At 38.9% G+C, this 121,896-nt stretch overlaps 5 protein-coding genes across 12 annotated transcripts; 2 read left to right on the forward strand and 3 right to left on the reverse strand.

Moving 5' to 3' along the window:
* Nucleotides 1–24,959: 24,959 nt before the first annotated feature.
* On the reverse strand, nt 24,960–27,193 carry LOC307146674 (E3 SUMO-protein ligase ZBED1-like; the record flags this gene model as incomplete). The annotated part of the gene is made up of 2 exons (XM_079850882.1): nt 24,960–25,978; nt 26,728–27,193. The coding sequence occupies 2 exons, from the start codon at nt 27,191–27,193 to the stop codon at nt 24,960–24,962; spliced, it is 1,485 nt and encodes a 494-aa protein (XP_079707008.1).
* A 35,785-nt stretch (nt 27,194–62,978) lies between these two features.
* On the reverse strand, nt 62,979–82,155 carry pcgf5b (polycomb group ring finger 5b). Of its 2 annotated transcripts, XM_079852073.1 has the most exons (9): nt 81,997–82,154; nt 79,810–80,074; nt 76,765–76,861; nt 76,303–76,358; nt 76,136–76,195; nt 73,003–73,148; nt 67,352–67,450; nt 66,345–66,434; nt 62,979–64,878 (listed from the first exon to the last, which is right to left on the reverse strand). In XM_079852073.1, the coding sequence occupies exons 2-9, from the start codon at nt 79,919–79,921 to the stop codon at nt 64,831–64,833; spliced, it is 708 nt and encodes a 235-aa protein (XP_079708199.1). In that variant the 5' UTR covers nt 79,922–80,074; nt 81,997–82,154; the 3' UTR covers nt 62,979–64,830. The 2 variants fall into 2 exon arrangements, with proteins under 2 accessions (XP_079708199.1, XP_079708200.1); XM_079852074.1 differs by lacking the exon at nt 67,352–67,450 and having other exon boundaries at nt 81,997–82,155.
* Nucleotides 80,158–92,182, forward strand: ankrd1b (ankyrin repeat domain 1b (cardiac muscle)). Of its 2 annotated transcripts, XM_079852071.1 has the most exons (9): nt 80,158–81,595; nt 86,720–87,049; nt 88,034–88,135; nt 88,222–88,329; nt 88,417–88,515; nt 89,377–89,475; nt 89,570–89,668; nt 89,747–89,845; nt 91,729–92,182. In XM_079852071.1, exons 2-9 carry the CDS (start codon nt 87,023–87,025, stop codon nt 91,813–91,815), a joined length of 720 nt encoding a protein of 239 aa, XP_079708197.1. In that variant the 5' UTR covers nt 80,158–81,595; nt 86,720–87,022; the 3' UTR covers nt 91,816–92,182. The 2 variants fall into 2 exon arrangements, with proteins under 2 accessions (XP_079708197.1, XP_079708198.1); XM_079852072.1 differs by lacking the exon at nt 88,034–88,135 and having other exon boundaries at nt 91,729–92,180.
* A 109-nt stretch (nt 92,183–92,291) lies between these two features.
* rpp30 (ribonuclease P/MRP 30 subunit) lies at nt 92,292–95,371 on the reverse strand. 3 transcript variants are annotated; one of them, XM_079852068.1, is made up of 12 exons: nt 95,321–95,371; nt 94,446–94,536; nt 94,218–94,273; nt 94,081–94,137; nt 93,925–93,990; nt 93,767–93,835; nt 93,541–93,630; nt 93,067–93,183; nt 92,962–92,991; nt 92,831–92,868; nt 92,661–92,740; nt 92,292–92,426 (listed from the first exon to the last, which is right to left on the reverse strand). In XM_079852068.1, exons 2-12 carry the CDS (start codon nt 94,528–94,530, stop codon nt 92,314–92,316), a joined length of 801 nt encoding a protein of 266 aa, XP_079708194.1. In that variant the 5' UTR covers nt 94,531–94,536; nt 95,321–95,371; the 3' UTR covers nt 92,292–92,313. The 3 variants fall into 3 exon arrangements, with proteins under 3 accessions (XP_079708194.1, XP_079708193.1, XP_079708195.1); XM_079852067.1 differs by lacking the exon at nt 95,321–95,371 and adding an exon at nt 94,647–94,729; XM_079852069.1 differs by lacking the exon at nt 95,321–95,371 and having other exon boundaries at nt 92,313–92,452; nt 94,446–94,718.
* kif20bb (kinesin family member 20Bb) lies at nt 94,849–120,443 on the forward strand. Of its 4 annotated transcripts, none has more exons than XM_079852043.1 (31): nt 94,849–94,936; nt 95,180–95,292; nt 95,391–95,480; nt 95,760–95,879; nt 95,983–96,121; nt 96,207–96,391; nt 96,500–96,557; nt 96,665–96,862; nt 97,051–97,162; nt 97,264–97,335; nt 97,420–97,569; nt 97,667–97,829; nt 97,957–98,223; nt 98,313–98,449; nt 98,703–98,832; nt 102,819–103,023; nt 103,098–103,159; nt 103,262–103,381; nt 108,596–109,650; nt 110,278–110,416; nt 110,524–110,646; nt 110,736–110,796; nt 110,901–111,023; nt 113,565–113,668; nt 113,754–113,888; nt 115,007–115,165; nt 115,299–115,490; nt 118,567–118,644; nt 118,739–118,877; nt 118,990–119,126; nt 119,717–120,443. In XM_079852043.1, the coding sequence occupies exons 2-31, from the start codon at nt 95,191–95,193 to the stop codon at nt 119,798–119,800; spliced, it is 4,839 nt and encodes a 1,612-aa protein (XP_079708169.1). In that variant the 5' UTR covers nt 94,849–94,936; nt 95,180–95,190; the 3' UTR covers nt 119,801–120,443. The 4 variants fall into 4 exon arrangements, with proteins under 4 accessions (XP_079708169.1, XP_079708170.1, XP_079708171.1 ...); XM_079852044.1 differs by having other exon boundaries at nt 113,757–113,888; XM_079852045.1 differs by having other exon boundaries at nt 97,957–98,214.
* The last annotated feature ends 1,453 nt before the right edge of the window (nt 120,444–121,896 follow it).

Raw genomic sequence — 121,896 nt, forward strand, 5'->3', positions numbered from 1 at the left:
AGCTCTTCCATTCTGATTACAACATCAAGCAGGTTCACCCCACTCAGTGAAACACCCACTGTGAATCCTGTTGAATGTGCCCTAGTTATTGGCGATCTATTACACGGACCGTGAAAATAGAGACACCAGCCACCATAGTCACATGTTTGCCGGGAGCCAGAGCGCTTGACATCAAAGCAAATTTAAAAGTGCTGGATAATGCTAATCGTAAATTCTCTAAGATTATTATTCACGTCGGCACTAATGATGTTCGACTCAACCAGTCAGAGATCACTAAAATTAACATTAAAGAGGTGTGTGAACTCTCAATTATGATGTAAGGCACTGTAATTTGCTCTGGCCCCCTTCCTGTTCGCCGGAGTGATGAGATACTTAGTAGACTGTCCTCACTCAATGGCTGGCTGTCTGTGTCCGTAAAATAATATAGAATTCATAGACAATTGGAAAAGTTTTTGGGGCAGACCTAACCTGTTGAAAAGAGATGGTATTCATCCCTCCTGGGATGGTGCTGCTCTTCTCTCTAGTAATATGGCACATAGTCTTAGAGCTCAAAAAGGAATTGGCGCTCAGGTCAGGAAGCAGACAGACTGGCTAAACCGACCATCTGCTTGCTGTCTCATGTCACTGCGGTCAGATAAACCCCATCACATAGAGACTCTTTCACCTAGATATCATCATATAGAGACTGTGTCTGATCTCCGAATTAGGAAATACAAAAAACTTCCAAACCCACCTTAAGGTAAAAATTTTATTGATGTTCAACAAATAAAAAACAATTTATTACTCTAATAATCATACTCTAGATCTAATATTATCACTTGGAATCAATGTTGATGCCATTGAAATTCTGCAGCAGAGTGATGACATCTCAGATCATTATCTAGTCTCGTGTAAACTTCATTTAGCCAAGGCTGCAAAGTCGACTCCGTGTTACAAATATGTTAGACCTATCACTTCTGCCATTAAAGATTGCTCTATTAATAATCTTTTAACTTTAACTTTTAACTCTCTCTTTTCCAGCACTTTAGAGTTGCTCCTTTCCGCATAAAGAAGATTAAAAAAAAATAGTCCAACACCGTGGTACAACGAGCACACTCAGGCCCTTAAGATAACAGCCAAAAAAAAAAAATGGAAAGAAAACAAAACTAGAGGTATTTCGCATTTCATGGAAAGAGAGCACGATTGCATACAGAGAGGCCTTAAAAGCTGCTATATCTGCTTATTTTTCAACCCTATTAGAAGAAAATAAACAAAACCCTAGGTATTTATTTGAAACAGTGGCTAAACTAACAGGGAAAAAAAGCTTCAAGCCCAAATGTTCCAAGCAGCACAGCAGTAATGACTTTATGAACTTCTTCACTTATAAGATTGAAAATATCAGGGAGAAAATTATAAATATGCAACCATCTACTACAGTATCGCATCAGGCAGTGCATTGTAGTCTCCCTTTTCAAAATTCGTTAAATCATCTAAATCGACAACATGTATGTTAGACCATATACCGACTTAGCTGCTGAAAGAGATGCTTCCAGAGGTCATAGATCCTCTTCTTAATATCATTAATTCATCTTGTCATTAGGATACGTATCAAAAGGGCCTTAACCCTCTGGGGACTAAGCCCTTTTTGGTCCGTTTTCTCTATTTTTACATTTGGGCTTATAAACCATATTTAATGGAGATGGAACACCATGTGTTTGGTATCTATGGATTCAGAGGACCCTAAGCTAACATAAGAATGCATGTAATGTGTTTATAAAGGAAGTATGAGTAAAAAATGTACAATAAACTAGAGAATTTCAAAAACGAAAATTTTATTTTAGTCATTTATTACTGAAAATCACACCTCACAAAACAATAGTGAACAGTTTTTGAACAAAAAATATATATTTCAAACCCTTTGCTAGACAGATATTTGTAATTGTTCAATCAAAAGTGTAAAGAACAATGAAATAATGAACTTAATATACAGCGTTTTTTCAAAAAGCTGTCAGCTTCGGATTTCTCCACGTCACTTTAATTGTTCCAGAGCTTGTTCTGAGGTAAATCTTTTACTGCTTGCCATCATACAAGTGCTAAAACTATAAAATAATAATGCTATAATTGCTAATATGCTATAAATATTAAATAATGCTAATATATATAAATATTATAATCGTTCTGTCTCTCTCTCTCATATAAATCTCTGTGTGTAATACGCTGCTCCGTTCGCTCTCTATCTCTCCTTCTCCACTCGACGCGGCTGTTTGCATCATATCACTTACTATAGTCCCACCCCTTGCAAGGCTACAGAGTCCTCTGATTAGCTAGAATAAGTCATGGTAACCTTCTTCTGATTGGGTAAGAAAAATATTCCTCCCAGCGGCAATTTTTTCATTGGTCTTTGCGTGTGGAATATTCCTAACAACATCGATTTCATTGGCCTTATACGCAGTGGTATTACGCAACAAGGAAGTGTGTATACCATATACTATTGTTTTCAGCGGAATCTGAGGAAGACGGCAAAAAAGACCGCATCTCTCTATCATTAATAGTTTTTAAGATAATTACACATTTGTAAAAGGATGCCATTTTGGGCGGTACCGCCCAATCCGTCCCCAGAGGGCTAAGTAAAGAAGATGAAAAAGTCATTACTGCTGTGCTGCTTGGAAACATCTGGGGTTGAAGGTTTATTTTTTGTTAATTTAGCCACTGTTTCAAATAAATACCTAGATCGAGTCCCGAGATGGGCGTGGCAGAGCGGCTCGTGCCGGGTCCAAGTTACCCCACACTGTCGCCAAACTGGTGGTTGGACCCTTCGTTCTTGCGCGCAGGTGTTCCCCTAGAACAAGTGTCCAGTCAGTACGCTTCAAAACACCGCTACTAGGCAAGCATGTACTGGTCCGTACAGACAGCACTACGACCATTGCGTACATCAACTGTCAGGGTGGTCTACGCTCCCACCGCATGTCACAACTCGCCCGCCATCTCCTCCTTTGGAGTCTGAAGCATCTGAGGTCGCTTTGTATTCTGGGCCTGCTCAACTGTGCAACAAAACATTTTTGTCACTGAAATAAGGCCATATAACCCATATTGATTAATTGTTCACAAGACTTTTGAAAATTGTATCACGTAGCCTAGAATTTTTGCTTCAAAACTATGGGAAAATCATCCTTCCCTAACCCTGCCCACAAACAATATATTGATTTAAAATTTATAAGACATGTTTTGTGTAAGAAAGCTTTATGCGAGGAGGGCGTGCATCATCATGAATATTGATAATGGCCCTATCAGGTGGGACTGTGAGAGAACCAGAACAAAGAATGAGGAGAGTTTAGAATGGCTTTTTGATTGTTTGGATTTATTTACTACTCAACATAATCCAAAGATACACAACAAAGGTCAAAAAGGCACATTATTGAGCACAATGATCTAACAGAGAGACTCGAACAGTCACACCTTTGTGCCATTCCTAAAACAGTTACCATTTAACATACCTTTCATTTCCAAGGAGTTAGCTTTTTTCATTTCACCATGTTCATATATGGAGTCTCGTGTGAATGTAAGTCAGCAGGACTCATCTGTGGCATCTGGTCCCTGTAAAAAAAAAAACAACAACTGTGAACATGCTGTTCCCTTTCTCTCATATTGCATAGCTATACGCTATGGGAAAACTCCTTTTCTCGAGAATATTGAAGCCTTTATTTTAAAACGCAGTGCAACTGCACAGCGAGCACAGAGCAGAGCTGACTAGCGCGCTCATTGGCTTTGCTGCGGGAACTGCACAAACCTATGGCGAAGCGGCTGGCGCGCGCGAACCAATCACGGTGCTTTGCGAATGGCTGTGGCTTCTGGCTATATAAGCAGGCCATTTTGACATAGGAATCAGATTTAATCTCCTTCAGCGAACTCTTCACTTCGCTGTTTCTCCTGCTAAGAAGCCTTCGCCGTCGATGAGCCCCAGCAGCGGAACGAGCGACCTGCAACAAGCAGCTCAGAGAGCTGGATTAAACAGGATTCATTTTTCTAAGAGTGTACTGTCTCCCAGCCAAAGTGTAACCTTCCTGGGAACAGTGTAACAATATTAGCTCAAAGGGGAAATATTAATAATAATCCATAATTACTAATTATGATTAATTATTAATATTTGGGTCAGTTAATTAGATTAACTTTGAGGTAAGCCAATTAATATTACAATCAATTAATCAGTTCCAACGAACGCTTTGATTATTCATTTATTCTAAGAAAAGGGTATATTTCATGGTCACTGAAAAATAATTATTCCTTAGCATGTACAGCAATTAGAGCATACTGTAACAAGATCAAGATCGTAAAAGGGACTTTGTATGCAAACAGAGGATCAGAAATCAAATTCATAATTGTGCACAAGTTTTATTAACTAAATCACAAACATAACTAACACTAAACAAACATACATACATTCATACATACATACGTACATGCATAGGTAAAGGGGTGAGTGATGTGGAACCGGAAACAGGAAATAGAACTATGGAGCAAGATCTATTTCAGTATGAAAAGAACCATCAGCTGATCATTTTCTCAAAATGATCAGCTGATGGAGCTCGCAGCTCAAAGGGGAAATATTAATAATAATCCATAATTACTAATTATGATTAATTATTAATATTTGGGTCAGTTAATTAGATTAACTTTGAGGTAAGCCAATTAATATTACAATCAATTAATCAGTTCCAACGAACGCTTTGATTATTCATTTATTCTAAGAAAAGGGTATATTCATGGTCACTGAAAAATAATTATTCCTTAGCATGTACAGCAATTAGAGCATACTGTAACAAGATCAAGATCGTAAAAGGGACTTTGTATGCAAACAGAGGATCAGAAATCAAATTCATAATTGTGCACAAGTTTTATTAACTAAATCACAAACATAACACTAAACAAACATACATACATTCATACATACATACATACATGCATAGGTAAAGGGGTGAGTGATGTGGAACCGGAAACAGGAAATAGAACTATGGAGCAAGATCTATTTCAGTATGAAAAGAACCATCAGCTGATCATTTTCAGAACACCTCATTAAATTGATATACTGTACTTGCATGGGCAATTCTTGAAGTGGTTCAAGATTGAATTCGTCGTTGGGTCCTTGAGTGTCAAAAGTCATGGTGCAAGTTGCAATCGTTTTTTTTCTCCGTTGGATGAAGAAGATAGGATGAACTGGTATTGTCGCTGTTCTCATGGCTGGAGTGCAGATCGTGGCCTACACGTTCTGGGCCGGCAGGACACAAAGAGCACATGGTGAAAGTTGCGAGGGACTTCGTCCGTGTTGAATGACGTCACTGAACTCCTGAAGTTGTCCTTGATGCTGGAGTGAGCACATGTCCTTGATGCTTCGAAGCCTCCTGCCCTGGGCCTGTTGAGGCCATGCTGGAACACACGGCATCCTTAAGGTAAGAGTTGTCCGTTTCCTTCTTGGTTGGATTTAAGAAAGGCAGGCTGACTCGGCCTGCAGAGGCTTGCAGGGCCCAGTGGGGGGGGGGAAAGGGGGTCAGCGTGAAGATGGCACACCCATTTGGAGGAATAAGAGCCAATAAGAAGTGTACTTCCTTTGGAGGGAAAATGTATTTTTTATGACCTTTGTTCAAGCATGCTCATTTGCCATGTGTACTTTCATTGGGTGCTTAAGAAAAGAATCTTCAAGATTCTTATAATTCTAATTCTTATAATTCAAAATGTAATGTAAATTAACAAATTGGGGACGCAGATTGGAGTTTATAGAGACCAAACATGCCACACATATAATTTGGTTAACCATAATATGCAAAGTCTGAAACATTAATCCAATAGAGTTTAAAAGAATATAAAAGCCACACCACATAAAAGAAAATCATCAGATGGGAAAATTAGATACATGTTTACACATTTCTCAAGTGGTTATATATATAGAATATATAGGATTACAGGGTTTATTTCTCCTCCTCTGCCAGTATTTAAGTGAGATTCACAGCTTTCTGGAGACATTCCGTTCGATCGTAAAACTCAGTCTCAGTGTGTGTCCTGTAACAAGACCGCGTCCTGCCAGTGTGTTCATTTTTGGAGGACGTTTCACAAGCCTTATTTGGGAGAGTGAGTTTGCTGGATTATTCATTAAATAAATTAATAATTTGTGTGTGTCTGGTCCAGACGCTACATATCCCCCCCCCCCCCCCCCCCCCCCCCCCGTCGATCGTTGTTGTCCCTCTCAAGGACAACCATGGACGACGTTGGAAGTGCAGAAAGATCAGACACACCTCTGTCTTACAAGGCTGGAAGGCCATGGTGGTCTCTGGTTGTTTGTGTTTCCTGTAGCGGTGGTCGTTCCATCAGGTGATGTAAACATTAGCCAAGTCCAGGTCTTTGAGTTTGCAGCAGGTGTCGAGGCAGCAGGTGCCTTGACAGAGTGTCACCTGTCATTCTGAAGCCCATTAGTTTTTTGGGCAGGAGTTTGCTTGTGGTAGCAGGAAGTGGTTAGGGCTCTATGTAGCATAAAGAGGTTTTCAGGCCGAGCTAGTGCTGGTGGCAGGAGGTCAGAAGGTAGTTGTTAACCTCTCAGTCACGAGAAGTCTGAAGGATTGAAGTGTTGCTACGTCCTTATGGCGGTGCTGAGGTGAGCTTGCCTAAGCTGGGGTAGGCAAGGAGTCGGATGCTTGTACTTTACAGGACTCCTCGGGTGAGTCCTGTTCAGGGAGCTGGTTTGCGAATGTCAGCAGCTCCTGTTGCTGTGAATCAGGTGTGTTCAGCTGTCCTTGTGGAGCCTCCGATTGACACCTGTGTGAATGGTGTGGAGTAGGATGTTGTCGTTGACAGCCGTTGGTCATCCTGTGGTGTTTGCAGGTTGAGGGTGTTGCCCTCCATGGCTTCTCCAAGGGGCTTGGCTGGTACCTGGGTTGTTGCCATGGTGACAGTTCTGTGCTGGTCCTGGGCATGCTCAGTCCAGCTGCGTTGAATCTGGTTTGAAACTCAGTCTCTAGCTGGTATGTGAGGCTTTGAACACAGGTCCGCTCCTTGTGGGACGCTGTGATCTTTATGTGAGGTTGTTTACCTTCTGTTTAATACCCATAAGGTGGGGTAAGGAGATGATACTCTTGATCAGCTCGGTGTGGCTGTAACTCTGGCTTGGGTCAAGGGTCGTTAGTCCTCTTCTCTCATGGTGCAGTTACGTTTGGCTCTGGTGCTGTAGGATGTCTGCAGTCATGGGTGGAATAGTGTTCCTTGCGATGGCTTGCCAGTCCTTTTGGTCTCCTGTCTGGTTAAGGTCAGGTTAAACAGAGGATCTGCGACATTTTTGGCACATGAGTGGAAAGAGACTAATGCATGGCCCTAAAGAGTTCAGAGCTAAGGTTTGATAGGTTAGCTAGGTATGTAGCATAAAGATAGGTGTTTCATGTGTAGCTAGCTTGTCAAGTGTGTCTTGTATTCTTATCATCTTAGCTGTGGGTGTTAGTAGGCTAAGACTTGTGTGGTTCCGAGAATATTTTCTGGAAAGGGCATAAGCCGAGAGAAAATAAATGACTTAGGATGGTTCTTATGGCTAAATTATTTCTCTGGACTTAACTGGTGGTTCACAACGGGCTTGACGAAGTGAAGGATAGGAGGAAAAGGACAGTTTTCCTGTTCAGATTATGCTTATTATCAATCCTCAGGACTATAGTTATGCCCTAGTAATCGTTGAGATTAATTGTTTTGCAGGGTCATAAAAATGAGTGCACTTGTTGAAAATAAACAAAACCACAAATAAAGCTGTCTATGGTTCCTTTCTGGGCCCTATGGGGACTGGAACCACATTAGAACAAAAGGGGAAATGTAAATAAATAAAATAAATGAAAGAATAGACAAGTGAATAGTGGACAGCTATTATTATCAATGTAAAATAAAAAAAAATAAAAAATAAAAATAAGTGATCAAAACAGCAGGAACGATCTGAAATTGGGCATAATCAATAGCACAAGTGGCTAAACTTTTGATGTGCTTGGATCAGACTCCATAGTGGGTCACAGCTGCTGTGTGTTCAAAGCACACGATCCCTGTGTGTGTGTCCTTACAAAAGTTTACTCAACATGCTGATTAAAATTCTCATTACTATAAGAATTCTTCTCTAGCTACACAGTTTACATGTAATTAAATTTTGGTTCAATTTACAAGGTAACTGCAAATTTAGCCGACAGCACTCAGCAAGGACTACTCCTAGACTAGTGGCGGTAAAATTCAGCTGGGAAGAATTGAAAGTAAGGAAAGAGAATGTGAGAGATCAGAACCCTAACTGGGGTTAGAGGAAAAGTATGATAGATCACTTTGCACTGTGCACAGTACAAGCTGTAAAGGCTTCAAGTAAATGATGCTAACCGCTAACTGTAGCAGTTATTATTTAGCTTAGCCTAAGCTGAATTGACGCTAGGTTAGGTTAGGTTAGGTTAGCTTTGCTATCTAGGCTGGTTTGTTTACAATATGACGTCACGAGTTTGCACTTCCTGTGACAGGTCATTGTCATGGGAACCATGTCAGAGCGATTCAACAGTCTATGAAGAATGTCTGCACATTTGAAATGAGTCATACATGTTTAAACAAGTTAAAATGTGGCGCCTATACTTTGAGTCTTTCCAAAACTTGATGTTACATTCAGTAAAATGCAAATGTGGTTTGGCATTTGAAACTTTTACTCGTGTAACGCTTCTCTTTACTTTAAACAACTTCTTCTACTTGTTTAAAAAGTAAGGAAATGGATTTGCTGTAAGTTAAAGCTTGTCTAAGCGTACAAGGTTACGTCCATCTCATGCATAAATATTGACTTTCAGCGATTGAAACAATTTTGATCACTAGGTAGCTCTGCTTGTAGATGCAGCCCAAAATTTAGATGAATTACATCAATCTAACAATAATTTGTAAGGCCTTTACATTGTAGAAAGGAGGGGCATCACCCAAGTCTACGTGTATATAACACTGTGCTGAGATTTCTTCGTCCAAACAGATTAAACAATGCTGCTCTTTGGATTTCTCCAATCAAGCAGAATAATAAATACCGGTACAGCATGCCGCTGAGTTGAGCTTCCTTTGTCAAACAGACTTACGCTTTAATGCTGAAATTACCGATACTAGTTAAAAATCTAAGACTTTTTATTCTTAGTAGAGATGTCAATTACAGCTATCGTTTTATCTGCACATAAACAAGCCAGTAACTAGTGATCAAAATGCGTATCGCATGTTGTATCCTATTTGGATCGGAATGATCAAATGCGCACTTTTAGGATAACAGTAGTTTAAATGAAGGGACGCTAGGTCGTGTTAGTTTACGCAGCTCAGGTGGTTTGCTTACTATCTCGCGTCAGGGTGACGCATGCCCTATTTACAGTTAGTATGTCATGTGACAAGTCATTGTCATGGAAACGAACATGCGGCAGTGCCAATTTCAAACAGCAGGTGGCAAATGTCTGTATGGTTCAAAAGCAGTGCATAGTCTGTTGGCACGTGAGGCTTACACATGCATTCAAAATTTTCTTTAAATCAGTAAAATTCTAATTTTACTACTGCAGCTTCCTACTTCTTTCGACACACATTTTCATCTACTTTAAAAGTTCTATGTCCTATGCTGACTATGAACTTTGTAGCAGAGGCTTGCATTGTGGGCAAGCGGTGTGCCTTCTGGTTTGTTTGCAGTTCAGAGTCACTGGGGTCTTAGGAACCCTTTCTGATGAGGCCTTGTGTTAAAGGGCTTCTGCATCAAGTCACACATCGTTGAGTTTCAAGATGAACTCAAGATGAACGATTTCGCCGACTAGATGTGCTCTGATCAACGCTAGGTCTATCATTAACAAGATATTTATTCTCAAGGATTTCTTCACCACACACGCTCTGGATATACTCCTTTTGACTGAAACCTGGATTTGTGCTGGTGAGTCCGATGCTCTCATTGAGCTTTCACCCCCAAACTGTAAATTTTTCAACTCTCCCAGATCTACTGGACGTGGCGGAGGAATAGCGATAGTTTTTAAGAGGAGTTTGATTTGTAGGTCCTTGTCACCTCCTTCTTTTTCCTCCTTTGAACTTAGCATGTTTGTATTAGGTCGATTAAATCCGATACTTTGTGCTGTAATTTACCGCCCGCCTAAATACAACAAATATTTTATACAAGACTTTTCTGAGTTCCTGGCTGGTATCATGACAGATTATGACAAGATTTTAATTGGAATATGGCCATACGTTAGACCTTGTTTTATGTTATGGGTTCCCTATTTTTAATATTCAAGTACATAATGCTGTTTTTTCTGATCACATGCCTGTCCTATTTGATCTTTCTCTGCCCTCTGATAGTTTCAAACCGTCTGCTCCTATGCGCCTATGTCATGTGCTTAAGCCCTTCACTGCTGCTCAATTTAATTCTGCTTTTATAAATAAAATTGAGTCTGGTAGTAGTTTTCTAGCTAACCCTGACACAGAGCAACTTCTTTTGTCTTTCCTTTCCAACTGTGCCGATATTCTAAACTCTGTTGCTCCTCAAAAAGTCAGGTGTCTCCGATCTAAATCTGAGCCTTGGCTCAATGATGTCACCCGTGAGGCCAGACAAGTATACAGGAGAGCTGAGCGCAGGTGGAAAAAGGACAAGCTTCATGTATCATATGAAGTCCTTAAGGAAAGCTTGAAAAAATATCAGAAAACTGTTAAAGCTGAAAAAATAAAATATTTTTCTGATATTATTTCCGAAAACTGTAATAAACCCCGGGTCTTGTTTAAAACTATTGATTCTCTATTGAACCCTCCACAGTCCTCCAGCTTGGAAGCTTCATTTGAAGTCTGTGAAAATTTTCTTAACTTTTTTTTAGACAAGGTTGCCACTATTAGAGCCCATATTGCATCCCCTGCCTTAGACCCTTTAGTTAGCACTTACTCGGCTGTTCTAAACCAGTTTGAGCCTGTGTCGCTTGCAAACCTTGCTGAAATTGTCATGAAATTAAAACCTTCATATTGCCCCACAGACGTTGTGCCCCCGCGCCTCTTTAAGGAAGCCTGGGAGACCATTGGCCCGACTGTTCAAAAAATTATAAACAGTAGTTTGGTATCAGGTGATGTTCCAACATACCTCAAAGAAGCTGTTGTGGAACCCCTGATTAAAAAAAGAAATTTGGATTCCTCGGTTTTATCTAATTATAGACCTATCTCAAAGCTTCCCTTTTTCTCAAAAATTTTAGAGAAGACTGTACTTCTACAATTGCAGTCTTTTTTAAATGTGCATGGAATTTTTGAAATTTTTCAATCTGGTTTTAAAGCTTTTCACAGCACTGAAACAGCACTCCTACGAGTTTTTAATGACCTCTTGTTAATAAATGATTCAGGAAATTCTGCCATATTAGTGCTTTTAGACCTCACTGCGGCATTTGATACAGTTGACCACGCAGTCTTAATCTCTCGTCTAGAGCACTGTGTTGGTATTAGAGACACTGCTTTGCAGTGGTTTAAGTCCTATTTAGCTGGGAGATGCTTTTCAGTAAAGTTTGGAGATTTTGGTTCATCGACTGCCCCCCTTCCTTGTGGTGTTCCACAGGGTTCTATTCTTGGACCACTTCTCTTTTCTTTATATCTCCTTCCCCTAGGAAATAAAATATTTAATATATAGAAACATAATTAGAAAACATGGCATCTCCTATAATTTTTATGCGGACGACTCTCAAATATATCTTCCCCTTAAAAGAGGCGAAAGTAACTCCCTCACATCTCTATTGGAGTGCTTAAAAGATATTAAGGCCTGGATGGCTTCTAACTTTCCTAATCTAAATGAAGACAAAACCGAGGTCATTGTGTTTGGATCCAGTCGGGTCAATGATATCTTACCTGTTGACCTGGGCTACCTGAAACAATATGTAAAACCCTCAGTCACAAATCTGGGTGTCAAAATAGACAATGGTTTTAAACTAGATAAACAAATAAATAATGTTGTTAAAACCAGCTTTTATCATTTGAGGCTTTTATCTAAAATTAAACCTATCTTATCCCCTAAGCATTTTGAACATGTGATTCATGCTTTTATTTCAACGCGATTAGATTACTGTAATGCTCTTTATATTGGCGTAAATCAAACCTCTCTCTCATGCTTACAGTTAGTACAAAACTCAGCCGCACGTCTTTTAACCGGAACTCGCAAGCATGAACACATAACACCAGTCCTGGCCTCGTTACATTGGCTTCCAGTCCATTTTAGAATATATTTTAAGATCTTATTGTTTGTTTTTAAATCACTAAATGGTTTGGCTCCGTGTTATATTTCAGACCTATTACAGATTTACACCCCCTCACGGTCACTTAGGTCTAGTGAGCAACTTCAGCTGGTTGCTCCAAAAATCAGGTTAAAAACCAGGGGTGACCGCGCCTTTTCAGCTGTCGCCCCTAAACTGTGGAATGAGCTTCCTCCACAGGTCAAATTGGCCCCAACCCTTGAATCTTTTAAATCTCGTCTTAAGACTCATTTATTTTCTCTGGCTTTTAACCCATCATGTTAACTGTGTGATCAATATGTTGTTTTAGGTGTGTATATGTTTGTTTTATGTGTTTATATGCACATATGTTTATATGCGCTTTTATGTATTATCCCTTGTTCAGCACTTTGTAAACCTTTGTTTTTTAAATGTGCTATACAAATAAAATGGATTGGATTGGATTGGTTGAGTGGGCATTGCGTGGGGCGGCCAAAAATGGTGATTAACTGGTTTTGGAAGAAATGGTTCTTGGAGCTGGTGTTTTCCTCTGTCACAGGTTCGTTGCAAGATCCAGGGTAAGCTCGTTCGGAGTCTGTGGTAGTAGCACAGGCACTTTTAGGTCTGTTTGGTGTCTGGGCAGTGCCCAGTCTGCATTCAGACTCTTAAGTCTGAGAATCCTGTTATGATGGCTTGTTCCAGCTGCTGGTAGTTAGACTGGATGTTTTCTGGCTGCCGAGCCAGAAAGCGTTGCACCTCTGGGCTGGATGTGATCCAGATCAGATAGAGTCTATCTTGGTGGTGCACACTCATCAAAGATTGCAGGTGAAAGTCAATGTATCGCAGGTAGGCGTGGACGTCGGGGTCTCCTGCAAGCTCTGGTGTAAAGGCAGGGATGTTACTGACCATTCGCTGGAGATCTTTTAGTATCACTTCATGTGCCGTTTCAGGGTTTGTCTGAATTAAACCTTTTCCTTTTTCTCTCAGGACACTGGCGGGTGAATGTCAGGCCGAGGGTTTGGCTCCCCCCCCCCCCCCCCCCCCCCCCCCCCCCCCCCCCCTGTGCAGGGCTGGGGGAGCTTACGCGGCTGATGTGAAGTTCAGCAGGATACATCTTTCTTGTGGGGTCCATTTGCAGGTGGTTGGACTGTTTCGGTTCTGTTCAGGACCACATTGCGTTTGTTTATAATGTTGCAGCCTTGCTGAGTCAGTGTTTGGACTTCAGCTCTGGCTTTACACTGATGGCTTTAGTGTCTCTTTTTGAGTTCAACCAGTTCTTTAAGTTCTTTGATTGAAACAGTTCTTTACCCGTCTGTTGGCAGGTGCTCAGCAGCTGTCAGCCGCCTGAGGACTGGTGACCTCTTTCAGTTGCTTCACTTCTGTTAAGGTCTTTGCATCTGTCCTGTGCCTGCTGATGCTGAGCAGGATTCGTTCTCTGTGGGATTCTGTGGCTGGCAGCATTAGTTAATTTACCTCCTGTTTGAGGCCTGCGGGAGCGTGGCCAAGGAGAAGATGATGCTGGTCAGCTCTTGGTGGCTCAGGCTGGGTGTCAGACATCCGCTTTCGTTGTCGTCTAACGGTTCCCTTCTCTGCCTCGGCAGGTCGTTGTCTGCTTCAGGCTGAAGGATGTCGAGGACGTTGCTCTGTCGGTTTCCAGGTGATTCTGGTGGGTGGCAGGGCTGGATGTCTGAGGCCTACTGGCATACTTGTGGGAACACAAGAGAGGAGTGGCAAAGGCAAATGCAAGTTTCTACAGAGGTGGTAAGCTCTGTGGGAGAACAGCTATGGGGCTATTAATTTAGTGTTGGTGAGCACACAACCCAAGGGATTTGAGTATCTAAGTTGACGTGCTTTAAGCAGCATCGACTGATGACTGGACGTTTACATGTCATAAACTATTACTCAAAACTGATGCTGATGGTTCTTTTCACATGTTGTACTACAAGAGTAACAATAAAGTAAAACCAAAATAAGAAATAGGATGAAACCAGAAAGGAAGAGGAAGAAAGGAGTGTTTTACCTATTTAAATTTAGCTAAGAGGTAAACAGGTGTTGCTTATGAGTTAGGCTGCTGTTTAGACTACTAGCAGGGACACATCAAATGTCAAGGTCAACAGAAGAAGAAACAACTGGAAGCGTTTCCAGTTCTGCCTGGGGCCTACTGTGCGTTTGCGTTAGCCGTACTTCATGTACTTAGCTTGGTGCTAAGGAGTGAGGAGGGGTAAAACACAGACAGGAAGTAGGATATTAATGACCTGTGTAACTCACTAAGGAAACAACAGTCGCTAGATATTGTAATCCTATAGAGAGAGGGAAGGTGTTGATAGTAACTAAATAAGGTAAAAGTAAAGGTAGAATGTCCTTATAGCTCCAAGAGAAACTAAAAGGAAAGGGAAAACGTACCAAGTGACTTAATTAAATTTCAAATTTAGTTAACCCTCAGGGGTCTGAGATCACGCCGGCGTGATCTGCTCGATTTTTTTCCTTATGAGTTGATTGAGACCCGAAATTCTCTTTTGACTTTGATTTTACAAAACAAGTTTCATACATCAATCGATTCTGTTAAATGTGTATTATTTTTGTGTATACTCACAATAAAAACAAAGTGTTGTGCTTTTTGCCAAATAAAGAAAAATAAACACGAAGCGAGTTCTGCCTTCTCTCTGTCCGTGTAGTCCATTCTGAAACGCGTCCGAAAATGAACTGTAGCTTAGCGAATACTCAGTCAAACAGGCATTCAGACACACAGGCATGAAGCTTGAATTCTCTACTTTTTAATGAAGTAATTTATATAAAAAACAAATATTCTCATCTTGTGAAATCTGTATTAAAAGAGAGCGATTCCAGTCGACCTCATTAGAGCTAATTCAAATGTAATGTGACTCCGCCCACAGAGAGCGCGTGCTATTCAAACGCAAATGGCTGAGGTAATCCACGCAATCCTGTGAACGCCCCTATCATCAGCACAAGAAAACCAAAACACCAGTTTATTCAGAACATTACTTGTTTACAACGCAGCGCTGTGAGGAATAATGACGAATACGAGGAATACGAGCTGAGGAATACTAGTAAGTTTTTCCTTCTCAGGTTTCTGTTTATGAATGAATGAACGGCATAGATGCGCGCTGTTTACCACAGCTGGCAAAAAAACAATATTACGTGACAGTTGACTTTCAAACATTCACAGATACCTCAAAACAGAAAGTACAAATCCTTTCTTTAAAACGAATTTCGTTTTGTATCAATTGTATCTTAATTTTAATATTTTTTTCATTAACAAATTTCCTGGATTTAAAGTAAATATAGGCTAGCAATCACAACATAAGGTGCTTGAACTGGAGATCATCAACCAGACCGTAGCCTACTCGCCTCACATGTCTAAAAAATGTGAAATATATTTACATTTACAGCTGGTTCTAAACAAAACCATCCAAAACAAAAAAACTATGTAGCCTAATAAATGTGCGTTTCTCCGGTGCGTTCACTAGCCTACTGCAGTCAATAGCCTATCGTATTTTTTTTATTTTTTTATTTATTTATTGCACAAGTCATACATAAATTCATTCATTCATTCATTCATTCATTATTACATGCATGAACGAATAAAAGAATAGAAAAAAAGGAACATGGAGAAGAAAATCTTATGATACCTGTCGCTTATTTGTGCACATCAGAAAAATAAATAAAAAACAGCTACTTTATAAATGGATCAACCCCAATCCTCACCCCAAACACCAAATATTTTCAGTAATACCTATCTTTACACTTAATTATCATCATTTTAAGCGTGTGTAAGCGTATTTCATGAAAACAACGTTACAGTCAGGTGAAATATGAAAGACAACATTTTGTTTAGTAGATTTGGGTACAGTTTTTACTGTAGAATATACTGCCTCGTCAAATAAGCTTTTGTTTAGCAATTTCTATATATAAAATAGCCTACTATTTTTGTCAAAAATAAAGTCATCAACTAAGATGTTAGCTGTTCCAATGTTGGCTATATTCAAAGTAATGAATACATAGATAAAATGTAGGCCTATAATCTTTTTTTTACAAAGAAAGAGTACACTTGAAATATTGTTGAAATTGTAATTATTGTTGTAATTGTAACCTTTTTAATAAAATAGCAAAACATATTTACAAGATAGATGTAAGCAAAATCTTAAATGGTCCTTGCATTGTGGCTCAATCAGTTGTCACACCTGAGTGAATGGCTCATCATTATGCAGAGTGGGTGGTAATTCAGGTGAAAACCACTCCTCGTTCACGCCCCCCTCGCATATTGGCTTTCCAAGCAAAACCTGTTTTACATCAATTTAAATCAATGTATGGTTTTATGTGAACGATAAAGCAAGACTATTTTCACATAATTTTGAAGAAAAAACTATAGGCGATGATATCCTTTAGTCAAAAGTCTTATTGCCACATATTTAGCCCCCTGGGGTCGACGGTATCGCCGGCGATACCAGCTCGCTTTTTTTCAGTTCAGTTCAAAAGAAATTAATTTTGCTCTGTGGACTTTGATATTACAAGCAAGTTTCATACATCAATCGATTCTGTTAAATGTGTATTATTTTTGTGTATACTCACAATAAAAACAAAGTGTTGTGCTTTTTGCCAAATAAAGAAAAATAAACGTGATGCGAGTTCTGCCTTCTCTCTGTCAGTGAAGACCATTCTGAAACGCGTCCGAAAATGAACTGTAACTCAGCGAATACTGAGTCAAACAGGCATACAGACACACAGACATGAAGCTTGAATTATCTTCTTTTAAATGAGGTAATTTATATAAAAAACAAATATTCTCATCTTGTGAAATCTGTATTAAAAGAGAGCGATTCCAGTCGAGCTCATTAGAGCTAATTCAAATGTAATGTGACTCCGCCCACGGAGAGCGCGTGCTATTCAAACGCAAATTACTGAGGCAATCCAAGCAAACCTGTGAACGCCCCCATATCAGCTCGAGAAAACACAAGTTTAATCATATCATTGTAGCCTACGTGTTTACACCATCTGGCAGCGCTGTGAGGAATAATAATAATGGAAAATCTACCTCAGAGTGCGGGTATTGCAGGAGAGAGGATCCGAATATGTAGTAAGTTTTTTTTCCTTCTCAAGTTAATCGCGTTTCTGTGAATGAATGAACGGCAGCCGCAGAGATGCGCGCTGTTTACCACAGCTCGCAAAAAGACAGTTTAAATTTAAATTGCGTCTCTGTGTGAATGAATGATGATGTTTTAGCAAACTGTATTGCTATACTGAGTTGAGTAAAAATCGACAGAAATATGTTGAAATAAAATGTAGGCTATTTGTATAAGCAACGTATTAAACTGAAAATTAACATTTATATGCCCTAATATTTCATAAAAACAACGTTACAGTCAGGCGTTTCTGTTTGTGCATGAATGTTTCGGTTTTAGCAAACTGTATTGCTATACTGAGTAAAAATCGACTGAAATATGTTGAAATAAAATGTATTTGTATAAGCAACGTATTAAACTGCAAATTAACATTTATATTTCTTATAATAAAAATGAAAGACCTATGTTACAGACATATGAAAGACAACATTTCGTTGATTAGTTTTGGATAGATTATACATTTTTACTGTAAAATATCTGCCACCTCAAATAAGCTTTTGTTTGCCAATATTTGCTCATGTTAAATATAGTATGTTTTGTCAAAAATAAAGTTATCAAATAATCAATCAAATCCTTAACTTTGAAATATGTATGATAAAATGTATACTTTAGTTTTTACAAAGAAAGATTACACTTGAATTGTTGTTGTAATTGTAACCTTTTTAATAAAAAAATATATTTACAAGGTAGATGTAAACAAACTATTAAAAGGTAAATATAAGCCTTTTCTTTAAATAATTTTTATTGTGTTTTATTAGTGACAAATTTGGGGAGAGGATAAATATTCCAAAACTGAAAATACAGTATGAGAATTAACTGCACAATTACTAGACATGTTTTCCTTGGATATTATAGGCCAAATTGCAAGCACAATATGTGGAAAAATAAAAAAGAATTGAGATGCTTCCAACTGTTGCTCTTGCATTCTTGTCGCTCAGTGACTCACCTGAATGAATGGCTAATTAAGTATGCAGGCCCCACTGTCTCCTCAGGTGTGAACCACTAAATATGCATGATCGTTGACGCCCACTCCGCATATTGCCTTTCCAAACAGAAAGTGCTTTGCAAAATTCAAATCAATGTATTGTGTTATGTGAATGATAAGGCAGGGTGATTTTCACATCATTTTGAAGAAAAAACACTAGGTGATGACATCCATTAGACAAAAGTCTTATTGGCACATATTTAGAATGTGTTTTATGGCCTTATTTCAGAAACTTTCATTTTTCATAATTTCATTTCACAAAATTTCATAAACATTATTCTCTCAAAAATGCAGACATGTACATTCTTGTTGCTCACATATTATGGTAGTCCTGTTTGTGCTAAATAGTGTGTAATTTTTTTTGCCATTAATATGTTTATAAGCAACTGAAAAAAGCACAAATGTCAGGGCATGTCAGAACATCTCAAGGACCCCAAAAACACCTTAGACCCCAGAGGAAAGGCAGGCTGACTCGGCCTGCAGAGGCTTGCAGGGCCCAGTGGGGGGGGGGCCCCCCCCGGATTCACTTGGAGCTGCAGTTTAGGTCTGAGGGCAAGAGCTAAGAGGGCCGGATCTTGTGGTCAGTGACTTTTAAAGCGTGAAGATAGCACACACATTTGGAGGAATAAGAGCCAATAAGAAGTGTTCTATGTGGCACCACCACATAAGTTTTAGAGTTTTTTTTTTTTCATGTATAATATTGTAATTATTAGCATGAAAGGAGAATCTAGATGTATCTCCATTACTATGAATTGTGTAGTGCTCCATTGTACCTGTCATTTGTACTTCATGACGTGACTGTGTTTATGTTGTCGCGGGCTAGATCAGCTGACTGTCAGTTATCAGCTGATTGGAGTTACCTGACCAAAACCACGTCAGCTGACTGGGGAATGTTTTTTGTCAGAGGATGACGCACTGAGTGGGAAAAAGAGGATAAAACGCGCGAGAGTGGATGAAGGAGGGAGCTTCAAGCGTACAGGGAGACTACGTGAGACCTGGGACTAAGCTCGTACTTTAAAACCTGCTCACCAACGATACGGGCTTGATTGCAGAGAATCAACATCCTTCGTTGGTAATCAACTCCCAAAACCGGTGAGAAGGATCCTCTTTGTGGGTCTAACGCTGGATATTTTCATTTGTGCGTTACATCTTGCCGCGGTGTTTTGAGAGACTTGCTTTGTGGATACTGTTCCGTGCTGACGAAAGTGCGTGGCTTGGTCACATAGACATTCAACTTGTTGCACAGCTTGTGGGACATTATGTGAATAAGACTGTCTGTTGTTGTATGTGATATCGTTTGTTTGGGAAATATATGTCACATTTAAATCTATTGCATTTCCGATGTCTTCCTGAAACAATTAAGAAGCAATTTCATTAATGAGTGTACTCAGTCCATGAATCCCGTGATTTTTTGTTAATAATCTAAAAAACTACATAGCAGATTGTTACAACTTAATTTGGAGGGAAAATGTCTTTTTTATGACCTTCATGACCTCAAGCATGCTCATTTGCCATGTGTACTTTCATTGGGTGCTTAAGAAAAGAATCTTCAAGATTCTTATAATTCTAATGCGTCACAAAGTTAGCAAAATGTAATGTAAATTAACAAATTGGGGACGCAGATTGGAGTTTATAGAGACCAAACATGCCACACATATAATTTGGTTAACCATAATATGCAAAGTCTGAAACATTAATCCAATCATGAGATGGGAAAATTAGATACATGTTTACACATTTCTCAAGTGGTTATATATATAGAATATATAGGATTACAGGGTTTATTTCTCCTCCTCTGCTCTGGTAATGGCTCATGCGTGGCATTCAGGCCACTTGCGCATCAAAGTGAACCACGGCTGTATCAGAGCCCTGGCTCCATGGAAAGTAGCCAACTGGTACCAAATGGGCGTAAACATGGGAGTGGTTTCGAGGAGGAAGGTGATTTCAGCAGACGCCCCCAACCTAGATTGGGGAGCCCTGTTCGAGGGCAACGCTTCAACCTATGTTGGGGAGCCCTGTTCGAGGGCAGCCCTGTTTGAGGGCAGGCCCTCCACTTATGGCCCCTCAACAGGTACCCGGAAGCCTCCCAGAAAAGGTCTTAAACACCATCACTGAGGCTAGAGCACCGTCAACTAGACGCCTCTATGCCATGAAATGGTCAGTGTTCACCGACTGGTGCGCAGCCCGGGACCTTGACCCTTATTCAAGTGAAGTTCCACTGGTACTTTCTTTTCTCCAAGAGCTGCTGGACACGGGTCGAACCCCCTCCACGCTCAAAGTATATGTGGCGGTCATAGCAGCCTTCCACGCTCCTGTGGCCGGCCAGTCACTGGGAAGGAATGACCTTGTCGTGCGTTTCCTCAAAGGGGCCAGGAGGCTGAATCCGCCTCAACCACCTTTTATACTGGCCTGGGACCTTTCCACGGTTCTCAGGGCCCTGAAGGGACACCCTTTCGAGCCACTTCAGTCAGCTGATCTAAAACTTCTTTCACTGAAGACCGCACTTCTGCTAGCCCTAGCATTGGTCAAGCGAGTGGGTGATTTACAGGCGCTCTTTGTGAGCGCTTCCTGCCATGAGTTTGGGCCTAACAACTCCAAAGTTATCCTCAGGCCCAGGCATGGCTATGTTCCCAAAGTGCTCTCGACTCCGTTCAGAGCTCAGGTCATTTCTCTATCAGTTCTTCACCATTCGGAAGAACATAGAGATGTGTCTCTACTCTGCCCTTTTAGGACCCTTAGAGTCTATTTAGAGCGTTCTGCCCCATTTAGGCAGTCAGAACAGCTCTTCATATGCTTCGGTGGCCACACCAAAGGGCTTCAAGTCACCAAGCAGAGACTATCACGATGCATAGTAGACGCTATCGCTTTAGCCTACGCTTCAATGGGCCTTCCTTGCCCCATTGGCATTAGAGCTCATTCCACGAGAGGCATGGCCTCATCTTGGGCCTGGTCCAGTGGTATACCAATTGAAGACATCTGTGCGGCGGCCGGCTGGTCCTCGCCGTCCACATTTGTAAGATTTTATAACTTTGAGGTTCCTGCTCTGCAGGCTCAAGTTCTTTCGGTATAAAGGCCTTGGCCTCGGGGGAGCCCAAGCCTTTTATTAGCCCTCTGTGGGGCCCGACATGGTCCGACCCCCATTGGATTTGACCTTAGCTCTACGATTAACCTTGGGCATCGAGCCCTAGGTGATAGTTAAGGGCGAAGTGTTAAGCTGATAGCACAGCATTTTAAAATGAGTTCCCATAGCGTATAGCTACGCAATACAAGAGACCGTTCTCGAAAGGGAACGTACTCGGTTACTAATGTAACCTCGGTTCCCTGAGAGTAAGGGAACGAGTATTGCATACAACCGTGCTATTACGCTTGGTACAGGTGCTGTTGCTTTAGTCGATTTAAACCTGATTCCTATGGCGAAATGGCCCCGCTTATATAGCCGGAAGCCAAGAGCGAGGCGCAAAGCACCATGATTGGTTTGTGCGCGTCAGCCGCTTCGCCATAGGTTCGTGCAGATCCCGCAGCACAGCCAATGAGCGCGCTAGTCAGCTCTGCTCTGTCCTCGTTGTGAAGCTGCACAGCGTTTTTAAATAAAAGCTTCAATATTCTTGAGAAAAGGAGTTTTCCCATAGCGTATAGCTATGCAATACTCGTTCCCTTACTCTCAGTGAACCGAGGTTACGTTAGTAACCGAGTACGATATCCCACAATTTGGGAAAGCTTTTGTGATTTTTCTGGTTAATATTAAGATTTAAAATTCACAAAATATATATAAAGAACACCTGGGTTGTTGTGCCTTGTATGTATATACTTATAGGGCTTCATAAAATAATAATCATTTTTACATTACAGAAAACAATTTTTTGGGGGAAGAAAGCTTGAATTTCTTCCCCCCAAAAAATAGTTTTCTGTCATGTAAAAATTATTATTGTTTTATGCAGCCCTATAAGTATAATAGAAAAAATAGTAATAGTATAAAAAATAGTTTTCTGTAAAGAAAAAAAATATTAGTATTGTTATTAACTGTAAATCATTAAAAAGGAACACTTCGGTACACTACACTAGAAAAAAAAATGGATTATCATATGTTACTTCAAATGTTTTCAGATGTTATGAAATGAGATTGGAGTAAAAAATGGAACGCAACTGGAAGAAAACAAAACTAGAGGTATTTCGCATTTCATGGAAAGAGAGCTCGATTACGTACAGAGAGGCTTTAAAAGCTGCTAGATCTGCTTATTTTTCAACCCTATTAGAAGAAAATAAACATAATCCTAGGTATTTATTTGAAACAGTGGCTAAACTAACGAAAAAGAAAGCTTCAAACAGAAGTTTCCAAGCAGCACAGCAGTAATGACTTTATGAACTTCTTCACTTATAAGACTGATAATATCAGGGACAAAATTATAACTATGCAACCGTCTACTACAGTATCACATCAGGCAGTGCATTGTAGTCTCCCTGAGGAAAAATTTGATTCATTCGTTGCTATAGGAGAGGAAGAATTTACTAAACTCGTTAAATCATCCAAATCTACAACATGTATGTTAGACCCTATACCGACTAAGCTACTGAAAGAGATGCTTCCAGAGGTCATAGATCCTCTTCTTACTATCATTAATTCGTCTTTGTCTCTAGGATACGTACCAAAAAACTTTAAGCTGGCTATGATTAAACCGCTTGTTAAAAAAACGCAACTTGATCCTACAGAATTAGTCAATTACAGGCCGATCTCGAATCTACCTTTTCTGTCAAAGATACTAGAAAAGGCAGTATCTTCACAACTGTGTTCCTTTCTTGAAAGAAATGATATCTGCGAGGATTTCCAGTCCGGATTTAGACCGTACCATAGTACCGAGACTGCTCTCGTTAGAGTCACAAATGATTTGCTCTTATCATCCGATCGTGGTTGTATCTCTCTATTAGTGTTACTCGATCTTAGTGCTGCATTTGACACCATTGACCACAATCTTTTAAATAGACTAGAAAACTATGTTGGCATTAGTGGAATTGCACTAGCATGGTTTAAATCATACTTATCTGACCGTTATCAGTTTGTAGCAGTAAATGAAGAGATGTCTTATCGATCACAAGTTCAGTATGGCGTACCACAAGGCTCAGTACTAGGACCACTGCTGTTCACTCTGTACATGCTACCATTAGGAGATCTCAGTAGGAAACATGGAATTAGCTTCCACTGTTATGCCGACGATACTCAGCTCTATATTTCTTCAAAATCTACCGAAACTTACCAATTCACTAAATTAACAGAATGCATAGCTGATATAAAAAATTGGATGACTCGTAATTTCCTACTTCTAAATTCTGAAAAAACAGAGATTCTAATTATTGGACAAAAAACTTCCTCACGTAATAACCTAGAATACTGTCTAACACTTGATGGCTGCTCTGTCAGGTCTTCGTCGTCGGTTAGGAACCTGGGTGTGCTCTTTGATACCAATCTTTCATTTGAAAGTCACGTGTCTAGTATCTGTAAAACCGCATTTTTCCATCTTAAAAATATATCTAAATTACGCCATATGCTCTCATTGACAAATGCGGAACAATTAGTTCATGCTTTCATGACATCAAGGCTAGATTATTGTACAGCTCTACTGGGTGGTTGCCCTGCACGCTTAATAAACAAACTACAGCTAGTTCAAAACGCAGCAGCTCAAGTTCTTACTAGAACCAGGAAGTATGACCATATTAGCCCCGTTCTGTCAAAACTGCATTGGCTCTAGGGCTGGGCGATATGGCCTTTTATAAATACCGCAATATTTTTTGGCCATGTCACGATACGCGATATATATCTCGATATTTTGCCTTAGCCTTGAATTAAAACTTTGATGCATACAATCACACCAGTATGATGATTCTATATGTCTACATTAAAACATTCTTGTTCATACTGCATTAATATATGCTAATTTTAAACTTTCATGCAAAAAAGGGGATATCACAACTAAGTCAAAGTTAACATAATTGTATTTATTAAACAGTGAGTGGCACAAACATAAAATTGTCAACAGAAAGTGCATGTTTTGTGCAAAATTGTCAGAGACAACATTTCAAAACAAGACATTAGGGCACGCTTGTAACTGTAATAGCTGTAACTCACATGGCATTTCAAAACACAAAATTAAAGTGCACTTCTTGTACATAATGCCACCACTACAATAATTTAAAACAAATAAAGTGCCCTTTTGTGCATGTTGTCATTAAGATGACATTTCAAAACAACACTAAATTTAAGTGCACCTGTTGTGCATAATGCCACTAGGATATTTAAAACAAATATATATAATGCGCTTTTGTGCAGGATGTCACAGGTAATTTCAAAATCAGTAAAATAAAAAATAGCTGCATAATAGGAAATCAAATGTTGGAAAAGAAAGTGTATTTATAAAAAGGACCCTCCTTTTAGTTTTTTAATAAACAATCCTATGGTTTCAAACACAATACCTAAACATAAAACAATTCACAAAAGGTGAATCTGGTCCATTATGGAAAAGTTTGCAGCTTTAGTTTTGGTTTCTTCTGCATGAAATATATGGCACAAATAAAAAGTAAAAAAATATGTAGTTGTATTTCGTGCATACTATGTTGTCCCTTTGTAACAACAACCAGTGAATACCAGGTTGTTTAGAGGTTTTGTGCCAAAAACACAAGCCTATCAACGGCGTCTGGTTTGAGAGATGCTCGATGGCATGTAACTATATTACCACTGGTACTAAATACCCTTTCCGATGGGGAACTGGTGGCGGGCACACACAGATATTTTTTTGCCACATTTTTCAGGTTTGGGAACATTTCCTCATGGTCGTTCCACCACTGCAATGGATTTGCTTCACTGTCAACATTAACAGACTGCAAGTAGGCAGACAACTCTTTTTCAATAAGCTCTCTCTGCGACAGTGTGGCGGAAGATGTTGCTGCAGTTTTAAAGAAGCTGCCCAGGGATTTCTTCCTTAGTGGCTCTTCTGGCTGTGATACCGTTGTTGCATCTTGAGGCAGTGAAGCAGCCAACTCAGCTGTGCCCTGGTCAGTCTCATAGAGCATTGCCTCCATCTCGGTTATGGCTCTGCTCTTGATGGCCTCACATTTTTCTGTGCAGTATGTTATCTTGAACCTGGGATCCACTAAGCCTGCCATGTCCAGCAGGTCGTTAGTGGAAGGATCAGAATACTTCTCCCTCAGGTAATCCAGGATGGAGGCTTTGATAGACTGGGTCAGTGGGGTGTCATTCTCCTGACGTGCCAAGAGGCTGGACTGGAAGAGATGGAGAACAGGCTTGACATAGGACACTGTGACATAGCTCTCACCGGATAGAGCGTCGGTGAATTCCAGGAGAGGTTTGAGAGCCTTGTGCACTGACTCTAGAACTTCCAGGTCTTGCCAGGTGAGAACGAGATGCCGGGTTTTCTTGTCTGCAGCCAAGACTTGAGAAATAGCCTGCTCCTGCTCCAGTACCCGCTCAATCATCTTCTCTCGGGATCCCCACCTGGTAGGAGACTCACTGATGAGCTGGTGTGCTGGGAGATTTAGCTCTTGCTGCGCTGTGGCCAGGTCTCTCCTCCTCTTCCAACTGAAAGAGAAGCTGCTCACTACCTTCTTGCACACAGCAACAGCACGGTCAATACGGGGGTCCTTCATGCTTCTCTCTGAGAATGAAAACAAACATTTAAAATGTTATAATAATTTGAAAGGGTATAGTAATTGTGAAGAAATCCACTCAGCCTAACACTAAACTAATTCTTGGTAATTATTTATTTATATAGTACTGTGTAAAAGTGAAGATGCTATCAAAAAATATAAGTTTCAAAATATAAAAAAATGCACAATAAAGAGCAGTCTACTGACACACTAATGCAGAAAAAGAAAGAACATGTAACTCTAAGGTGCCTAAGCTAGTATAGTACAGTATGTACTTTTTTGAAAAATCACTCGCATTCATTCTCTCTCTCTCTCTCTCTCTCTCTCTCTATCTCTATCTCTATCTCTCTCTCTCTCTCTAATATTCAATACAGCTTTATTGGCATGGGAAACATATGTTAACATTAAATTCTGTGTTATGACCATGCAGTAGGCTATTATAACATTGCTCATAGGGCTGGGCGTATCGCATGAGATTGTTATGCGCATCTCGTCAGTAAAGCCGGTTCCTTGATTAGTAGTAAATCGCCATCACCTGCTTTCAGATGGAGCGGTGTTAAATTAACACTCCTGGGGCTGGGAGTGTATGAGTCCACACTCAAGAGTGTAAAGTGTTAAAATATGAGTGTTAAATTAACACTCAAGAGTGTTAAAGTTAATGAGATAATTAAGTGATTAATTTAGTGATGATTGAGCATTATTCTCATATATCAATAAAGATAATTACTATTTTATCACAGTGGTAAAAAACACTCACCAATTGCAAGATGCAGGCGATGGCCAAAACACTGTAGACGTGTCCAGTGGTTCAGGCTCACAGCTTTGACGATGTTAGCGCCGTTATCGGTGGTGATGCACACCTGACGAGCTTCATTTAAATTCCATGACATGAGAGCATCTTGCAGGCCTTGTGCGATGATCCCGCCAGTGTGATCCTCAGGAAGAAAGCTCGTCTGAAGGCACTTGCTTTTCAACTCCCAATTGTCTATATAGTGGACCGTCAAACTGAGGTATGGCTCACATGTTCGGCTGCTCCATATGTCGGCAGTTGTTGAGAAGTGGGTCACATAAAGCTGACTGGCCAGCTCTTCCCTCACTTTAATGTACAACTCAGGCAGCGCTTTCTCTGCAAAATATTTGCGACCCGGCAGATTATATCTTGGGTCAAGTGTGTTGATGAGCTTTCTGAACCCGGGCTTTTCAACAACATTAACCGGGGCCATGTCTTTCGCGATGTGGTGGGTTACTGCACACGTTATCTCCTTCTGTTTTTGACTCTTTTTGTCGTACGGCGTTGATCTGGAAATAGAAGAGGCCAGACTCAGTTGCGTGAGTGCTGGTTGCTTAGGCACTTTCTTTGATATTGCACCGCTCTGAGATGTTGTCGTGCGGAGTTTCAAGCACTCTTCATTTTCTAGCGGGTGGGTTCTCAAATGGTGATATAAATTTGATGTACTGCTACATTTTGAAGCGATGCTTTTGCGACAGATTTTGCATATCACCGTTGTTTGTTCAACATCTTCCTTCTTGAAACCAAACCACCGCCAGACGATGGATCCTGTGCTGTTTCTTTTTTTTATTAATTCGTCCTCCTCCATGTGTAACCGTTAGCACCTGCTGCCGCTATCTTTCTGCTGGTCGAGGGCGTATGACGTTGTATGCGCGACAGACTGACGTTTGTAACTACCGGTATGTGCGTTTGTTTTGTCTCTATGTGAGAGGGAAAGACTAGAAAGAGTGTGAGAAGCCTGGAGTTAAATGTCCGCGAGTATGTAAAAGTTAATCTACAAACAAGCATCAAAAATAAAATAAAATAAGCTTCTTAACTTAGGTTATCAAGGTAATCATTATGCTTGCGCTTCGATGCTGGACAGGACAAGAGGGGGAAAAAACAAAGGAAAAAAAAATGTCCGCGAGTTTCAGGATATAGTAATTTTCTACATCGCACGGACTACAAGCCGCGATATATCGAGTATATTCGATATATCGCCCAGCCCTATTGGCTCCCTATTAAACATCACATCAATTTTAAAATATTGCTGATTGCTTACAAAGCACTAAATGGTTTAGCTCTGCAGTACTTGAGCGAGCTCTTAACGCATTATAGTCCTTCGCTTCTATTGCGATCTCAAAATTCCAGCCAGTTGATAATACCTAGAATATCAAAATCGACTGCTGGCGGTAGATCCTTTTCCTATTTAGCACCAAAACTCTGGAACATCTTCCTAACATTGTCCGGGAAGCAGACACACTCTGTCAGTTCAAAGCTAGATTAAAGAATCTCTTTGACCTAGCATTCACATAATACATTATAGACTTCTATAATTCAATGTTAGCATAGATTAGGTCAGCTGGAACCGGGAACACTTCCCATAAATCCTGATGTACTCGTTACATCATGAGAAGAATGGCATCTACGCTAATTTTAGTGTCTTTGTTTATCCCGAGGTTTTCCCGCAGCCTGCCGGATCCAGGCCATATCCAGATCTGACGAAGGACCTTCGCCTGGACCCGATGTCAAGGCAGTGCTGAAGTGCCAACTAGTCTCTCCCTATGGAGGATCCCTTTGCCACTCTACAGATAAAGCGTCGTCGGGAAAACTCAATTTGCGTATCTACCCCGAATTGATAAAATAAAATAAAATTCTGTATCAAAACTATAAGGAAATACAGTACTTTGTTTAGGCTTGGTTTGTAGGGAATTACAAACCTGCGCACATATATTCAAACGCACTTAACTATAGAACCAATTCTTAATGCGCATGTGAACGCCATCAGCGTTTATCACAGGTTCGGGTTTAAAGTTTGTGTAGAGAGAATGGTGTCGTCTTAGCGGCCCCTAATTTAATAACAAATGATTGTTGCGACGGAAGCGAATCAATCAAAACTAACTTTAGCTGGAAAATAACTTTATTAAAGAACCGCTATAAAGCCAAAACAATCTTACCTTAAATTATACGTTTATCTCTGTAAAGCTGCTTTGAAACAATCTACATTGTTAAAAGCGCTATATAAATGAAGATGACTTGACTTGAAAACATATCCTGTTTGGCGCGTTTTTCTTTTCAAATGCACAGCGCGAGTGACTCAAACTCACAGCGCTTGCAGAGAACATTTACTGAAGAGATCGAGTTGCTCCTCGAAACATTATTGTTACCTCATTATAATAAACATCTATGTTTGAGCAGATATCCACGAACACAGTATTTCATAGTAAAAAACGGTCTATACATTATAATATTCATCATGTTAGTGTAAACACTCATACTAGCCTACTTTTATATCATGCTATTGTTAGAAATGTATTTTCTTTATCTCTTTTTCTTATCTCAGCTTTGTCCATAAGAACAGCCTGTTTAGGGAAGAAGGCCCTTTGCCGTACAGTAAAAAGGCCTTGCTTGCACATTCGTTTTGAATGTACGTAAGGCAACATCTGTTTCATATTAGGAAGGACCCTCAGATTCTGAGGGAGAGAGGGTCCTGTTCTTTTCCATGTATGGTAAAGAAAAACCTTCGGACCACAAGGCTCAGAAGGAAACTTTACCGGATATTTACCATTTATAGTTATGTTATACAACAGTATATATGATACTTATGATGTAATTTATGTTCTTATTGGTTGAAATCATGATACTCCCTCTATATTCTCATTATATATTCTTTGTGTAGAATACTGGAAGCTAAGCTATTTTCCTGAGCTTCCCAGCGCTGGTCTTTCTTTTCTTTTATTCATTCACTACCCAAATAAAAGACTTAGAGAAAAAGGCACTTCGTGTTGGAATAACTTTATTTCTAACAGAAATGGGAGCTCGTCCGATCTACTCCAGATGGTAAGAACATTTCTTTTTTTAATAAGAACGGTTTCTTACTATCTGCTGAGATAGATGATTTTTGATACGTGCCGTGAGTTGTACCATATTTGGTATTAGATATCCTTGCAATAGCAAGAAGGACGAAAGGCAGACCTGATCAGTCTTTCTATCGTCATGGTTTACCTCGTGTTTAATTAAAGCGTGTTTTTAATTAAGACGGGAAGAACGACAAAAGAAAGTGATCTTTTATCGTTACTTTTTGGGTGTTCCTTGTGTTTTAATTAATACAAGAAGAGCGTGAGAAAAAATTGATCACTTTTTCTGCGTTTTTGGTGTTACCTTACTTTTGTAAGAAGGAAATATTGTCGCGAGATATTTCAAAGTGCTCCGTTCCTTCTTTTGTGGTTGTGAATGAATGATACAATACATTCGTTTATTTTGATTTCTTCCTTTTCTATTCTTTTTATCTCTTTGTTTCTGTGGCCAAATGTACTAACAATTGTAACTGCAGAATTGTTCTCTTTTGTTCTCTATTTGACTGTTTTGAAATTTGTTTACTTTGAATTGAGGAGAAATTTTTGAGTGGCTTAACATGGGTAATAAAATATCTCCTCCGTTAATTGATGAAACTCCAAAGGATTTTATGATTCGAAATGATCAAGCGTTTATTGTTGAACCATTTTTAAGTAATCTGGCAGGCTGGAGCGAGGGCAAAACACAATTAGATGCATATCCTCACGAGGGCACATTTAAAGATGCTGATATGCAAAGTGCTAAAGACATGATTTTTGGTGGATGGGGCGATCCGCAATGGGACACATCCTATATGGAGAAATCTTTTAAAACTTAGCAAAATATGAAAAAATATTGGGATCAAGGTCCATTCAGAGTTAAAAATACCGAAAATAATAGTTTTCCAAACGCTGAATTGGCTGTGAAGGAGACTGCGGTTCCTGTTCTCCCTTCTCAGGCTGAGAGGGAACAAAAGTTTCTGCAGGAGGAAAAAAAGTCTCTGCCGGGAGAGACACAGACGCTGCCCCTCCCTCCCAAATACGAGAGCATTCAAGCTCCTGCTGAAGAACCCGCTAGAAATAGATTATATCCAGACTTAAAACAAGCGACTGCATTTCGTTTTGTTGAAACTTCAGACGGATTTAAGGTTCATCCGCTAAATATTTCTGAAGTAATGGCTATCTGTAAAGAACTGCCAGATCTCCACATCAGTTTGTGGCTGTTTTGAAACGAGTAACAGCGTACAGCCAACTGACTGGTAGGGATTATCAATATATTTTAACTAAAACACTACCTGCTGACATTACGGAGGAAGAATTGATTGAAGCGGTTGATCTTTTGAATCCTGTTAACGACGTACCACCGTCACGCCGTCTTGTGAAAACAGACCCTGAACCGATTGACCTCTCCAAATCTTTTCGTGGTTTGAGATTTAGAGATGATGACGATGAGGATGAATCGGAAAAAGGTTGGATATGGGCCAATCCAAGTAAACTTAAACTTTTTTTCAAACAATTGACTGCATTTTTGCTGAAGTTGTCATCTGCTAAACAAGACATCTCGCATGCCGCCAATACGAAGCAGACACCTGGCGAGAGTCCAACCGCATTTTTTAATAGATTTAAACGTGCATGGATTGAGGAATCAGCACTTCCGATCGATGATGACAATTGTCTATTATTTGTGAACACGTTTCTGAATAACATGCATAAAGAGACCGCACAATTAATTCGACTTACGACAAATAATTTTTTAACGATGTCGATTGATGACCTCGGGAAACGGTTACGTGAGCTTTCGTCGGCCGGAGCTTTTGATTGCTCAAAAGGAAAAACGCCGCTAATGTTGCAAGTTAATACTGAGCAGGTTAAGGCTCAGAATCGTCCGTTCAATAACTCTAAAAAGCCTATCACCTGTTTCTGCTGTGGCCGTCCTGGGCATACTGCCAAGTTTTGCAGAAAGAGAGCTGAGCTGCAGCAGACTAATGGAAACCAGATGTTTCGGCGCTCTGATGGCTGCGGCCCAAAAGCCCCCTCCTTGCGCCCTTACACACAGGCCAGACCGTATCCAACTGAATGGAGAAAACAATGACTGAGCCTGCACACCCAGGAGCCTAACTTTTCGATGATTACGTTGAATTATGGTAACAAGTCAAATATTTTGCCATTCATTGAATTAAAAGTTGATCATAAACCATATGTCTTTTTGATTGACAGCGGCGCCTCCATCTCTTCCTTATCGTCAATCGTGTACTCGGGCCTCATCACGGGAAAGAAAATTAGCTCTGTCGGGATTGGCAACGTTCCCGTGAAATGTGAAATGACACCACCCTTACCGGTTACTTCTAAGGATGTACCATCATTGTTTAAAATGCATGACTTTGCAATCATACCGAATTCACCATTCTGCCTGTTGGGTAGAGACTTAATGCATAAACTTGGGATGAAATTGGATTTTGATGCTGACTCTCTGACACTTATGTTTCCTGCAGCTTTTTCCATCACAACCGACACAGGAAGTGCTCTTGTCGACGATTTGTCTGCAACTGTGCTGCCACAGGAAATTTCGGGCGTCAACCCTCAATTGTGGGTGGAACACAAGGATGACGTAGGGCTAATTGATGTCCGGCCCTACAGGGCAAATTTGATAACCAATAGGCCGGTGTTTCAGAAACAATACCCGCTTTCAAAGGAAAAAGAGGAGGGAATTGCGCCCCCTCATAGAACAGCTGTTGGCTCAGGGCATCCTGGTTCGCACTCATTCACCTTATAACACACCAATTAATCCTATCAGAAAAGCAAATGGTTCTTGGCGTTTAACGCAAGACCTGAGAAAAATTTATGATTTGATAAAACCACTTGCACCAATTGTGCCAGATGTACAGACTATAATCAATTCTATTCCTTCAGAACATGCATTTTTTCTGTTATTGATTTAAGCTCTGCCTTTTTCAGCATCCCGGTTGATCGTGTAACTCAGCCACTGTTTGCATTTTGTTTTCAGAACTGTCAATACATGTGGACACGCCTTCCCCAGGGCTTTAAGGATTCCCCCGCCGTCTTTTCCGCCGTAGTGCAAGCTACACTGAAAGATGTCAAACTCCCTCCAGAGACTTGTCTGCTCCAGTATGCGGACGACATTCTAGTCACTGGCGCCTCTGCAGAGATGTGTGCTGCTGCCTCCACAATTGTCTGCAATATTCTAGCGGAGGCTGGATTCAAGGCATCTAAAGAGAAACTTCAGTGGGTACAGAGAAAAGTCACCTACTTGGGCCATGAACTGTCACAAGGCCAAGTCCGCCTGTCTGCTGACAGGGTCACAGCCATCGCTGCATTCAAGCATCCATCAACACGGAAGCAAATGCAAAGCTTTCTGGGACTGGTAAATTACTGCAGGCTATGGGTGCCTCACTGCTCCATGTATGACAAAATCCTGCGAGAAGCTACGCTGGGTGATAAAGAGGACATTACATGGACTGCTGAAATGGATCAGGCATTCAGACATTTGAAATCCTCTCTTTTAAGGCCTCCCGCCCTCAGCCTACCATGTTATTCTCGCGAATTCCACCTGTATGTCCACGAAAGTGGAGGGACGGCTGCGGCAATCCTGGCCCAGGATCATGGGGGTACCTTTCGTCCAGTAGCTTATTTATCCAAAACTCTTGATTCAGTGGCTAAGGGTCTCCCTGCATGTTTGCGCGCAGTGGCTGCTACAGCGATCATGGTACAGGATGCTGAAAGGGTTGTTTTATCACATCCATTAACTGTACATACTTCTCATCAGGTCGGAGCTATTATGCATAATATTTCTACACAGCACATGACTGCTCAACGCCGTTCAGGCTATGAGGCTATATTGTTAGCTACTGCTAATTTAACTTTGAAAGTAACCTCTGTTGTTCACGGTCCCACTGTACATTTGCACAGGTTACTGACACAAGGTGAATTTCAGAGTGACGACCACGACTGCCTGACCAGGATCCAGACTTCGACTGCCTGCAGGCTAGATGTGTCTACATCTGTCCTGGAGGAGGGGAAGCATTATTTTATCGATGGATCCTGCTTTAAGCCAAACGACAGTACATACTTGTGTGGTTACGCTATTGTTGAATTGCCCGATAATGTAATTGAAGCGTATTCGCTGCCATATAAATCGGCACAAGTTGCAGAATTAATTGCTCTAACAAGAGCTTGTCAATTGGCAAAAGGTCAGTGCGTTAACATATACACTGACTCCAAATATGCGTATGGCGTAGTCCATGATTTTGCTAAATTGTGGGAGGAAATAAATTTCAAAACCTCCGATGGAAAACCAATTTTGCATCATAACATTGTGGCCGAGCTGATTAGTGCAGCACAGCAACCATTGAAGCTTGCTGTCATTAAAGTAGCTGGTCATAAGACAGGTGAATCTGATGAAGCCAAAAGAAACAGATTTGCAGATGAAGTAGCAAAATGGGCAGCAAAAGAAGCGATACGTAGTCCACATGTAAATGACCAAAGCACTGAGGTGCCGATGATGAATTCGTCATTGATTAATGACTTGAACATAAAGATACTACAGGCAAATCCCACTCAAGATGATTTGAATCATTGGGCAGCCAATGAAGTAAAACCAGATCAAGCAGGTATTTTGAGAGATAAACAAGGTAGAATTGCACTACCTGCATCCATCGTTGTAATGTTGTGCAGGCATTATCATGGTGTATCGCATGTATCAAAAGAGAAAGTGATACAAAATCTGAATCAATCATATTGCATAGCAAATATTCGAAGGAATACTTTGTTGATATTGGATGCTTGCCTGGTGTGTGCACGAACAAATCGGCACAAGGCAATCGCCCATGATGCACTGCCGCATCCTGAACTTCCTTTTCAATATTTACAGATCGATTTTACACACATGCCTCCATGTGGAAATAACAAATATTTGCTAGTGATTGTTGATCGATTTTCTAAGTGGCCAGAAGCTTTTCCGTGTGGCAAAGAAAATGCAAAAATGGTAGTAAAGGTTCTTGCAAAAGAAATTATACCGCGTTTTGGCATTCCAACCGTTATCGCAAGCGATAATGGAACTCCGTTTGCTTCTAAAGTTACACAATTATTAGCTAAAGAACTTAATATTAATTGGCATTTTCACATTCATTACGCACCGCAGTCCTCGGGGAACGTCGAGAGGACTAACAAGACGATAAAAGAACGTCTTAATAAAGCGTGTCTAGATACGGGCAGAAACTGGGTTGATTTGTTGCCTGCCGTATTGACAGAAATGAGAATGTCTCCATCAGCCACCACAAAAATGTCTCCATTTGAAATTCTCATGGGTAGACCTTTCCCGACCCCTTGGGTCAGAGGTCGCGCTGGCAACCTTTCCACAGGTGACACGGAGGTGATCATCGCGGATTATGTGGATTCCCTTGTTAAAACTTTGAATGGCATAAATGGTGATGTTTCTCTGTCTCTCCCTCTTCCCTCAGAAAAGCCAACTCATCCTTTCGTTCCAGGACAACAGGTGCTGATAAAGTGTCTGAAGCCCACGAAACTTGGGGAACCAAACTATCTGGGGCCTGCCACGGTGATCGCTGTGACGAGGACTGGTGTTCTGACTGACCTCCAGCCGCAGTGGATCCACGCTAGTAGAGTGAAGGCAGCTCCGCCCCAGGGGAACGCATAAGCCTATGCGGAAGTGGACACCCGGCACTGATCGAAAGGAGAGCGAGGAAGAGAAGTAGACGAAGAACGAGATTGCTGATTGAGATTAGCAATAATTATCACTGAATCCATTAAGCCATGTCTGCAAAGTTGCTATTACACCTGCTCATGCTGACAAGCATGCTCATTTGTACACAAGCCCTTATTAGCAGTGGTAATGAAACTTGGCTGAACCACGAAGACGAACCACATGCGTTTGCCTCCAATATGTGGTGGAGGTTAGCCAACTTCACTGCTAAGTCTACAGGAAAAAAGGGTGACTGTTATGTTTGCACGAAAATGCCACAAAGTGCTTCCGGACCTCATGTAAGTGTTAAATCACCAACGACAGAAGAAGACTTGTTCTGTCCTTTATTTTTTAGTAGTATCAGATCGATTGCACCTCAAAATTCAACAGTAAATTGGACTTGTCCTGATCATAGGACACTGACAGTCGCAGTACAGGTACATGTTAAAGTAGCAACTGTAGGTCCCATTCCAGACTCATTGTTCTGTATGGAAAGAAAATAGGATCCGCAACACTGGGTACAATTCCTGAGAGTAAATGTAAGCAAATATATCGCCGCTGTGAAGTACGAAACATGCCTTGTTGTCTTAGTTGTTTGTCGGGAGAAGGAAAATTTGACTTGGAAGCATGTTTAAAAAGACCTCCAAGCCCTCTATCTACTATGAATGCTTATTCAACAGCAACTTCTGAGATTCAAGAGTTGTGTGATGAGTATTGTGGACTTTACTCGGGTAAAAATTGTAATAGGTATGTTCCATCTGTAAAAGGAACAAGAGCTTTGAGAGATTGGTTCTGTTTATGCGGACACATTGTTTACACCTCGTTACCTTTTAATTGGAGTGGACGATGTGCCCTAGTAACTTTAGAAGAATATTCTATGATCATTAGACCACATAAAAATGATAATGTTGTAAGGACCATCCATTGGCCCAACGACGGAATCCAACGGCCTGGCGAAGGTTTAAAGCGTGTATGTCTTTTCAGCGCTCCAGTGAAGTTCACTTAATTTATTGGAACTTAGTTTTAGTATTACTTTAGCTCTATGCGTAATCTGACTCCAATTTCAAATGATAATCAAATTTAGATCGTATTTCTGATTAGAAAATAATCATAAATATTGATTATGAATTAATTTAGATCTTTGATTATTCTGATTATCCCATACTTTCAATTATTCGTTCATTACGGACCTAGTGTCGCTTTGAGACGTCACGTCGCGACTGCGCGCTCACGATCACAAACTAGCCAGTCCTGAAATAGTCAGAGGGTGCAGTGCAAGTATTTTACCCTATGCAGTCGCGCACTACAGACTCATAGGCGTAATTTTTTATAATATTTGCAGCATACAACATGCTAAGTCAGGGAATAGTCAGAAATCAGGAGGTCTTCCTAAGATGTGCCCCATGGTCCATTCAAAGTGCCTCCAGTTTGATCTATTCTGGACAAAGTTTTGCGGAAACACCAGACTACACATTAATCTACTGGAAATAATGATTTCAGAAGAATGCAGAATAAATCAAGATGTAACATTTATTTGTCAGGTAAAAATATATCATGCCAATTACAGAAGTAAATGATTAAAACCCAATTCAGAAAATATATGACATCATTTACTCAAAGGTGACTCTAAAAGTAAGTAATGTTTTCCTGACAAAGACACAGTAATGTGTCAGGGCTTTCCCACAGGAAAGCACTGAAACATCACTATGGGGGATGATCCTGGTAAAGAGTCCCAAAGGTTGCTCTGTTACCTCACCTTAAATATCAGATCAGAACAGAAGGGGGTTAAACAAATGTTGTTTAGAGTTGGTTGGGCCAATCCATGTACCCCAGGGGGGTAGCACCTGGTTTCTTGAGATATCGCAAAGAGATATCAGCCAGAGAGGAGATACAGGATTCTCCTGAGTTCTCAATCTTTCTCATTAAACCAATGACTGCAATGAAATTAAGACCATTTTACCAATCGCACGGTGCCCTTTAAAATGACACCAAACATGAAAAGGAAAAACAACATATTCACAAGATACACCATATGTGTTAAATAGACATTCTTAATGAACTTTCAGTGCCTTGAGGAGGGAGTGGGGGGATGAGTTGAAGTCAAACAAGGGGACAAATGAGATAAGTTTGGGCAGGACAAGGTTCTGTGCTCTGTCTTTGTTATCATGCTGTCCAGGGTGCATTTTATGGCATTATTGCAGGGTGAGTTTTGTTTTAGCAGGAAAATCAGTTCTTACAATGTGATGAACCAAAGAAGCACACGCTCTCTCTCTGACCGCAGTTCAGTTAGTAGTTTGGGTAGAGATAATCCAGTACCAAAATAATATCGATTATGGACTGGCATGGAAAGATTATTTGAAGGTATTTTTCCAACAATAGGAATTAGCAGTCTTCAAATTGAAGTAGAAGTTACAAGATATGAATTGATTTCCTTCATTAAAACTACAAGGGATACTTTTGCGGGTGTCCAAGAAGAGCTTCGAGCGTTACGCTTGACAGCTTTACAGAACAGATTAGTACTGGATCAGTTAACCGCGGCCAGAGGAGGGGTGTGTGTTATTGTTGGTATCTCCTGTTGCACTTTTATACCCGCTAATGACGAAGATGGGCATATTATAGCTGATGGAATAAATAATATGACAAAAATTGCTGACGAACTACAGAGAAGAGAAGTGAGTGATCGAAGTGGTTTCGGAGATTGGATCACAAGTTGGAAACAAACTTGCTTGTCTCTGCATTAATTCCCATAGGAACTATACTGTTAATCATTGCATTTATTGTTTGCTGTATTATTCCATTTATTAGGATGTTGATTTATCGTGCTATGAATACTTTTGTATCCTCTCAATATGCTATGATGAACAGAACTGTAAAACCTTAATAATTTTGAAGGAAATGTTTGAATGAAGAATGTTTCCATGTATTATCCTACACATAATGGACATGCTGAGAATGATGTGATATGATAATTATGTTATATGATAATTATCTTATCAAAGGGGCCATTGTTAGAAATGTATTTTCTTTATCTCTTTTTCTTATCTCAGCTTTGTCCATAAGAACAGCCTGTTTAGTGAAGAAGGCCCTTTGCCGTACAGTAAAAAGGCCTTGCTTGCACATTCTTTTTGAATGTATGTAAGGCAACATCTGTTTCATATTAGGAAGGACCCTCAGATTCTGAGGGAGAGAGGGTCCTGTTCTTTTCCATGTATGGTAAAGAAAAACCTTCGGACCACAAGGCTCAGAAGGAAACTTTACCGGATATTTACCATTTATAGTTAAGTTATACAACAGTATATATGATACTTATGATGTCATTTATGTTCTTATTGGTTGAAATCATGATACTCCCTCTATATTCTCATTATATATTCTTTGTGTAGAATACTGGGAGCTAAGCTATTTTCCTGAACTTCCCAGCGCTGGTCTTTATTTTGTTTTATTCATTCACTACCCAAATAAAGGACGGAGAGAAAAAGGCACTTCGTGTTGGAATAACTTTATTTCTAACAGCTATGTTTTATATTAAAGAAAACAAAAACATTCTCTTGTCGTATATGTATATTTATTTAGCATTTAAAGGTTGCCTACATGTCTATAGTTCATATTTCAACATGTTTCCATCGATTTAATACATTTTAGTCTAGCAACAGTTCAACTACAATGTGAAGTTTATGCAACAATAACACTCTAACTAATATAATTCAGAACACATTTCTTACCTTAAAATCTTTCTTGTCTTCAAATCGCGTTCCTCTTCTGAGGTAAATCCAATGTAAGCTCACATCTGTCTTCCAAACTTGATGAAAAGCAGAGGACTGGTGAAGTTTGGTGCTTTGTTTTTGAGGTAATGAGGACATTTACAGGTTCGCGTTCCTTCACGTGGACTATTTGCTTATGAATCTCTTTTGCGCGCCTGGGTGTGGTCACATTAGAGCTAATTAGCACGCGCTTGAGAAACTGGACCTCTTGTTGGTTTCATACAAATGACTTAAACAGAGAATATTTGTTTTTCGTTTTGAATTAGATCATTTAAAAGTACACACTTAAATGTTTATAAAGATACACTGTAAGCCCGAACAGTACTACTAGCTTATAAGGACTGAGGTCACTACAGTTAAAAGCTCTTGCTGAGTTAATCCACCTTTAAACTATTACTGTCTATGAACAAAAATGTATTTTTATGGTTGTGTACCTCAGCATTTCTGAGTGAACCCTGCTGGTTCACTCACTATTTTTAAGTCTACTGTCGATCACGTGATATGACGTCACGACGTGCGGACCTAGCTGACGTTATCTGAAAAATCTATTCAAGATGGCTACCCTCTCGAGCGAAGTGGAGCTGCTGGTTTATCAAGCATGAAATAACTCGTAAGTAAACCAAAACACTTTAAAACTACTTTGCTTGTTGTCATATTGTAACAATATCATGTTACACATGATATTTGACTGTTAGACTAATATTTGACTATTTAAGTTGGCGCGGGCGCGATGACCGTCCTGTGCACTGTTAATGTCGTGGCAGGGCAATAATGTTAACGTTAGTCAATAACCATTTGCAGCAAGCGATAGTCCTTCTGTTTTTGAGTGTGTTGCTGCTGTTTGTGTTAAGCGCTCTGTGATATTTGACTGTTAGCCTAGATTAGTTTTTTTTTTTTAAGCGCGGAGCTTCACGTTGGCGCGCACGTGCGCGATTAACGTCACCGTCAGCCCGCGTGCTAGTGACAAGGTAATATAATGTGTAAGTTTACTGTTAATGTCGTGTCAAGGCAATAATGCTAACGTTAGTCAATAATTCTTTTCAGAAACGATAGTCATTGCGGTTTTTTAGTGTGTTGCTGCTCTTTGTGTTAAGCACCCAGCTCTGGCAAGTTCAATGAGATGTTATTTCTACATGCACCCAAATGAGCTAGTGGCTGTTAGCTTTAACTTTTACTCAAACAAAGTTAAGGTTATAGACATAATTGTAACCGAATGAACTCTGCAAGTTTTTATTAAACATTTAAAAACGTTTTTTTTTTTTTTTTCATTATAGGTCGAAGTGTAAGGAGTAGAGTGATCATCCGCCAAAATCAAGGTAGGCCTAAGTTACCTCAAATGTTAATTTAGGCTGTAACCTATTTTTCACCGTTTATTTAATTTGGCGCCAAATTCAGATTAGAATATAAATCTAGCCATACAATATCTCTTTTGCTATTATTTGTGAATAACAAGTTAGCCACCCTCTTAAGTGTAACAAAATGGTTTCTGTGTTGTCAGACAATTCATTTAACTCTCCTGTTATGTTGGAATTCTGTGCACTCCCTTTATGATCCGCATTGGATGTAATAAAATTCCTCAAAAATCACGGCAATGAAAAACAACAAAGATTCATGTTCAGACTGTAAACTTTTAATGTGAACATTTGTCAAATATTCCAAATATATATATATATATATATATATATATATAAGATATTTAATGAAACTGTTTTTTAACCTTTTTTTTTAAAGTAGTTGGAAAAAAAAACAGTATGCTGACTTGTTTTGCATGTACATTTTTTTAAAAACTTTTTTTAAGAACATTAATTAAGCAAATAAATGTAGCTGTATAATAAAACATAAACTAAACTCATTAAAAATAATCTCATTTCGTAAATTCATATGTATTTCTTGCACTTCACACACATGGTGCTGGTTTTGCTGTCACGCTTGGATGGGCACACCTCGCATCTCTTCTGTTATGTTACAAACACATGAAAAGCATATTTCTAGAACACATTAGAATAGCCTACTGAAATGCTGACTAAAAGTAAAGCAAGTTTATCTTCTGTAACTATATAGACTTAATGCTACATTTTCTTACTGATAACAAAACAGTTACTACACAAAAAAAATGTGCTTGCCGTGGTAATCTTTAATCAAAATCTGTAAAGTTACTTCCTGTCTGGAAAGGTGTTCCAACTTGGGTTGAAAATGTTAAACCACTGGCCTTAAACTGTTAGTCTGCTATGAGATGGAGAGGAGTGCTAGAGTAAATCCCTGCCCTCTGTTCAATATTCCCTTTCACTGGGAAATCCGTCACAACACAGGAGAAAAGTCGTTTGCAGCTTCCGGTTCACAAGGACTTTAACCTAACATTTGCACTCTCTGTGTCTTTCAGGTGGTGTCGTCAGATGAGCCAGGCATCATTGAAACTCCTGTTGCTCTTATCACAACAATCACAGAAGACACTGCAGATCCAGTGCATTTCAGTCCTACAAGCATCTCTATTGTTGTGGAAGACGATGTTGTGATGAGTGATATCCCTAACTTGGCTGATGCATTTGCATTGTTGCTTGGGTTGATGTATGCAGTACATCTGGACTATCCCAAGAAACTCATTAACACTTTTACATTCATCCAGAAAATCATAATGGGTCTTGATGATGGTAAACCACTTAAACCCTGCCTACTGAGTCTCAAAAATGACCTGTTAATGAAATAGTAGGCTAACTTAAGAGTTGTTTACAAGAAAATACACTTGTATTTTCTTGCCTACATGTTGTGTTTTTGGGGTTCCCAGTATGGTCACTTTATAGTTTGTTGTTGAACAAACAATATAGTTTGTTGTTGTTGTTAGTCAAAGCATTTGGAACTGTTTACATTTGGCGGTTTATGTCTTGCCTACAAAATCTAACGTAGCTGCTGTTGTTTATAATTATTGGTGGTACACCAACTTGGTGCTCTAAATCCTAAATAAATAAAATAAAATAAAAACAAAATATAAAAAAGGCACATCTCACATCATTTTAGGATTTAGAGCACCAAGTTGGTGTACAACCAATAATTATAAACAACAGCAGCTACGTTAGATTTTGTAGGCAAGACATAAACCGCCAAATGTAAACAGTTCCAAATGCTTTGACTAACAACAACAACAAACTATATTGTTTGTTCAACAACAAACTATAAAGTGACCATACTGGGAACCCCAAAAACACAACATGTAGGCAAGAAAATACAAGTGTATTTTCTTGTAAACAACTCTTAAAGGAGAACTCCGGTCAATTTTAACATTGAGCTCATTTTTTTGTACATTTGGAGTGCTGTCAATACAGAGAACAACGACAAAAATCGGTGTTGCCTACACCGAGTTATTCTATTTTTAAAATTTGCACCCTGTTGACTTCAATGGGGCAAGTACTAAACCTGCTTTTAGCCTCTTAACATCCTTGATGTGTCATTACAAGTGCACAGAAAATGTGAGTGATTCCTTCTGAGTGAACACGAGTGAGTCTGACTGCAGTAGATGTGAAAGATATGTATAAAAATAATGTTATTTAAGCCAGCGCAAATACCTTTGTTTACATCCTGTTTTTCGGTTGAAGTCCAAAGTAGTCGATTGCAGAGTTCACACGCATAGGTTTAATACCTATGATCACGCGCGTGAACTCGGCAATCGACTACTTTGGACTTCAACCGAAAAACAGGATGTAAACAAAGGTATTTGCGCTGGCTTAAATAACATTATTTTTATACATATCTTTCACATCTACTGCAGTCAGACTCACTCGTGTTCACTCAGAAGGAATCACTCACATTTTCTGTGCACTTGTAATGACACATCAAGGATGTTAAGAGGCTAAAAGCAGGTTTAGTACTTGCCCCATTGAAGTCAACAGGGTGCAAATTTTAAAAATAGAATAACTCTGTGTAGGCAACACCGATTTTTGTCGTTGTTCTCTGTATTGACAGCACTCCAAATGTACAAAAAAATGAGCTCAATGTTAAAATTGACCGGAGTTCTCCTTTAAGTTAGCCTACTATTTCATTAACAGGTCATTTTTGAGACTCAGTAGGCAGGGTTTAAGTGGTTTACCATCATCAAGACCCATTATGATTTTCTGGATGAATGTAAAAGTGTTAATGAGTTTCTTGGGATAGTCCAGATGTAATGCATACATCAACCCAAAGATGTGCCTTTTTTATATTTTGTTTTTATAGGTTTTTACTAACAGGACAGATTCGATGTCTTGGTTTTGTGTTTTGATATGTTTTATTTATTTATTTACTTTTTTTATTCTCTTTTATTTTTTTACTTATTCCATTTGCACTTAGATGGCTGTTACTAATGCTGTTTTAAAAAATGTAGGCCATGCATTTTACATTAAGCATTTTAAGATCCTCAGTTCCTAATTATATTGTTTAAAACACGGAGTCATTTCAGAGGTAATTTTACTAGTAATTTCTTACATGTTTGTATTAAACAATTTAAAGACTGAATAAAAAGAAAAAAGAAAATGTACAGCTGAAGTGTTTTTTTTTGTACCGTAGTTTTAACTTGCTTGTGGGTTATAAAGTATATTTTTTTGAGTTAATATAGTTCTATTTAAGTTCCATTAGATCAAAATAATTAAGTATGAAAAAATTAAAACATTTTGAGTGTTAATCAATATTTTTAAGCACGGTGCACTTAAAAAAAATAAAAATTAAATCAAATTTTTTAAGTTTGATTAGATTGTAACTTTTAAAAAAATAGAACTTAAAAAAATTAAGTTAGTTACCTCAAAAGTTATTATGTAATCGGTTTCTACAAAAGTTTTGAGTACTATGACCTTATTGGGGTTTACAGTGTATATTGCTCATGTATGTGTGATAAGTATTCGCTGAGTTTTGTTTCAGTTTATAAACGTGCTCAAGAAAAAAAAGTTCACGGAGACGGAGAGGCAGAGAGCACACTCTGTTTATTTTCTTTATTTTACAAAAGCATGTTTTGTTTTGATTGTAAGTGGACACGTACAAAAGTAGATGTCACAGATTCTTTTTTCATATTTCTTTTTTCTGTATGACCATAAATGATTAAAGTCTATTTAGGCCTTTAATTTAAGTCTATTGTGCTACTAGTATGTGATGAAAATCCAGCAAAACGCGCTGGCGCATTTGTCAACCCCTAAGGGTTAATGTGACTAAATGTATGACTGAGACAGATGGTCTCTATTCAAGGATTAATACGATAGACAAATCTAAACAAAGTGTTAGTTATGGCTGAGAAATATCTTCATTTAGCCTTGATAATCATTGTTTGGGCAAGCCAGGATTATAAAGAAGGAAGGATGGCCCCCACTCATTGCCACACTCTGCAGGCACTTTGTAATGACTGTATGACTGCTGACCTTTCCTTGCAAGGGAATAAATAATTGTTAAAGTCAATTGATACCTGTTTGTCTCTTATTCAGTATTAGAAAATTGTTTGCCACCACAATTTGGCATTTCCAAATTGATTGCATGACTGCAGTTCCAGCCCTACCTCGTAAACTTGAGAGAGAGAAGTCGACCGCAAGGGCCCAGAGGGACACCACTGGAATCATCAAAAGAACTGAAGTGGCGTAAGCTGAGACTGGTAAGAGACAAAGTCTAAATTGTTGAAGAGGAATTAACTCATGATGGTCAAGGGAACACTGTGGTGGACTAGTACAGATCACTAGTCCAGACTAGTACAGATTATTAGTCTGGTGGGTTCAGTAAATCCACGGGAGTGTATTGGGGGAAACCCAGAGGGTCTGTTTGATCAAATTTGTGAGCAAGTTGTGAGTGCTCAACTTTTTCAATTGAGGTAAAAATTTATCTTTCTATAGACGTCTAGAATTATATAGGGGTGCCACGGAATTAACCACACTAAAGAGGGACCATCATGGGGAAATCTCAGATGCACAAAAAAGATTAATATGATAAACCAGTGATTGGTCTGATGAAAAAAGCACATGGGAAAAAATGTTTGAAGGGTATTAAAGAATTAATAAAATACCATGATTTCCCTGAAAAAGGGAACTTTAAGTGTCACTAGGTTGACAGTGGTGCAATAGTCGATAGAGGAGGGGACTGAAAGAAATGGGTGTTGTGTGAGACGTGTGTGTGGATTGTAAAAAAACAATCATGTGCTGGTTGGGGGAGGCAGAGCGGAGAGAGAGAAAAAGAATGCAAAGGGAACTAGCGTATAGGGCAGTAGGGCCTGATGATAAAAAATCTAACAATGAGAAAAAACCCACTGCACCAACACCTATCAACCCTTTCAACCCTTTTAACCCTTTTTCTGTTTTATCTGTTTTAACACCACCACCCTATCTGTATCCTGTGGCATACCTGTCATTTCCAAGGTGTTTGAGATTCACTTTACCATGTTCATGTACAGAGACTCTGTGAATGTTGAAGTCAGCAGGACTCATCGGTGGGGCATCTGGTCCCTGGCTGGGTTCCATATTTGGTGATCCCTATGGCGATCCCATATGCTTATTCTTCCACGACCAGCTCCCTGCGGTGAGCCCGTGTCTTTCCCTTGGTAGAGTCTGCTCTGCCTTCTCTGTTCAGTTTAGCTTCCCCCTTCTCAAACTGGAGCCCCCCCAGTGACATTCCACATGTTGCACTGCCCCTAACCGGCCAGTCCATATGTGTATTCTCCACATGGTACCTCCCTTCGGGCAGGATGTGTTTTCCGCAGCGTCCCTCTCCCCTGGAAAGGCACGCTTTCCTAGTGTTATCCAAGAGTTCCACTGCGTGGGTTGTAACAGAACAGCAGTTTGAGCTCCCTCTACGCAGGCCTTCCGCCCCAGTCAGTTAGGGGTCTGAGAGTCTTGCGTAGGGCGCTGGCAGCAACCGTGGCGTTTTCCATAGGGATCCCAATTACGTTGTCTCGTCGTCGTTTCGTGGAACGTGAGCAACTGATAGGGAACGTCTCGATTACTAATATAGCCCTCGTTCCGTCCTGTCGCCACGGTTGCTGACCATCGCTGTAACGGCTGTCACGATCTCGGCTCCTCAGCGAAAAACAATGAGTGCGTGTGCCCGCTTCCTGTTTATTCATGCATGCCAATGTTCATTGGCTCGTTCTGTTGAAACTCGAAGATGAGGGGCCCTATTTTAACAATCTGAAACGCAAGTGTCAAAGCGCAAAGCGCAAGTAACTTTGTGGGCGGGTCTTGGCGCTGTTGCTATTTTCCCGGCGGGATAAATGACTCTTGCGCCAGGCGCAAATCTAAAATGGGTTGGTCTGAAGTAGCTTCATTATTCATAGGTGTGGTTTGGGCGTAACGTGAAATAAACCAATCAGAGCGTCATCTCACATTCCCTTTAAGAGCAGACGTGCTTGTTCTAAAGCGGATTCCTATTATAACGGCGGATTTGCCAGGCGCGCGCCAGGATCGGTTCACAGCCAAGGATAGCAACGCTCTCGTCAGGGACGTTGGGGATGGAGAAACCCACCCAAATTAACTTCGGTTAAAAAGGCGTATGAGAATTTGGGTAAATGTGTAAGCTAGATGTATGCTTTTATAATAAATTGTCTATCTATCTATCTATCTATCTATCTATCTATCGTAATAATGTATGATTTGCAAAAATGAAAACTGCTGCTTCTGTGTAGATGAGAGAATCAAAGTGTATGCGCGTTGTGCACACGCTACATTGAGAATGGCCAAGCATGCGCCCTTAAAATAGCATATGAATAACATGCGCAACGCGCCACTGACTTTAAACTATTTTTTCCTGGTTAGTGGCGCAACTGTTTTCTAAACCTGCAAAATAGCATGAAGGAACGTTTGCGCCTGAACACGCCTCCTTTTTTGCGCTGAACCGCCCAGGGAGCGCAAGTTCATTCCCTAGTTTAGCGACGTGCTTCTGTGGAGGGAAAAACGCGCTTTGCGCGGGTGCAAAATAGGAATGATACATGCGTCGGTGTACAAAGTCAATTGCGCTGGGTGCAAGATAGGGCCCGAGGTCTAACATATTTGTAACACAAAGTCAGCTTTGCAACCTTGGCTAGATGGAGTATGCACGAGACTAGATAATGATCTGAGATGTCATCGCTCTGCCGTAGAATTTCAACAGCATCAGCATTGATTCCATGTGATAATATTAGATCTAGAGTATGATTACGACAATGAGTAGGGCCTGACACGTGTTGTCTCACTCCAATAGAATTTAGAATGTCTTTAAATGCCAATCCGAATGCATCTTTTTCGTTATCTACATGTATATTAAAATCACCAACAATTAGGACTTTATCTGCAGCTAGTACTAACTCTGACAGAAAATCAGCAAATTCTTTGATAAAGTCTGTATGGTGCCCTGGTGGCCTGTATACAGTAGCCAGCACAAATCTCAAACGTGAATTATCATTTACACTAGATAGTGTTACATTAAGCACCAACACTTCAAAAGAATTATATTTAAAACAAGACTTCTCAGTAATTATGAAGATATTACTATAAATTACAACAACACCCTCCCCCTTTGCCTTTCAGACGAGGCTCATGTTTATAACAGTAATCTTGTGGGGTGGACTCATTTAAAGTAATGTAATCGTCTGGTTTTAGCCAGGTTTCTGTCAAACACAGCACATCTAGGTTAAAATCTGTAATCATATCATTAACAATAAGTGCCTTTGAAGTAAGGGATCGAATATTCAGCAACGTGAGCTTTATCATTTGTTTATCTGTATTATATCTGTTTTTTATTTGTTGAACATCAATTACATTTTTACCCTTAAATGGGTTTGGGAGTTTTTTGTATTTCGTAATTCGGGGAATTCGGGGAACAGACACAGTCTCTATATGATGGGATTTTTCTGACCTCAGTGACGTGAGACAGCTAGCAGGTGGTCGGTTTAGCCAGTCTGTCTGCTTCCTGACCTGAGCCCCAATTCATGTTAGTGAAGAGCAGCACCATCCCAGGAGGGATGAATACCATCTGTTTTCAACAGGTCAGGTCTGCCCCAAAAACTTTTCCAATTGCCTATGAATTCTATATTATTTTGCAGATACTACTTAGACAGCCAGCCATATAGTGAGGACAGTCTACTAAGTATCTCATCACTCTGGCGAACAGGAAGGGGGCCAGAGTAAATTACTGTGCCTGACATCGTACTTGTGAGTTCACACACCTCTTTAACATTAACCCTTTAGGCGCCAGAGGTTTTTTCCTAAAACGTTAGATTTTGACATCTTAATTTCAAAAGGCTATATCTTAAAAGTGATAAAAGATAGAGACTTTCTGTAAATTAGAGAAATATTAAGGATGACCCAAAGTTTATGTAGGGATTACATTTTCCCATCTAATTTGCATATTATGACGTCATATGGTGGCGGCCATCTTGGATTATAGAATTTTCATGAAAAGTCACATGTTTAAATGATAAAATGCAGCACTTCTTTTCCCCCAAAATGTCCCTCACCTTCTGTATGCTATATTGCACAATACTGAATTCTCAGGTAAATAGTAAGTAGTAAACAAACAGTGTAAATCATTACTAATAAATGGTAGAAACAAACCGAATGCATGTAGCGGTTGGCTTTTTGCTGTAGAGATTTTCCATTTACTACATACAGTAGGCACTCTGATTCCATGTATGGGGCACATATATATTATTCATATGAGTAATCAAGTACTCAAAGCCGGCATTCCCATCAGCTTGCGATAGACTATGCATAATAGCCCCTCTGCCTCGTGTCACACCGCCTCTGCTCCTGCTACGAGCAGCGCGGCCAGATCTGCCCCCAGGAAACATTGTTCCCACCACTGACATTGGGCAAAGGACCATCTACATTGGGCAAAGGATTCACCGTTTGTGCTTGGTGTAGGGCTATACTTTCACTTTCAGAATCACCGTCATCTTCTGAAGGCAGATATTCCCCTTCAGAATCAGGGTCCGCGAATAGAAGACCCAACACTTCATTGCGGGTAAGCTTTATTGATGCCATTAGATAATAATAATAATAATAATAATAATCTAATGCAAATACTCGCTGACGTTGACAATATTGCTCTGATAAAATGGCTCACTCGCACACTAGCTCCGCTTTTGTTCGCACTGATTCAATGCGCTCTAGCTCGAAGATTTTGTATAGAAGCATGACGTTTTTTTTGAGTCGGGGATGAAGTATGACATGTCTGCCATCTAGTAGAGGGGAGGCCGAATGAAATTTGACACCCTATTTGACAAAATTGGCCATTTTATTCAGTGCCACATTTTGTCTAGTAAACTCGACCGTGGCGCCTAGAGGGTTAATTTTAGTGATCTCCGACTGGCGAAGTCGAACATCATTAGTGCCGACGTGAATAATAATCTTAGAGAATTTACGATTAGCATTAGCCAGCACTTTTAAATTTGCTTTGATGTCAGGTACTCTGTCTCCCGGCAAACATGTGACTATGGTGGCTGGTATCTCTATTTTCACGTTCCGTGTAATAGAATCGCCATTAACTAGGGCACATTCAACAGGATTCACAGTGGGTGTTTCACTGAGTGGGGAGAATCTATTTGTTATGGTAATCGGAACGGAAGAGCGGTGTTTTGTCCCGTGACTACAGCGTCTCATGGTCACCCAGTTGCCCTGCTGCACGGGCTCTACAGCCGGAACCGAACAATGTACAGAGTTCACTAAGCTAGTCACATCCAAAGCAGTATCTAAAGCCCTCTCTTTGTTGCTCTTTTGTCCTCTCATTGCACTCTTACTGTCCTTGATTAAAGTTTGGAAGCATGTCTCTAGTTCTGAAATCTTCTCCATCAGCCTGACTATCTCCCTGCATTTATCACTTTTAAATCCCTCATTGCTGACAAATAATGCTATACTATACATGTGACACGAAGTACAAGTGACAATAGCAGGAGAAGACATACAGCAGAGGGATAATCTCTGAGAGCCACGGTGCCTTGGACCACCTGGGAGCTATCAAAATCAGAGGAACCCAACCTGGCCAGAGTTGGCGTTATGAGGCGAAGGGGAGGAAATGCTGCTGTGCACGAGCGTGTCACTGTGACAGAGTGGCAAAGATTGTGTAAAGGGCTGAGATGAAGAGATAAAACCCAATTTATGAATGCCCTCATTCTCAGAAGGCTCAAAAGCAGGACATGTATAGCCGAAGCCATAAGACCCTGCAGCCTGAGACAAGCACGATAATGTACTCTCGCTCCTTTTCTGAATTGTGATAGGCAATTCATTAAAGAGAATGCGCTCTTGTAAAAGATGCACGCGCATTGTAACTGAATTCAGCTCCAGCCCCAGAAAAATTACTTTCTGAGCAGGAGTGAAATTGCTTTTGCTCACATTCACTCTGAAGACGAGCGCTGTGAAACACGAGCAGTGTTTTGCATAACTATCTCTCTCGAATCGGTTATAATCAGCCAATTGTCTATGTATGTCAGGATTTTGAGCCCCGCTATTCTCAGCAGGCGCTAACCCCGTTTCCGCTAACCCCGCTTCCGCAGTCAGACAAAACATTCCTGATTGATGCCTTGGTAGGCGACACGAAGAAACTTCCTGTGTGGAGGATAAATGCTTATGTGGAAAAAAGCATCTCTCAGATCGATCGATGTGAACCAATCATTCTGTTTTACAACACAAGAGAGAACACCGAACATTTTGAAATTGTATTTCCTCAAATGTTTGTTCAACACTCTGAGATCCAGAATAGGATGAAGCAAACCGTCCTTCTTTGGAATCAGGAAATAACGGACAGGGCCATAGAATGTCCACCGGCTTGGACGGCCTGACGGGCGTTGCGAAGGACCAGGTCGTTCATGGTCACAATCTCCTTCCAAAGCATAGACGATGGTGAGCCTTTCTCCAAATGTTTACTCATGTCCTCCAACAGGCGAGGGAGGAAACATTAGAGCTCGTACAGTGAGAGCAGAAGCCTTGTACAAGGCCTTAAAGACAGAGGCTGAGAAACGGTCCATCTTATTAGGGAGGACTGGCTTAGGAGGGGCCAGCACATCTCCCTGCGAGGGGTTCAGGTGTCTGGCAACCGAGGGCTCGATGGTGGGAGGGTCACATACCACATGCTGCCATATCCTTAACTTCTAGACCTGCCAAGCCGTGCTTAAGATCCAGCGGGTCTCTCCAATAGTGTCGCAAGTGCTTAGTGTACGTGGGGAGGACAGGCATGAGCTGTTTCCTAGGACCGGGAGTGGGGCCTAGAAATTTGCCGTCGTACACACCCCTCTCTTGTTCGGCGGCATTCTGGAGAGTCGGCCATTCAATGCTGAGATGAGGGGCAGCTCGCTCACACACTTCGAGAGTCACATCTCACACACTTCACATTGCGTGCGGCAGCGCAGAACTTGGGCAGATGGGATGGTTTCCTCTTCATCCGAGCCCTCGAGTATAGAAGGGTCCTTGCCTGAGCCGGACGGCTCATAGTCCAGCGAAGAAATACTGGGAAGGATTTCCTCAAGGAAGCCCTCGTCAGACTGGTCAGCCCAACTGAGAGCAGGCATGCTCTGGGAGGTCCCCAGAGCTGCAACGCTTTCACCAACTCCAATATCCGAGTCGTTCTGTTCATCCGTGGTTTGGGTAGAGGCAACCTTACGCCTACGACAAAGAAGCTTCCTAGGCAGAGCAAGGCAATGGCAGCAGTCGAGACTGCGAGTCCGACGGGTTAGCAGGAGCGGAGAGTTTAACTTGATCCATGGGAGAGGTGGAAGCGGAGACACAGGCAGGCAGGCAGAGAAAAATCCAGTGTAACGACTGAGACAAATCAGAAACAATTATTTGTTATATTTAAAAAATAATCTTTAAAACTCACTCTGGGATCTATAGAAGCATGCCCCCAACAAGGGCAAGAAGGGTCTTGGTTACCATGACTACGATCAGATAAGTTGGTTTTATTGCTGTCAAAAATGTGGTCATGTGGAACTGATCTGTAAATGAACATGCACCCCAGAACACTGTGTGAATGATTTACTGTCTTGTGTAGTGTCTTTTGATACTATTATGTCTTTGATACTATGTATTTTATGATAGAACCAACGGTCAATGTAACCCCACCTGTATTGTGTCTTCTATCTAATTAATCCTCATTTAATGACTCACACTTTAGTGTACACCACCTTCTCATAGAATGCAGTGTGTGTTTGTTATATCTATCTGAGTATAAATATGAACACAAACAGCAAGGCCTATGTATAACCACACTTGAGACAGAGCCATAAATCCTCCCAACAGAGGAATTTACCACTTGGAAATTCCCCCTTTCTTATTGGCCGAGCCAACCCTGAGAGGTGGGACCTTTCTCAGACTTTAAATAGCCTCTATACAAGCTCTTCCCTCTCTTGGCCTTATCGGTACGTTCGCATAGCTGTCCTGCGTGGCCATACTAGGCCCCAGGGAAGCAGGCCTTGGCCCACAACCAGCCATGTGCTCATTCAGGAGAGAGAGGACTCTCTCAACCAGAACAGAATCAAGGACAACATCAGGAGTGTGGCACAATGTCTTCATTCAATGCAGAAGAAGTCCATCGCAACTCCAACCATCAACTCTTTCGACTTCCTACCTTCTCCTGTTTGCTCTGTGTGTCCTCTCCGGCCCAGGGCTGCCATGGGAACAGAGTCAAACCAACCACACAAGTTCATCCCCAATTCTTCAGTCAACGCCGAAGAAATCGATTCGAGACTCATGGGACCATCAAAATCCTTCTTCAGGAACTTCACGAAATGTTTCACAGCCAAGGCCATGCAAGTATTCATTTAATGAGGTGCTCTGAAAATTATAAGCTGATGGTTCTTTTCATAGTTAAATGGATCTTTTCCATAGTTCCATTCCGGTTACATTTTGTCAATCACCATTTTACCTATGCGTGTATGTATGTGTGTTCAGTTTAGTTATGTTTGTGATTTAGTTAAAATTTGTGCACAATACGTATTTGGTTCTGATTCTCTGCTTGCAACAAAGTTTAGTATTGTACAGTAAGAAAGACATTTCCCTCCCCCGGAAATAAACATTTCTTAGAATTAATAAACAATTAACATTGAGTGTTCACGGGACGAACAGGTGGATTGATTGTAATAATAATTTCACTACATTAAGTTCATTCTATTAACTGATCCACATATTCATAATCAATTATAACAAGTTATGATTGATTATTAACATTTCTTTAGAGCTAATTTGGTGCACCATGTAGCGAGCGTGGGTGGCTTTCAAACCAAGAATAAATCGCAACTAACCGCAACGTTCTGACAATCACACCTGACGGAGGCTGATCGAAAAATATATTTCATCCTGTTGACTGTAGTGAAGTCAGCGAAACAGTTGAGCTGCACAGCAAAGAGGCAAAAGCAATATCAACTGAGCAAAGACAGTGCGTGCAGGTGATTTATACACTTGGTAAGGGGTGGGTCCCTTACCTGGCATTGGACACGCAATTCTGTCTGTCATGCCAGACTTGGTGCAACTGGATGCTTCTGCAGAGGTCAGGTGCGAATGCCCTTCCCATAGGTGGATCTCGAACACGAGACAATGAAAGAGAACAAGAAAGATATGAATCCGCTGACAAATGCACTGAAATTTCCCCGAGTCACTCTTTAAAGAAAGCAGATTACTTTTTATGACAGGATGGAAAGTTCATTAAAGGGATACTTCAGGATTTAGCATTAAGCTTTGTATTAGTAGAAAACCTGTAGTATTTTCTAATTACCGTGCTTTCCACCCTCATATCCCCCTGAGACGAGAGATTTATGTATTTTTTGTCTGGAAAAAATCCTCCGATGACGCAAAAATCGTCATTTTGAGTCATCTGAGGATTTTCTGGCCAGAGGCTAAAGACTACAGCCAGTAGTAGGGGCTGTCCCGCATTTGTTCAACCCGCCCATAGAGGGTGGGATCTCACTCACATAATGTACACACAGTCAGCCGTCTTTCTTTGGAAGCTAAGCTTGCAAGCTCTTGTTCTGTGAAGAAAGCTGAGTAGTAGGAGAAAGCTGAGTAGTAGGGGTTACCATCCTCCTTTTCCCGGACTTGTCCGGCGGGCGAGATCGTTCAAAATGTCCGGGATTCAGCTTTTGCTTTCTGCGGTCGCCATTCATTGTTTACATGCACACCTCTTGTTTCAATCTAACTGAATTCATTCCGATTGGTGAATCTGAATGTAGTGTTTACATGAACGCTAAACAAGTGATCTGTTGATGTGCGTTTTAACATTGCTAAGAAAATTCCCGCACCTTCGTGAGAGATACGCGACCGGCGCGTCTCAGTAATGACGCCACCGGCCTCGCGCCGTTCTCCCGCGGCCATCAGCCTCGTCCTGCTCGCCACAGTAAACATGATGAATGGCGACTGTAGAACGCAAAAGCCGAATCCCGGACATTTTGGGCGATCTCGAAATCCCAGGCAGACTCGTCACGGAGACTCACTGGTAGCCTAACCTTGTTGTTTTCAACTGCACTCTCTAACCGGTAGGCGTGGCCTCCTAGGGCAGCGAAGCAAGTGCATTCTGGGAGTTGTTGTCTTTCATCCACATAAGCCAAAAATACATTTTCTGGCTTTTCTCAGTCTAGAAAGTTCCAAATTAAAAAATGTCTTCACATTTCTTCTACATAAATGACCAATTTTAAATACACATTCATCTTTCCAGAGGTGAAGTATCCCTTTAAGGCTCACAAGGCACTCAATCAAGAAATCAGTCTCACGGTCTCTCACGTTCATTGATTTCAAACACTTCCATTGATTTCTGTCACTTTGGTCCGCCACATGTTTCCCTAATGGATTAAACTGCTGATGACAGTCTAAATTAACATCTGTCCATCATAATAAAGTTTGGGCATTGAGGGGATAAATAAAGTTCTCTCATTTAAAAAAGCCAAATGTAATTATGCCAGTGGATTAAATCTCAGTGAGCTTTCTCTAATCTGGATCTTTAACATCCTGAATGTTCGACTGGCAAATGTCAAGTCACTAGCACAAATATGCTAGGATTTGTTGCTAATAATAACTGACAATAAGAGACTTAATACTGAACACTGATGATTGACTATACCAGTGCAGTGCAATATATTTGACCCCTATATATGGAGCTTGATCTTTTTCAGCCCTGCCTCACCTTGAGAAGTGTTTCCAAATGTTTATTTAATACTGTACAGTCAAATACTGAAAAGAGCCTCAGTTAAAAGTGTGGCACAAATGTTTGGTTAAACATTAGGGGAGCCAGCACAGACATATAAATGCAGACAGCTGAGCAAATAAAGACACTAATTAAGCCAAACTGAGATGCCAAACTGCTTGCACAAGAGTACAGTACATGCTGCAAAGTTGACCTGCTTGCAAGGAAACTGGAGGAAGTTTGAGGAACAACTTTTTTGAAAAAGAAAGAAAGAAAGAAAGAAAGAAAGAAAGAAAGAAAGAAAGAAAGTGGCAGTTTATTTGTCAATTTCTTGTGTGCTCCAGTCTGGTTTGACCCATGGACCTCTTTCAGACACCCACATCACATTGCTCTGTAGATTGCAAAATAAAAAACAACCAAATGCCCATTTTTGATTTACATCCACTGCAATATTATAGTGTCTGATAATAAAGTGTCTATAGTTAAATAAATAAAAAACAATCAAAATAATAAAATTTGAATATTGAATAGTATATATTGTATATACCATAAAGTCTTTTTTGATATTAATTGATATTTGAATTTATGTATGTGTGCAATTGTTTTTTTATTTAATCATGTATTTTGTTCATTTTTGTCTAGCAAATATATGTAAATATATTCGGTAACACCATATTTCGATGGTCCACTTTATACATTCTTCTAACTATAAGTAACTTTGCAACTACATGTCAACTAACTCTCATTACAGTATTAGTAGTCTTCTTAATACCTTCTAACACTTTATTGTAAGGGACCGTTCGGTATTTATGGAAGGGGCCACCGGAGGAAAATAGGGGAGGGTCATGTCTTTTTATTCTTTGTTGAGGGGAGGGTCATCCAACTTTTTTTAGTCTAGGGGGAGGGTCACCCAACTTTTATATTCATTAAAACAGCAACATTTCAAAGTGGCTTGTTTGGTGCTATTTTTTTCCATTTAGCTCCATGTTGATCTCGCGTTATCAGCCCCCCTTCGATATCAGATGGGTCTGACCCAACAAAAATCCAGTTTGGCGCTGTTTGACAGTGTGCGCTTCAGTTCGCGCTTAGAAAAAGTGCATCATGTCAGAACAGAATGCCAAAGAAATGTTTACCCGGCAAAGCTTTAAAGCACGAGCAAATAATGAACTTTTGTTAAGTGCACCGTGTCCTGTGAGTGTAACTCTACCGCTGCATTAACATGTGATGTGAACGTACGTCGAGTTTAACAGTATTGGGACTGAGGCGCCAGAACTGCTGATAGAATGTGCGCTGTAGGGCAAAACTGCATATTTTAGTTTCCATTCTTATTTTGTTTCCACGATGTGTAAGATGTAGGGCTACCACCAGCCGCGGCGCTACCATTGGGCCCGGGTGGGCATTTAGGTCCGGGCCCACCCATTTTCTATAGCCGATGGTTTTGTACGTTTCTTCATTCGGATCTATTTGCGATGATCGATCCAAATTCTAAACAAACAGTTTACATGCTTTGTCCTTGTTACATTATTCATTAAGATAATAATTAATAAATGCACGCATAATTATCAGTGAACTTGATAAATGTTGGAGATATGTTTTACATGCATGCACAAACAAATGCATTTCAACTTGTGTGTGCAAAATTCAGAATAAAATGAATGTGCAGCAATTTGTACAAATACAGAGTCTGTAGGCCTACTGTGTTGTTACCATTAAATACGCTCATTTAGTTTCATTTTTGTTAAAATATAATAATGTTATTTTTTCATCTATGTTGATTATGAAAAGTGAACCGCACACACGAATACGCAATATCGAGAGACATGGAGCGGGTCAGACATGATTTTGACCACTTAATTAAGTTTTGTTTTGCAGAAAACGATTTTTTAAGTGAATTTCGTTTTGTATAAATTGTATCTTAATTTTAATTTTTTTTTTTTTATCAACCAATTGCCAAATACCAAATATAGCAGACAACACAATCATAGAGAGGCGCCCGCGTGGTCACTTGCACTGCTCGTAAACAGGAGCGCATCTCATCCTAAACTCAGCATATGCCTCACATAGCCTACATGAAATATATCTTAAGAAAGCTTGAAATGTCTTTTTAACCATTTAAAACGAAAAGAAATAGGCTACTCTCTGGTTATGTAATGATGTGCATTTCTCTCTATAGGCGTGTTCACTACTACGGAGATGGCGATCGTCAACTTCATCTTTACAGCTGTTGTTGCTGTTAATAAACTAAAAATAATAGGCTTATAATTTTATTAAACAATAAATTAAATTAATTTTTTATTGTATTAAAAAACCTGTTTAATATTGTGTGTGTGTGTGTGTGTGTCGAAATAATTTGTCCGCAGCTGCTCAAAAAAAAAAAAAAAAAAAAAAAAAAACCGGTCAAAAACCCCACTGTCAGTGTTTTGTAAGGAACAGGCAAATATGTTCAATATAGCAGGAGACATTTTAATTGTTTACTAATAAAACAGTTATTTTTTATGTCAGTGTCGGCTAGACAGATGAAGTTGACGACTCGCGATCTTCGCAGCGCTACCACATCTTTAAATCACTATTAGTAGGCTATTATTTAAGTTAACATAAAATACATAGACCTACACCACAAAAACTAGTAGAGGATAAATTCGTTAAAATTGGGCGATTCCAGTGAATGGACGTGACATTTGCAGTCAAAACTTAAAATAAAAATTCTCAGAAAATGCATTTATTTGAAACGTCTAAAGGAGTCAAGACATTAGAAAAATATCAGTCTACACATGCGTTTTATGTTTAATATGAGGGAAATACACATGTGACGTGACACAAAAAAATCTTTAACTTTTAGGTGGCAAAATATTTGTTAGTAATTCTATAAATTACACTGTGCAAACCAAGATATATATACCCACCGGATGAATAAAGATCGGCCTCCACAGAAAATTAAATTTTATATTATTTTTATTTTATTTTTCGTGTTTGCATTTATGTAAAAACGGACGTGACAGTTCTCTATTACGCACGGACATGACTGCTCTGAAGCGACTTTAAAAATTGCACAGAGACCTCAAACAGAAAGTACAAAGCCTTTCTTTAAAGTAAATTTCGTTTTTTTATTAATTTTATCTTAATTTTAATCAATGTTTTATCTGGATTTAATAAATAAGAAGTAGTCTAAATATAGTAGAAAATAGATCATGACACGGAGGCGCGGGCGAGTGAACTGGACTCTTGTCTCATAAATGAACCGAAACTCAGCGTAAGGTATGCTACTTGCCTCATAGACCTGAGAAATATATAGAAAGCTTGAAATGTCTACTTTTAAACATGCAGAACAATTCAAAACGAAGGAAAACAGACTGCTTTCTCCTTATGAAATCTCTCTGGCGCGTTCTGAGAAGATCGCGACGCATCGTCAACTTCATCTTTGCAGTCGACACAGAAAACACTTGTTTATTAAAAACAATTAAAATGTCTAGCAATATAGGCTATGACATATTAATAATCATTACTTTTGCCGGTTCTTTGTGACAGCTTTTAGATGCTTTATTGGCAGCGCCACCCACATGTTGAACGAGTCACACCGCATCAGCACCGAAAACATGATTTTTTTTCAAATCTAAAATAAAAAATCGTGAAACGAACCGAATCGTAGGTTTGGTCTATCGTTACAGCCAGATGAGAAAGCAAGAGTTTATGGTTTAAAAAACAAACAAACAATGGCTATCTGAACATCTTTGCCAAGCGCAAACCAGTACAGAACAATAAATTATCGGGGAGGGTCATGCCTTTTTTCACAATCATTTTGGAGGGTCATAGAAAAAATTATTTTATAGGGTCATGTCTTTTTTGACAACAGATCTCAAAACTCCTCCGGTGGCCCCTTAAATAAATAACGAACAGTCCCTAATGGTCCCAACAGACATTCTACTTACCATGTCAACTTATTCTACTTATCTGAACCCTGACACCTAACCCTAACCTAACAGTCTACTAAAACTCTAATGAGAGTTAATTGACATGTAGTTGACAAGTTACTTATAGATAGTGGAATCTCTGTTGGGGACTGTGGAATAACAAATTTAAGAATCTATTTCAAATATGCTTCCATACATAACATCACGGTAAAGAATATTGTATTTAGCTTTTAAGGTTAAGATAATGATTCCACTCAGCAAAGTTGCAATTTCTGTTTTCTCCTCATTGTCTTTAATGGCCCTTGGAGTCCCAGTTTCACCCAGACTGATGGGATTAGCACACGAATGATTCGTCTATGCAATTTGAATGATAGTGTTATGCTGACTGGGCCTGTTTCTCTTGAGCAAGCCGGATAACCTGCCTAACCGGTTTTCACTTGATATGAGTCAGATCACTGAGAATCTCACCTTTTGTTCTGCAAATGGCTTTCGGAGCCCAAATGGCTCTTGGAGCCAAAGTCCCAGCTCCAGATGTTGAATCGTTAGGCTGATTGGATTAGCAATGCAATAGACTGTTATGCTGATTGAATTAGGATTGGCCAGACCCTCAGTCTAGGGTGTTACCTAAACCTGTTACATGCTTTGTTTGAATTTGTCTCCACCTTCAAAAGTCCCTCCTCCTAAAATGCCTATAAGACACCATGTAAAGTTATGTTACTTTAGATTTTGTTGGATGACTGCAGCAACATACAGCGAAGTTCTCAATAAAGAATAACTTCTGTTTGAACGTGATCCCAACATCTCCTGGTCTCTACTTTGAAGAAGGAAAAAGTTCCCTACAGGACCATCAAAATTAAGTGTTCCTCTTGATATACGGAAATACTGAAGCCTGATTGAATCACGCAGTGAAACCGCATGATCCTATGGCTCTGCACCCTGCCGAAATGGGCAGGGCTACCAATCTATATAAGCGGGCCTATCTCGCCATAATTTTCATAATCTTTCTTCTTCAGTGCGAAGATGTTCTTCTTGCTGGACTCCGAAGATAGAAGACAATACATTGGCAGCTTTAAATACAGAGGAGTGATCGAACTCCATGCAGGACTACACCTCCTACCACCCAAGGAGCAAGGTAAAGTTAAGGGCCTGGCTTGAACTTGTTGCTTGGTTTGGAGTGGTTGGCCTTTGGGCACGTACCCAGGCCGGGGACTCAAATTCCAGGCCTGTTCCGTTTACCGAAAATGCATGTCAGTAAAGTCAGATCAATAATTTTGTTAAAATTTAAGAGTGCCCAACTAAGCAAGCCAGAGGCGACAGTGGCAAGGATCCAAAACTCCATCAGTGACAGAATGGAGAAAAAAAACTTTGGGAGAGACCGGGCTCAGTCGGGGAGACAGTTCTCCTCTGGCCAACGAATAAACACGATTCATTATGATTCAGGCTGAAAAGAAAGCACGACTCTGATCGGGCATTTACGGGGGTCATCCAGGTGTGAAGAACACCAATCAACGAAAAGGTTCCACCTCTAACGCACCTAAGAAGCTTCTGACTCCAGAGGAGGAGATGACTGGGAATCCCTCTTGGCCAATCCCTTTTGGCCACTCCCTCTGAGAAGGGACCTCCTTTCCCAAGAGAAAGGGTCAATCTGGCATCCCCAACCCGAGTTGTGGAGCCTCTACTTTTGGCCTCTTGATAGGAGCCTTCAAGCCTCCCCCAGAGGTTGCTTCCATTCTCTTTTTTCTTTTGGAGCTGTTGGACGGCGGACACACTCCGTCCATGCTCAAAGTACACATGGCAGCTATCGCGACGTACCATGCCCCTATAGCTGGCACAAGTCCTTCCGGCCTAGACCAGGCTCCACCCTCAAGGGTTTTTCTAGACTTGCTATACCCTCAAACTCCGGTCAGCAAACCCAAGTCTGCCTTTTCTGGACATCCTACTTCCCTTAATCTAGTAGTCTGCCTGGGGCCCTCCTCACTGAGTGCCGCTGGGCTACGGCTTTGCTGGAAGGCTCCGTTCTGAGCTGGTAACACAATGTTTTGCAGCCATTCCCCATAGCATTCAGAGAAGATCCTCTGACGCAATGTGAACCGTATCTAAAGGGAGCGAGCATTGCGTATCCTGCCGTGCTCATGCGCGAGTCGACGCTACTGCTGTTCAGTTGAGAATATCTGACAAAATGGCCGTTTTGTGCAACTTAAATATTCAGTCGGCCCCGCCCCTTCTGGCGGGCTGAAAGGCTATTTTTCTGTGCAAGTGCACAGACATGCACCAATCAGACTTCAGTATTCGGAGATAACAGAGTTTCCCCATACTCGTCAGACACTGACCCAACTCTCATTCTCGTATCTCAGGGAACCAAAGTTACGTTAGTAACCGGAGCAATATCTTGTCAAGGGCACCAGGCAGTATCACCACCAAATTTTTGTGTTTTCCCTCCTCCAAAAACCCAATATAACCCCTGTTCACCTTCATGAGAATAGCCAGTTTAAAGACACGAAGGTCCAAAAAATTCTCTATTGTGCAGATGGAGAATAAATTTGGCACAGGTAGGACATACATACACTTCCCTAGACAGAAGAGAGTGCTTTTGGAAAAACTGACTGGCCATGACACAAAGTGGAAATCCAGAGGTGTTGTGACCGACCTGTAGAAAGTGAAGAAATCCACTTTCATGAGCTCAGAGCCCAGGCAGTGTCTTTCTGCAGAGCGGCGCATCAACTTCCAGAAAGCAAAGCTGTGTGAGCCACAGTCTAGTGGGTCTTTATCAACATGATGCTGAATGACTTTCCCATTTTAGAAACTGAAGAGTGATGGACAAACACACACACACACACACATTCCCTCCTCAACCATCTAAAAATGAGATAGCTGTCTCTTTTTTATGATCTTTTGGCAGCATTTTCTCCTCATTGAAAGCAGTGAAAGTCGAATCACTTGAAAAGTCGATGGATTTTGGCCGTGGAAATTCTGTACTTGGCAGATGAACCTTAGATGAAATCACAGAGAAAATATGAGGCAATGCTACCGCAACCAGAGCTCCACACACACACCGCTGTGCAATGAGACCATTCAGGAGGGAGAGAGAATTTAACCATCTGTAACACATTCAATATAATAAACACTGTAGTGTTTTGTCTCTTTAGAAATTTTAAATACCATGACATAAGTATGAAATCAAAAATGGTACATGGAGACCAATATAACTGATATTCATGAGTGTATTTTTCTTCCGGACAAAGACACAAATACAATAACTCAAGTATACAAGTCATATGTTGTATACATTTCTAATCTAAAGGAATCACCTCAGGAACTTTACATTGAAAAAAAATAGAATATTCTAAGCAGCATTTCATGTTTGTTACATACAACATACATTTCCATTTTTTTAAAGATAAAATATCTACAAGGGCTTCTTACAAAAATAAATTTTGATCATTGCAGTACAAGGACATTCAAGGGACTATTCTAAACAAATATTATTCAGTGTCCACACATTATTTTATATTTTAAAGTCACCTTTTTTATGTGAAAACAATTGCAAAATAATATTTTTTATTTTTATTGTTGATTTAAGATTTTTAACTCAAATTTATGTGATTTTATCAGATGTATTTTTTCAGGGAGATTTGTAAGGACAATGGAAAAATTCACAAATAGACTGGAAAAAAATGTTTTTGAACTCTGAGAAATTAGGTAGTTTTGTTACATGCTCAGAAATTCAAGCTTTATCTTTGCCACATGGCCTCTGTGAGTATAGTTGTAAGGCAAGGCAAACAGTTTTTAGCCTGTTATGCCATGTGGTCAGATGCTGTAGAGTGTCTTTGGTGCAATATGACCAGACTAATATACTGTAATGTGGCCCAGCAAATCCCTTAATTCTATTTTGCAAGAATTAAAGGAACACGCCGACTTTTTGGGACTTTAGCTTATTCACCGTATCCCCCAGAGTTAGATAAGTCCATACATACCCTTTTCATCTCCGTGCGTGCCGTAACTCTTTCTGACGCACACACCGCTAGCCTAGCTTAGCACAAAGACTGGAGGTAAACGGCTCCAGCTAGCATACTGCTCCCAATAAGTGACAAAATAACGCCAACATTTTCCTATTTACATGTTGTAATTTGCATAGTCACAGCGCGTACAAATAACAAGGTCACATGAGACACAGCCATCTTCTAACCGTATACATACTGGGAACTATATTCTCAGAAGGCGAAGCACTGCTACTTCTGCGGAGTGATTTACTCCAACTCTGAGGGAACTCTCTGCTCCTCACCACGGGGCTTCTCAGGTGCTGCGAGCAAATCACTCCGCCCAAGTAGCAGTGATTCGCCTTCTGAGAATATAGTTCCCAGTATGTATACAGTTAGAAGACGGCTATTGGCTAATATGGTTATTTTGTCACTTATTGGGAGCAGTATGCTAGCTGGAGCCGTTTACCTCCAGTCTTTGTGCTAAGCTAGGCTAGCGGTGTGTGCGTCAGACAGAGTTATGGCACGCACAGAGATGAAAAGGGTATGTATGGACTTATCTAACTCTGGGGGATATGGTGAATAAGCTAAAGTCCCAAAAAGTCGGCGTGTTCCTTTAAGTATAGTTTCTTCCTTTGCTTTGACATTTCTTTCTTTGGACAACTTGATTCAGGATTTATTCTGACATAAAACAGGCAAGCATGACTCTTTGATTTAAGACAGCAATTATGAACATTATACCTATGTTTCTATAAAATCCGAAAAAACAAGCCAGAGTATTACAAATTGTGAGGAAGATTTTAACTCATTGTCTGCCAGCCATAAACCAAAATGACACAACAGTAAAGCTCAATTCTTTCTCAATTATGATGCCACGGAAGTATGATGACATTGTAAAACCACTATTCGATGTGTTTAGCAAAGTTAAATTCAACTTGTTTTTTTTATGTTTTTTAAATGAGGCACATATGCAGAGGTCACCAAAACCATGTAAAATAAATGGTATTTTTGAGAGCACAGAGGTATAACCTATAATAAATAAAACCCCTTAAGTGGGCAAAATCAAAACAGACCAGCTTAAAACCCCCTTAGAGGATGTTTGAAGTTCTAATCAAGCCCAGAAGCTTTAAACACCAGGAGCCTAGTATTAAACCACTTAAAGTGAGCTAAAAATTCACATTCTGTCACTCACCCTTATGTTTTTCAAAACCTTGTAGGGCTTGTTTTGTCCGTAGAACACAAAAGGAAACAATTCTGTAAAAACAACTCTTTATAAACTCAACGTCTGTCAGAATCTCTTCACAAGATGATGTAATAAAAAGGCACTGCCGCATTTACTTGAGATTTTCATATCATGTGACATTTTTAAAGGGAGCTACCATCAAATGCAAATTGCTGAAGGCCTTTAAACATGACTTTTGTGTCACTTTGGTAAATAAACTACAACACAGGAAGTGAAATAAATCACAATGTTGTAAGTGACAATCTTTCGACAAAAAAAACGAATGAAACTAAACAGAAGAGATGGGTAGAGCACATCTTCAGAACTGGTCCATTCAATTCGCTGTCTGTTCATAGGATGAAATTAGTGCAGGGTATTTCAACCTAGCCAAAGTCAATGCGTGGTCGATATTCAAGTACCATTGGGTATACCTGGAGAAAGAGACATGTTGTAGATGAGTATAAATTTCCTTTTATGACGATATGCAAGTTTTATATTCACATAAATTTATAATTAAATCAAAAACTATCATTCAATATAAAAGTATTTTATGATCACTGATTACAAATACAATATAATTCAATTTCATTGCAAGCTACCCTGCTGAAATCCAGCATTGCTGGTCAACAGCAGAATATGGTGTGTTTTGCATACTGGGATTGCTCATCAAGTTTATGGGAAAAGTTTATCAATAAATTTTTAACAATTAAACACAATTTTAATAGTGAAGTTGAAATCACACTGACATACTGTCATTTAACAATTTCTGAGCTCATGGAATGTCTTTCTTTTAAAGGTAGGGTAGGCAATTTGTTTTAGAATTTTTTTTTTATTATACTGGTTAAAACTCTCTTCACATCCTGATAGCAATCAATAATAGAAGTGGTCTAAATATTAAAACTAGGGCTGTCAACATTAACAAGTTAACGCATTCGATACATTTTTTCCAGTTTAACGCATTAAAAATATTTAACGCAATTAACGCATCCGTTTTTTCTGTCATCCTTTGGCTAGAGTTGCATTGAACATTGATACATGATCACACTCTTCTTCATGCAAATGCTTTTAAACCATTCAAGCGCGTCAAGACAAAAGAGAACGTGCTAGATTTGAGTTCTCTTTCGTGCTTGAACGAACAGTAACACACATTTATGCCAAAATGTCCATTTTTTCGAGTATCCTCATAAGAGCAGTCTTAAATGAGCATTAAGAGTTGTGAGAGAATGAGTCGCGTGTGAGATCCGCGTCTCTGTCAGCAGCAGCAGATCTTAAAGTGACAGCAGCCACTAATTATATGACATTGATTATGGGTTTATGTGAGGATTGTTTGAAGTTCTCTTAAATTAAAAGTTGTTCTTTTTTTGAAGCCTAATAAATGAAAAACATTTTTTATAGCTTTCAATTACACTGCAATGTTGAATGGCTATAATTAATGTTTAAAATTGGGGGATTAATCACAGAAAAAATGTGTGAATAATCTAGGTTTTTTTTGTTTTTGATTGACAGCACTAATTAAAACATGTACATATATCTTCTGTGGAAGCCTCAGGACCAAAAAATGTTCATCCAATCATTGCATTCAGTCCTCATAGCTCCATACTCCATGACAGCCTTGTGCAAAAGGTACAATCATAATGCTAAAATTAATGAAGCACCTGCTCAGTTGAAGAGTGTGGCCTCGACTGAACCGACTGGAATTAACCTTAAAGTTTTATGGCTGTCTTAGTTACTTTGCTTCACAATGTAAGTACCATGAAGAGCAAAACCACACAACTTGCTATGAAGCTCCTTTAGGTAATAAGGTCTGCCGGACTGCTCATCCCAGTGGAAAAGATGAGAGGATTCAGATTTCACGCATAAGAGGAGAGGAGGAGATACTGGTATTCTCATGGCTTACATTTTCTCCCCGAAGCCTCCAGCGGGTCATGTAGATGAATTCCATGGTATGGTCTTTACCCATGATCTCACCATTGCATAGAACATCTAGCTGCAGAAACAGTTAGTGATTATCAGATCTGTTTAATTGTACAGTAGTACAAAACACTAAAGCAAGTATCAAACAAACAAAACATAAACAGCAGGAATATGGCAAGTGATGAAACACATGCAAAGATATAAAAGAAATACACTTGAGTCCCAGACAAGAATATTTAATTTGTAGTGTTCCTATATCTCTCTCAGTTATGTTCTGTTTAGTACGGAGGCCCGATCATGACATGCAAGAAAAAAAAAGTAAATCGTGCTTATTTCTTTCCCTCAATTTGCTAAATCGTGTGCACGATTTACTAATTCGATTTAGCTAATCGAGGGAACAAATTAGTAAATCCTGCGCATGATTTAGCCTACTATTTATTTTGCTGCATGTCATGTGCGGGGCTCCGTAGTTTAGTTTCACTTTCATGGATTTTTTGTTTGTTTATCTTCAGTTACCTGTTTCCTTTGTTCCAGATTTTCACCAGTCATTAGTTGCCATGGACATTGATTAACCTGTCTGTATTTAGTTCATAACCTTGTCTATTTAAGTGCCTCATTTCCTTTCTTTCCTTGTCCAGTATTGTTTGTGCCATGCACTCTGTCTCGTGTTGTTTGCTCTTGTTAAATAAACCTTGTTGTTGTTATTTTGAACCATTTAATCTGCCTTCCTCATCATCATTGGACTTGAATCATGACAATATCATTAGCAATGTTAAATTCATGTTTAATTACCATGTACTGCTAAAACTTATGTTTATCTCACTATAAGCACTATAAGCTTTGCATAAATGTGCCTGCAAAATGCATAACAACATTAATATACGTGAGATTTAAACAAAATGCAAAGGCAATATGTAAATTCCAATAAATCATTATATCTTTGTACAGGAAAATGGTAAACTACATAGACTTAAGATATCCAAATGTTACCTCATAAGAACTGGGAAGCTTTAACTTCAGACTTAAAAACTTCTTAATTGTTCCAACAGTCACTCTTGTTGAGCAGCGAATAAATTTTTTCATTAAACCCTGGAAAACAAATAAAAAAGGCAATACATTTCCAAAATGTGTCTCAAATGAAAATTTCTGAAAGATCATGTGACATTGAAAACTGGCTGCTGAAAATTCAGCTTTGCCATCACAGGAATAGAAAATAAAATAAAACATTTAAAAACTATATCTAAATGGGGACTGCAGATGAAAATTATTCTGTATGGCTAAATCTGGCACATTTAAATGATGGATTTATGTGCTCATGTTAATTATTGTGCATTGTCCCTTTTAAAATAAAGAATGAAGAAATAGAAAATGCTATTGTAACCTCCGTTCCCTGATGGCGGGAATGAGACGTTGTGTCAAGACTGACATTATGGGTCTCACATGGGAGCCCCAAACACCTCTGATTCTTCCGAAAAATTCATCGCTGTGTGCAAGTAGAGCACCCGGCTAGTTGCCCGCAGCTTACCTGCCCATACCTTACAACACACGGGACGAAACTGGCTCAACCCGGATATTGAAAATTCTCGAAAAGGTATTAGGTGTCCAGTTTGCAGTTAAACAATCACTGCAGGCTAAAGCCCAGGAGGATACAACACTCCTTGTGGAGTGAGTTTAAACGAAGGGGAATGGCACGATCCCCTGTGCCTGATATGCCAAGGCAATAGCATCCACGATCCAGTGGGCCAACCTCTGTTTGGAGACAGCCTTCCCCTTCTGCTGTCCCCCAAAACAGACAAAGAGCTGCTCAGAGTGTCTAAAACTCAGCGTGTGGTCCAAGTAAATACGGGAATGGGAATGTAGTGGACACAACAACGATAAGGCTGGGTCTGTCTCGCCTAGGGGTAGTGGGAACGTAGTCTGATAGGGATTATGTGAGAGTATCCCGGTCCGAACTCAAGGCACAATTCACTGACAGAGAATGCCTGCAGGTCCCCAACCCTCTTGTTGGAGAGGAGCATGGTCAGGAGTACCATCTTCAATGAGAGGGCCCTTAGCTCCAGCAGCTCAAAAGGAGCTCTCTGTAGACCCGACAAGCCTAAAGAGGAATACCATGAAGGAATAAGGCGTGGCCTAGAAGGATTCAACCTCCTGCCATCTTTGAGGAACCTGATTATCAGGTCATGCTTCCCCAATGACTTACCCTCTACTAAACTGTAATGTGCCGCTATGACGGCCACATATACCTTCAAGGTGGAGGGGGACAGCCGTCCCTCCTGTAGTGTTTATCATAACATTATATTCTACAGAGCTATAAATAGCAATAACGCGATGGAATGCACTTCACAACTTGAACTTTACTTAGCAAATGTTGAAGGTATATGCAATCACACCGTGCAATCTAGAGCATAAGACAACAATTGCAGCATAACCCAGTTTCTAACACTAAATGAATAACACCTCCAACCTGTCCTGCAGGAAGAAAAGTACTGACTCGACTGCGCATCTCTGTGGGTCTTCTCTGGAAGCACACCAGTTAACGAACCGACTCCATTTCAAAGCATAAGCCCGGCTCATGAAGTGGGCTCTAGCTTGAGTGATAGTGTCTGCCGCTGGTGATAGCCCACACAAGTCTTCCACATCCCATCCAGGGATTAGACGTGGAGGTTCCAGAGGTCTGGGTGCAGGTGGAAAGTTGTCCCCTGTCCCTGAAAATGGAGGTAATTACTCAGGGGACTTCACCAGAAAGGGGCTTTCGCAAGGAGCTTGAGCTCCAAGAACTAAGTCGAGTTGGACCAATACCTGCAACCAGTAGGTCCCGCTCTTCGTCCTCTCTGACTTTACACAACGTCTGTGCAATCAGGCTCATTGGGGAAAAGCTTACTTGCGCAGATCCCGGGGCTAGCTGTGTGCCAGTGCATCCGTGCCGAGGGGGGCCTCGGTCAGGGAATACCACAGAGGACAGTGGGAGGATTCCTGGGTAGTGAACAGTTCTATTTGTGCTTCACCAAATCAACCCCAAATCAGCTGAAAGACCACTCTCCATTAGGGGTGTGAACCATAGATTGTAAAAAAAATATGGACGACGCCCCTTCGCTCTCATCCATTGGTGAGAACTGAAGCCGCCAGTGTCCCGATATGGCGCTGACATCTTGGGGCTTGAGTCTGCGCAGTAGCGATCTCGGGACCAGACCTGCGCAGTAGTGAACAGGAAGTAAAGCCGCGAAATCAAGGCCCCGCCCTCACTCTTGGTGAGAAATAATTAATTATAAAAATTTAGATATTAAATTTAAAGCTCCAATCTCCTCAGTCCTCCGAAGATCCTGAAAAAAAAGTCTGTTGGTGCTTCAGTGACTACTTCGCTCAGAGAACCTGTCAATCACAGCTGTCAATCATGATGTCACACCACCTTTTTTATAGCATCAAATAACTAACTAAAAACAAACTTATTTTAAAAACAAACACTTGAATTTACATCAGCGTGATAACACTACAGTAAATGATAGAAACCACCTTCGGAAAAAAAAGATATTTGAAGAGTAATTAAATTGTTTAGTTGGTCTCAAGTCCCGTTGAATAACATGGGAAGGCAGGGTTTATGACCTATACTAAGACCAGTCTCCGGGGGGCGATCGAGATGTTTTGGCTTCACTTTTCAGGGCTTGTGCGGCACGCTTGGTGTGAACCTACACTGGTCTCACGGTTCGGTTCGATTACGATTATTATGTCATCGATTCAGTTCAATTCGATATCACGATGCATCACGATGCACTGCATCCTCAATTTTCAATTTTACTTCAAAAATGATGTGTGCGCGCGTGTCAGCATGTGCTCGCCTGTTCGGGAAGTCGCAGTGACAGAAACAGTGACATTCCAGTTTAAGTTTCAAGGGAGTAAAGCTTGTTTATGCCATTAAGAAAAGGAAAATCCGTCAAATAAATTTTGTTTTAAAGAAATGTTAATTTAAAAGCAGCACTCATTAATCAGTGTATTAAGTTACCATTAAAGATGCGCGCATCAACCGTCGCCGAGTCCGCTGTTGAAGGTGACAATCATCCATTTATAATCACGCGTAACAACACAGAATAATTGTAATTTGACCATCGGGTGCGGATACTTAAATCAGAGAAAATTATTGGGGCGGGTGGATGATTTGTTTTTGGCTGCAGATTCGGGTGACGTTGGAGCTCATCCGCTTACTCTAAAGCAGTCAGACTCTGCCAGGCGCTAACAGCTCGGGGTGAAAACGGCTAACGTGGTTTATCAAGTTAGTGGTATTACCTCCTGCAAATTCTATTTGTGCGTGACATGAGCGCACACAGCGCGTGTCTTCTGCAGGTCGTGCTTACCAGGTTGTTCATAAAAGCCGAAATGTGCCCAGATGTGGGCTTTTAAAGTAGTTAGAGCATTTTTAATTTTCTCGCACTCGCATCTCACCTCCCTCTGCCATTGTATGGTACCGCGACAAAGCACGTACGCGACAAATTATGTCAGAAAAGTGTCAGTACATTATAATCGGTTATGGTCTATTACTGAACCGATACCGAATCGTCCTCGTGTGCATCGCGATGCATCGTAGAAATGATTAATTCCGACACCCCTACTCTCCATGGAGCGTAGCCTGTCATAAGAGCAAGTCAGCTGTGTGATTAAGGTCGCCTGGGACATGAGTGGCTCACAGTGACTTCAGTTGCTGCTGACTCCACAGGAGGAGACGGTGGGCGAGTTGGGACATGCGACGAGAGCGGATACCCCCATGGCGATTGATATACGCCACCATCGCCACGTTGACCATTTGGATCAACATATGCTTGTCATGAATCAATAGCCGAAACCTCCTCAAGGCTAGCAGCACAGCCAACAACTCAAGGCCTCAAGGCAGTTGATGTGCCAGTGCAGTCGGGGACCTGTCCAGGTTCCCAAGGCTGCATGCCCACTGCATCCAGCACACTAGTCTGTCTTGGAAGAGTCTGTTGTGACGACAACACGTCTGGACACTTATTCTAATTGAACTCCCACCCGTAGAAACGCAAGGTTTGTCCAAGGACTTAAAGTACAGCGACAGATCGATGTGATGGTCACTCGATGTGTGCATCTTGTGACTCGAGCATGAAGCCAATGCTGAAGTGGTTTCATATGCATTAACCCAAGTGGCGTTACTGCGACTGTTACCTACTCTTGTTAGAGATGTGCTAATTTAGCTGAATGCAGTTCCTGCATCAATCCTGGCTCAGAACTACCCTCATGCAAATCTTTTAGTGCCTTGGTCTGCAGGATCGTGGCCTGCCCAGCAGTACTGCAAGGCTCCGCCGTTAGAGACGGAGTAAACTTACATGCCATAGAAGGGAGTCTGGGACGATTCTGCCAGGTTGACAGTTCCTCCTCATCTGGAGACCTGAATAATAAATTAGGCTCATTAGGGCGAACTGCCTGACCTAATCCATGAGCTCAACTAGGAGAGACGAGCGTGCTGAGGAATAGAAGGTCTGTGGGGAGTCACCCGGCAGAAATGCATCCATTGGTACCCTCAGATCACACTAAGTGCTCACTGCCGAGGCCTCGTACCTGGAGGTAGAAGGACCAGGACGCAGCGAGAGCATGAACCATCCACAAAAGCTGCTCCAGCATGGGCATGCAGCTCCAGCATGGGCATGCAGCAGCGATAGGACCGTTTAATGGAGACAGGTGTCGACCACATCCAGAAATACACATGCAGAAAAGCATCTTTAAAAAGACGTTTTTGTCCGCATTTACTCTTTTAGAGAAAATGTCTGTTTTATGGAAAATTTCTCTTGCTAGAGAATCTTTTTTGGAAATGTCTCGTTACTCTTTTTCACTAAACTGTGTGTGTGGAAGAGAGAATCGCTGAAATGCTCCATACAGAAATCCAACGAAGCTTTTAGGCAGAGGTGAGTGGAGAGAAAATCACAGCTACATCTTCTCAGCTCCGAAAAATAAATCTGAATGAGTGGAGCACACCAGCCTCCTTTTATACCCGTATAGCCCTCCAGGGGAGTGGCTGGCATGCAAATTCCCCTCGCCAGTTCTTATTGGCCTTTTCTGACGTATCAGAGGTGTCTGGGGCTCCCAAGTGCAACCCCTAGTGTTAGTCTTGACGTCAACGTCAAAGTGGCTGACAGATAGGGAACAGTTGTTTTAAACTGTAATTATATTACACAATATTACTGTTTGTACTATATTTTTGATTAAATACATGTGGCCTTGGTGAGCATAAAAAGCTTCTTTCAAAAACACAATATATATATATATAATATATAATAATGTAATATATCTAAAATAATATATAATATATATATAATAATATATAAGAAAGAAAGAAAAAGTTATTAGCAAGCAGGGAGATAATGGTAAATTGGAAGCTGATAGAAAGGATTGAGCCTTGGAGTCACACTGATTGATACCAGCCTTTAGTAAAGACTGAGGATCAGTCTTATCTTTAATCTTAAAATGTCAAACACAAGGATCTTGTGGGGAAAATATGATCCCAGTTCACCTTTTCCCTTATAAGGACTGGGGGGACAAGACCAATGCATAGAGAAGATAAAGGAAGCATAAGACATGCAGTGGCACCCATAAATGCTGACGGGGAGGAGAGTTATATCGCAAAATTCAAGATGGCTAACCTTAACAATGTTCTCTCCCATCTGACCATTGTTACGCAAGCAGTCCAGACAGATGGCTATCTGAGTATCACTCCTGTGGTAGTCCCCATCACCTTTATCATCATCCTCTTCATCTACTCTGGCTTTCTTACATATGGGGCCATCCTCTGGAAAAAGACAAAACAGTGGTGCTTATGCTAAAGGATTGCCATTTAAATCATTTAATGAAGGTTCTGAACTGTTGTTTTATCTACTTTTCACACAGATGATAACTGTACTGTTGCTTTTTTATTGTACTAAATTGAGCTAATGACACTATTGTCTTTTATAGAGCTGCTTTACAGCTCAAATTTGTTTCATAATTGATGCATTTTTCAACATTAACACTGTTATTTTCTTGTTTATTACTGTGAAGCTGCTTTGAAACAATCTGTATTGTATAAAGCTCCATATAAATAAATACTTTTAAATGTATTTACTTTTTTTACTCCCAAATATTGTTAAAACACAAAATCCCTGTATCCGCCAATATACACATCTTATTGAAGATTTCCTTAAGAAAAAACTCAACAGACTTCATATGGATTTCTTACAAAAATTTCATTTTAAAAAAGTGCTACATTACGTGCTTCTTCTACAATGTGGGGCACAAAGGCTAAACATTGCAGGCAAAGCTGAATAGACATTCTAATCCAAAACAGCATTTGCATCTTTTCTCAGATTTTCTTTTATATGAAATAGATAATATTCAAAACAATGCTCTTAGGAAAATTATAAATGTGGTAATTATCTCATCTTTAAGAACTATTTGCAGCTGCAAACACTTACAAGTTACCTTGGAGACTCCAACTATTATAAAAGTCCTTCATTTTGGCTCCTACAGACCACAAGGACTGTAGATTATTATTGAATTTTCAGCAGCCATTACTGGTCAGTGTCATATGCTCCTTCAAAAATGTGCTGATTTGGTGCTAAAGAAACATTTCTTACTAATGTTGAAAACAACATTATTGCAGCTTAATAATTTTGTGGAAAGCAAAACTGTTTTAACCTAGCTAACAATTAGAAGCATTGTTAATAATTGATAACAAACCTTTTTAAAAAACCTTTTACCCTAAAAACCCTGTTTTTATTTTAAATAATAATAATAAAATGGGGATAAATGAATGCAGCCTTGGAAAGCATAGTGATGGTAGTGTAAATAAAAAACAGTTACTTGTATCTTTGAGCACAATTAAACAGTCTGAATGTGTCTAAATTTGATGTCACACTTTCTGCAACGTCATATAACCATTAAAGTCTAAGAGTTTAAAATTTTCTGTATAAACTGTATAAAATAGCCGTACAGAGCGATTCTGTGGTTCCCTCTGGAGTCAAAGAAGCAGAGAGACATAGATTGAGGACACCTATACTGATGACTCACAACATTCTACCACCTGTGAGTCAAGGTCACAGAAACAGATTGTGGTAGATTAATTTGAGCTGTGAAGACATTTCTTGATAGGGAACAAAACTTATACCACAAGTCTGATGAAAGAAGTTTAAATGCTGAATACAGCAAAGTAACCTGTACCATGAGGTCACATTGGACTGTTTCATAGCTACGAAAGCCTAATGTGTTGAATTAAAGGGATAGATCAGCCAAAAATTTAACTTTTGGAAAACATTTACCGACCCTCATGCTGTTCTGTTTCAAATTCATAACACTTTCTTTCTTCTGCAAACCAAAAAATATGTTATGCAGACTTTTCACACTGCTCTTTTCCATACAATGAAAATGAAGTGACCAGGAGCTGTTAAGCTCCAAAAAGGACAATACGTTCACACTGCAGGCTGAAACGACCCAATTCCGATTTTTTTGCCCCTATGCGACCTGTATCTGATCTTTTCATGACAGTCTGAACGACACAGATCCGATCTTTTCAAATGCGACCCAGGCCACTTGGGTATGTGGTCCAAATCCGATACGTATCCGATCTTTTGAAATGCGACTTCAGTCTGAACAGCCAGGTCACATGTATCCGACCCGCACGTCATTGATACACGACAAACGTCATAATTCTGCGTTGAAGTAGTCGTCGGTTTGAAAATGGACTGCATATTCGTCGAGCTGAGGTGACGAGCCCGTTAATAAAAAAATATAAAAAAAAAGCCCACGGCCACCATCATGATATATCCAATGTGAATAAGAGTAGACTAACGTTATGTTAACTTATTTGTGCTGATATTAGATAGGTCAGCGGCTGCTGTCTGGCTCTTGTGTAATGGTCGCTGCGCGCGCTCGTGTGTTGTGTGTGTGTGTGTGTGTGTGAGTGAATCACAGTTAGTTGAAGTTTAGCTACTTCCGCAAACAACAAGTGATGTCGTTGACCTTTGAGTACTCTTCTGCGCATGCGGGTCACTTCTGGGTCATTTCACGTTCACACCGGAGATCACAAAAGGTCGCATTTAATTGGAAATGTGAACGGCCTTGCAAAAAAATCGAATTTTTTCAAAAAATCGGAATTGAGCATTAAGCCCTGCAGTGTGAACGCAGCCTAAGCAGCATAAATGTACCATAAAACTAGTCCATACAACTTGTGTGCTGTATTCTAAGGCTGCAACGGAAATCGTATACTTTCCTACTGCATAGTAGGAGAAAAATAGTGTGTGAATTAAGTAGTATGTTCAAATTTACAGTATGCATAAAACAGTAGGCAAAAAGTTCCCAGGGGAACTACTACTATCTGCAAGATTTTGAAGTGTGCATCCAATGAACACTTCACAATCCCATGAGGCCATGGGAGAGGTTTTGTGAATGACAGTGAAGTGACACACCTGACACTGGTAGGTCACATGGCAAATACTCAAGACAAGACAATTTGTGATTTCTGATGCAGCCTAAGTCATCTGAAGTCGTACAAATTCGGCTATTTAATGGTGCTTTTTGTCCTTTTCAGAGCTTGACATCTCATTGTCACTATTCACTTTCAATGTATGAAAACCAGTAGTGTCAACATTCTGCTAAAATTCTCTCACATTCAGGTTTGGAATGACAACAGAGTGAGTATATGAATGAAAAAAAAAAAATCAGATGAATTATCCCTTTAAAATAGAGAAGCTCTGTGGTAACATGGCTATCAGGTGAGTGCAGATAATTTGTGAGTCATTTTACCATTAGAATTTTCTTTTGATTTGTTTCTTCTCCAAAATTCAACCTCTTGCTGCTGTTCCTCTGGAAGGAAAATGAAAGGCAGGGAAAAGGTTAAATAAATGCCAGTTGATATTTGGTATCTATATATAACACACAAGTTACTTAAAATGGCACAGTAAAATACATACTTTCTCTAAGACCGGGCACAAGTTTGAATATGACTTCTTCAAGAGTGTTGTCCAGCCTTTGGAGAAAAGAAATGTGAGCTACCAGAACACATGATGAGAGCCATATTTTCCCTGTCCCATCTGTTAGCAAGTTCAGGCTAATGCTGCTCTAGATCTTGTTATCATGTTATCATTCTGTCTGGTGTTGGGGGTGGAGATGCATCACTGGTGTGGAAAGGCAATCCTGCGCTGGGTCATCTCAGCTGACACTCTAGCTTCAGAAAACAATCCGGCTGTTGCCTGGAATGCCTCCCAGCCAAGATGCGAAATCAAGTAGATTAATCTGATTAAACCTTATCATGGTTTGTATTGTGGTGTGATATACAATGCTGTACTGAATCTGATCCCAGATCACTTGAAACAGATTTTCTGAAGAGAAAGTTTTGTCTTAGTAGTAGGATATTATGGATCAGTGTGGTTTACCTTAACATCTCCAAGGGATTCGTTTCATGAACCTGGATACCACATTTTGGGCAATCATTGCTGTCCTCAAAATGCTGGACTATACAGCTTTTGCAAACTGTTCAGAAGCAAGAAAACAGAAGAAATTATTCTTAAAAAACTGAACACACAAATAATGTTACCTGTTTAATGAACATTTAAAACGAGTCAAAATACAATTGAAGCAGCTGTATCTGTGCAGTGAAGATAATGATGGGCTCTAAACACACTTGGTGTCTTCCATTGTGGTATTTGTGGTTTCTACGATTTTATCCCACAATTGCTTGCATCCCCTTTTACATTTCACAATTGAAATTCTGCATGTTGTACATAAGTATATATACCTAAATTTGTTTATGCATGTAATAAAGTGTGAACAGAAACACCTATCGCATTCCACCAGCAACGAACATACCTTATTGCTCTGTGAATACAGACGCACAAACCTGTCAACACACAAACTAAATCAAACTGCTTTACCTCATTAATGAGTGGGGGGAAAAATAGTCACTGCCCATATTGATACAAGACACAATCAGGTCATCACTGTGTGGAATTATTGGCTGGGTAGAGGGCTAAAATATAGTGCATAGTCCAAACAAATGCATGGTGCATTAAAAATATGGAATTCTTGTTATGGCATTAATGAACATTATATAAAAGAAAAAAAAGAAAACTCAATCAAAAATATTATATAGTGAAAATATTATGAGTGAAAATAGCTTATGCATTGAGGAGAATAACAGTGGTCATGGTCACTGATCAACAGATGACTGTGACACTGTGCTGGTCATGTATTTTAAAAGAGTGGGAATATTCACATCTAGTGTGCTTGTTACTTGGCCGATGCAAGGAAGAGGAGAGACTGGATCCAAATGCAAGCATAAATTTAACAAAACAAAAGATAACACAAAATGAGGCCTAAATCAAAACCAGAAAATGAAACATGATTCAAAAAGCACTGAAACACAGGGGTATATACACAGGATAACAAATGGGTAACAAGGAACACCTGAGACTGATTAAACCCTAAGGAAACAAACAAGGGCTGCGTTCCACTAAACTTTTAGACACGCACTTGCAAACTTCCCTAAGCACTTCTCCTCGGGGGAATCCCTGCCATGATTATGAAGTGCGTTCCACTTTGTGAAGTGGATGAGGGAGGTTTATATGGACAGACCCTCGTCCCCTCGATTTTGACAGAGGGAGTGAGTCTACTCCGATGTACACTTCAAGCAGCTCTATATCCCACAATTCATCTTGATTGTGACATCACAGCAGATCGCACTTAACTGTGTGATTAAGTGTATGATATATTAATTATTTTGAGAATTAATCACATAATATAGTCATTATGTTGAGATTTAATTGCATAATACTTGCAGCTGCCTTATGTTCACACAGTCAAAGTTTATACTATAGATGTTTTTTTCATTTGTGTAATTTTGTTTTTCTCCAACAGCTCATATACCTATAGGATTTTATATATTTTTCCCAACCACTTATATGCATATAAAATGGTGCATCAAACGAATTCATAAGTAAAATGGGGATTAAATAACAAATCAGCTCCAAAGTGAATTCCAAGTGATCAAGGGCTTAGTGCATTCCATTTAAACCTTATGCACGAGTTCCGGCAGTAGTGGGCACTCGTGCAACATAAGCAATGATGCACATTCGAGGGAACGAGACGGAGGGAAGTTTGCAAGTGAAGGGCATAAAAATGTGGAGTGGAACACAGCCCATGTATCTACAGAAACAAAGGCAAACAGGAAAGGGGAAGCAGTGCAACAAAGTGAACAGAAAATACACTTCAAAATAAAAGTGCATAAATACAACAAAGGACAAAGAGACAGGGATGGTGACAGTGCTGCACCAATATGATGCAAAAAGGAAAGTAGGTCCTTTACACCTGACAATAAAATGACAATTAATTAACACTAAATCCTGATTTTCACATACTCTCTGTGGAAATTCATAGGTGCCTAATCAAGCATTATGAAATTAAATGTCCCTTAAATCAAATAATATCGAACATTAACAATAGCAGTTGTGTGATTTATTTTATTAGCGTGGCAGGTAATACAGTAGAGTTTAAATGGACACAGCTTTATCAGATATATGACAATAAATCATATGGAAAATGGTTTCTTCCTCATTCTGCAATCCTAACAATTCTTGAGTATCTGCATTTTATTATTATTATTTCATTATTTGCATTTAGCATTGCTTTTATCACCCACTATCCATCAAGCAATCAGAACAGACCATTTTGGGGTGAGGGCCCATTGGTTGAGAAATCACCAATAAACATTTCACTAAACTTTCACAAAAGCCCTATTCGCACTGGATTAGTATTACCTGGTGACCTCTAGTCATTTCTAATAATTGTGGAGGTTGTCTGTGATCTTAATCCCGTGCAAATCGGCCATGTCTGTAATTCATACAGTAAAAAATTTCCGGCAAATGACCTACCATATTTCGCCGAACACTGAGGTCCTGTGATAATATCTGTCTTGTGCGAATCGGCATCTCTGTGATTTGGTGGGGTGGTATATAATTTTTTCAAGGTTTTTGTTTCCTGTGCAGCTTTTTATCCATCTTTCGCGAAGAATAGAGGCTGTGTTGGAGTGTTTTGATAGTATTTTGGATGCTGGGTCATATCGCTATACCTACACCATACAACTATACAATTTGCAGAAAGAGAAAGTTTAAAACCATCAGAAGATCAAAAACAAAAAGAATGATTAGATGGAGATGGATGAAATGTATAGCAGCATGCAGGTAAAGAACATTCTTCTGTTTATGATATATCTAGACCTATAATGACAAGACATTTCCAAGCAATAGCCTATTGACATCATATCCGGGAGAAGTCAGTAAATCTGAGTAAAATCACAGGCTTCACTTATCCCGTGCAAATGCACCACACGAAATTCAGATGTGGGTGGGTAATTTCTAAATCACACGAGGTCCCTATATAATACTTATCCAATGCAAATAGGGCTAAAGACTGTAGGTACTCACATGTGTGCAGGCACTCTGTCACAGTGGTTGGCTTGATCAGGTACCCTTTACAGACATAACAGGTGATGAAATGGTTGAAGTCCTTCACCAGGTGTTTCCTATTTGATGTCATTGTCAAGTTACCAAAGTGGGGATGGAGGGAAAACGGTGTAAGGATGAAGGAAGAAGGAAGATTTAACCACTCCGTGGCTCAACTGCTGAAGGGCCCCTGGCCTTCTCGTCCTTCATGACATCATGGATAATTAAACATGCCTTTTAGACAGACCTGTGGATGTGGATTCAACAATTAGACTTTGAACCAAAAATGTGATATCTTTTTTCTTTCTTTTTTTTACTTTTATTGCTTTGGAACATTATATCTTTATGTGTAATTTTTATAGTTTGTTAAAGGTGAATTCAGTAAGGCTGAATCCAAAAATCGCAAACTCTCTGAGTAGAAGAAACTTCTTTTTAAAAATCCCTTATTTTGCAACTGTGAAATGTATATAGTATGAATTTGCATAGTAGGCCTATAAATGTAATCCGGATGTACTAGCCTACAATCATCATGTTGTCGTTTTTATAGTCATGTGACCTAACAGCGTCAGTTGCATCACTTCACTGCCATTCACAAATCCTCTTCTGTGGCCTCATGGGATAGTAAAGTGTCCATTAAATGCACAATTCAGAATCTGGAAAGAGAAAGTCATCCAAGGTACTTTTCTACTGTTTTATGAATTATGTGAATTCTGAAATACTATTTTCACATACTGTTTTTACTATGTTTTGTATGTAGTAGGCAAGTATGTGATTTTGGGTGGATTGATTTACACTTACTCTTATTTATGCCAAAAGTAGCCTACCAGTGGTTTTGGATTTTGTACTGACCAGAGGTTTTGGATTCTGATACTGTGCATCATCACGGATTTTGTACTGACACCTACTGGCCTACTGAAGTATGTTTACTAACTGCACACAGAAGCTTTCCATCTATTTTTTTTCTGTCTTATACTATTACTACTACTCCTACAACACATAATGGACATTCCCCAATTCACTTCTATATTTTCCAATAGTTCATCCTTGATCGGTAGTGTGAGAGCTGCTTGTTTGGACATTTATTTTTCTACTCTTACTCATTGTGTTTAGGCCGGTTCATCGCACATATACTGCACATCTCTGGACTATGTCTCTGCCTTCAATAAGTTAAGTAGGCCTATCTATATTGTGTTTGTTGTTATATTGTCTGGTTTGCATGTTTTAGACACTCTTTTAAAACCGCAATATAAAGTTAATATATGCTTACTTGTTATCCATAATTCTGAGTGCAACTTTTAATGTACTTTTTAACTTTTAATGAGAAACTGAATGGCTTGCATTTGTTTGAGCAGTCTACAGGTGCATCATCACACATGCGAATAAAGCCCCGCCTACTGCTTCAAAACGAAACCATTGGGTTAAACTCAAAGTACAGAGGGGCTTAAAAAAATTACATTAAATAAAAGTCTAACTGCGTTTATCCTTACAAAAAGTCCTGTAGGCTATAAAGTGGGGAACTCGTTTTATTTTGTAATAATAGCCATCAACCGACACAATATTTGGGCCTGTGAACGTTGTATTTTGTCCTATTTTACATTAGTTTGACGCCCCATATCTTATGTTGGGATCAGACAAGAAAGGTTTTGACAAATAGATTCAATACGGGTTTGTCATAGCCTATAGCCTACTCCAACGTTAATCCTCAGATAATCCTCATTAGCTAACTTACGTCGCTTCTCATGACAAACAGCAGATGATCTTCACGACAGTAAGTGTTTTTTTAAAGTCTACGGTTAAAAACTAGTCGGGTTATCCTCACTTGGCTACCGTCAGTGTGAGTGTCACTCTCTGCGTCATCTTCCTGTAAAAACCCTGCGCTGCGTTACGTCGATAACGAATAATGAGCGATCAGTGCTGCACTCGTTTTAACTTGCTGCCATTTGTATGTGTCACTTTCAGCAAGCGAGAGGCGAGTGTATTATCGCTTACCAATGCGCACTAAATAACCAACTCTACCCTGACAACTAGTCTCCTACAGAGACATAGACATGCTGACGAACTTGATATATGACACGAGACCGCATTCCCATCCCACCCGAAACTTTACGATGAAGGGAGAGCGTGAAAACGACACGCAGCTGCAGTCAGACAGTAGCGACCATCTCTTACCTTCTACAAATGATGGGTCCATGTCGATGATGCGCATTGATTTTTACAAACAGGCTTGACCGAATTTGGGCTATTGAAAGTGATGGTTGTAGTAGCGGCACGGAATACGGAACTGCTTTCATTTGAGATGTTATGGGGAAGGGGGCGGAGGACTTTCCAGTTCTTGTTTACGCATTGCTGTTTTATTCATTCCATGGCAGATTGTCTCTGATTGGACACAAACTAGGGCGCAGCCTTCAATTACCAGCTAGTCCGGTAACAGAACCAGTTTATCAATGAAGACAGACATGTGGCAGCACTGTCAAGCTGGTGGATTCGTTATTACTGTATTACTAAGACCTGTACAAGGCAGGTACATGCTATTATAACAAGGCAAGGTACCTGCCAGTTCATGCAAGACTGTTTTGCATTAATAAGGAGAGGCATAAGAAATAATGTTTTGACATGTCCTCCTCAAACCTCCTAATTTATATAAATTGTCCTTTATTTATTTTTCACAGCATCACACTAGAATAAATGAAGAAAGATATTTTAGGTAAAAATATGGGATGAGTAAAACAAATTTATACTCTCACAAAATGATGTTTTATTATCAAAGTTCAGGAGGATCACGTTCAGATAATTAACACGAGTGGAGAGCACTCATCAGCAATCAACGATAAGAGGTGGATATATATTTTCAGCAGTCTCACCTCAATTCATTGACAGTTTAGCAGCATCCCTCCACCACCCCTTCTCCACACTTCTAGCCCTAACCACTTACATAGCCTACGGGGGGGGAGTACTCTGGGTTCAGGCCGAACTCCAAGCTCGGAGCCCTCCCCCCGGACAGCACGGCAAATACGCATTAAACTTTACTCCCTCCCTCTAATTGTAAGTGTGAACTCGTGAAACAAAAATGGGCTATACAAATTAGTGTTCAGTGTGCACATCACTGCATGCTCAGATGTTACATTTGTGTGACAACAAGGAACTATCACCGAAACACCGAAACGTGGCTGTTGCAAAATTCCCACAGTTGATGGCAACAGAAATATTTCACAAGAACTCGCAAGAAGCACTTAAAAACAAGTGGACTCTGACCATAATTATATAATAATAATAATATATTTAATGCAAATTTATTTTAAAATCCTAACTCCTAATCGTAATGACGGACCCGGACCTGGAAAAGTAAATTATGTAATGTAAATGAACAAGCTTGTAAAAACAGCTGTTTAGTTTTCAAGAAACTGAGCATAACTGCATTCTGTTCTTTCTAACTAACAACTTGTTGGCAGACTGGTGTAGAGAAAGTTCTCTGAATCCCTCTGTCATTAGGAGCCATACCACACATTCCAGTCCCACTGCTGTCTGCTCAATCAGCTCCTCACATCAGTCACACTGTGAAAACACAATTACAACCATCAGACAGCACTAATATGTACATATCTGTTACATGAAAGACTTAGCCTATACCTGAGAAATCTAAAGCACACTATAATGCAGAAATGATCGGCTTACTTTACAGTATATTGTATTATAGAAAAACACTTTCCATAGAGTACAAAAGAGGACCTGAAAATGAATATGAATGTGTAACTGGGTTGTATGCAAAAATGTGACACAGCAACGAATCTCAAGTCAATATAATGTCTAAATTTTGAGATTGAGGTATAATTTCAATTGCTGAAACTGCAAGGACAAAAATACAATTTTAAGGGAGCAAATGAGAATGTCTCAAACTGATTAAATGCTTGAAGTCCACTCACATTTTGGTCTTCCTCTTCCTCTTAGGTGTGATACACACTTTTCCTTTATGGGGACATACTTGGATTTCACAAGGATATAATCAGTTCATTCTTAAAAATAAACATAAACAATATAAATGTAACTATTCAATATTTATTGCGTGAAAATTATTTAATTTGCACAAATCTATACATAAATTACAACTGTCTGGTGTCATTTCTGCCACAAGCAACAATTTTGCTACTTTTAAGTTATTTTTAAAAGGTTCATGTACTTGTTTACATCTTTAAAGTCAAGAAGTATTTTTTTTTTCAAATTATACAAAAAGTGAATATTATTTAATGCAAAACAGTTATTTAATTGTGTTTATGTACAGTATAAAATACATGAAATGCTAACTATGAAATTAGCCACAGAAATTGTTAAACAATACATAATGTGAGATGTGGTGGAAATGTGAATTTTGTCAAAATTAAATCAAATATTGTACTGTTATGTCCACTATTGGATATAATTATCAGATAAATAAAATAAAAATAAGCTAGCAAGCGTGTGAAATAATATTTTTACCTGTTTATGTACAGGATCATCTATCTTCACAAGCTGCAGTCTCTGTGGTCCCTGCTCTTCTGCCTTCAAGGGTCTCATGACCTGTTGCTGTGCCGATTACTCAAATGCTCAACTGTTCTGTTATATGACTGCTAAAATGTCATGCATCAACATTGAATAATATTTTATTTGACATTAAGCATCGCTTAATGTGATACAGTATCTCTAATGTATGTATCAGCTCAAGGTTCGTATTTCATATTCCATATTAATATTGCTCAAGGTATGCTGTACCAGAGCTGGGTGGTGACAAGTTCAACACACACACACGTGCCATAGTAGATAAATCAGTCAGAGTATACCACCTGACTGAAAACTCAAAGCATGAAATTAATGTGAGACATGCCTTCAGATTAGAGGAACACTGAACACTTGTTAAAAAAATGTTTTATTTTTAAAGCATGTTTAGATATTTTTGTGGAAATACAGTCAAAATATTGTTTAAAATTAGAAAAGATTTAAGAAAAAGATTAAAGATGACAATAAAATCACACGGTTTAAGAAAAAGTCAAAAATGCTAATGTAAAAAGCCACAGATTTCAAGTGGTCTCTACTGAAAAACTGTTTACAGCATTGCGTATGCATGTCAGACCTCAGGTCATTAAAGAGCAGGTAGAAGCTGTTACACGGTCCAGAAATGGTTGCTATAGGTATTCAGGCAATGTGTTAAGTTACAGATCATCTTTTACAAGCATTTTAATAACACACTGAGAATGAGGACAGATAAAAACACAAGACGGAAGCTTCACTTCACATATCAGATATCCTACTGACCTATGGCCTAAATACATCAACAAAATACATAGTGTAAATGTAGAAGTCTAATTTTTATCTGATTGGATTGATTCCCTTATCAATTAAACTTCCTCTCGATTTCAACTGCTTTTTTTTTTATCTGCAAATGTTTTATCTGCAAAATTAACGTGTAAATATTTGAATGTACATAAAAAGATTCAACAACTGAGACTTAAACCAAATTTCACAGATCTCTTCCACCAAGGCACCAAGGTGTTTTTCTGAGTTATTGAATTGTAAACTTGATTGGCTACCACCTGTAAACATTTGGTTTCTTGAGGACTGTATAACTGGTGCATGTGCAATAATTGTTTATGGTTCATTGAATAAGCATCAGAAACATTGCTTAAACCCTTCCCAATAAAGATCTGTGAAGTCCTGCCCTCTGGCCAATAAACACATCAGAGAAGAGAATGACATACCATTATTTTGATTAAAGATTATGGGGGATCATGAAAGAAAAAGAAAAAGGATGTCCATGGATAAATCATTTATAATAGAAAAGGTGTACAATTTTCCATAAAAAATAAGAATTATCTATTTTGATTTTATTGTGATTTTAACGATACAGATGAAAGTTTAAGCAGTGGTGAGAAAATTCAGTTCACAATTCATGTTTGCAAATTCAAAATCTCTGATTTGATTCACAATAAAATTACAATTGTAACGTGTTTTGATTTGTGTATAAAAAAAGTATTTACCGGTATATGATTATTAAATGATCAACCCTCTAAATACATTGTACACAGTGTTTTTGAGAAAATTTTATTTTACATACATATATTAAATATACATATTTAATCAGATTTTATCGCAAATATTCCATGTCAGCCCCCAGTTTAAAGCCCTGCACTAATATTATAATTTATATATATCCAACCTGTTGAACTCTTGACACAGTTATTAAAGAAATACGTTAATCTTCCATTTGTTTTTTTTGCTTTTGTTTTTTTTTCTGAGCTGCTATGAGCAACATTTCTGAGTTGCTGAATTGAACTGACACAGACTGTCTTTATTTCTTGATACAGTGCACTCTAAAGTTTAAATGAATAAATAAGACACCTGTGTCCATAGACTCCAATGACAATATTTTGTACTCTTCATGATGCTGATGATACAAGGTATTATGGAGGGATCTCTCTGTCTAACACCAGTGAAATATTCTGCTTGTTAAAATATGCTATATGTAGCCTCCCACAGTGCTTAAGAAAACTTTGAAAATGGCACTCAATTAGACATGGTACAATGTCACTATTCATTTTAACAGATAAATTCTTTAGATCTGCATCATTTCTCAGGTTTATAGACCATGTACATGTGACAAGTCAACCATACACGTGACTCATTACTCTACGTGATTCATGGGCAGCTCCATTTAAAATAGTCACAGGGTGTGACAATTTGACCTGCTCTTGTAACAGAAGTAATGTAAGTGATGAAACCCAGAAGAAAATAGCCTCATAAATGAAGACAGCTCCCCTAATATATGAGACAGTCAAAACTGATTATGATGTTATATTCATAACTTCATAAACATTCCCTGTCATCTTTTGTGTGTGTTATGTGAAGTGGTGTTCTGTGATTTCAGCTCTGCGGACAACTGTAACTCATCCTTGAGACAAGGGGCTCTATGGCGGCACCTCAAGTTCCCCTCAGGTTTCATTTTGGAATGTCAAATGTCTCCCAAAGGCATTTAACTTCTGAAAATGGTGTTTTTTCACCTTCAGCGCCACCCAAAATGTGACATCACAGTGACGATGGACACCATAGATGTGGGAGTCACTGAACAAAATGCAGGACCATCACCTCCTCCAACTGTCGCCACCACATATATAAGTGACACTTGGCTCAGATGCTATAGTTTTGACACAAGGAATTTTCAAGTAAAGTCATGGGAATCCTACAGGTCGATGAACTGGTAGGCACTTCAAAATGTCTTTGTGTGTATATATATATATATATATATAGTTTCATTTGATGCTTTTGGTTCAAGAATCCAGTTTCTTTTGTGAATCTCAGAATTTTAGGTCCTAATCTCCTGCTCTCCTTTATCCCTGCTCAGCTTTTAGTTGGAATGTTTTTTTTGTTTTTTTTTTTGTACAAAAGACATACCGGGGCAGCTGTGGCATGTGTGTGTTCACTACTCACTGCTCCTAATGTGTGCACTAACTTGGATGGGTTAAATGCAGAGGACAAATTTCGAATATGGGTTACTTGGCCTTCACGTCACTTCACTACATACAGATAATACCAGGCCTACTTATATTATTTGAAGTATTTGAAAACAAACTCTTTTTCAAATGGCTCAAACTGCTTGAGAAATCAAGAATGGATTATATCTCTTTATATATGTTATCTCTTTTTTATCAACACTGCATTTTCTGTGTTCTATAATAGTGATACTTTTAAAAAGGGATAGTTCATCCAAAAATGAAAATTCTGTCATTTAATCACCCTCATGTCATTCCAAACCATGACTTTCTTTCTTGCGTGGAATACAAAATAAGATATTTTTAAAATACAATTTAGTTTGGTTACTAACATTACATTATGCAAAATATGTTATTTTGTGCTCTGCAGAAGAAAGAAAGTCACACAGGTTTGTAAAATGATGTAATGAGTAAATGAGTAAATGATGACAGACAATGATTTCTTAGGTTATCATTATATAGGTGTTTTATTATTATGCTACTATTATTTTAGGTTACAGACATAACAAGTGGAAACAAAGAGCAGGACGATGTGGCACAGAAATATCCTTCTGAAGAATGCAAGATCTCTGTTGACCATCATCTGAAAAGCCATAATAATCTTCAGAGTGATAGTGAAGATGGTTTTAATACCTCAGCAAGCATGTGATTAGAAGTGTATTTTCTTTAGCATATATGAAATGATTTTGCAGACTGACAACAGCACAAATGACCTCCAGGGGATTCTACAAGGGAGTCAGAAGATAAAAATCAGTACACCAGTCTACAAAATAAAGTCTGAACAAGAGATAGTGGTAAACAATGGTCATTGTGCTTCAAAATAATCCTCATTAATAAGAGATTTCAATCCCTGAAATAATCATATCTCATTGTTTCACAGAATGATTTTGTTGACGAGGATGACTTCCTGAAGGCAGCGCTGGATAACAAATTGCCAATGATCAAGAGTTACCTTGCCAGAGGTGCGGACCCAGATGCATGTGATAATGTGAGTTTACCCAACACAACGAATAAAAGTCAACTGTTAGCATTAAAGGACTAAAACACAAAAACACAGTTTTTTTTTTTTCTCTAGTTCAACCGTACAGCTCTACACAGAGCTTGCTCACAAGGAAACGTAGAGATTGTGAACACGCTGCTAGAGGCTGGTGCTTCAATTGAAAATAAGGACAAGGTATACTGAATACTGTTTACATGTACTTTTTATATGGATACAAACACACATTTGTGCTTGATAAAAACGTGCAAGGTAAAGACAAGGAGAAATATTTTAATACTGCTTAAAATCCATGTACCAAATTCTTAGAAATGTTTGTATTCATGTCAGTTTCATAATGGTTTTGAAAAACATTTATACCATTTTCAAGAAAGTCTGACAGTGTAACCAAGTAAAAAGTATGGCATGTTTTCTTGAAAACATGAATTTGCATGTTTCTTTTATTTCTAATTTAAAAGTTTATATTGCATTAACAAGAACATGATACATGTACAGAGGATCACAATGTATTCAACTGTTACATTCATAATAGTATCAAAGAAACAACAAAAAGAGGAAAACAACTACATAGGGGATAATTTGCAAGAAATTAGACTACCAAGAGAAAATTATTAAAGAAATTATATATATTCATTTTGCTTTTCCATTTCTTGCATCTTTTAGGGCCTCAATATAATATATTAGTTCAGTTTTTAATTATATTAGTTCAGTTTCAATAAATGTATTTTTGATCCTCATTGATCTTTGTCATGGTGGCCAGGGGTTCTCACTATTATCTCACTTCCTGTTTTTTGCCCTTCACGTTGGTTGCACCAAATTTTGTTTTCAAAATTTTAAACAAAACTGACTGCTGCTTCTAGAAATTATTATATAAATATTTAGTCTTTTCATTAGGTGTATGTGTTAATTGCTGTTAAATGTGTTAAATATAATTTAAAAATGAGCAGCATGCCATTCCTCTATAGTACATCTATTCTGTGGATACAAATTTGGATAACATCAGAGGAATTTCTTACTCTCATGATTGTGCTTAAATAGCTTCAAGCAACTGAAGTTCACTGGGCTTGTCGCGGCGGCAGTTTGCCAGTGCTGGAAGCACTACTCAATCATGGGGCAAAACTAGATTCCAGAGACAAGGTAGAAGTAGTTATTCAAACTGCAAATTTGTTTTAATGATATAGCTGGTGTGGTTTGACATACTGTCTCTTTTGGTCACTCTTGGCGTCCTTAGCTTCGCAGCACTCCCCTTCATGTGGCAGTCAGGACAGGACAATATGAATGTGCTGAACATCTCATTCACTGTGGCGCAGACGTCAATGCAAAAGACAAAGTAAGAAATCAGGCAACACAGACTTTGAGTCAGTAAATGGTTAATTAACTTTAATGGTCACACTTCATTCTTCATCAGGAGGGTGACACACCAATGCACGATGCTGTCAGACTGAATCGTTTCCAACTGATCCAGCTTCTTCTGATGCACGGAGGAGACTTGTGTCTCAAGAATTGTGTAAGAATTTTTAAATGTAATGTTTTGTCTATATTATATACTATTATCCTGTTGCTGATGTATTAGGATGCTGATACTGATATATGCTAATATAATTTGCATAGGGTGTAGCCAATCAATGCATAGCTGTCTAAATGACAGCTATTTATTTAAAGGGATAGTTCACCCAAGAATGTAAATTCTGTCATGATTTACTCACCCTCATGTTGTTTTAAACCTGTATGAGTTTCTTTGTTCTGATGAACATAAAATATATTTTGAAGAATGGTGGTAACCAAACAGTTGACGGTAGCCACTGACTTCCATAGTAGGAAAAAAAAAAATATATATATATATATATATATATATTAGAGGTGGGCATAGATTAATTTTTTTAATCTAGATTAATCTAGATTAATTTTGAAATTAATCTAGATTAATCTAGATTAAAATGGCTCATTTGAATTCTGCCGAAGGCATTCAGAGTAGGCTATGTGTGCTACCCAAATAATGACTATAAAAGTAAGTCTTTGAGAACGGGTTTCTCAAGCCAGGTGGCGCATTAGACCAGGTGCTCATCTCCTGTTTCCAAAATGCATCACAAACTGCTTGAGAAAGCTGTTCTACTCATAGACTGTAAAAGGTTACTACTGTACTGTTACCGTCCGTAGGCAACATTAGGTAGGCCTATGTTATTATCAACTACTATAGGCTATCAATTAGGGATGGGCGATATGGCCTAAAATCCATATTGTGATATACATTGCAGCCTCTTGCGATAACGATATTATAATAAAACCATTTCAGAACAGGTTACACAGACCCTGCTGAACAACTGCTAAATGTATTTTTTTTTTTTTTTTTTTTGAAAGGGTGTATGTAGTTTTGAGAACATATATTGTGCAAAACTGTAAGTATACAACATAATTTTGCAGATAAATAAAATTTAAGTACACTAGCTGCAGAGACTTAAGTAGGTCTAATGTTTATTATGGCTTGGAGCTTATGAAACCCCAAATTTAAAATTAGAATATTGTCTAACTTATGTCTTTTCAGTTAAAAAGAAACACAACAACGATTCTTAAAATCGGGCGCTTTTAATAAAAAGAGATTATGTGCTAACTTACACCACTCACTAAGATATATTGGGAATAATACGCGCGCGCTGGTATTCAGTGATATCATGTTTCGTTTTGAATTTGAGGTGGTAGAACGGATTAGTCGTGTGTTAACTTACCGAACTGTTACACCACACAGTCTACGTCGGACGGCTTAAATACAAACCAAGTCCAAATAATGGATGTTGCACGGATCTTTTACACCAGCTTTCACTTTCAGCCGTGTTTACTTAAGATGACGACGAATATGATGCGTTGCAGCCGGGTGTTCCTCGCGGCCGCGGGTAGATTGCGTCATCATAGCTTGAGCCAGCTCCCAACGCTCCCAACCCAACTTGGAGAATAGATTAACGGCGATATTTTTTTTATCGCGCGATAAGAGTCTCGCGTTAACGCAGCGCGTTAACGCCGATAACGGCCCACCACTAATATATATATATATATATATATATATATATATATATATATATATATATATATATATATATATATATGGAAGTCAATGGCTACTGTCAACTGTCTGGTTACCAACATTCTTTAAAATATTAAGTTCAACAGAAGAAAGTAATTCATGCAGGCTTGGAACAACAAGGGTAAGAAAATCATGACAGAATTTTGGGTGAACTATCCCTTTAAGCTGTGTGCAGTGCCATCTTCTGGTAATTATGTAAACTTATTCCTTTTGCTAGAGGGGAAAAAGTTATCTAAAATAATTTTTAGTTGACATTTTTGTAGAGTCTTTTCACTATTGTTTGATCACACTTGCTGTTGCTTTGTTTTCTTCAGGAGGGAAAGTCACCGATGGACAGTGTTTGTGAGTGGCAGAACGGAGCTAAAACTATCTTTGACAACTTTAAGGATGGTAAAAAATAGAAGCAATACTTGACCACCACAGCTACACTTTGGACATAATATGCTCAAAACCTGCATTTTTAGAATCTGATATTTAAGGAAGGTATATTATTGAGCTCTGCATGACATTACACCTTTTTAAAAAGAAACTTTTAGAAGAGTTTTTGAAAATGAAGCATAGTAACTTTTTAATGAAGTATAGATAAGGCAAAAAGGAATGAGAAACTCTTTTCAAATGGAAATGCACTGCCTGAATTAGCTCTGTTGCTAAGATTAGATTTTGCTTCATGCTAAGTTTTGATTTTATTTCTGAAAGTATTTAGTAAGACATGAACCATTTTGCTTACAATTCTTCCAAAGGTTGATGAAATAAATGTCATTTTTTCATGACTGTATTACATTTTTAAGTAGATTGCAAGACTTTAAGGAACATGGGAAAATATATATATATATATAATTTTAAAATACTATAGTTATTATAAATGAAAACTTAAACTCCATCTAGAACACTGATACTGGCTACACTAGTTCAATTTTGGCCTTTTTAGGTGCTGGAGTTTCCTCTTCTTGCTTCTCAGGAGTCTGTGGTTTCTTCATGGTGTGAACAACACCAAACGCAGTAGCTCTCGTCTCTGTTATAAAGAATCATGAAAATCACCTATGAACAACATTCATATATCATTTTTAACAAATTTAATATCAAAAAGAAGACTGAAAGATCAATAAAAACCTCTCTTATGCCCACTGGTATAAATGCATACTCCGCAAATCAAAGAGCAAACTAACTGGAAACAGGACCATGTGGCATAGATGTATGCCTTTACTGAAGAAATGGGAAATAGTGAGGCTATTTCCCATCAATTTACCTCCATGCAGCAAGACAGATCGACAGTTAGTAGAAACGGCAGCTTTGGCATCTCCATCAGACAGGCTGAACACAAGCCCCCTGAAATCTCAATGAAGGAACATACCAACATGCACACAGTACCATGACATATTCAGACAACTTATTTATATACTAATTTAAAAAGGATACAAATTGGCAATGTCATATGGGCCTCTCAACTCAAGAGGCTAAGAAAAAAAAAAGAACAAGAGATGTAAAGGTCATACTGACCATACAATACAGTAATATTGAAATAATATATTAACAAAATACTTTTTTACCCTTTCTGCTCCACTGGACACTATGATATTCTGTGGGGGGAAATGCAATTTCTGAATCGGCATAACGTTTTATGGGCATTTATGTGTAAAAAAGGGACAACATACTTTTCCTTTGCAGATTTCCATAAGGACGAAGGCATTGGAAATGGTGTATCTTCTCATAATGTTGTCTCTGATGGCTGCTGCATAACAGATCTCAAAGAAAACCCCCCTGTCAATAGCCTGAAGTGAAAAACAATGACATCAGTGATGATAAAGGGATAATTAAAGGGATAATTCACACAATTGCAATTCTCTTATTTATCAAAGTTCATGATGTTTTACACCCATATTGAAAGGTGGAATGTTAAAGATATAATGAAAGTATAAGAAAAGTGGTCCGAAAACACCATGAGAACATATTTGAAAAGGTGCTCATACAACTCAACATGAGGCAAGTACATTTATTTTAATTTTGGTGTGAAATATGTCCTCATATTCGCATTGTTGTAATTTTGGTTATTTAACTACCAAATCAAATTTAAAATAAATGCCTTAGTGCTGCTTGAAATCACCTGGTAGGTATGGCTATAAACTCACCCCATTAACCGGAGCCCTTTTAAAATGGAAAGGCTGTTTTTCAGTCACTGCAATGCAGATAATGTCGACATCAAAAGTCATACAGGCTGCCTGGCTCAGATGAGGGAAAACATACAGACACTTTAATAACACACAACAACTGTTGGCTGTCATCAGAAATGTAAAGAAAATAACTAATACTAATTGGCCTAAACTGAAGCTAATTCAGAATTGTAATTTCACTTACATGAAAGAGTTTTTCTGTTTTGGGGTACACCGCCACAAGATCAAAGTTTTTGTATTCATTGGTTGGTCTCTGAAGAGAATAACAACACGACAATACAAATCTCACCATTTGAATACTGTAACAAAAATGTTCTTGTTGTTTCCTCATTATATACTCACAAAATGAGATGCATCAGAAGCCACAATGGTCAATCGATTCAGTACTTTGATGGGTGATGATTTCCCCTATGAACAAAAAAAAAAAGCACAGACTGTTCATTAACAGAATATTCATCACGGTTAATTATGCTCTGGAAACATGCTGAAGTAAATTACCTGTACTATTGGGAATTTATCAAATATGTCTGACACACTCTGTGGCTTAGGAATTTCCTGTAATACAAGAAAATAATAGCATCATCACATGAAGTCCCTCAAAGTGTACAAATGAGAGTAACTTATTTATATCATACCGGTTTCTTCTGTTGTGGTTCAACCACATAGTTTATTGCGACTGTTGAGTAGCCAACTGAAATATAGATTAACGTTACAAGTTTATAACAGCATTAAGTGTTTCTCTAAAAGTACAGCAGATCTAGGCTTTTATTTACCGTTTTCAATAGTTAGATTTTCAATGCGTTACATTTCAGATAAGACTTCAAAACTACTACTATAACTAAGTTACTATTAATGATACTTACGATGCGCAGCTGTCTCTATGATGCATTTGAGTCTGTTCTTGTCATTACTGCTGATGATGATGTTTAAATCCATAAACACTGACATCTTTCACTGACAAGAGAATTGCAATTTTTCACTGACACCGACCCGCAAGGTTTTACAAGCGCAAATGTATAGTTTATTTCTTATTACACAAATCTAAACCATTTCAACTAACGTACTGAGAGCCACATGCACGTACACACTCGACTACACGCTAAAGCGTAAACCACGTGAGTAAATGGAGCTTTATGTGCTATGTAGTTCATACATGGCATTCCTTGCCTTAGTTTTGCTTATCCTGTCAGTTAACCAGAACTACAATACATTTACTTCCACTTTTGGGGGTGGAGATACGTCTTTAGCGAGCTGTATGATTGGTCCGATTTGAACAGACAGAGACCCGCGACGGCAGGAAAGAAGCAAGCATGTTAGCAATGTAAACGGGATAAACAAAAGAAAATAATAACAAGTAAGTGAAATTAGCGAGAATGAAAACACATAGGTAATACTTTTATATTCTTAACGTTACATGTCATTCAAAATTGGTTCTAAGTTTAATAGGATAACATCTTAGTTAAAGCTCATTTTAACACGTTCAATGGCCGATAACGTAACGTCATTATTGTTTTAATTTTGCGTGTAGCCACTTAATTAATATAATAATTATCATATAATAACAACATGTTTAGCTAAACGTCAAACATTTTGATAGGCTTTTTCAAGATGATGGAATCGTGTTTAAATCACAAGCCTGAGAATGTTGGATCTATAACGGTTGAAGACCTCCGGAAAGATCTCTTCGCCGAGTTCTCCAAATTATCAAGGGTATTTATTATTACCAGACAGAACTCACGTTTAAAGCCTTCGAATCTGATATTAAGGCTGTAACTTTTCTTTAATTTTGCTTGTTTCTATTTCCATAGGACTCAGTATTGCTGGAAAAAGAGAATTTGCAGGTCTATCTCCGTGTACGTCCATTCACTTCTTCAGAGAGAGCAGAAGGAGAATCACAGGTGCCTGAACATTTTAGACAAATATTTGACTATTTTATAATATTTCTTAGAAATTCTGTCACCACAACCCACATGTTGTTCCAATACCCATATAACCATCTTCAAAAAAAAAAAAGTAAGGTTAAATTAAAGCCTTAGTTAGGCTACTATTCAGTTTTATTGTAGGCTATGTATCTGGGTTTGGAACAACATGAGGATGAGTAAATGGTGACAGAATTTTCATTATTTCATGAACTATCGTTTAATGTAATTTGTTATAATTGTAATCTCTACAAATAGGAGTACATTTCAATTGAGCCTCCAGATACTGTGATTCTGAAAGCACCTAGAGCATCTCTGACAGCCAGACACAGTGAGAGATTCGGCCCAAATCTGGCACAACGATTTCAGTTCTCTCAGGTATGATCGGCCACAGTCTCCTCTAGCATGATCATTTATTGTGAACAGGCTTCGAAAAATGTTAAGTGTTTTCTGATGTATCAATGTTTAATTCATATTTTAGGTGTACGGTCCAGAAACAACTCAAAGACAGATATTTGATGGAACAACTAAAAACCTTGTGAAAGAAGTCTTGGAGGGAGGGAATTCCTTGATCTTTACATATGGAGTTACCAATGCTGGGAAGACATTCACTTTTCTTGGTAAGGGTTTTGTATGAGATTTTTTTTTATATATGCTGTCTATTAATACATTTTAATGTCTATTTATGCTACTTGTATGTTATAGGGCCTGAATCAGATGGCGGAATTCTGCCCAGGTCATTGAATGTTATCTTTAACAGCATAGAAGGTAGAATTTATTCTCAAAATAACATCAAACCTCTCAGATGTGTCGACTTTACAAGGCTCACTAAAGAGCAGCAGGATGAGGATGCTACAAATAAGAGAAACCTTCTTCGTCGATTTAAAGATGTAATTTTTTTATTTTATATATGAGTAAATTTTTTAACATACCATTTTTTAGTACTGAGAAGTACATTACTAATACTCACATCATGGCTGTTTCTTGATGTTTATCAGAATGACTCCCAGAAAACTCTGTCCAGCATGTCCAGCTCTAGTTGTTCATCTTTTGAAAGTAAGCATTATTAATTGTTTAATGACTTTCTCTCTGCCTTTGAAACTGTTTTTTAGCATTTTGTCAGTAAATGTGAGCGTGCACTTTACATTGATTTCTTCTTCCAGGCTCCACTTCTAGCGAGACAAATGGGGACAGTGTCTGTTTGGATGAGAACTCTCATGTTAAATTCTCAGTGTGGGTCTCCTTTTGTGAAATCTACAATGAAAGCATCCATGATCTGCTTGATCTTGTTTCAAACGGCTCTCACCGAAGGAGCGTTTTGCGACTAGCCCAAGATGTTAAAGGCAATGCTTTTGTAAAAGGTAACCGAATAATAAAGTTCACTTGTTGTCTGTGTAGCAAATGTAATAGTGAATCATTGAAATAATAATTAAATAAATATTTACATTTCAATATTTTTTCAATAATTAAATATAGGTTATTTACCAGGATATTATCTTTATGGCTGGACATTTTGACATATACGTTTTGTCTAAATATTTTTTCCTAGATCTAAAATGGTTTCAAGTTAACAGTGCAGACGAAGCATTAAAAGTTATGAAAATTGGAAGAAAAAATCAAAGTTTCTCATCCACCAAGCTCAACAACATCTCAAGCAGAAGGTATTTCATTTTAAACCACTTTAGCATTCATTTTTAACTCTCATTATCATGTTATTACTTTTTTAAAGTGACCAAAATTTTAAATATCCGTTTCTCCATAGCCACAGTATATTTTCCATTCGAATCTTGCGGGTTGAAGATGTGGGTGTTCCCCGAATTCAGGCAATAAGCGAGTAGGTGACCTTAATCACACAACTGTTACTTTAACATAGAATCAGTGATTTATTCATTAATTGATTTGTCTTTATGTCTTCAAGATTGTCATTATGTGATTTGGCTGGATCTGAGCGATGTGCAAAGACTCAGAACCGAGGTGACCGTTTAAAAGAAGCTGGAAACATCAACACTTCTTTGTTAACTCTAGGAAAATGCATCAACGCTCTGAGGCTCAACCAAACGCAATCCAAGTAAGATAATGTCCACTTACAAAACAATTAATTTGTTTAATGGGCTGCATTAGATGGAAATTTCCTTAAACCTGAACTTATATGTTTTTTTGTGCAGGTTTCATCAGCATGTCCCCTTCAGAGAGAGCAAGCTCACACATTATTTGCAGGGTTTTTTCTGTGGCCGTGGAAAAGTCTGCATGCTCATCAACATAAACCAGAGTGCCTCGATGTACGATGAAACCCTGAATGTCCTCAAGTTCTCAGCGGTGGCTCAGAAGGTCTGCAAGGACCATTATTCTTTTTTACACTGACATCTTAAGATTATCAGAAGCACTGATTAAAGGCATTTTTTGATTCTTTGTTATTTATTTATTTATTTTGAACTTTGACTTTGTTCCCTTTAAGGTAGTGGTCCTCAACCCTAAACCAGCTCCTAGCGTTGTGCTCAAGAGATCTGCCAGAGATGTGTCCATGATAATCAATAACGCAGACAAAAAGGATTGGACCAGGAGAAGTTCACTCATGGGCTGGGAGATGAGTCTAGAGGATGTGCAAGAGGATGAAGATGATGAAGATATTGGTGAGGAAGATGTGGAGAGTGGCGATGAGAGCATGGAGGACAACACTGTGCTAGAGACTGAGCAAAGTCAAGAGCTGTGTGAGGTATTCAAGGTGTCTTTTCAGTTTTCATCAATGCATGTTTATAGTTTTCAGCGTTATTTTAAACTGTATGAATGACTAATGTGATATATTCGCCTCAGCTTCAGGTGACAGTTAAAGAGCTCAAAGAGAAGTTGTCCAAAGAGGAGTCTGAAAAATTAACTATGGAATCTCGTATTCGTGAAGAAGTCACCACAGAGTTTATGGAGCTGTTTTCTAATATGGAAAAAGACTACAAGTAAGTCAAACACTGTTTTACAGTTCATAGTGGTGAACTGATGATGTATTTTCACAGATGTAGCATTCAGATTGAGCCTGCAGAGATTTTTTGGCCGTGTTTACGCCATTCTTTTATTTGCATAATTCTTTTAGTGTGCTATAACAATGTAAAGAGCACAGAACTGTCAATGAGTGCAATTCATTTTTAGTGAAATTCTCTTTGATTTTATTGAAAATGCACTAATTTATGTTGCTTTTTTTCAATGTTTCAGTGAACGTCTCCAAAGAGAGAAAGAAATAGTTGAGGAAAGAGCAGAAAGAAGGATGGAGATACTGAAGAATCTGGTGAACAGAACAGTTGAGGAAATGGACGCTGTTAGCACTGACGAGAATGCAGCAAAGGTGAATGCAGATGGTTGTAATAATATAAAAGAATAAGGACAAGTGCCATTAACATCCACTGTTATAAGCCTGTGTGCATTTTCTGTAGAGCTGCATGATTAATCGTTAAAGGACAAGTTCGCTATTTTACACTTAAAGCCCTGTTTACAGATCGTTTCTGATGGAATAGAACGGTTAAGATTAAAATTTGGACACATGCTGCTGTCCCGAGAATTTCAGGTTTCTTTCGCTTTCCCCCCCACCTCCAGAATGGCTGCATATGTACACTGGAACAATCCTTCCTAAAACGCATTAAACTTTCGTTTACAAAGACGTGAAACTCACCGAGTGGTCAGGGGTGTTCACTGATATGCTCACACAAAAATCGCTGCAAAAGATGCTTTCCAACAGGTGTTTTACCATTCGTTGTAAAACTGTGGACCTATTTTTCCAAACGCCTCACACCCGTACATTCTTCCGTTGAGAGCTTGAATAATAGACACTCCAGTCCAGTTTCCGGCGGCGGAGTAATACCGTACCTCACAGCACATCCAATACAAGTCAATGGAGTTGGACAAAAACTACGATAAAACCTGTTGGAAAGCATCTTTTGCAGCGATTTTTGTGTGAGCATATCAGTGAACACCCCTGACCACTCGGTGAGTTTCACGTCTTTGTAAACGAAAGTTTAATGCGTTTTAGGAAGGATTGTTCCAGTGCACATATGCAGCCATTCTGGAGGTGGGGGGGGGGGGGGAAGCGAAAGAAACCTAAAGTTCTCGGGACAGCAGCATGTGTCCAAATTTTAATCTTAACCGTTCTATTTCATCAGAAACGATCTGTAAATAGGGCTTTAAGTGTAAAATACCGAACTTGTCCTTTAAAAGATTGCAGTCTTGATTCAAACACCCACGCGATCTTCTTCCTAATTGACAACAACGAAAGTACCTGGATTTTGGCGTGTTCGTACCGCAGGAACTAGAAATGATTTTAGTTCTAGGAACTCCTTTTGGAGGAACTAATTTAGCTCCTACTTCAGAGTCTGGTCTAAACTAGCACTATAGGAACTACCAGTGACTTTAGTGTAGGGCTGTCAACGAATATTCTAAATTCGAATATATATATTCGAATAGTTTTAAAAAACAGGAATTCGAACGTGAAAATTAATATTCGAATGTGAATTTCGAATATGGAAAAACACGCCCGCGGAAGCAGAGGTGCGGCTGTCTGCTTTGCGAGTGGGCGCGCGCGCTGCCTGAGGGACAGGTCACACGAGTCGCACTGTCTAGCACAGCGTCACTGCTGAAAGTTGACAGTGCACTAAAAAGACAATGGAATAAATTGCAGTCAGTTTTTCCTTTTTTTAATACAAGCACCAAGAATGTAAGTAGCCTTTTTATTTTTTAATAGCACTTTATTTTTTATGAACCTCAGGGTAAAATTTCTTTGTTGTCACATTTCTCGGAATTGTGTGCCTCATTTTATTTAACGTTAAACAGAAAAGTTCCATGTTTACCACAGCACAGCTTGCTCGGAGCGTTCAATGTCGGTTCTATACTGTAAAACTTCAATTAATGTTAATAAATTTGTTTCAATCAATGAGTAAAGCCTGCTATATTTGGGACAAGAGTCACGACCTTAAATTGCTTGCACAAAATTTAAGCACTCTTGATCAGCACTCAACATGTGCTTATTGTTGTTGTTAATTTAAACCGTTATGCGCAGAGAGAGCGCGAGGGCGAGAGAGAGAGAGAGAGAGAGAGAGAGAGAGAGAGAGAGAGTGAGGTCTGCGGTCTTGGCCATTAGTTTATTTACTTGGTTTTGTGTTGGTAATACATTGTCAAATATGTTTAAACTTAAATTTACTACAAGTAGTTATGTCTCTTTGTATTAATTTGTCCTGTTATTGACGTAATGCGCGTCATTGACAAAATGCGCAACCAGATGTTCGAATAGTTCGAATATTCGTGTGTTTTTTAGAGGGAATATTCGAACGTCATTTTTGAGCAATTTTGACAGCCCTACTTTAGTGTATGTTGATTCGCCAAATGCACGCAAATACCAGCACCCGGCATTTAAAAAAAAAGATGTGTAAACACAAAGATTATAGCCTATATATTGACTCCACAAACATGGAAAACAGTGATAGATGGGCCTTTTAACCTTTACGCTAAGGAGAAAATCCAACGCAACTTTTAGGGGACCAAGCCAAACATGATTATGTATTTCTGCTCAGCTAGCAACTCTGGACATCAACCACATGGCATACACTAATACCTTTTCATATACTGTCTACTTTCTATGTATAACAGTTCCAGAGCTGCCAACTCTCACGCATTCACCGTGAGACTCACGCAATTGACACTTTGCACACGCTCTCACGCCACACATCCATTTTCTCACGCACAGAAAAATCGCGAAGCAAAGAGGACACGGACACTGACAGACTAGACAGAGCAGGTTACTTAGGCCTACTTGTGATGTAAAAAAAATCTCAGCTCTCAGAATCTGTCAATTTTATTACGAAATTCAAATAAATACCATTTTGGCGCTTGTAAATGTGACGTGACAGATCCCGAGCGGCACGTGAACCAATCATCTCTACTAGCTAATAGTAAATAAACACAAATGAAAAATGTTGAAAAATACAGTACAACTTACCGAAATGTATATTCCTCATACATAATATCGATCAATCAGTGTTTTTCAATCGCGGAAAGGGGTCAATGAAACAGCTGGAGAACAATTATGTCACATTTAGGAAAGCCATTTAATGAACATAATTTAGGTTATAGCATGTTAGCTGGCTAGAAAAAAAGAGCTATAGAGAATACTTACTTAGCTAAATATGTGTACTATATTACATATTTATTACATTTTAACTTATATCATTAAATAAAGTTGTTATTATAATAAAAAACGCATTATATTTAATTTGAGTTATTTTTAACCTTAAATAATACTACCAACTGATAGGGCTCTCTGTATGTTTACAGCATTAGGTGAGTTTTTTTTTTTTTTCTTGAGAAAAATGAACGCCTATCTTGTGTACCTAATATTTATCCAAATGAGTCAATATTAAATCAAATCACAAGAATTGAATTGAATTGAATTGAAATCATGAAATTCGTGTCAAGCAATAATAAAAAAAAAATGTAGCTTACTAGAAATTGTACCATGTAAACATTTTAACATGTTGTCACTAAACCAAATAAAATTCAGTTTAGTTATGTTTAGTTTTAGTTATTTAAACATTTAACCCCCCAAGCCCCCCCACCCCACCCACCCATCCCTTAATTCTCAATCCAAGCTAAACTCACAAGTTGGCAGCTATGCGGTTCTATCTTAAAACATATTAGACAGGACTGTTAGACAGATCGTAAACTAATGAACACGGAGAATGCGAGCACTGTGAGCTCAGGCTCTGGCGTTCTCAGCGGCTGCAGCATCAAAATAAAGGTCACAACAACAAAGCGCGGCTTATGTCACTTCAGAGTTCCTAAAATTGCGGTGCGAATGCAACCAGGAAAATTTTCCTAAGGGAACCATTAGTTCTCAGGGAACCACCCTGGTGGCTAGTTCCTAGAACTACCTGGTCCGAAAGCCATTTATATACAATAGTTTGATACATCTGAAAAATAGCGGAGGACACAATGTGAGCTGCTGCGTGGAAAAGCTGAAATGTTCTGCAAAGATTTTTGGTACCCAAATAATCGTCAAACACTAACCTGTGTTTATAGCTGTTATTTCTGTTGTTTGCCTCTATCATTTAGTTCGGGGACTGAACTTTCTTAAGCTTCCTTTTAAAGGCACAATATGTAACTTTTTTGCTTTAAAAATATCAAAAATCACTATATCTATGTTATATATTTTTTTTAGTTGTGTACTTACATTATCCCGACTGTTTCCAACAACTTTCAAACCTGGAGAAATTTGTCATTTAATTTGAAGACACGTCTTGTTTCATTATTTCCGTTTTGTCGCTGTTTTCCTTCTCAACATTCTAGGAGGCTAAGATTGAGCTTTTGGACAGCCTGATCGAAGTTATGCGAGGTGATCTAGCTAAGATAAAGGGAGATGCAGAAGCCGTACACATGTGCCTGACGAATGTCCCTGAATCACCTGGAACAGTCAGTCGTCTGAGGACACAGCTGGAGGAGATGAAAGAGGAGCATCTCAAAAGCCAACAACTTCTCAGTCTTAAAACTAAAGGTGTATTCATTTGCCTTAAAGGGGAAAACTCAATATTTTATGACATAAGTCTAATTATATTTCTCTTTTTTTAGAATTTGAAGCAATGTGTGTTCAGGCACAAGAATCAAATGATCAGCTTCTCCAAGCAAATAGGGTAATATGAACTAAAGTTTTCTTTTAAATATCTGAGGTTATTGTCAATTAATGATTTAAATGGCTTCTGCTGTGTGTTAATATTTTTGTTTGTCTCTTTTAGAATTACGAAAACCAGAAAGTGAGATGTCAGGAACTCATGTCAATCTGCCAGGAGAAAGATGACATGGTCTCTGTATTACAGACCACTTTGGACCAAAATGTGGAGGCAGCTACTAAAGATGTAAATGTATTTTACACTTCCTTTATTTTAAATCCTTGCTGGAAAAAAAAAAAAAAAAAAAATATATATATATATATATATATATATATATATATATATATTAGGGATGCACCGATGTGAAAATTGTGGCCGATACCGATAACCGATATTAATATTGCTGTTATGGCCGATACCGATATTTACCGATGTCGATATCTCTGTATAGAAAACAAATTTTAATGATTATCAAATAAAGAGCTATTTTCCAAAACACTTTTTTTTTTACTTTAGAAATGACTGATATTGGGCACCTTTACCTGTATGCAAAATATGTCACACATACGACACACATGCATTATATTGCATTGCATATAATGTGTGCTGGTCAACTTGTCTAAAATTAAGAAACCCTTAGAAAACAGGGAAAAAAAACAGGAACATTGTGTACAATTAAGATAGGCTACTTAATTTATTATACCAATATCCAAATATGATACTAAATACCACAGGGAAAAGGGCTTCTATTTGTGACGTGCTGTCTTTGCCTTTGAACATTGCACATTTTAAACAGGACACGCATTAGCTGTAAAAATTTTAGCCAATACAAACATATTTATAGAAAACAGTTGACAATGAATAGACAGGAGTCCAATAATAGCATAACGAATCACTTATTCTAAAAATAATAACAAGTATGCTATAAGACGAATCCGACATATGGGCTGTGTTAACAGTAAAACGTCCGTCATTTAACGAATTTTAAAAACACGGATGGATAATACAAAATGCTTTCTGACATTTTGATAGAAAAAAAACAAAACAAGCAAGAACAAAATTTAAACTTAGCCCGTCAATTTTTCATTTAACAATTATCTTCTCTCTCTGTGTGCGCGCGTCCGTGTTTGTGAGGGAGAGCTCGCGCAGCACTGATACAACGGTAGCCTACTTTTTAATCCATAAGTAACGAACGCGCTAGTTTTCATACAAAATAAATATGTAACATAATTAGGTAGGCTACTTTAGTTATTATTAACACAATAACGTAACACATGAAGGCTACGTTTCAACACTGAGAATGAATAAATAAACACCTGTTTCTCTACTCGCGCTTATCAGTAATCCACAAATCACACGTGCTGTCACTTTTGAGAAAAATCTAATTCGAACGGGTATCAAATATCAAGCAATATATTCAAATATCTACGAGTCAAAAAACGATCAATCAAAAATGTGTCATGAAGAGGGAAAAAACATAAGTCGCACTGGACTGCGTTAACAATGTTACTGACGGGACAGTTCTCTGTTACGTCTGAAAGCGGCACTAAAAGACCGCTTTAAAACTTTCACAGAGACCTCAAAAAGAAAGCATAAAGCCTGTCTTTAAATTTAATTTCGTTTTGTATTAATTGTATCTTAATTTTGATCAATGTTTCATCAAAAATAAATAAGTAGTAAATATTAGAAAATATTTAATCAGGACGCGTGAACTGAAGTGCGTCTCAAATGAACCGAAACCTACCTGCCTCAAAGACCTGAGATATAGAAAGCTTGAAACATCTATTTTTAAACAGAACAATTCAAAACGAAAGAAAACAGACTGTTCTCTGCTTATGTCATCTGTATGAAATGTGTATTTCTCTCAGGCGCGTTCACTACTGCTAAGATCGCGAGTCAGCATCGTCAACTTCATCTTCAACTTCACACGTCAAATATCGGCCTGTTCTATGGCGTCATTTTTTAGTCAAATGTCATGAGCGTGTAAGACATGCTCACGAGCACATTATGTTATTTCACGCGCGCAAAAATGAACCTTCAGCTGGCATGATAAAAGTACTCGCGCACAAATTCAACAACCGAGAGGTGTACAGGTAGCTGCGAGCGAGCGCCTGGCATACTCTCATGCTTGTACAGTGGAATCCTGCTCGCGCGCAGTGGATTTCTGCTCGCGGAGTGCTGTTTTGCTCGCGCAGTGGATTTCTGCTCGCTCAGCTGACTTCTGCTCGCTCGAGTCTACATGACTTTTGACAATTTGGGGGCGGAAACCAAGGAGGGCACTGACCCTCTTATGATTGGTCACTTTCATCATGGAAAATCTTGGGAAATCCTAACCCCGCCCACCTTCAGACGCAGCGCGAGTCACTCAGCTCGCTCTGCTACTCCGGCTATCTCTGTATATTTTAGACAACGAAATATGTGATAAAACACCTTACTAACTATTTTCGTTTTCATTTAAAGAAATCTTAAACATGATAGCCACACAAATGTGGTTCATGCAACGCGTATTGATTATATTCACTGCACATAACGTTTGCCTATTAAAAACAAAACAAAATATAAAACACAAACCTGCCTCTTTTCGTTTTAAATATAATATAAAAACATTAAACATTTTAATATGGTCCAGGCAATATGTGCATTTGTACTAAACAACAGATTTTGCAGTAAACAACATTACAGTTTTTAAATTTTTAAATACAATTATTACAATTTAAAATGACAAAACTCAACCCAGTCTCTTTTTGTTAAATTTCAGTTTTATCAATATTAGCCATTAGTATAAGTAAAAGGTATAAGAAGCTATACAAATAAAGCAAACAATTCAGTCAAACACACAAAGTCAGTGCTCTAGTAAAACCATACAACGGTAATGTTAAATAGCTTATAAAGTTATGAAACTTCCCCTCAGCCAAAACGATTGGCCACAATGGCCAGGGAATAAATTATAGATTCACGAGACCAAAAATCGCCCGTTAGATATACACAAGACGAATTATATCTCATGTTTAACCACTACAGAGACCCCAGCGAAAGCGGCGAACGTCAGAAAGACTATAACCGAGGAAAGGCTGTTCCAGGCGGGGTACATGAGTGCCGAGCGCCCGGTCATCGTTGTATGGTTAGACAAGAGTGCTGACTTTGTATGTTTGACTGAATTGTTTGCTTTATTTGTAGCTTATAGCTTCTTATACCTTTTACTTATACTTTTATCATGGCTAATATTGATCAAACTGAAATTTAACAAAAAGAGACTGGGTTGAGTTTTGTTATTTTAAATTGTAATAATTGTATTTAAAAATTTAAAAACTGTAATGTTGTTTACTGCAAAATCTGTTGTTTAGTACAAATGCACATATTGCCTGGACCATATTAAAATGTTTAATGTTTTTATATTATATTTAAAACGAAAAGAGGCAGGTTTGTGTTTTATATTTAGTTTTTTTTTTAATAGGCAAACGTTATGTGCAGTGAATATAATCAATACGCGTTGCATGAACCACATTTGTGTGGCTATCATGTTTAAGATTAATTTAAATGAAAACGAAAAGAGTTAGTATGGTGTTTTATCACATATTTCGTTGTCTAAAATATACAGAGATAGCCGGAGTAGCAGAGCGAGCTGAGTGACGCGCGCTGCGTCAGACGGTGGGCGGGGTTAGGATTTCCCAAGATTTTCCATGATGAAAGTGACCAATCATAAGAGGGTCAGTGCCCTCCTTGGTTTCCGCCCCCAAATTGTTAAAAGTCATGTAGACTCGAGCGAGCAGAAGTCAGCTGAGCGAGCAGAAATCCACTGCGCGAGCAAAACAGCACTCCGCGAGCAGAAATCCACTGCGCGCGAGCAGGATTCCACTGTACAAGCAGAGTTAACCTATGAGAGTATGCCAGGCGCTCGCTCGCAGCTACCTGTACACCTCTCGGTTGTTGAATTTGTGCGCGAGTACTTTTATCATGCCAGCTGAAGGTTCATTTTTGCGCGCGTGAAATAACATAATGTGCTCGTGAGCATGTCTTACACGCTCATGACATTTGACTAAAAAATGACGCCATACTGTTCACATCGGCCCTATTTTGACATCGGAACGATACCGATGTGTAAAAAAAATGACCATATCGGCCGATATTATATCGGCGGCCGATATATCGTGCACCCCTAATATATATATATATATATATTAGAGATGCACCGATTGATCGGCTGGTGACCGGAATTGGCCGATTTTCACGTGATCGGCCGTGACCGGCGACCGGCCGGTCAGTCTGACAAATGGCGATTTTATGCCGGTCAAATGCACTCGGGCGCTGCATGATTAACATCGCGCAACATCAGAATCACACGTGCACACGGAACACACATGTAGGAAACCTTGTGAAATTACGTCCGTTCAGACCGCAAGTGCGTATTTTTTTTTCAGCGTGCATGTTAATCGATGAGTGCTTTCACAACGGGAGCGGGAGCGGGAGCGGGAGCAGCGCGTGAGCGTCAAGCTGGAGCGTGGCAAGCAGTGAAGCGCGTGTTTCGGCGCCGAGTCTATTTGCTGCACTGCTCATGCTCAATTAAAGGGAAAGCACACTTTTGATGGATAAAATAGCCTAAATAGGGTTTCACCAAAAAAGCGCCCAAAATGCACAGAATTTGCGTGTTTTAACAAGAACTGGAGTAGGCTATGTCAGAAAAGAAAACGAAGACTAATATTTATAGAAAATGTACCCATTTAAACTTGTTTTATTATTCAGTTTGTACAAGTGATTGCAATAGGCCTGTGTGTGAGTGCTTTGAGAAATATCTTTATACTGCAAGGCTATTTATTTTTTATTTATATAGCCTATTATTTTATTGCCATTCCCTGTTTTCATACAGACGTTTAGTTTGCTAAATACATATATAAAAAATTATTGGATATTGAATGTGAAAAGGAAATGGTTCTTCCATAACACTGCACTTTAGATGTTTGAATTACCCACACCTGGAGTAATTTATATAGTTCTATTTTATAGCGTTTATCTGTTCAAAAAAATATGTACTATGCAAATTGTAAAATGTTCTATTACAGAAAAGATATAAAATAAATATGTGTGTGTGCTGTAAAGTGGTTAGAAAAAATGAAACCGGAATCGGCTAAAATCGGTATCGGCAGGTCAAACTTAACGAAAAATCGGAAATCGGAATCGGCCCAGAAAATTGTAATCGGTGCATCTCTAATATATATATATATATATTTCTAAAGAAAAAAATCTTACTGACCCATAACCTTACTAAGTTTTACAAACATGGTCATTGTAAACTATCAGTGTATTTAAAATAGTTGTTTGAAAATTCTAAAATTCTTCCGTTGTGTTCCAAGGAAAAGTAATAGCTTTCCTTTAACTTTTATCAGGTCATATATATAAAACACATTAAGTTATACATTTGAACTGTAATGACCCATGATTTTTCTTTTGTTTTCACATGTGCAGAGGGCCTTAATTAACAGCATCAAAGAAGAAATCCTACATTTTAGAAACAATTGCAAGTGTTTGCTGAATGAAGACTCTGACCCTAGAGGGGAGGAAATGACAAGTCAAGAAACTCAACATCTGCAAGAACTGAAAATGAAAGATGACTGGCTGAATGAACTTAAACTTGAGAACTGTTCACCCGAAAAAACAGTGTGTGATCTCACTGATAGACTGGCAGAGCTGACTCATGCACATGAAGCCACTGTGGCGATGGAGAGAGCAGAGGTCAGCAAAGTCACAAATGAGAACAAGGCTCTTGCCAATGAGTTACATGTACTTCAGCAGTCAGCCAATGAGATGAGCTCAAAGCTCAAAACTCTCCAGATGGAATTGAGCGCTCAGACAAATATGGCCAGTGACCTTTCTGAAAAACTTGACGCAGCCAGAGCTCTGATTAAGGAACATCAAGCAGAGTCTTGCAGTCAGTCCAAAACCATTGAATCCTTAATGATGGAGGCAGGTAATTTGCGTCAGGAACTCAGTGCCCGCCAGCTCTCACATGACAAAAAAGAAGATGAATGCATGAGGATGGTGGAATTATCTCAGGAGAACAGCAGACAGATCATTGATCTGGAGCAGGAGGTCAGTCAGACTAAAGTGAACGTGTGCCAGCTGGAAGAGCTCTGCAATCAGCTTAAATATGAACGAGATGCCCAGGCACAGGAATATCAGAGCCTACTGAACCGATATAAAGCTCAAAAGTTGGTTATGGCCCAAATAAGAAGCAACTCTGAGCTGCTGAAAGAGCTGACCGCTCTGAAACATCAGCAGGGGAGGATGGAAGACCAAGAGCAAGACTTCAGAGATGATTGCTGGAAGACTCTGCAGGACAAACTCATGCAAATGCTGAGCAAACTGAACCAACATGAGGATGTTCTGAACATAGTGAGAGCAATTGTAGAGAATGAGATAACTAAGGCAAGAGATGAGGCCAAGAGGAGATTAGCTGCGATGGAGAAAGATCTGTCTCATAAAGATGCAGAACTAGAGACTAAAGCTAAAGATCTTTTGAAGTAAGTCTTATCCAAACATTCTGATAACAAAAAAATAGGTCCTCAATTCTGTTGAGTGTCTTGCAGGGTTTCCGTTGTCCGGTAATTGGCGGACATTGGCCGGAAAAAAAATGAAATGTCCGACAAAATTAAATCTCTCCGGTCAAATTGTCTGATTAAAATTGTCCTAACTAACTACTCGAGATGCGACACGCGATAAAAGGTATCTTTTCCATGTTAATCAGAGTTTTTGTCCTAACCAGGCGCGACGGCGACACGCGACATTTCTAATTTAGAAACGGTTTCTATTTTTCTGCGATGTCGCGCTGGAACATCAAACACAAAGCGTGTCAATGATAATCTTTGGTAGGCTACTGTTTATGTGCTTTATTTAATGTTAAAAGCGTGAAATGTGACTTTGAATATCATTTAGTGCTCCAGCTTTGAAGCTGTAAAAGCAACAATGGATATAATTCACCTCAGATCTTGAAATTAAACAAATGGAAACATGAACGTTAAAACTGTGAACAAACAAGTATTCTTTGACAAAGAATGTTTTAGTAACTCAGTAGCCTATGTATTTTTTTAAATGGTGTAATATTTGTGAATGTTATTATGTAGCTACTTATCTATTTGGTCTTTTCACAGGTCGAAAGAACTTGTGACCGATGGACTTAATAAAATCAAGACCATGAGTTGCAATTTGCAGCAGGTGGAGAGGGAGCGATCTGATGTCAGTGATCAGTTATGTAAGGCTAACTTGCAGAAGGAACAGTTAGAGAAACAGGTTTGTAAAACACTTTTGTCCATTGTTAGTGTTCCTTTTGTCCATTGCTAGTGTGCCTAATGTGATTTTAAATTAGTTTTTTAAACAGTGTTTTTTTATTCCCACAGATTTTAATCTTGAGTGAAGAAAACAAAATGTTTCTGCAGAAACTATGTGAAGCGGAGGAGATGAGGGATCAGGCTGGACACAGTTTGAGCTGCACAGAGCAAACTATTGATCCACTGAAGACTGTGAGTGCTGCCCTTTCCCTCAGCTTTGTTCAGTTTGTGATGCTATCAGGTATTAGATGCTGGATTATTCCACTTCCTTTCACTCACAGGTGCAGTCAAACCATGCAATTGAAGAAGAAAACACACAGCCTTTCAAAACAACCTGCCATGGTAACCTATGTGTCTTTTCATTTATACCATGTTTTCCACAATACTATTTGGTGTTACAAAATTGGCTTACGTTTTGTCCTTAATAAGATTGATTTTGCTTCCAGATCTTTTGGCAGAGCAGAAGCTGATTGAGGAGACATGTGTTAACTCAAATAAAGAGTGCACACAGACAGATGAGGAGGAATTGCTGGAGGCCAGGCTGAATGAGATTGAATCCATAACTGAAGGTGACTGAGTCTGTTCTAATTGTAATTTCTATAAATCTCTTCTAGTCAATACACTGTGAGAAGTCAGTAAGATTCAGTGTAGGTATTTCAAAATTAAAACGAAAAAACAAATAAAAAAATAGCAGTCTTTCTTCAGTATTTATTTGCAGAATTCATTTATAATTATAATAATCAAATCTGTTAATATTAATCAGCAATATTGACTTTTTAATTTTCAGTATTGGCAATATTCATATAATTTCTATTTTAATTTCTATTTTCTCATCATAGAATCCTGAAAATAATTGTGTCAAATAAATCTTAAGCAGTACAACTTGATAATGAACAGAATAATAGTAAGAAATGTTTCTTTAGCTCTAAATCAGCATATTAGAATAATTTTCTGAAGCATAATATGATATTGAAGACTGGATTGTAATTGGTATTGAGAATTGTAAAAATTCCCTGGTATTGGTATCTTGTACTGAAATTCTGGTTTAATGGTAACACTACTTCAGTTACACTTTAACTACGTCTCACCTGTAACTGTGATGCAGTCTGAATCATAATCACACTGTGTTCCTCCGTTGGCCAGAAGAGAACCCAACTGAGCCTTTTTTCTCCCAAGGTTTTTTTTTTTTTCTCTATTCTGTCACCTGATCAGAGTATGTGAGCGGAGTTGAGTGACAGCAATTTTCCCTCCGCACTCAAAGCATTTAAAGGGGGGGTGAAATGCTCATTTTCACTCAATCTCCTGTTAATCTTGAGTACCTATAGAGTAGTATTGCATCCTTCATATCTCCAAAACGTCTTTAGTTTTATTATATTTATAAGTTAAAGATTGGCTGTACCGAGTCTTTCCGGAAAAAAACGAGTGGCTGGGGGAGGGCCGTGTGGGCGGTGTGCTATAGCTGTGCTAACTGATCTAACAACAACACAGAGAGACATTTGAAGTAGTTTACTCACCGTGACTGCTCGATCCTTAAGCATTAGACGATCTGGGCTTTGTTTATAAAACAATCATCGTCGAAATGCAGGGAACAAAGAGTCGTGCACAACCTCCGTTGATGCTTCGAAAAAACAAACTCCATCCACTATTCCCTTAACGCTGGGTTCTTTGGGAATCTGTGCAGGGTTGTCTTGCCCTGCCAACCAAAAACCCACTTCTTTGGTGACATTGACTTCCCTAAAAGCCGAGCATAGCGCTTTGAGGTAACGTACTGCTTTCGCTCTCTTCTCTCTCTGGTCTGCGAGTGCGCGCGCGGCCGCGGAGAAGTGCCCTTAGGAGGACCCATATAAGGAAATTCCGCTCTATCTTACGTAAGACAGAGCCATACTCGAAAAAAACTTTCCGAAACTTGTGACAAACCGGAAGGAGTATTTTTGGAACAAAAATACTCCTTCAAACGTACAACTTAACTTTTGAAACTTTGTCCATGTTTAGCATGGGAATCCAACTCTTTAACAGTGTAAAAAACTCAGTATGCATGAAACAGCAATTCACCCCCCCTTTAATAATCACTCCACTCGGGGTTCACCATTTACCGCTCCCCGCTCCACTCCTCACTCACTCACTGATATCAGAAACACTGCTCCGTCTTCGCTCCCTGAGGAAATTGCGGCTAAAGTATTTAAGTATGCTTTGAAATCTCGCAAAAGTTCTGTTCATAATATATAGGCCTATTAAATGAAAAGTTTGGAGTCATCTTTAGTTTGGAAAGATGAAAATAACAGTATGTTGTCGTCAGTTATTTTATCTACGGGTCGCTACATTTCTTACAGATTTCTGCTCATTCGAAAATCAGATACAGATAAAGTAACACTGTAAGATTACATTTGTTTGAATGCATTGGTGAGAGAGCGATTGTGTGCTACCTTTTTAAAATGTGCTTTCACCCGATCATATTCAGTAGCCCATTTAGAAGGGACAAACAAATTCCTTGAACTACAACCTCCCGCTCATGTCCATCATAACCTCCACAGTCTTTCTAATTTGAGTGATCCATCTGTATCATGCAAGGTAAATGTGTTTAACGTGTGAATTCTTGCAAAAATGCAGTAAAATTATGGGCCGTTGGCATGAAATGTACTCGTGATGGAGCGGTAGTGGAGCGCTCGGAGCGAGTGAAAACCACGACACTCCGACTTTTAAAAAATCCGCTCTGCACTCCATTCAAAATCACGACGCTCCGCTCCCACTCCACTCACATACTCTGCACCTGATGGAGTCTGGGTTCCTTGCCACTGTCACTTCTGGCTTACTTAGTTGGGAATATTCTTAATATTCAACAATATTATTGATTTGACTGCACTGACACTATAGGATGAGAACTGAACTGAGCTAGACAATGACATCACTGCTTTATAGATACAATTAACTAATTTAATAATTGATGATCTTTACAACAGAACTGAATCAACATTGAACTGACTTAAGCTGAACAAAGACACTATTTTATTTTAGAGCTGCTGTACAGACGAAAAGAACTCTGTTTTCAGAGTATATAAAAAAAGGTTTACAAAAATGAAACAACACTACAAACATCTCTTTGTTCTTCTCAGATCGTGCTAAACTGCAGGAAATGTATCAGAAACCAAGTGTTGATCTCTCTGATAAACCCCAGCAAGAGGAACGGAGAGCCTGCAGACCTGCAGAAAGCACAAAGGTAAGAACCTGGAAGTCTTTAATCTCTCCGACTTTTCCACAACTGGGTTTTGCCAGCAGTAGAATGATTTCTTTTGATGTTTCAGCAGCTTAATGAGGAGCAGGCTGATGATAAGCAGGGAAAGGGGCAGGATGGAGCAGCCATGGGGGAAGAGGAGAGAGCGGCCCAGGCAACAAGGCAACTAGAAAGCGTCCAACAGGACAGGCTGCAGCTGGAGCTGGTAATAGGATCAGCATTTCCATTTCTCTCACTCTGCTTCGTTATTTTCTTTTTCACAGGCTTGAGGGCAGGATTTAGCTCAGAATAGTAATTTATTTACACAGCAGGTTTCTGAGTTAATATCACTTCTGTGATTCGAGTGACCTGCCAACAGGAGGAATGACGAGACTCTAGCAGGACAGTAATGGCACAGCAGAAAAATGGAACGTACAAATTTTTTTTCAATTTCTTAAACGACTAATTCATTAATCAGTCTCTCCTAAGCCCTGTATAAATAAACGGGGGACAGGATCATCTGATGAAATTAAGTTGTGTACTTGTTCAAATATATATATATTTTTTTTTTGCATGCATAAGTGGATAGGAATGGAGAGGTCTTGGGTGTGTTTTTAAAAATGTTAGGCTTGTATCTATATTATACAAGCCCAGTGATGTACATCTCAATGTGTATTGCTGTAAGGGCAGTACTTTAAAAAGCATTCTTTTGATGATGCATCTTCTTCAAGGGCATATTACTGTGCAATACTTGTGTGTGTGTGTTGTGTGTCTCTCTCTCTCTCTCTCTCTATATATATATATATATATATATATATATATATATATAATATATTTTTTTTTTTTATTATTTTTATTTTTTTCCTTGTATATATACACAAGGAAAAAATCTAGATAAACTACTCAATTCAACTAGTTGTTTGATGGATAACTAGTACTTTTGAAAATGATCAACTCTTTATTTTCTCTTTACTTTAGTAAGATCAATGTCAACTACAATGTTTTTTAATTGTCGATAACACTATCTGGAGAGAAGGTTGGCTGGTACAATAACTAATTAATTAATGAACTTTTTTACACAACATTTGCTCAAATTCACCAAAAATTTGTAAAATTGCACTACTCTGATTTTGGAAATGACACTTTGAGGAATGACCAAATACTGCCTCATTGATCATTCTGACCAGTATAACAGCCTACCACTAGATAAGGGATTTTTAGAATACTTTTAAAATACTAATACTTTTAAAATACTAATATCAGCAACAATATTTTGTGGTAGTGCTATAGTATAATATTAAAACATATTTTTCTCTTCCTCACTTCCCTGCACACTGATTACAGGAAATGTTAAAGCTTCAACTGGCTGAAAAGCAAGATACCATTGTAAAATTACAAAAGGAAAAGGGGGATTTTGCTGCTACACAGAAAATTGACAGACCCAAACAGACTTCAAACGTGAAGACAAAGAATGAAGGCGATTTATTTAGTCCAACACAAGAGGTCAGTAGAATGATATTAATGCAAAATTCATGCAGCTGATAAGAATTATTTGCGCATGCAAAGATGGGAATAGTTCTGGTTTGTATGAAAATTGGTTACTGTGCATAATATGTGTTGGCATCACTCAAAACAGGTTGCAGTACTAGACTCCTCTGTCCTTTCCACAAAGAGTCTCAGAGATGAACGCTTCCCCAAACCTGAGCTAGAAATCAGCTATACACCTCTTAAACCTGACCGAATGAATGTCAGGAAACCGGGAGAAGAAGACTCTGTCACGATCAAACTCCGACGTACAGCCAGAAAGAGAAAGAACCCAGACATGCAGGTATACAGATACCATTTTTAAACCCTTTGTTATGATTTCCTAAACAATCCAGGTTCCGACGGTCCAGGAAATCTTGGAAATGTCAGGGAATTTCAAGACTTTTAACAGGAAAAGTCATGGAAATTTCTATAGTATATATATTTTTAGTTATGCTCAGTTCCAAAGTATTTCTTAGGATGAATTGAAATGTACCTTTTGTGAGTGCGATCTCTATAAAATGATTTTCATCACAAAAAAATGTCATGAAAATATCATGGAAATTCACTGTTTAGAGCCTTTAACTAGTCCTGCAATAATTTCCTAAAGCGTATAATTAGACCTATTAACTGATTAAAATTTTTTTGTAATGATTTATCATTATAAAAATTTCCATAGTTAATGCATTTAGTAATTCATTGATGATTCAATCCAACGTTTCACAATAAAAAGAATGCAAATGAGTTAACTTTTGTTAAAGAGATAGATTTGTAAATAAATTAGCTGTGAAGAGGGTCTTTGTGTTGCAGCTACTGTTGCGATAAACTCTGATGGTTCCAGTCTATTTTTAGATATCACATCCTTTTCAAATTGAATGGCATTAATGACATTATAAAATTGATCTATGGCTGCATTTACACTGGCACAAGAAATTATATATTTTTTTACTCTCATCTGACACAGATCGGAATTTGTTGCACACGTGTAAACACAAAAATCTGCATGAGATCCGATTATTTATTTTTTTGCATCCGAACTTCCAAATGTGGTTTTAAATCAGATATCTGGACATCTGACCTATACGTCTAAACACGTACATCCGATTCCTCTTTGAATTCCAAGCCACCATAAGGCAAGGGTGACACGTTTGTCCACAAAGGTGTCCACAAATAATTACCGTCCGATCTCCAAACTATCAATCCTGGCTAAGATCCTTGAATCCCAGGTAAATTTACAAGTAAAGCAGTTCTTATTTGATAATAATATTTTAAACAATTTTCAATCTGGTTTTAGAACTGGCCACAGTACTATTACTGCTGCTATGGTGGTAATAAATGATCTTATTTGTGCCTTGGACAGAAAACAACATTGTGCTGCTTTATTTGTAGATCTATCCAAGGCGTTTGATTCGGTAGATCATGAATTGTTGCTGAACAAACTTAGGGATGTGGGTTTCTGTCCTAATGCTGTTAAATGGTTTAGAAACTATTTTGTAGATCGCACTCAGTGTGTCCATGCAGAGGGCCACAAATCAGAGTTTCTTGGGATATCTAAAGGGGTCCCCCAGGGGTCTATTTTGGGACCTATTCTGTTCTCTATTTTTATAAATGATTTAGGTAAGGACGTTCAAGCAAAAGTACACTTTTATGCTGATGACACTGTCATTTATACATATGCTCCTTCCATAGCACAGGCTGTGCAAGAGCTTCAGACTGCATTTCAGTCATTACAAACTGCTCTGCTCAATTTAAAATTGGTTTTAAATCATCAGAAAACGAAGTTCATGGTCTTTTCAAAAACTCGCCTACAGTTGCTTGATGATCTTAGCATTTTTACGTCTGATGGTAAATCCATTGAAAGGGTACCCACGTACAAGTACTTGGGTATATGGATAGACGACAAACTTTTATTTAATGTACATATTGCTAATCTAGTTAGGAAGCTCAAAGTAAAGATTGGCTTTTATTTTAGAAATAAATCTAGCTTTACTTTTAATGCCAAAAAAAACTTGTGGAAGCTACTTTTCTGTCTGTGATTGATTATGGTGACATATTATATATGCATGCAGCCTCCTCCATCTTACGGAGTCTTGATTCAGTGTATCATGCGTCTCTACGCTTTATAACAAATGCAAAGTCCCTTACTCACCATTGCATTCTTTATGATCTGGTGGGTTGGACAGCACTGAACACCCGCAGAAAACAGCATTGGTATATGTTTATATATAAAGCCATGCTAGGTAAACTTCCAGCTTACCTCTGTACTCTCCTCTGTCTGAATTCTGCAAGTTATCAGCTACGCTCCTCCAAGTGGTTGCTTTTTAATGTTCCCAGGGTTTGGACAGATTTGGGGAAAACTGCATTTTCATACTATGCACCATGGGCATGGAATAATTTGCAGAAAGATCTTAAACTAGAAACGTGTATATCAATTAATAAATTTAAGACCATCATAAAAAATGTGGTAAAGGAGACATGTAGTTGTTTTTCTTGAGAGGTCCTTGTATTTTAATGATTTTTGCATGATTGTATGTATGCAGTATTTTTTTAAAAATTTTTATTATGTTGTGTTTATGTATGGCTGCTACCTTGTATGTAGCACTTGTATATGTTGTTTATGTATGGCTGCTACCTTGGCCAGGTCTCTCTTGTAAAAGAGATTTTTGATCTCAATGAGACTTCCTGGTAAAATAAAGGTAAAAAGAAAAAAAAAACTTTTTAATGTTGTATTATGAAGCAGATGTGGCTGTATGCACTTGCTCGCAGCTTTTTTTATTGAGGTGTAAATTTATTAAAGGAAAGAAATTGCACGCACACGTAAACATTCAGGAGTTGGAGAAATGGGGCGAATTATTTTATTTATTTTTTTTTACATAAAAAGTTTGTCTTACAGTGCTACTTTTTCACTTCAGATTTCTATATCTAATGACCTGTAGATAAAATAAATGAAATTTACTGTTATTTTCCTGTATATATCCGTTCTGTCACTTTTTGCGCTGCAAAACATCTGACAGCTGTTATCTTGTCCATGCTGGCAAATAATCACGGCCACCCGACATGAGTTATATAAATAATTTTAATTGCACGGCCATTCAAAACCAGAGGGTCTACCATGTGCACAGTAAAGCGATCACCGACAATTGTTTTTGGGCAGGAATTAATGTAAAAACAGATATCGGATGCCAGTCGTGTCTAAAGTGAATGTAAACAGTCGGTCTAAAAAATCGATATGGTTAAAAGATCGGATCTGTGCATTAAGACAGTCTATGAATCAAATTAAATTAATCACATGCGCTAACACATATTAACTTTAACATCTTTACATATAATGCAACACAAAGTCATATAACTTGTATTGTATGCGTTTGTTGTTGTTCTAGAACTCAGTGGAGTCAGAAAATCTGAAAAACCGACGGCTAAAGGTGAAAAACTGGGATAATAACATGCAGTCCATTGAGGTGATTTTTTTCTATCTATTAATACGTATACCTGTGCCATCTTACATCTGTCCCTGTAATGTTTATTTGATAATATTTTTTTGCTCCTTAACAGACTCCCACAGTCCAAGGAAAAAAGGTGAGTCAGTTAAAGCAGAAAGACTCTCCTGCCAGCCAGAAATGTAAAAAAGATGGAGCCCTCCAAAAGATTGGTGACTTCATCCAGAGCTCTCCAACCCTCTTTGGAAGCAAAGGTCAGCTCTGGCTCTTAATTTTACACACAGTCAATGGTATTGATTGGAGCTCTCTGCCAAAAGTGTTTCATACTATATCTCAGCATGACCAAACCTTTAACTTCCTCCTCAGCCAAGAAGATCATGAGCATGGTGAATGTTAAGTCTCCTGAACTGCCAAATGCTTCTGAAAACAACAAACCCAAGAGATCCAAACGAAAGCTCTTCAAGACTCAGGTTTCCTCCCCGCTGGACATCCCCTCTTATCCTGTAAGTAATGTTTCTTTTGCGTAAGTCATGGATAAGTAAATCAAATGCATGTAGTCATGAATGAGAAGCATGCTTTATGTTAGCGGTAATGTCGCAATGTTACGACAACTATGTAACATTTGATTTAAGCCCCCAAGAGACAAAAAAGGTTGATAGTCAATTGTTTTAAAGCTTTCCAGTGTTAATATACTGGGCACTAGATTTATTAAACATTAAAAAAGATTCGTAAACAATACTTGGTGAAAAGTTTCACACTATATTGAAACATTACCACGTTAACGTTATACTTTTAAAAAAACTCCATTGTGCCACATTCTATTTTTAATTTCATTTAATATTTATATTTATAATTAAATATTCTTCTTCTATGAGTTTAACTTTGAGCTTGATTATTTTAAAGTTTGAGTATTTAAAGCTGTAAGTTTTAAGGCTTTGTTGAATGTTCAGTTTGAGTAAAAGAAATCTCATTATTTTATTTGAGATGTTTGTTGTGGGATGGAGGTACAGTAATACATTTATTTGTAAAAACATTAAAACTGCAGAAATGCTGCCAGGTGAATGTGTATTAAATTCATGAAATAATTTTACAGGTCATTGGAAGCAATGAAGATGATAAAGAGAGCGATCATCTCATAATCAAGAGAAAACTCAGAACAAGAACTGCCAAGAGATGACAAACACACAATTTGATGGCCAAGTGTAATTTCAGTTTTTTCTTCAAATTGTCATATTTTGTTTGTCTAATACTTAAATGTTGTTGAACAATTCATATTTGTTTTATTAACACTGGGCATGTTTGTAAATATTTTATGTATGTACTTCACAACATTTTAAAAAATTGTTTTCTTTTTTAATTTAGCTTTTGATTTCCTGTTGTAATTGGACAAAATATGGCCCCAAAAAATGCTGTTTATTAAAAAAATGCCTAAAAGCATATATCATTTGGGTTTCAGTTCTTATGCTTAAAGAGGCTATATGCGATTTTCTGAAATTTAAACTCGCGACTGACACCTGTGGCCAAAAAACGGAACTGCTCTTCCTTTCTGCTCGCTCTCGTACGTGCACACTTCACAAGTCATCCGCTGCAAAGAAGTCAACATTATGTTTACAGAGGTAAGAACAGTCAAATACATATATTGTTTGAGAAACTAAGTTTGTTTGCTGACTAGCGGCGGTGGCAGAGTGATCTGAAACTTTTAACATGAACGCGCTTGACGTCACATCCGCAGACAGCGCGGGAAAAATCCGACCCGACAGAAAATAGGAAAAATAGGATACAGGCTTATAGGTGCACCCACTGTGAGCGGACGAGGTGTCAGTATGCTCATCAGGAGATGTTTGAGTCATAAATGGTAAAATAAAAAGGCTATTGTTACGTTTATTTTGGGGAAAAAGCTGCATATAGCCCCTTTAAGAGAGAAATATTAACTGAATATGCTTAAAGCATTACTGTCCCTTTATGTTGGATTTCACATCATGATATCCTTTAAAAAATGCTCAGATGAGGAAAGCAGTACCAAACAAGTAAGGTGAATGGGGATGAAGAGAATGTTCCAGATGAATGTTTGGGGGTCAACTTGTTGTATTATACTCATTTATTTCCACTGTCAGTAAATGGAGGGTGGCTGTCATCAGAGAAGAGTAAGTAATACATTTTATCTGCACCTCATGATCTCTAGCCTGGTAATACCAAACTCTGCTACTTCGCTTTGCTTCGTAGACAGAGTCTGGCATGGCATAATTGAAAAGCGTTTTCTTTCTCGTGGGGGGGGGCGCTTGTCTGAAGTTTAAAATCATTGGTTACCCGTAAGCCACTCACATAACGTTTGGTTATGGCGTGTGTTATGCGCATGCTCAGCCACATCTAACTTCCACTGTAAACACATGATGCGAAAACAAAACCATCCAGCGAAATACCGGAGTGAACATGGCTGTGCGCGACTTTTGCCGATTATGTGAAGTAAATCTACGCATCCACGGTACAATCAGTGTCTACGTCACGGCTCTCAGCCCGCCCTCTGTTCGTTGATTGGCTGGCTGTTTTCAGGCCGGAGGAAAACGGAAAGCTATTACGCTGTCTCAGACTGAGTACAGAAGCGAAATGAAATTGAGCGGAAGTAAGAAGTCTGACGTAGTCAGGCTACATGATCTCTGCACTAACAGGTCAAACCTGCACTAATACACATCTCACTTCTCACACTAATACACAATTTCACTGAGGTGAAATTAATGTGACATTGAAAACAAACATTTTTGTGGGTGTGTGCTTGCATGTCATCATAGTAGCAAATTTCAATTTGCTTCGTGGTGTTGTAAAGTTCTCTTTCATCGAAGCAGAGACCAGGAGACAGTTGGGATCGTGTTCAACAGAAGTTATTCTTTATTGAGAACTCCGCTGTACGTGGTTGCAGTACTTCCAACATGATCTAAAGCAGTGGTTTTCAAACCCTGGGTCGCGACCCTCGGGTGGGTCGCGAGACTTAAAAAATGGGTCGCCTGGATGATTTAAGGAAAATATAATTAAATTAAAAAACAATTTTTTTTTCATAAAATCATAGTCTATAGGCCTATATAAAAGAAACACGCGCAATATGGCTATTTAAACAATTAATAGATTAATAAAACGAAAGAAAAAACTGACAGCATGCTGCTGAGTTTGGTTCGTTTGGCGCGGCGCCTCAAACCAGTTGAGGGAAAGGAAACCGAGACGGCAGTTTGTTTTCTTTATTTTACAAAAGCACAATGTTGTGTTTTATTGCGAGTGTACACA

The sequence above is a fragment of the Squalius cephalus genome, assembly GCF_949319135.1.
Source record: "Squalius cephalus genome assembly, chromosome: 19".
In the NCBI taxonomy this organism is placed as follows: domain Eukaryota; kingdom Metazoa; phylum Chordata; class Actinopteri; order Cypriniformes; family Leuciscidae; genus Squalius; species Squalius cephalus.

Coding starts and splice junctions, on each gene's coding strand:
- pcgf5b (XM_079852073.1), bottom strand. CDS start 79,921: ATGACATCAAATAGGAAACACCTGGTGAAGGACTTCAACCATTTCATC. Junction 76,862..79,809: donor GACAGAGTGCCTGCACACAT/GTGAGTACCTAC, acceptor GCTTCTGAACAG/TTTGCAAAAGCTGTATAGTC. Junction 66,435..67,351: donor AGCTTCCCAGTTCTTATGAG/GTAACATTTGGA, acceptor CTGTTTCTGCAG/CTAGATGTTCTATGCAATGG.
- ankrd1b (XM_079852071.1), top strand. CDS start 87,023: ATGGGAATCCTACAGGTCGATGAACTG. Junction 88,136..88,221: donor AGTCTGAACAAGAGATAGTG/GTAAACAATGGT, acceptor ATTGTTTCACAG/AATGATTTTGTTGACGAGGA. Junction 88,516..89,376: donor CAATTGAAAATAAGGACAAG/GTATACTGAATA, acceptor GTGCTTAAATAG/CTTCAAGCAACTGAAGTTCA.
- rpp30 (XM_079852068.1), bottom strand. CDS start 94,530: ATGTCAGTGTTTATGGATTTAAACATCATCATCAGCAGTAATGACAAG. Junction 93,991..94,080: donor ATAAATTCCCAATAGTACAG/GTAATTTACTTC, acceptor TTTTGTTCATAG/GGGAAATCATCACCCATCAA. Junction 92,992..93,066: donor TGGAAATCTGCAAAGGAAAA/GTATGTTGTCCC, acceptor TTCCCCCCACAG/AATATCATAGTGTCCAGTGG.
- kif20bb (XM_079852043.1), top strand. CDS start 95,191: ATGATGGAATCGTGTTTAAATCACAAGCCTGAGAATGTTGGATCTATA. Junction 96,558..96,664: donor TAGTTGTTCATCTTTTGAAA/GTAAGCATTATT, acceptor TTCTTCTTCCAG/GCTCCACTTCTAGCGAGACA. Junction 103,382..108,595: donor TGGAGGCAGCTACTAAAGAT/GTAAATGTATTT, acceptor TCACATGTGCAG/AGGGCCTTAATTAACAGCAT.